Source organism: Pinus tabuliformis, chromosome 7 (genome assembly GCF_031772625.1).
Source record: "Pinus tabuliformis cultivar Carrire ecotype Pingquan chromosome 7, CPIR1, whole genome shotgun sequence".
In the NCBI taxonomy this organism is placed as follows: Eukaryota; Viridiplantae; Streptophyta; class Pinopsida; order Pinales; family Pinaceae; genus Pinus; species Pinus tabuliformis.
In genome coordinates, this window is record NC_142293.1 from 1,456,974,001 (window position 1) to 1,457,118,179 (window position 144,179).

The 144,179-nt window shown below is 35.2% G+C and overlaps 1 protein-coding gene and 1 pseudogene across 1 annotated transcript; both read left to right on the forward strand.

The window, feature by feature from the left end:
• Nucleotides 1-32,416: 32,416 nt before the first annotated feature.
• On the forward strand, nt 32,417-91,717 carry LOC149253238 (protein trichome birefringence-like 11; annotated as a pseudogene).
• Nucleotides 91,718-104,807: 13,090 nt separating this feature from the next.
• Nucleotides 104,808-107,338, forward strand: LOC149253239 (uncharacterized). Its single transcript, XM_089456787.1, has 3 exons — nt 104,808-105,025; nt 105,111-105,190; nt 106,776-107,338. Exons 2-3 carry the CDS (start codon nt 105,160-105,162, stop codon nt 107,081-107,083), a joined length of 339 nt encoding a protein of 112 aa, XP_089312913.1. The 5' UTR covers nt 104,808-105,025; nt 105,111-105,159; the 3' UTR covers nt 107,084-107,338.
• The last annotated feature ends 36,841 nt before the right edge of the window (nt 107,339-144,179 follow it).

Consider the following 144,179-nt stretch of genomic DNA (forward strand, 5'->3'; position numbering starts at 1 on the left):
TACACGGCACCATTTCTAGTTTTCTAGGGCCGCCCACCTAGAGGAGCTCCTCAAGAGGTCTAAACCACGCTGATAGTCGACACCGTAGATTATACTTCACATCTCTGGCCTAATGGGGATGTGCTCATCTTTAACATAGGACATTAGTGGAACTATGGAAATACAATCAAAGGGTATGTATGGTTTTTGATATTTCATTTTTGAGGATAAAAAAACCATGCCAGTTTAAGGAATGTAATTTTTTGACAAAAGTTTTTTGTAGGGGTTGTTATTTCCAAGAGGGAAATACAGTGGACATGAAGATGGATGTCAAAACCACACTCCAGAGAGTAATGAAGACATGGGTTGAATGGTTTCTCCAAGATGACAAATCTGAAAAACCCATCTATTTTGTGTAGCTATGCTCCTGCTCATTGCAAATAATTTTGGCCTCACTGGTCCATGGCAAATGCTTTCAATTCATAGGATGAAACATCCATGTACTAGATGTGAAAAAGGAAAATAGAACCATTCTTTTATGTGATTTTGGTTTTGAATTGGTCACAAGCTCATGACTCAAATATTACAACATGCTTTCCTCTTAAATGGTAGGATTTGAAGATTTTTAAGGGTGTACATGTATTTAAAAGCTTAATCTCATATATGTGTCTTTCAACATCTTAAAATACATAGGAGGGTCCTGGAAAATTGGAGGGAAGTGTCATAAGGAAACTTGGATAGAGTTTATTTCTACTTGGTTTCAATGGGAGCCAGTAAGTAACCAGATCACGTCTGAAGCAATCAGACAACTCAATGGCAATAAGAATGTGCAATCATTAAACATAACATATTTGACCGAATTCAGAAAGGATGGTCATTCCTCATTGTACTATTTGGGGAATGGGCATGGACTAGATCCACTCCACAAGAAAGATTGTAGCCACTGGTGTCTACCTGGTGTCTCGGATACATGAATTCATCTTCTTTATGGCTACCTACTTGCCAGTGAATATGAAATAGATATGAGCACATTAATGAACAAGGGATAATATTATTGAGTAACCTACATTTTTGGATGGTATAAAATTTGTTTCCCTAGTACCACACCCCACAAAATGGGAGGTGGATTGTTAAATTAATTTAATAAACAACAAAAAGATTTGATGATAAGAGTTCCTTTTACTTAACACATGCCCTGTGATCCAGGGGGCATTCTTTTGGAGAACGAAATAATAATTTGCAATAGTGGTAGAATGGAAAGACATGACCTATCTGTAAGTGGAAAATCATGACCCTTCATGCAATATATGCTTTAAAGTTGGGCCATATCCTCAGAGATCATGACTTCTATATAATTAACATAAAGTAGCATGGCCAGACCATTTGCATGTGAAGCAAAAGTCACATTCTTTTTTTTGGTTTTCTTCCACCATTGGGGTTTGCTTGTTACAACTTATATTTCATTACTCAGGGTCGTGTAAACACGTGAATTGTACAACTTACACGAGAATTAAATTTAAATATGATTGATCTGCCCTCTTACAGTTTTGGGTGAAGGAATATCCACTTTGTTGATGGTTGTAAAGTTAATAAATTTAAATAGAAAAAAAATGAACTTAAGGTTGGAAAATCTGAAAAAGGATGAATTGAAGATTGTGATATTTTTGGTTATTACATAGTTATTCATGTATTTTCACATTGGAAAAAAAGAAGGTATGCTCTTGGTCTAGGTTCAATCTAGCTCAAGAAAAAATAAATTAAGGCAGTGAGCTGACTACTTAGTGTGTGGCTTTTCATAAGGTGAGTTGGGTCATTATGGCTTCCCCATCCTTGAACAAGCTCCCGATCTAATTGGAGCTGAGACCAGTCTCGGGGATTAGGAATGTTGTTGAAGGCTTTCTGGGTAAGGTAATGATCCTTCTATTGAAGGTCCCGAAGCCAAGCAAGCACATGGTAAGAAGCCATCGGTCTTTTGTAGGTCTTATTTTAAAGAACAATCTTGACTTGTGCAGGTTGAGGGCATATTTTGCATGTATGTTATCAGAAGCTAATGCATGAATCACTGTTGTGTAGGTTGCAAGGGATCATCAAGGACTAGATGTGGCTCAAGGCTTGCAACATTGTGACATAACTGATCCAGACCCAAATTCTTGACCTGTTTATGAGGAGAATGTGGGACTGAAGCTAAGTCCTAATTCAGAGTCCATGGATGGAGACATGAGGGACTTATTCGAGTCTCAAGAAAGTGGCCATCTGGAGAATTAGAGCTTAGAAGACATTTCTTTATCATTTATGTTACAAGGTGGGATTGTGCACTTATGGTTCTATTGGTTCGTTCTTGAACTTATGTTTGCTTTCAACCTTGTAGAGCAGTCAAGGTCTAGGTATTATGCTTTTAATACATAAAAGGTAGGGTTTATGTTTTTCCATTTGGCCATCTCTCCCTCCATATCTTTTTCACTATTTTGCTGAGGGTGCAAAACAAAAAAAATCCTTCCATAGTGGCATGTGCCTATCACAACATGCAAATGGTAACGCTCTTGGAAGCATCCCATTAATCATTATAGTTCAAGTGTAATTCAACCCAAACCCTATCAAAATTGAAATTCAATTGTAATAATCTCCAATTGTAATTCAAGTGTAATAATCTCCAACTGTAGAATACTCAGTGTGTGTTTTCAGGAAGTATGAATATAAACTGAAAATATAGTTATCACTAGTAAAGACAAAAATTCAAGTGTAATTCGACCCAAGTCCTTTCAAAGATGGAATTCAAGTGCACTAAACTCCAACTATCGAGTACTCAGTGTGTATTTCCGAGGAGTATGAATTTAAATTGAACTTACATTTTTGAATAGTAAACACAAATCAATTAGTGGATTAGCAGAGAATTCCTCTGGTTTTTCGTACTCTCAGTGTGAGGATAAGGACATTACACTGTCGATTAAATCAATAACTAATTGGTTATTGGATCATTATTATTAATATTCTAAAATTATGTTTAGCTATTTGAATTAAGATGGTTAATCTATTTTATTTTAGTTTTATATCTTAAATGTTTGTGGAAAGTTATTTATAGTTAAATTAGAACTAGAAAAAATAGATTATGAAAGATTCAAAATTGCAAAACACTGATCGGTACGTGAACAATTGATTGTTTAATGTATTTATTAAATGTATAAAAATGTCAAATGTAGTGTATAAAATTATAATTATAATAATTTATTATAATTCTAAACCATTTTAGGTTCATAAAAATATATTTTATTATATAAATAAGTAATTGAAGGAATTATATCGAACATTAATTATACATTTGGAGGTTTGGAATCTTACTACGCCAAAAGAAAATACATCGAAAGGAATTCACATTCAAAAATATCATGGCTGTGGCTGTCTTCTAAAGTAGAGTTGGATCATGTAACTATCATCCATAATAGAATTGAACAAATAAGTAATATACCGTGAATATTAAATTAAAACGTGAAATTATAGGTGTCATCCTTATCCAGGTGGCACCCGTGCCTGGAAGGTTTCTTATAATTAAAATTGCAAGGAATGAATGAAGTTGATCACATACGTAAGCACTTGGGTGGCATTTCAAAGGGTTTATGGTAATTCTAATGGTCAAACTTTATAAAATAGAAAGCCTGAACGATTTTGTAAAATCACATATTAAAATTGTTAGGGCATAAATGATGTTTTTATAAACTTAGAAGAATATATAATGCGTTAGTTTTAATTTATAATTGATTTGTTTAAATTATTGGGAAAATGAAAAATTTATTATAATTTATGGTAAAAATAATTATTATATTATTTATTATAAATATGGATTAATTTATATATATATATATATATATATATATTAATTTTTTTTATCATTAATGTGTAAATAAATAAATTTTTATTTGTGGTATTAATTTGGGTTATTTTAAGTGATTAGAGATATTAACAATATACTTATATTACTTATATAAAATAAGTATCATTATATCTGTGAAAAAAAAAACAAATAAATTTTCATTGTAATAAATGCAACAAAAAATTGAGATAGTAAAAACTTAAATAATATTTAAGTAAAGCTAATATCTTAACTTTAAATAAGATTATCTGTTTTTTAATAGTGTTTAACAACATCGTGATTTCAAATATCAAATCATAATTTAAACAACATCGTGATTTGTTTGTTGTTCCCTCTCAATTATGCTCTTGACCAAAACTCCTATTGGTTCTGCCTTCTTTGACCTTTGTCATTTCACTAAAAGTCTTTTTTACCTCAAAAAACTAGTTGATGGGCTTGATTTAGTTCGTCCCATTCATTATATAGAGCACTTGAATGTTAGTTGGATGGTCGAGAAGCGAATATATGTTGGTTGAGTTGGGGGTAATGTCATTCATTCACTCAACAATCACCAAAGCAAAAAAGAGAAAGAAAGATCAACCCCAATGCTTTATCCCTTATCATCCCTTAGATTGAGTGACATTGTTAATAAAAAATTCTCTTAACTTATCATATAAAGAAGAAATTTAATCTTTCTACTTGTGAATAAGATATTTTTTATTTCCCATTTTTGAGCTTTATTCAATAACTTGGGTGATATCATCACACAATATTATAGCTAATATTTCTAAATGGATGTCCACCCGATTTTCCATTGGAAAGAAGAGTGATTAGATTGGCATGTTGAGAAAGCCTTTTATCACAAATGATGCTATTGTTTAAATTGAAGGGTTAAGGTGATGTGTTTATTTACAGAAGACAAAAAATATTGTTAATATATACTCTCTAAAAAGTATGTTCTTCTAGGTTTTGGTTGTGCATGGTTTCAGTGAAGTGTACATGTTGCATGTTCGTTGGGCATGGTTGGAGAATGTTGGAAATAAAGTCCAAGCACAAGAAAACCAAATTTTCATTTTTTGTGCTTTAGGAGATATCATGCACACTAGTCAAGACGATGAATTTGTAATAAAGGTAGTTGAAAAGTTTTTTTAAGAAGTGAGCATAAAGAGTTTTTGGAATAGTTTAAAACCATTTGGTTAGAAAACAACAAAATATGTAAGTTTTTTTGTAGGTGGCTTTAATGACTCTTTTTTTGCAAGTCATGTTAATTAATGTGTAATTAATATATTTCTTTATACAAATATGTCGGCCAAAACGTACATAAATTTTCTACACCAATCAAGACACAAACAATGTAATTGAATCTTATCATTGGTATGTTAATGATAAGTACATAAGTGAGAAGAACAATGCATGTCATGGACGAGTTGATTGGTTAATTTATGTGTTATTGACAAATGTTGTATTATATTGCAATCATATGCAATGTTTATAAGAAGTAGGTTTTGTACGATCTAGGAAAAAAATAGAGGAATAATCAAATTCATTCCAAATGAAGATTGTCTGCTTAATGAAAAGAGTAACAATGATTATTGAGTTTGTAGCCAAAATAAAGATGCCCATGCTATTTGGTATAATGTAGTTTTTGCAGCCATTTCAATTTGGAAATGCATTTGGGAGTAAACGAGTGGCAATGGTGATTTATAGACCCATTTTTTTAGGTCAATCATGATGCCATTTTGTCATTATGTCATTTATGTGAATGAACTTTCATTATCTATTTTGGAATGAACTTCCATTTTGTAAAAGAGAAAAATGTATAGCTTAACCAATTTTGAATACAAATACATGAATTTGGACGTTGTATATATGACGATGTCTTCATTGAATTATTCTATCAATGTTACATTACTTTTTCATAAATGTAAGTGATAATGGATTTAATATTTGTATTTACAAATTATCAAATTTGCAAATTAAATTACTTATCTATTTATATTTCACTTGATGTTTCGTGCGTAAATGAACATATCATTACCATTCCAAAGTAGTGTTGACAATATTGCTGAGATATCGTCGATATTCGCAAATATCGTGATATTTCCGGGGAGACAAGATATTGCTGAGGAAATATAGCGATATTATGTCTCCTACAAAATATCGCGATATTTCCGAAATCTCGGTGATTTCTCAAGAAAATATCGTGCTACGATTCAAAATATTGTTGGGGCACAACAAAAAATTGTTGCCACGGCGAGAAAAGGTCTATTTTGTTTTTCATTCATTTTCATTTTTTATTGTTGGAAAAGGAAGGGGAGAGCTATGTGCTCGTTGGCAAGGAGGATTTGAGTGTTGAATAGCGATTATTGCCACCAACAACGAAGATTTTGTTGATCTAAGATTGAAGAACAGTGGGACAATTTCATTTCTTCCATTAACATGGATGTTCAAATAAACCCCTATGTTAATGAATTTTTTTAATAGTTTTAGGATTATTTTTGCTTGGTTTTTTTTTTCCATTTGCTATGATTTTCATGCCCATGAGCAAATGCAAGGATTTTCTCCATATTTCGACAACAAATCCATTTTTTTTGTTACTTTAAAATGCACCTTCTTATTGTGATTTATGGTTTTTCATTGAATTCACATTGAAAATAATTGCAAATAATGTAGAGAAAAATTTATTTTGTAAAATGAGGTTGTTATTACTTCTTAATTCCAATTTTGTTTTTTTTTTTTTATGCCCTAGGTTTGAGTTAACTCACTACAAAATTCAAATATGACAAAAGCTTTGGACCCATTTTGGGAGTATGGGGAGTCTGATAGTGGGACAAATTGAGCATATCTTACATGCAAATTGTGTGGGACCATGTTGACAGGAGGGGTTACACAATTGAAATACCATATGGCTAGACTCACTAGACATGATGTTGGGATTTGTATGGTTTCTAGTCCGGAGCTTATACAAAAAGTTTTTGATGCAATTGATGAAAAATACTGAAAGAAGGAAAAGACAGAAAGAAACAAGGTTGAACGTGCAGGTAGATCTTTTGGGTAGTGGGAGGGGCTCGATAGCATTACGTGCTATTACTAGTGTGAGATCATCATTTTTTGTTCCATGAAGAGGACATGGATCACAACCTGGCATAAAATCACTTGTTAAAAAAAAAGAGAAACAGAAGCAAATAGACTCATGGGGAGGTGTCTTTTCTGGAGCAACTTACCTTTGAGCATCACCAAAACCAATCCATTTTAGCAGCCAATGTGTGATGCTATTGTTGTTGTGGGCCCAGGGTACAAAAGTGCTACATATGAGGAGTTGCGGGAGCCAATTTTTCAAGTGGAAAAGTAGGGAATCAACACTCGATTGGAAGAGTTGAAAAAAACAAGGGAAGTTATTGGATGCACAGTGATGTTTAATGGTTCGACAGAAAGAAAGCATAGGACCCTTCTAAATTTCTTGGTATAGTCCTAAGAGTACCATGTTTATTAAATCAGTGGATGCCTCAAAACGTAAGTGACAAGTCATCACTCATTAGAAATTAGAATTTCTTTACTTGTAATTCTATTTTTTTTTAAATTCAATTATGTGACTTTTATTTGAAAGTTTAATTATGTTTTAAGTTTTTGAAATTTTATATCTTTATTTTGTTGTAGATATTTGATGGAGACATTATGGTGCAAGGGCACCAAATTTGCAGAAGTTGGCCATAAGAATATTGAGTCAAAACAGGTAGCTATTCGGGGTGTGAGCGCAATTGGAGTGTATTTGAGAAAATACACGCAAAAAAGCGCAACATGTATAACTTTCAGCTCCAACGTTTAGTTGAGCAATTACACTTGTTGTAATTTTTAATTTTTAATTTTTAATTTATGACCTTCAAGTGTCAAGAGTCCAGACTCGTTAGTTTTTTTGACACTCTTATAGGTTTGGAGTTTGCATGCCTCAATGATTTGGTGTATGTGCATTACAACATCCGACGTCGAGTGAGGCAAATAGAAGCACCAATGGATCTAGATGCCATTTCTTTAGACAATATTGATGTATTGTTTCAGTGGAGGGTACAGTCTGAGAAGCCTATTTTGGAGGAGTCACCTTCATGGTTAGAGCCAGATGATCCATTAGAACAAGGGTAGCAAGAGGAGGACGACTCAGAAGAGGAGGAGGAGGAGGAGGAGGAAGACATTGTGGGAACATGGACATCAATACCATCTGCTATAAATAGAGGAGAGCACAATGCCATGCTTAGCACTCATTATTTGACATTAGGTGCAGTGGTCGAGCCAAGGCCTTCTAGTACGAGGGGAAAGCCTGGGAAATAACCCATCATGTTTTCTCGTAAAAGGGGGAAAGGTAGTGATTTCAGATAGATCACTGTTAGTTTTATTTGTTTCGCTACATATAAATCATGATGATGAGATACTTTTATATATGTGATGTTATTTTGTATTGGTTCTCCACATTTGAATCCTTGAATGGACAATTATCAGGAATCAACAGCGTTTGGTATCGCTTTTGATGTATCATTTCTATTTGACATCATATATATCAGTGATTTTTTCATATTTATTTGCCAATGTGTTTATTTCATGTTGTTATTGCTTTATATGTTTAAAAATCTTTAAAAAATGAATATATTATGCATTTTTTTATGCTTGACGAGAAGATGTTTTTTTTTACCCTTGTCGATATTTTGCCGATATAGATATTTTCAACACTATTCCAAAGCAATTTTGCTTTTAGAACATATATATATATATATATATATATATATATATATATATATATATATATATATATATATTTAATTTAATTTTGAATTTATGAAAAAAAAGACTAAAATTTTAAAGTACAGTATACATGTCTTGTAATAACATTTGCAAAAATAGATAAAGATTTTGAACTTTTACCTTCAACACTAACATCTAAAATGAAAACTTCATTGACAAGGTACTCCAATATTATTATATATATATATATATATATATATCTATATATATATATATATATATATATATATATATATATAGATATATATATTCTTTTTGTTTTTATATATTTTAATAATTCCTTTATTTATTTATGGGGGAAGAAGAGCACAAACTTTATATATGGATACATAGAAGAAATATGCATGCAAAATGAGAGTGCACCAAAGAAAACGTGGTAGTTCGGTAGTTTTATAATTTATTTGATTTCTTTTGGAACTTGAGCATAAATATAATGTTAAGTGCCTTAATTGAGATAAGAAACATGTTTGCTTTAAAAAGTTTTGTCATTGCTAACAGAAGTTAGGAAAGTAAAATCAAATTGAATCGGTTCAATTTTTTTGTTTTTGTTTTTGAGTTAAAATTTTTTAGTTGGTGATAGACATTTCTATATCGACCTCAGATGGATGTAACGATATAGCGATAGTGTTTTCTATTTTTTAGATATTTTGGTAAAATCCTCCAAATTTTATCATATTTTTTTTGTTTGTTACTGTTAAATTTTTTTTAGTTAGTGATAGACGTATCTATATCGAGCTCGATGTTGTTTTCTATTTTTGCATATATTTTTAAAATATGGACAGCCCCGATTGGGCCCAAAGCGAATATGCATTGTATGAATGGCATATCGATGGATCGACCAGTCGGGAGCTCGAATATTAAGCATCATATAAAGTATTAAACATTTCAATATTAAACACGTAATATTGATACTAAACATTAAATATATAATATTAATAATTAATATTTGTAAATATTAAAATCATTAAAAGTATTTAAACATTAATTAAAAAAATAATTTAAACATTAAGCACGAAAAATTTATCAACATTATTTAAATATTACTAATAAATATAGCTAAACATTAAAAGAATTTTAATATTAAAAATGATTTAAGCATTAATAAACATTAAGAACCATTAACACTATTTAAACATTACTAATAAACATAGTTAAACATCAAAAAGATTTTAATATTAAAAAAGAATTTAAGCATTAATATTTAAGTTTCAAAGATTTAACCATTAAACATTAAGAACCATTAACCCTATTTAAACATTACTAATAAACATAGCTAAACATTAAAAGAATTAGATTTAACCATTAAACATTAAGAACCATTAACCCTATTTAAACATTACTAATAAACATAGCTAAACATTAAAAGAATTATAATATTAAATAATGAAGAGTGAAACATTTTTAAATGATTTAAACATTAAATTTATGAAAGGTTTAATTATTGAACATTGAGAACTATTAACGCTATTTAAACATTACTAATAAATATAGCTAAACATTAAAAGCATTTTAAATTTAAGCATTAATAAACATTAAAAACCATTAATACTATTTAAACATTACTAATAAACATAGCTAAACATTAAAAACATTTAATATCAAAAAATAAATAAAAAATAATTTAAACTTTAAAAGATTTAACCATTAAACATTATTAAGAACCAATAACACCATTTAAACATTACTAATAAACATAGCTAAACATTTAACCATTAAACATTATTAAGAACCAATAACACCATTTAAACATTACTAATAAACATAGCTAAACATTAAAAGCATTATAATATTATATAATGAAGAGTGAAACATTTAAATATTACAAATATCACCCGGATGCGGGTGATTAAGACAAGCAAGAGTGGCACGGGCCATCACGTGGCCGGGTGTCAAGACCTCAAGGTGGGACGGTACCACGTTGCAAGAAATTCAAGGGGAGTAAATAAGGCGGAGGCTGGCAAGGGGATGGCATTAATGCCAGTCCTCTCGGCTCGAGGGAAGCAGGTAAGCATGCGAGGGAGGAAGGAGGTTAAGTGGAAGAGTATGGCGGGTTTGCAGGTTACAAGCGCGTCTGGTTCTGTGACCCTCCTCTGTGCTCGCCGCAAGGTGAAAGCAGAGCCGAGGTGGGAACCTGGCAAAGGTGAGACGGCGGAGAGCACAGGGACAACGACGGTGAGTTCTCTGTTGAACGTTTGGTTGACATTCCTTGCTGTTAGCGAGGTGATTTTGCAGGGTCATTGGGTACGCCAGATGCATTTGCTTTGTCACTGGGTCGGTAAGGTCTGTGAGGAAGATTTAGGAATTAGGAGTGCGTTCTGGCAAGGGGCACTGGTCGCCCGCTCGTGGAACGAGCCCTCAGGACTGGTTCTGGTTCCTGAGCGAGATTGGTGGCCGCATTCGGACCTGCCACTGGGAGCAGCGTTGATTTGGGCGACTATCCAGAGCATTGACGGTGACAGCATGCCGCGAGACAGGCTGCGAATGGGTAGCAGGAGAGGAGGAATTCAGGGACGCGCTCCGCCGAGAGATGACCATCACTCCCCCTCTTCCTCAATTGAGGTCACCTCCCATCCTCGTTGGTTTCAGGACAGCAACGACGAAGTGGGAGGGCAGAGGGAGAGTAGCCCAGCTGAGGGAGACAGTCGCAGGGAGCTTCCAATTCTCAGGTATCGCCTCCCCTGTCCGCATGTTAATTCCTCTCTGATTGTGACAATTGAAGTTGAACATGATTTGGAGCCTCAGCAACAAAAGCAGCACAACAGCAGGGATGAATCCCCTATTGCCTGCCTGCCCATGGGTGGAGAGAGCGAAGGAGTTCAGCCTGTGCTTGTACCGGGGATGGATGGTCTGTTCCGTATACTGCAGGAGAGAGGAAACTGGAAAGACCAGGCCTCCATATGAATCCAGACGCAGGCCCCTCGGTTCCCGTAAACCTTCATCCGCCGGATTTGAGCAAAGGAAAACAGAAAATGGAGGACTTAGATTTCAATTTGGATTATGTTGCTGATTCCCTGGTGCATGCGGCTCCCTGGCCAGGTCCAAGGGAACTTGCCAGAAATGACAGTCCTCACAAAATCATCCAGCTCTCGGATTCTGAGAACACGCTTCACTTCGGATGCCGAATTAAAGAGCAGCTCCAGTCTACGAATGAAGAATGATGTTGCTATGGTATTTTTGGATTTTTGTCTCAATTTCCATATGTCGGCCTTCCTGTCCAAGTGTCCAATGTATGTGTTCAGTGTTATATGTCTGTGTCCAAGTGTCAATATGTTTATGTGTTTCTTCTGTTCAGTCCAGCCATGGACAGTTTATCAGTGTCATGTAATAGAGCTCGCGGGTGCTGCAATGTGGGCAAGGCCAAAGAGACTGAGAAATCTTAAACCTTGCCCTATGTAATCTTTTTGTATATATGTTTTACACAGTTAATAGAAGTAGTCATATTCAGAAAAAAATATTACAAATATCGAAAATATAAAATAGCTAAACATTAAAAGCATTATAATATTAAATAATGAAAAGTGAAACATTTAAATATTACAAATATCGAAAATATAAAAGTTTAATAATTAATAAAAACTATTAAATATTAAATAATCAAGATTCAATTGTTTAAACATTAAACGAAATAAACATGTAGATATAAAAATATTAAAGGTGCACTATCAAGATTCAATATAAAAATATTAAAGGTGGACTATCAAGATTCATGTTTAAAATATTAAAGGTGGACTATCAAGATTCAATTGTTTAAACATGGATCTATAAAGATAGAAATATTAAAGGTGGACTACCAAATATGAATTATTAATAATAAATAAAAATTATTACATATTAAATAATCAAGATTTAATCGTTTAAAGATTAAATGTCTAAATATTTAGGATTAAGTTTGTGATAATCATGTGAACAAAATAAATATTTAAATATAAAAATTTAAAGATTTTGGCAAAGATTTAAACATAGAAATATTAAAGTTGACTACCAAATATGAATTATTAAATAATAACATTGAAATATTAATTATTTAAACATTAAATGTCTAAACATTTAGGATTAAGACATTAAATGTCTAAATATTTTGGATTAAGTTTGTGATAACCATGTGAACAAAACACATATTTAAATATAAAAATTTAAAGATTTTGGCAAAGATTTAAACATAGAAATATTAAAGGTTGACTACCAAATATGAATTATTAAATAATAACATCGAAATATTAATTATTTAAACATTAAATGTCTAAACATTTAGGATTAAGACATTAAATGTCTAAATATTTTGGATTAAGTTTGTGATAACCACGTGAACAAAACAAATATTTAAATATAAAAATTTAAAGATTTTGGCAAAGATTTAAACATAGAAATATTAAAGGTTGACTACCAAATATGAATTATTAAATAATAACTAAGTTTGTGATAACCATGTGAACAAAACAAATATTTAAATATAAAAATTTAAAGATTTTGGCAAAGATTTAAACATAGAAATATTAAAGGTTGACTACCAAATATGAATTATTAAATAATAACATTGAAATATTAATTATTTAAACATTAAATGTCTAAACATTTAGGATTAAGTTTTTGATGATCGTTTAAACGAAATAAACATTTGAATATAAAAATTTAAAGATTTTGACAAAGATTTAAACATAGAAATATTACAGCTTGACTGCCAAATATAAATTATTAAATAATAATATTGAAATATTAATCGTCTAAACATTAAATGTCTAAACATTTAGGATTAAGTTTGTGATGACCATTTGAATGAAATAAATATTTAAATATAAAAATTTAAAGATTTTGACAACGATTTAAACATAAAAATATTAAAGGTTGACTACCAAATATGAATTATTAAATAATAACATTAAATATTAATTATGAAACGTTAAACATTTGAATGAAATAAATATTTAAATATAAAAATTTAAATATTTTGACAACGATTTAAACATAAAAATATTAAAGATTGACTACCAAATATGAATTATTAAATAATAACATTGAAATATTAATTATGAAACATTAAACATTTAAATTTTGAATATAAATATTTAAATATTACATTAAAATTATATATATATATATAGAAATGATATATTAATTAGTCTACGGGGCTTTGGATTGATGGTGAATGGGTGCACTGTTAAGGCACTCCTTATGATAGGTCACTGGTTCAAATCCCCCATGGGTGCTTACCTACCAAAAAAAAGAAATGATATATTAATTGAAAATGTGAGATATTGAATATGAAATATGGATGTAAAAACATAGACTACCAAATATAGATTATGAAATGTTAACATTTAAATATGAAATATATATATATATATATATATATATATGGAATAATAATTGAAAAGATTGAGATATTAATTAAACGACGTGAGATATTGTTATGAAACCAGCTCAAGAAAAAGATAGAAAAGATAGATCAACGCCTTAGAATTCAGCGTCTTCGAGGGGGCAACCTCCTTTCCATTACATAAATGAACAATTCTTGGATGATTCAAATGACAAAACCTCCTTTCTATATATAGGAGTCTAAGGAGTCACAATATAACCCAACCGACCTAACAATAATAATATAAAGCCACAAAAATAACAATAGAGAGATTCTATGAGGCACAGTAATAAAAATATGGGGATAATAGGGGCACAACAATATTAATAAGGGGTACAACTACAATAGTAATGGGGTAATCACTAGTATTATAGGGACCCAACATGCCTCTCTCCTCCACAAAAGTGTTGTCCTCAATGCTTGAGAAGTTCTGGATGCCTCTGTATAAAATTATCATCCTCCCATGTGGAATCTTCAGCGGATAAGTTTTTCCACTTGATAAGATACTCCGAAATTGATCGAAAATTGATCGATTTCGTAGCTGTCGAGTTCTTGTTTCTGTGACTGCTTCTGGTTCCAATATAATTTTTCCTTCCTCGTCAAGTTCTGGCAATATTGTTTGAACTGGGAGCTTGTTGCCTATAACCTTCTTTAAACATGAAACATGGAAAACTGAGTGCAATCGAGAAGCTGCAGGAAGCTCCAATTTGTATGCCATAGTACCAATCTTTTGCAACACCTTGTATGGACCATAATACTTTGGTGATAATTTATTATCCTTCTTAGCTTGCTTGAGGGACATTTGCTTATATGGTTGTATCCGTAGGAATACCCAATCACCTACATCAAAACTTCTTTCGCTATGATGTTGATGTGCCTGTTGTTTCATTCTATTCTGTGCCAACACGAGGTTATCCTTTAAGAGTTGGAGGACTTGTTGTTGATGTTCAATGTGATGTTCCACTGCTTGAAGTTTAGAATTTTCTCTTAAATATGATGTGATGGATGGTGGCTGATACCCATAAAGTGCCATAAATGGGGTCATTTTTGAATACCCAATCACCTACATCAAAACTTCTTTCGCTACGATGTTGACCTGCCTGTTGTTTCATTCTATTCTGTGCCAACACGAGGTTATCCTTTAAGAGTTGGAGGACTTTTTATTGATGTTCAATGTGATGTTCCACTGCTTGAACCTTAGAATTTTCTCTTAAATATGATGTGATGGATGGTGGATGATACCCATAAAGTGCCATAAATGGGGTCATTTTTGTTGGTGTATGAAAGGAAGTGTTATACCACCATTCAGCCAGAGGCAACCATTTGACCCATTGGGTTTGTTTATTAGATACAAAGCAAAAAGATATCCTTCCAAACATTTGTTTACTATCTCAGTTTGCCCATCAGATGGAGGATGATAAGATGATTTATGAGCTAATTGAGTACCAAGACAAGAAAATAATTATGCCCAAAAATTTCCAGTGAAAATGGGATCTCTGTCACTTACAATAATCTTTCGGTTTCCATGTAGCTTTTGAATTGTTTCCATAAATGTAGTAGAAACTGTACTGGCTTTAAATGCATGTGATAATGCACAAAAGTGTGCATACTTGGTAAGTCTGTCAACTACCACCATGATGACACTCTTTCCCTCAGACTTGAGTAAACTTGTGATAAAATCCATTGAAACCTCCTCCCAACGTTGGCTTGGAAAGGATAAAGGTTGTAATAGACCTGGTGTCTTAATTGTTTCAACTTTATTTTGTTGGAAAACCAAACATTCCGCCACAAACTTTTGAATATTTGCTTTAAGGCCATCCAAAAAAAATTCCTTCTTAACCCTATGGTAAGTTTTTAAAAATCTTGAGTGCCCTCCTAAGGGAGAAGTGTGCAATTCCATAAGAATCTTTTGTTTTCGCTGGGAATTCTTACAGAGGTATAAGCGATCTTTGTACCATAATGAATCATTTTGCCAGCTAAATGTATTAGACATACTGGAATCTTGTTGTAACTTTCGAATAAGTGCCCACACTTCTTCGTCATTCTTCCATTCCTCCCTTGCTTCGTTTATCCAATCTAGTTGGATAATAGAAATGGCGCACAACAATGCTTCCACATCCTCATCCTTTCTTGAGAGTGCATCTGCCACCACATTTTGCTTCCCTTTTTTGTAGATGATTTCAAAGTCATAACCCAACATCTTTGTGACCCGCTTTTGTTGCTCTTCATAGGATAATCTTTGTTCTAAAAAGTATTTAAGGCTTCATGATCCGTTTTTACCTTGAAGTGTCTTCCCATTAGGTAGGGTCGCCATTTCTTAAGTGCATGGAGTATTGCCAACATTTCCTTCTCATAAATAGCTTTATGTAAAAACTTTCCCTTCATTGGACGACTTTCAAAAGCAATGGGTCTTTCATCTTGCATTAAAACAACACCAATTCCATTTCCTGAAGCATCACATTCCACAATAAAGGTTTTTGTGAAGTCCGGTGTAGCTAAGACCGGTGCTTGGCACATTGCCTCTTTAAGATGTTCGAATGCCTTTGTTGCTTCTGGAGTCTATGAAAATGCATCTTTCTTCAATAATGTTGTTAGAGGTGCTGCTATTCTCCCATAATTCTTAACAAACTTGTGATAATACCCTGTCAACCCGAGAAATCCTCGCAGATGCTTTATGGATGTGGGAATTTTCCATTCCTTAATGGCTTTAATTTTTCTAGGGTCTACCTTAACTCCTTCATGAGATACAATATGACCCAGATGTTCCACCTCTTGTACTCCAAAGAAACATTTGGATCTTTTTGCATATAATTGTTTCTCCTCCAATAGTTGTAGCACCTTGTCAACATGTTCAACATGATCCTTCCAAGACTTGCTGTAGATTAGTATATCATCAAAAAATACTAACACAAGTTTTCTAAGGAATGGTTTGAAAATTGAATTCATCAAACCTTGAAATGTTGAAGGTGCATTGGTAAGGCCAAAAGGCATGACTAAAAATTCATAATGACCCTCATGAGTTCTAAATGTTGTTTTCGGAATGTCTTCAATCGTCATTCTGATTTGATGATATCCTGAACGAAGATCCAACTTTGGTGAAGTAAATTGATCCATGCAATTCATCCAGTAATTCATCAATGACAGAAATGGGAAACTTATCTTTAATAGTGAGCTTTTTGAGCTCCCTATAATCCGGACACATGAACCATGATCCATCCTTCTTGTGCACCAATACGACTGGAGCAGAGAAAGAACTTTGACTTGGTTGAATTATACCAGCCTCTAGCATTTTTGCAACCATACGTTCAATTTCACTCTTTTGGGCATAGGGATATCTGTACGGCCTGATGTTTGGAAGAACACTTCCTGGAATCAGATGAATAGCATGATCATAATCACGAATAGGTGGGAGACCTTTGGGAGTCTCAAATACCTTGGAATGATTGTCCAAGACTTTTTGGAGATCTGGAGAAATAGATGATTCCACTCTGGACACATCTAGCGAACATAATTGTGCAATTACACCTCTTTGTTCCTTTTTTAGAAGCTTTGTCATACCGTTAGAGATGATTATCTTTCCCGGTTTCCCTGCAATACCCCTTAATTCAACTTTCTTTCCTTCGACAGAAAATTTCATGAAAAGTTCTTGAAAATTAAAAGCTATTGTACCCAAGGATTGTAGCCATTGGACTCCTAGTACAACATCAGAACCCTCCCATTGGAATGGAAAGCATTGGGCTAGTCAATGCATATTCTCCCATGGATAGCTTGATATTATGGCACTTTCTCGAGCAATTTACTGTTCCTCTATTTGCAACCATCACTTGACACTCTGGTGCTGGATATAAGAAGCAATTCAATTCTCTTGCTATCTTACAATGAATAAAATTGTGGGTACTTCCTGAATCAATCAACACTATTACCTTTTTCTTCTTAATTTGTTCTTTTATCTTGATGGTTTGAGGAGTGGTAATTCCCAGCATAGATGACGACTATCCCAACTAAGATCGTGCCATCACATCTTGCTTTCTCCAAATAGCCCTCGAACTTATAGATGTAAATGCCAAATAGGGTAGAGGAGAGGAGGCAACCTTGTTTATCTCCAATGTTACACTTAATATCCTTCGACCACCCCTCATTACTCTTTATCTTGGCAATTATATTCTCGTATAACCTTATAGCGGTAGCTTTCAACTTGAGAGGAGCCTTTAGCTCTTCTAATCTATTCCAAAGGTTGTATCTAGGAACTGTATCAAAAGCCTTTCTAAAGTCCACAAAGCGATAAAATAAATTGGATTTATCATTATGACATTCCTTCGTAATGATCCTAGGCGTAACGAGGTGCTTTGTTGTTGAGTGATGCTTTCCGAAACTTGCTTGGCCTTTAGCACGCTTACTTTCACTTTCAAGCCATATGCTTAACTTCTTTTCCACAATACTACCATTTAACTTTTTAATATAAAATATGAAAAATTAAATTTTAAAAACAAAATATTTAAAATATGATATTAAAAAAATATATACATATGGAGAAATCTTGTAAAAAACATTAAATATGAAATATTAATTGAAAAAAAAAGATATTGATTGAAAAATGATTTATTATAATTAAATGTTAATTAAAAATTTTACATTTGGAATATGAAATATTTAAAAATAAATTGAATATTAAAAATTGAGATATTGAATTAGATATATTTAAATATATTAGATTTAATATCTCAATAAATTTGAACAAAAATATGTTTGAAAAAAAATGATACACATTAATATGAATTATTAAATAATAACATTGAAATATTAATTATAAAACGTTAACATTTAAATTTTGAATATAAATATTTAAATATTAAAATATATATATATATATATTGAAATGATATATTAATTGAAAATGTGAGATATTGAATATGAAATATGGATCGTTTATAGACTACCAAATATGAATTATGAAATGTTAATATTTAAATTTTGAATATGGAATATTTATATATATAATAATAATAATTGAAAAAATTGAGATATTAACTAAAAGAAGTGAGATATTGAAATGATATTTTAATTGAAAATATGAGATATTGAATATAAAATATTTAAAATTTAAATTTAAATTGAAAAAATATATCTTGAAAAAAAGGAACATGAAATAAAAGTTATTATAAAATTATTAAAATTAAATATATAAGTTATATATTATTAGAAATATATTTGAAATATTCACTGTTTTTTGAAAATTTAGAAAATGTTAAAATATCAAATAAAGAGAATTTTAATGTAAAATATGAAAAATTAAATTTTAAAAGAACAAAATATTTAAAATATGATATTATGAAAAATATATATGGAGAAATCTTGTAAAAGACATTAAATATGAAATGTTAATTGAAAAAAGGATATTGATTGAAAAATGGTTTATTATAATTAAATGTTAATTAAAAAATTTACATATAGAATATGAAATATTTAAAAATAAATTGAATATTAAAAATTGAGATATTGAATTTGATATATTTAAATATATTAGATTCAATATCTCAATATATTTGAACAAAAATATGTTTGGAAAGAGAAAAAATTATAGACATTAATCGATATTTATAAACTTGATATATTAGAAATTGAAATATTTGGATATACAATTTTTTTTTTGTAAGCTTGGTAGGACTCTCCGATATTTATGTCCATTACATACACTGCTACGGGGGAAGGGTAGCCGAAGATATGAACACAAGACTTCTGTTTCAGTGAGACTTCATTTCCATGGCCAATGCCACTTGAGCTACCCCATGTGAACGAAATATTTGGATATATAATGTAATATAATTGTTAGTTTTTTTTGAGAATGCAAAAACGAAGTGTTGGGGCAAGAAGGTGTTTCTTTTTCTCTCTTGGAAGATAGCTCGATTTCATTAGTGTGAGTGGAGGAAGAAGGAAAGTGGGAACTAAAACAATTGAGGTGGCAAGATTTCAAATTCGGATGACGCTGATTGTTAGCTGGGTCGAATTGATTGTTAGTTGGGTTGAATTGCAGAGATTTTCTTTTGTTGTTTTGTGGGCTAAAAGCTCAATGAGCCTTCCTATGTTTTTGTTTTGGACAATACAAATTGCGAAGTAATATATATTATATATATATATTAGTGGCATTGTAAATAGACATTTAACAGTAGGCGACGGGAGTTTAATAGGAAAAAGGTACAAGGGAATTTGTTAACTTGATAGAAAAATAAAGCACATAGGACAAGGGAGAAACAGAAATGCATTTTATGGATTTTCTCCCCCACGTAAATGGTCATATGGACTGTAAGTATCAACAGACAATAGAAATTTAGCAATAGGCGGTGGGAGTTTAATAGGAAAAAGGTTCAAGGGAATTTGTTAACATGATAGAAAAATAAAACACATAGAACAAGGCAGAAACAGGTATGCATTTCATGGATTTTTTTCCCAAATAAATGTCATATAGACTGTAAGTATCAATAGACACTGATGAGGAATTGGTTTAGAGAGAGGGCATGTCTAATAACAATTAAATTGTATATAGTGGCAAATATTTGCAATTTATGAGAGAGAAATTCACCCAACGGATATAAACAAACCAAATTAGAAATTTCATAATTTTTTCATGGCTTTTGTTTAGTTATATAACTATTTTTTTTTTAATTTCTCTATTTATTTTAATAGAAACACCAAACATAAAACTTTCTACTGCATCAAACTTTAACAATAACTCACCTCATTCCATAATAATCAGGAAAGTCGATCGTAAATAATTAGATTGGTAGGAGAACACATGACATGGATTTTCCCTTAGATTTCGCATCGTTTCTCTCCCAGATAGGGGAAGAGCTTGTTTATCGTAAATCTGCGCTAATACAAAACTCAAATAATAATGGAGAAAGGAGAAGAAAAGGCTTCTTGCTTTTGAAGAGCAATTTCTAGTCATGTCGAATTGCAGAGATTTGCTTTTGCTACTCTGTTAGCTAAGAAAGCCAGCGAGCCTTCCTATGTTTTTGTTTCTGCAATATGAATTGTGAAGTAAAAAAAAAAAAATATTACAGCTGCATTGTAAGCAGAAACTTAGCAATATGCAGCGGGAGTTTAACTAGAAAAAAGTTTAAGGGAATTTGTTAACATGATAGAAAAATAAAGCACATAGAATAGGGGAGAAACAAGAATGCATTTCAGGGATTGCTTTTTTCCCAAATAAATGGTCATATGGATTGTAAGTATTGACAAAGATCGAGGAGGAATTGATTTAGAGAGAGGGCATGTCTAGTAACAATGAAATTATAGATAGTGACAAAGATTTGCAACACATAGGAGAGAGAAATTCATCCCGCCAATATAAATAAACCAAGTTAGAAAATTTAGAAAATTTTCATGGCTTTTGTTTATTTATATAACTATTTTATTTTTATTTATATCTCTGTTTCTTTTAATAGAAACACCAAACATAAAACTTTCTACTCCATCCAACCTTAACAATAACTCACATCTTTCTATAATAATCAGGAAAGCCGATCATAAATAATCAAATTGGTAGGAGAACACCCGACATGAATTTTTCCCTAGACTTTGCATCACTTCTCTTTGAGATAGGGGAAGAGCTTGTTTATCATAAATTTTCGTTAATACAGAACTCAAATAACAATGGAGAAAGGAGAAGACAATTATACTTTCCTTTGGAGAACAAATAACTCCTGCAAACATATTTTTTTGCTTAGGAAGACATCGTGATAACATATTATTAAGGAAATTTTAAATATTTGATAACATTATTTGAGGGCGAAAAAAGAGTCGTTAAAGGCAGGGATAGAAACAACACAAAAGAAAAAAATAGTTCAAATGAAAGAAATTTTTCAAAACTTAAAAAAATTATGAACATAACTTTTATTATGCGAAAAAATTAAATATTTGAAAAAATGATTTGCGTGAAGGCAAAAAAAGTAGTTCAAATGAAAATGAAAGAAAATTTTCGAAACTTAAAAAAATTATGAACATGACTTTTATTATGTGAAAAAAATTGCAGTTTGACACATAAAAAATAAAAAAATTTGCTTTCAAGGAAAATCAAAACATTTTGAAAATAATTTAGTGGGGCGAGAAAACAAACAAGGGAAACAACATTTAAAAGTATTGTTTCCCTTTGTGAAAAGGACGAGAGCTAGGGAAAAAGGGAAGCTTTGCTAGGGTTTCTGAACCCTATTGACTGAGTACCTTCCTGACGGATCTGAACTTCTCTGATTCGATCGTAGCCTATTAGCTCTATTGGATCACGTTGGTAGATTAAAGGCGCTACAATGAGTGGTCCCCCGCCTCAGCGTGAGGGGACGCAGTGAACCACACATTGTTTATCCATGGGCAAAAGAATCATGCAGATGTCATCGCCATTGCATCAGGTACTGAAGAAAACCCGGCCATGGGGTGCAATGGCAAGCAAGAGAAGGGAGAAGCCACTGCTTGCCTAAAGCAATAACCAATTCCAAGTTTGTAATCCCTAATATTTTCCTAGAGCAAGCCAGCCAGTATATGAAATATCATGCCATGATCTACAAATTTATGGGTATTTGGCCCAAGGAGCAAGACATATTGGTGTAGATCCAACACAAATGGGCACCCCGAGGAAAATTTGAGCTTTGCCTTCACGAAAAAAGATTTTTCACAGTCATTTTCGAGGATCCAGAGGACATAAAACACATATTTGAAAATGGGCTATATTTCATGGGTTGTGTGAGACTATTCCTCATGTACTCGGAGGAATGCTATAACCCCGATAAAGAAGAACTCAAAGTGGCTCGAGTCTGGGTGTGATTATACTCGTAACTAGACGATTTCTGGGAACACGATATACAGGAAGGCATAGGAAACTCCATTGGCTAATTTGTCAAAATATTTCATGGGTAGTGAGAGACGATTCCTCAGGTGCTCGGAGGAATGCTATAACCCTGATAAGGAAGAATTCAAAGTAGCTAGAGTTTGGGTGTGATTATACTTGTTACCAGATGATTTTTGGGAACACAATATACTAGAAGGCATAGGAAACTCCATTGGCTAATTTTTCAATATCTCTGAGATTACAAAACAATGCTATCACATAATTTTCGATTGGATATTTGTGCATATGAACATTTCTCAACCATTACCAGAGTCCATAAAGTTGATTTACTATGATTCCATTTGGATCCAACCTCTCGGTTATGAACATGTCTCGTTCCAACGTCTGCGGTACACTTCGCAGCATCACCCAGTGACTGAGGAGGCCCCTAAGCCTTGGTCGAAGACGACCCCCAAGGTCTCGACAACCCTGACGACCCCCAGTTCCAACAATCCTTTTGTTGCCTTAGCAACCCTAGATCTAGATCTAGAACATGCGACGGAAGCCCTTTCCTCCTCAAAGGAGATCATTTAATATATGGAAGTTGATAAGAAACTCGTTCTCCTAGTGGATAAGATGGCCACCAAGAGGAAAATGTCAGATCACACTGAGGATGAAAAGTAGGGCAAAGAAGTCCTCACCTATACCAGTAAAATCTTGGAAGTGGAAGAGATGAGATGGCCACCAAGAGGAAAATTCCAGATCACATTGAGTATGAAAAACAGGGCAAATAAGTCCTCACCTATACCAGTGGAATCATGGAAGTGGAAGAGAAAAATAATATATTAGGTGCAGAAGAGAAAAATAATGCTCGAGATCTTCAAAAATTGGATCAAATCAGATGTCAAAGGCATTCCAGGGAATTAGTTGTCGCACTTTGGCCATCTCTACTCTCAATGGGCAACTAGATCACGAAAACCGGATCCATATCTGCTGTGTAAAGGAAAAGACAACAACTTATTGGCTCTCACCATTGTAGATCCAAGGGGTTCGGAGAAGGGCAAGAAGGGGAGGAAGTCAACTAAAGACCTGATCCACGAAGCAGGGGAGTTACTGATGAATTCAGGGCAGATGGGACAATTTCCTAATTACTTTCCTAGATTTATCCCTCCTTTCCAAAGAAGATCACCTCCTGAAACATCTGAGGCTTCAATAGCCCAGGTAAGATCTTATCCCTAAAGGAAAATATTGCTAAGTATAAGCCAAAAATTGTCCTTTTACAAGAAACCAAAACGAATGAATATAAAATTATTGAGAACAACTAGCAATATTTGAATTCAAGCTTCTGTGATCCATATCATAATGTATAAAGAGTTTTTCAGAAGAAGTCACATTGAAGATTTGGATCGACGTGTTTCAAACCAACAAGTGTGGTTCATCTTCAGGACACGATGAAGAAATAGATCCAGGAAGAGGGTTAAATAGGGAGACGAGTCAACCTAACAGTGAGAAGAAAACGACTATGTTTGACTCTTGGAGGGAGAGGAGGCAGTATTAATAATATTTAAATAAATAAATAAATATATTTTTAATTTTATTAGTTAACTATTTAACGACTATATTTGATTAGGGTTAATAATATTCAATTCTTTTCTACTTTATCAATATATATATAAATAGCTATAGATTAAAATTGATAATAAAGATTATATATATATATATATATATATATATATATATATATATATATATATATAATAAAAAGGATTCTTGATAAAACTCATACTCATACTAATAAATAATATTAATATTTAATTGTGTGTATATATATATATATATATATATATATATATATATATATATATATATATATATATATATATATATATATCACTATATATTAAAAACTAAACATTCATATTAATATTAGAATTACTAATATTTATATATTATATTTATCAACTTAACAACTATATCTGATTAGGGTCTTAATAAAATTCCATTCTTTTTATTTTATTTTACATATATAATCAAGATTAAAAAAAATAATGAATCTATAATATTTCCACAAAAATATTTATAATGCATTTATACTAATTCTATCAGAATGTTAATACATATTGTTATATATCAATATGTATATAAATCACAAATAATAGATTAATTATAATATTACTAGTATAGATATAAAAAGAAAAATGAAAAAAGTGGGAACGAAAGGACGGAGAAAATTAAGAAGAGAGGGTGGGAATCCAACAGCTACTAATTTTGTAGCGTCATCCCTATTATTACTGGAAGACCTCTCAATTTCAATGGCTTCCCTAAACTTGCGATGATGAAAATGAGGAATCTTAGAGATAACCTTAGCCTCCTCAATGCATATATGATGCTTAGTCTTTTCTGCATGTTCGACTAAAGCTGAAGATTTGGTCCTCCCTTGTTTAATATCAGCGACGTGTTCCTTAATCCTTTGTTTTATAGAATGACCATTTTCATTATGTATGAGGTTCCATAGGAACAAGGGATGATATAAACACCTTTCATATCCATAGGGTTCATCAATTGGTCTTTAACAGACTTAAGGGAACTCCTAATGGTGTTGTGGGGTCTAAAGGTCGAGGGAATATTATGCTTTTTCAAGATTCTCGCAATATTATCAGTCGTCCCTTGGATTAAGGGGAGGTGGACTCCTGAACTGCGTTCAATGGGTTCTTTCTTGACCTTGGGACCTTTGCTTGCTTTGAGGAAGGATTTGACACCTTGTTGCCTACTATAGCCATTCCGGACAAAAAAATTAAGGATATGGGACTTTTCTTTAGAAAAGTGGTCTTCATAAAAAATTCTCAAAGCACGAGTGGCTAACGTGCTAAGAACACCTATCTTCCGGGCAGGAAAATGATGGGAACTGGCACGAAGATACCGCTCAGTGGAGTCTTCTTTCAATATACCTCATGGGAGAAAGATCCATCAGTGCTGCTAGAAATGAGGACATTGAGAAAAGGAAGGCAACCATTAACCTCATGCTCCATTGTAAACTGGATGGAGTTAGATTGATTATTGAGATGTTGGAAAAAGAGATCTAATTTTTCAGGCTCGTGCTGCCAAATGGTGCGGGTGTCATCAACAAATATTCTCCAAAGCTTAGTTTTAAATAAAGTTGAGGATAAAGCCTTGGATTCAAAATCTTCCATGAACAGGTTAGCAACGATAGGGGATAGGGGGGAACCCATGGCAACCCCACAAGTTTGTTCATAGAACACATTCAATACAAAAAAAAGTGGAAGTGAGGCAGATCTCAACTAACTTAGCTGTGTCGGGATCAGTAAGTCGAGAGATGACATAAAGGGCTTCTTTAATGGGGATGCAAGTGTACATGGAAACCACATCAAAACTAACAAGATTATTGCCAGATTCAAATTTCATATCTTTCAATTCATTAACAAAAGAAGAGGATTCTTTGACAAAGGACTTCGTCTGCCCCACCAGGGGTTTTAGCTTCATGGCTAAAAATTTAGCTAGAAGGTAGGTCGGCCCACCAATGGTGTTGACAATGGGTCGAAGGGGGACTCTCTCTTTATGGATTTTTGGAAGCCCAAAGCCCATTAATCTTGGGAGTGATAGGGATACTTTCAATCAGCTTATGGCTAAAGGAGACAATCATGCTGCTGGATTCAATAGCAAGAGCAACAGTCTTAGAAATATTTTTTAAGGGATTCTTGTCAAGCTTTCTATAGGTACCACTGTTGACCACATTCTCCAACATCTTCTTGCGATACTAATCCTTGTCAAGGATAACAGCAACCCCCACTTTGTTAACTTGTAGAACAACTATGTCTCGGTTCCTATTCAGGGATTTGAGGGCTTTGAACTCACCTTTGCTGATGTTATTCTTAGGGGGCTTCACTTTTTTAAGAATAACAACGCAGTCTTGACGAATAATATCTTTAATATTATCCGGTAAGCCCTTTATCCCAAATGCGACGTCACACATAATATGAGCCACCAGACTCTTTTTAGGAGAAAGGACAAAATTCAATCCACTTTCCAAAAGTAGTTGTGTGAATAATGGGAATAATATAAATAATTTTGAATATAACACTTTAGTTAATAATAAAGAAATTACTAGATTATACAATAAAAGTAATAAAGAAGGAACTCTTAAATATATTAATGATAATAAAGAGGATAAAAATATTATTAAATTTATTGGTATTAATGAAAATAATAATAATTCGAATAATTATAACAGTGGTTACAATATTATTACTAACCATCATAATAATAAAGTAGTTAACTTATCTAGTTCTTGGGCAACAAAGGATTGGATTACTTGATGAGACTTTAATATGATCAGAAATATTGAAGAGAAGAGAGGCGAAGTCAGAAGATTGGATCCCTCCTTGATATTCAATGACGCCATAGAAGATCTCCACTTGGTTGACATTCTCCCCAAACACAGACTTCACACTTGGAATAATAGATGGAGTGGACAGAACCAGGTGGCCAGCCAGTTGGGTCGATTTATCCTTTCATAACAACTTACTTTACAAGATCCAAATGTTGAAATCGATATAACCCTCCTTTGGATCAGACCACTAGCCTGTCAGTTTGACGATGACTGTCGAGGTTTCTACTTGGAGAAAGCCCTTTTGATTTGAAAGCTTATGGCTGCGTTACCCCACTTTTTTGGAGAAGCTTGGAACTTGGTAGACCACGATGGAAGATCCTCTGAGAAATAAGATGCAATCCTTCCAAAAGAAACTCTAGGTGATGAAACTCAAAATCAAAACCTAGAACCGCGACGAGTTTGGCAACATTTTCGAGGAGAAACATAAGCTGGAAGCTCGCTTAGAGGAATATTAGAGGAAAATAATATAGGATGGCCGATCCTGGGAGATGGTGGACGAAGAGGGGTTATTGATATGAGAGTTAGAAGAAATAACACATCAAGAAGAGATCATATGGTGATAGAATTCACGCATTTAGTGGCTGCAGGAGGGTGAGCACAACTCTAAATTTTTTCATAGATCCACAATCAATCATCGCTAACGTAACCTAATCACTCAACTTCAAGGATCTATTAGCACTTGCTATGAATGCCAAGAAGATATTGAAAAAGAATTGAAGACCTACCTCTCCTTATTTGTGATACGAAGGCTATGTTAGGTTTGAAACCATCTAGACCATCATGCATCATATCCCTTTGTTGGTCTCTCCTGCTCAGAACGACGCCTTGATTAGTCCCATCACGCTTTTTGTAGTGGAATAAGTGGTCAAGGCCATGCCCTCCAATAAAGCTCTTCGTCCTGACAGATTCACTGTTGAATTCTTCAAAGCGGGCAGGTCCTTCCTGAGTCAAGACATCTAGGATTTGGTGGAGGAATCTCGTTGTCTTTGTCAAATCTGGTAAGGTCTTAAGATACACACTAGACACTCATTCCTAAACCCAAGAGGCCTTGTCTCGCATTTATTTTAGACCAATCTCCCTATGCAATGTCATCTATAAAATCCTTTCCACGATTCTGATCAGATGTCTGAAACCTATCCCCCATCACATTATCAGCCAGGAATAATCGAGTTTTGTTGAAGGACGCCAAATTCTTGTTGGCATTCTCTCGGATAGTGAGACCATCCATTCCTTGCAAGTCTGCAAAATAATAGGTATGTTGCTAAAACAAGATCTATCAAAAGCCTACGACCGCTTGAATTGGGATTGTTTGTTGGCAATCCTCCGAGCTTTTGGATTTGCCGATGATTGGATCCATTGGATCAAATCTGATCTCCACACCTTTCTTCTCAATCCTCATTAATGGATTCCCCTCGAAAACCTTCAGACCTTCTAGAGGAATTTGTCAAGGGACCCCATATCCCCATTCCTCTTTATCATTGTAGTAGAGGGTCTGGGAAGAATGATAAAGGTCACCAAGCAATCAAACTTGTTGGATGACATTAACTTGCACGGAACTAATGTTCATATGACACAACAACATTTCGTGGAAGATAATCTTTTATTTTGTAAGGCTACTATCAGGGAAGCATCTCCGTTGAACAACATTATGGTGGACTTCCAAAATGCTTTAGGTATGCTCCTAAACAAGGAAAAATAGAGTATTTATTTATTCCATACTCCCAGGGCAGTTCAATATTGCTTGGCTAGAGTTCTAGGCTTCAACATCAGATCTTTTCCCTCTAAATATCTAGGGGTTCCTCTTATCTTTAATCCCCTCCAGATTGCTCCTTGGAAAGACCTCTGCTCGAAGATATCCAAGAACCTGTCAAACTGGACCTTTCGTTTCCTCAACCTGGCTAGAAGAGCAACCCTTTTGAAATATGTATTGTAAGCCATGTCAATGTATCAAATATCCTCCCTCCTTGCCTGCAAATGTATATACTCGGAGCTAATAGCAATATTTAGACAATTCCTGTGGAGCGGAGCCTCGATGGACCAGAAATGGTCGCTTGTTACTTGGCATAAGTTCTGCCTCCCCAAGGCTCTGGGAGGCCTCAGTTTGAGGGACCCTGCAATACTGAACACTGCCCTTGAAGCCAAGTTATGGTGGAGATGGATCCAAGGGGGAGATGAGATTTGGAAAACAATTTGGACCCAAAAATACGAGCAGGGGAAATCCCAGGAAGCCCTCATCCGCGAACCTCTTCTGAGTACGGGTTCGATAATTTTGAATCTTGTGAATAATAATAGTGGTATGATCCACGACCATTTATTTTATGAAGCCAAGAATGTGTAGTTACCTTATTTTGGCAGGACTCCTCACAACAGTTCCCTTGTCTCCATCAGGATTAGTCCCTTTCATGTCTGATGCCCTTTTTCCAATCGATCTCAGCCACTCGGGTGGTGGACTAATGGATCGAAGAGGTCGATGATTAGGGATGGAGGAGATGGAAGTTAGATGAAGCGTGACCACTGGATATTCCTCAGGGGGGCTGTGAGCGACTGGGTTCCCATCTTTCATAGTGGCCTGCCCATGTATCACAAGAGCCGGATAAGTTCTGATGGGTCCTCTCTATTACTGGAGTTTTCTCTATCAAGGAAGCCTGCCAATTGGAAGCTGATAATCGAATGAAGGAGCTGAGCTGCGGAGAACCTAGGGTTTCTATTCGGCTCTAGTTGCTGCCATTGCGCCTGCGGCGGCAGGGCTTGCCGCTGTCTCTGGCCGCCCTTCTTGCCGCCATCGCTTGGTGTTTCTCGACGTGCGACCAACCTTCTGTGATTCAACTGTGCCGGGTTTCGCTGCGGCTGGAGGGGTTTGGAGATCTGCGACTCCGGTAGCCTGAGGCGAGGATTCGACTTCGGCCTTCGCTCCCCTATCTCCTGTGGGTCTCCTCCCCTACGTTGTTTCCTCAGCGCGACTCTGATCCAATCATCATATTCGTCTAACGAGCCCAGGTTGGTGGCCCGCACTGCTTAGTCTCTGAGTTTCAGCAGAGGTCCGGAGACTTGCATTGTGCTTTGAGTTGGGCGGCGGCGGCGTGTGTCCACATCTTTCTGGTTTTTCGGCGGTCTCCTGCTCAACTTCCGACTCTCTATTTTGGCGGTCTCACCAAAGGAATTTTGGCTTTTGGCTTTTTCGTGCTGAGCCGTGGAGCGAGGGAGGGGTATTGTTGGGCCTCTTGACTCTCTTCGTGGGGGTGAGGTGGCTGCCCTAGCCGCCTCTGCCCCCGGACCTAGCTGTCTCTGCTTCGGCTGGGATCTGATGGACTCCCTTGTGGCTCTGGGTCCTTTTTTTGGCTTTTTGCTGGCTTACCTCTGCAGTTATGGGGAGCGTTGAGGGATATGAGGTGTGGAGTCTGTCTCTGCATCGATTCGTGCCGCTTCTCCATGGCTGTTTCTGGTCGGGTTTTCTTCGGGCTTCTTTGGATATATGGTGGTTTTTTCCTCTGGTTTCCTCGGCTTCAGGTGGATAGTTTTGAGGGGGTGGGGGAGGTGTGGCTACCTTTGGCTGCTCTCTACCATTTCATGCCTCTCCCCTTTGACTTGGTGGCCATTATCGAATTTTCTGCACTTTCCTCAGGAGCTATAGTTTTATTTTTTGTTATTTTTGTTTTAAATGGGTAGGGGTATCCTCCTGTTGGGGTTTACATACCCTTTTACTTGCTGCCCTGTTTGAGGGCTCTTCTGCATACTTCTCCTGAAGTATTGTTTTGTAAGTGGTTTACCCACACTACAGCATATGCGTTCAGCATCTACAACATGCAATTTTCTGAAATTAATGGAAATTACGAATTCTCTTCTTCGGAAAAAAAGGAAGCCTGCCTCATGAGGGCTAATGCCATGATCCGTTGGGATAGCCCTTTCTGGCAGGAAATATGGAGGAGTAACTTGTGGCCAAAGGTAGCACACTTTCTTTCGCTAGTTGGACACAAGCGTGTACTTACTTGTGATAGACTTCGGAAGCGGGAATTTGTCGGTCCTTCGATGTGTCCTTTATGCAAGAAACCAAAAATATCCCTGCTCCATCTCTTCTAGGGATGCATCATGACACACGAAGAATGGGACCATGTGTCCATTCTTTTTGGCCCAATATATTGCCACCCAGAAGACATTTGAGAGCTGCTTGAAGGCTGGCCAATTCATTAGTTTTCCAATCCTGTGGTGAGTTGAGCTTGGTGGCTCACTTCGGGGCTACCTCTTTGAAATTCTTGGAAAGAGAGAATTTGAGCCATTTTTGAAGAGAAACTGCCAACCAACGCTCATATTTGGAGCTAGATGACTTCCAATATTTGGATCCAACAAGATTGGGATGCGGGTCATCCTAACTCTCAGATTCTATCTATGTTGAATCTTTCATTCAACGTGGTTTATCCTAGGGCTCGTACTCCAATTCCTTCCCCTGCCCATTCCCCCTCCTGCTTCCTCCTACCCTCGTATGGTTGTATTGAACGTAATTTCAATGGGGCTTCTAAGGGAAACCCCAACATGACTGGTTTTGGAGGTACCCTCTGGGACTCCTGCAGCTCCCCATGTGCAATATACTGAAGTTCTTGTGGTGTAATGATGAACAATGTGGTGGAAATGACTAGACTTGAGGTGGGAATTAGCATGACCTCCCACCTTCACTGTGGAAGGATCAAAATAGTGGGAGACTTGTGCCTTATTGTTTATATGGTCCAAAGAATTATCAACAACATCACCCCATGGAAAGTGGCCAGAAGCTAGTGCTTAGAATCTCGACTCTCTCGTGTCCAACGAACCTTGACGTCTTTTGAGTAGGTCACTACCAACCACGTGCTTTAAGATGGTAATAAAGTAGCAGATTGGTTGGCCAACTGTGGCACGATTACTCTGCAAAGATAATTCAGGACGACATGGGCGGATATTAAATCAAAGGTTGATCTCGAACCTAGAGAACTTTAGGCTTTGCAATCACTGTTAAAGGTTGATCTTGAAGTCCTTGATTTGGGTGATCATTTAGGGGGCTAGGTGGCAGCGCCTTGGAGTGTGGAGCCAAAAGGGCCTCCATGCGCCACTCGTATGCAATGAATGGCCTTTGGAACTTGTACCTCGCTCCCTGAAAACTGTGTTTAATATCGCACAGAGACATGTAGGAGGTCATTCGCAGGGGTTGGGTGATGAGGAGAGAGTGCGAAAGAGAATGAGGTGTGGTTTGTTTGCGTCATGGCTCAGGCTATGGCTTGCGGGCGACAGAACATGATGAGATCGTCAAATGCGGTTGGGAGGGGAATTGGCTTCTGCATCAAGCATGGAAATGGGATACGGGATAAGACACAGAGTTTTCCTTAGTCTTGGTCTATCTTTGGTTCAAGGAAGCATCACTAGATTGTCGGTTTGCTGGGGAGAGCGACTTCAGGTGCCATCTTTGGGGTTGTATGAGCTTTGCAGAGCCCGTGATCTGTGATGTGCCTTCCTATTGCTTTGTTTCCTGTGGTTACGGTGCTGGTACTCAGGACTTCGGGCTCTTTCCTAATTGACTAATGTTGTCCAACGAATTTGGTATAGTAAGTGGAGCTTTATTTCAATATTGTCAATTCAGTATTTTGTGGTGTTTCTCTGGTCAGGAAGTACGCTTCCTATGGCGGTATGTACCAGGAAAAGGCTTTTAGAAGTTCTCACCTAGCTCTCCCCTTGACAGATTTGGGGCTAGAGATGGACTAATGCAATTGTACAACCCACACCCAACAACAAGTTGCTTCTCTTTCATGAATTAGCTCGGAGAAGTAATTTAGCCCATGTTTTAGAGATGGAAAATTATACAGTTAAATCTAATTTTGATCAGGCGTGGGCAATGATGGAACATACTCTAGCATCAAGAGAAGATAATATAGGTCTGACTAATTCTCATAAAGATAGAAGACATTGGTAGGGATCATCTTCTAGTCATAAAAAAATGATCTATAATAATTGATGGGCAACGCAAGGTCAAGTGTTGTGAGCGGAAGCATCTTAACTGCTCATGTACGATCAAGAACTAGCTATAGTCAAGATAGACACATTCCTACAACTACTAACTATTTGGAAAACCAAAAAAATATACCATAGGATATCTCATGTAGGGATGTTGGAAGTAATAGGCTGCCAACACCTAGTGTTTCTAATGAGATATTGGGTTAACAATGGTAAACAATGGTACTTCATTTAGTTAACCTCATGAAAATGGAGTCCGCAAAATTGAAGGTGAAAAGGATAAGGTGATCTCCATGGTAAAATCTCACATGAAGTGCACACTCACAAGGGAACATAGGTAAATGCATCTGCATTTTTCCTTCTTTTATGGTTTGGCTTTATAGAGTTGATTTTATTGGGTGTACACTGTATGCATCTCAAAATTTCTCTTTAGGAAATCCTATTTTTATTCTTTCCAAGAAAAACTCTCTGGGGAATCCCAATGGATGTTTCCCCACATTCATGGATGGCATCCCTGGTAAACCCATTGGCATTGACTAGTGCACCTCACCCAAGGGATTTTGAACAGGGCACCTGCCAGCATAGAACTAGCCAAATACCTAATAACATTAATGACATTCGGTTGGGCTAACCCCTTGGGCTCAATAAATCATAATCAACTACACTATTTGCCATATTAACATATTGATCCTATTTAACATTTTGTTAGAGTAACCATAACAATCCAAGCCTGTTCTTATTTTTATTTTGGTTTTTAATTCCCTTTTTGGTGTCGTGACAACTTTATATGACTGTATAGATGTTTATCTTTGTCAAAGTATATTTTGAAAAGTAGATTCTCTCTTACATTCTACTTTGTCTGTTATGTATTGATGGATTTCAGTTTCATTAGTTGTGACCAAAGAACTCTGTCAGGCACGTATACAAGGATTCTTGTATCACTATTTAGAAACTGAACATTGTCCTTAAACAAGCAAAGTAGATCCTTAATGCTACATGTTTGCATCTCAAGGAACTTCCAATCCTAATAAATGAGGTGAAATTTAAGTGTTTGCAAAATCCAGAATCCAAATCTCAGGTTTTGTGAATTCACTCATATATGTTCTTGGAAAAGAGAAGTGAAATTTAATTATTTCCAAATCTTAAGTTCTGTGAATTCACTCATATTTGGTGCTGGAATCTTTTGAGAAAACAAAAATAATTTCTTTTAGTTGCATTCAAATTTTCCAAAAATAATACTAAAATTCACCTTGAAATGGCTTTAGGATTGAAAATTTCGTAAATATTTGTAGGGAAACAACCCAAAATACTTTTTCTAGATTAGAGTTTTATAACACTAGGTACTAAAACAATGTTCTATTTTATGTTGCAAATGTCTGATAGAGTCTGCCCAGAAACTGATTAGAAAATTAGGTAGATGCGCTGGATGAACTAAGTAATTTTGAATGGATAATCACTTAACATAAATGATATATTAGGTTACATTAACATATAACTTAGAAGCATGAACTGAAGAAGAAATCTCAATAAGATTGACATATTCTTAATTGAGTTGAATGAGGCTAGGAATAACTTTGACTAGAAGGTGTTGAAAATGGCATAACCTTGTTCTGGTTGGATAGATTTAGAACTAAAAATCAGCAATTTTCTTGCTTGCATAACTTGGGAAGGTTTTTGTATCTCAAGTCTCAACCTTATTGAATAGTATGATTTATGCCTTGCAATGTTGAGATACCACTTTCTAGTAACCTAAACACTTTGGATAAAAATTTAGTTGTAAATATATAAGTGAAATTATAGGATAATTGTCCCTTGTGCAGAATTTCCTTGAAATTTTGCTATTGCTTGAATGAATAAAGCTGAAACTAATTATTGTACCAAGACAAAAAATATCTTTACCAATTTGTAGTGGAATAGAACAAAAATAAAACACAGTCACACTATAGCAAAAAAAACAAAATTTTCTAGGGAACCCAACTGGGAAAACCCTTTGTTAGGTGTAGAAATTTAAAATACTATCCATATTAGACTTTGAGACACCTTCTTTAAGACCATGTTCATCGATGCTTATTGCTTTCCATATTCATTTTCATGAGCATTAGGGTTGTTGTCCGTCAAATCAGAGTAGCTAGAAAGTGTCTCTTTGATTTCAGAAAGGAGATCAGGATCAACTGCATCCAAGAATCCCCTAAAGGCTCATCAGTAACAAGAAGAAAGGTATTTTTTTTTTTTTTTATTTCATCACATGCATCCATCATAATCACTTATTTGTCTTCATTTCTTTCACAATCATTTTCAATGTTAGATGCAAAAGGTAATTTAGTATGATATAATCCTTAGGTAACCAACTTCAAACATATTGTTGGTTAATTTATGTAGTTTGAAGTTTATTGAGTTTAAATTTTATCATAAAACTGCTAGAAGCATACTAGCATGGGTGAGTTGATTATCTTGAGAACGTGGTCATGGTTTGATCTAGTCCTTGAAAGGAACTTATAGTTGATGGTCAAAATTTCACATTCCTTTCATTTTTTTATCTTCACATATAACAAATATCTTTATGTTATAGCCTCTATCTAGATATATACAGTAACTTCCACTCAGAAGTTGGATGCCATCATTTTGTAGCTTGATCTTACTCAAATTAACTTTGTTTGAGTTGAAAATGTCATTAGATCTCAATGTTATATCATTTATTGCAGAGCATGAATCCAATTTACCTATGTTTAAGTTAAAAATGTAATTAGATCTTGCTATATCATCTTTGGTAGAGAATGAATCCAATTTCTCATAGTCCATTTGCTTGAGGTATAACAAAGTTAGTTTAATTCATTAAACTTACTTTTCATATTCTATTTGCTGATTGTGATTCTGCTGGCCACATTTGCGTTGGAAAAGGGGCATATTTAATGAAGTGTGGAAGGAGAGGGAAGCTTCAGTTATGTCCTTTCTAACTTTCTAAGGTATGTAATAAAATTTAAAAAAAAATATCCATAGAATGTTGTGATTTAACTTTTTCTTTTGAAAATGGATTATTTATGTGATCTCCCCTCTCTTACAGACAAACAGAGTCCAGACATACATGGTTTTTTGGGATATGTGGATAATGGACAAATTTATGCTAGCCATTTATCTAGAAATTTACACTGTAGAAGATCAAGCATTTACAGTTGAATATTTCCTTGCCACTAAATTAGAGTTGAAGAGTCGGACTCCTATTTGTCAGGGATATACCTCACCTTTAAATCAATTTATTGCTGACTCTGTATAGACCTTCCATGGGAGGGCAAAGATTGATCACAACAATTGCTTAATATTGTTGCAGACCAAGTAAAGATTCCACATGTGTATAAATTAGTGGCTCCTTGGAGAATCCCAAGACTGGCGCTATTGTGGCAACAAGAAATTCATTTATTTTGAGTTCTTCATTAGTGCATTGATAGTATATTGTTTATTCTATACAATACCTCAACAATGTATGATCAACTTACAGTTAGGCTTGTCATAATATTTTGACTTACCCTCTTTTAGAGGGACACTAGAGTGTGTGTCAAGCTTGCACGTCACAATTGTATCATGCAAAGTTTACCTGGAACAAGTTTTGTGGATCTAAGCAGAAAGATAGGTTTTGGTATTCAAGAGGCAACAATACTACTAAGTGGGAAAGAGGTTTCACAGTTAACCTCGCTTTCACATTATGGTTGTAGTCTGTTTGTTGCCAAGATGCTGGATACCCCAACTTCCTTTTTATGATTGAGTGAAAGATTGAATCCTTAGATATATTCCTCGCTCAATTGTCATTAAGTGATGGGTTTTCTCAAAAGTGCTTCAAACCTATAAACTGTACTAGAGTTGTTCTTGAGTCTTTGGAGGTGGTTGGATTTTCAAAGCACACACGTACAAGAAGAGGAGAAATAATATGCCAGGCTAGTTTGAAGTTATCTAGCTGTGAATAGGGTGTTCCCAATTCATAAACTTGACGACTCGCTCTATTTCTTTCTAGTGAAAAACTTTGGGACTTGCCATGAATCGTGAGACAATTCCAACCCCATAACTATAAATTTCTTATTTAAATCTATACCCAATAGATTAGAATCTGTACAAGGAGAAATCCATTCTTGTTTCGAAAGAACCTGCAATCGACTTGTACCATGCTATTTAATCTTTTCTATATTTATTCGCATCCTTGGTCTGTGATATAAAGATGCAACAGGATACCTTGCATTTTCTATACTAACACTCCTAAAAAATAATAAAGTATGCCCAAATTTATCATTTCAAATTATCTATGTAGCTCACCTTCTGTTTTTTCAATTATCGAAGTTGTTACCTATATTGATGAGATCTTTTAAAACAAATACCACAACGACAATATATGTTATAGTTTTATCTGTGTTTCTCCTTCAGTACAACAACAATAAACTGTAGTTTCCTTTTAGGGGAGAAGTGTACCTGGTAGTAACCTTGGCCTGTGTGCAGATGGGTTGAATGAACATTAGACTCTATCTGTTGTTTTGAAGGTGCTTCTCCTTCAACAATACTTCATCTGATTAGATCCTTTAGGTCTGCACCTTTAGTAGATGCATGCAGCCTTAGGATACATCTTGTAGATTATAGTTTTCCTATGAGGTTGTAGCGACGATGAAAGAAGTGCATCGATTTTAGGCATATTTTGGTTGTTGTATGAAAGCATGTTTGTTTAGTGTTTCCCAAACATAGATACAACCATATTTAATATGCTCCTATAGTTTGACTTAGATGCTCACTTTTCTTAATTTAGGTGTTTTTCTTAGTTATGTTTTATGCACATATTTATCTTTAAGAAAAGCGCATGGTAGAGAAGGGTTATATATTTTGAGCAGGGGACACACTTCTAGGTAGGAGGTACTCTATTCTAGGAAGCTTTTTCCATGCAGGTTAGGTGCTTTATCCGAGAATCCTAAGAGGCGCTATTGTAGCAAAAGAAATTCATTTATTTTGAGTTCTTCATTAGTGCATTGATAGTATATTGTTTATTCCATGCAATACCTCAATAGTGTATGATCAAATTACAATTAAGATTGTCATAATATTTTGAATTACCCTCTTTTGGAGGGAAACTATAGCGTGTGTCAAGCTTGCACATCACAATTGTGTCATGTAGAGTTTACTTGGCACGAGCTTTGCAGATCTAAGCAGCCAGATACCTGTTGGAATTCAAGAGGGGACAATACTACAATTGGGAAAGAGGTTTCACAGTTAACTTGCATTTCACATTATGGTTGGAGTCGGTTTGTTGGCAAGATGTTGGATACCCCAACTTCCTTTTTATGGCTGAGTGCAAGATTGAATCCTTCGACATATTCCTCACTCAATTTTCATTAAGCAATGGGTTTTCTCAGAAGTTCTTTACTTCTATAAACTTTACAGAGTCGTTATTGAGTCTTTGGATGTGGTTATCTTTTCAAAGCACACGCATACAAGAACACGCGAAATAATATGCCTGACTAATTTCAAGTTATCTTCTTGCGAATAGGGTGTTCCCTTCCATAAACCTGATGACTCGCTCTGCTTCTTTCTAGTGAACGAATTTGGGACTTTTCGTGAATTGTGAAACGATTTCAACCCCATAACTATCAATTTCTTATTTAAAGTTATACCCACTAGATTAGAACCCGCGCAAGGAGAATTCCATTCCTGTTTCAAAAGAACCTGCAATCGACTTATACCATGTTATTTAATATTTTATGTATTTCTTTGGATCTTTGGCTTGTGGCATAAAGATGCAACGGGCTACCTTGTATTTTATATATTAACACTCCTAAACAATAATAAAGTATGCCCAAATTTGTCATTTCAAATTATTTATGCATCTCACCTTTTGGTTTTTCAATTATCGAAATTGTAACCTATATTGATGAGATCATCGACAATCGAGGCCACAGTGACAATATCTGTTAGAGTTTTATATGTGTTTCACTAAAGGTGTTTTTTCTTCAGAAGCACTACAATACATTGAAGTTTCCATTCAGCGAAAGAGTGTACCCAGTAGAAGCCTTGGTATGTGTGAAAATGGGTTGAATTCACAGTAGAATTTATCTATTGTTTTGAAGGTGTTTCTCCTTTAATGGTACTTCATCTCAGTAGATCCTTTCAATCTACACCTTTAGTAGATGCATACAGTCGTGGGGTACATGCTATAGATTCCAGTTTTGTTACGAGGGTATAGCAACGATGAAAGAATCACATCAATTTTAGGCATCCTATTGTTGTTGTATGAAATCATGCTTGTCTAGTGTTTCCCAAACTTATATAGAGCCATATTTATTATACTTTTATAGTTTGACTTAGATGCTCACTTTTCTTAATTTAGGTGTTTTTCTTAGTTCTATTTTATGCACATATTTATCTTTAAGAAAAGTTCACAGTAGAGAACGGTTTTATATTTTGGGTAGGGGTCACTCTTTTAGGTAGTAGGTATTCTATTCTGGGGATCTTTTGTCATGCATGTCAGGTTCTTTATCCTAGACAAAGTTCCAAGTCCTTACCTCCTTGATAAAGTCCTTGCTAGACAAGACACCAGTGGATAGAGTTCCAAGTCCCTAAATTTTCCAAAAACGCACCTGAGCCTAGCTATATAGCCTAAAATCCTTTGCATTCCAGTCATCTCTTGGTTGTGATTTCATAGGGAGAGCCCTCTCTAGTTTGGTAGGGCTGGATACCAAACTAAAAGCTTAGTTTGTGGTTACCTTTGTTGATCTCCTCATCATCTTGGGACATTATGGAGGATAACAGAGGGCATGGAAACTATGGAGTGCCAAGGTGTTCTAGTGAATGTAAGGTTCCCAAGTCATGGAAAAATGCAATGCTAGTTGTGAGGTCATGACTGCCAAGGTGTGTTAGGGAATGCTAGGGCATGTTAAGATGTGAAACATTGTACGAAGATGTGTCAAACAAGCTAAGATGTTCCAAGTTCTAAGGCATGTCAAGATGTACAAGGGTTCCAAGTCCCTGCCTCCTCTTCTTCCATATGCTATCCACTTATGACATTTACTTTGCAATATTTGGTGCATTTGATAGTTATAGGTCATTTATAAGTTATAAATGTTTTCATAGTTTCACTTCTAATTGATTATTCAACTGAACATATTGTTCTTCTTATACATAACTATTTTCCCTCCACCCAATTTTCATAACTTCAATAACCATTAGGTAGGGACCTACAAGTTCGATGTTTCTTTGCTTGTTTAGTAAAATATTGCCGAGACTTTAATTTATTGAAAATTGTAGAATTTACAATTTATGAAGTTTCTAGGTCTAATTTTTAAAAATATAATTCTTTAGAGCATGCTAGCTCATTGGAAGAGAACTTGCTTTACAAGCAGGAGGTTGGTGGTTCGATTCCATCGTGCCCTAACATCCATATGGAATGGCGATGAATTTTTGGTGATGGATGCTATTTTTACTATCACCAATGAGCTTTGGTGACATTTTTCGACCCTCACCAAAAATATGAAATGGTGACGGTCAATGAATGCCACCATATATATGCATCAATAGTGACAACCCTCAAAGGTTCGTAACCATAAATCGTTGTTGATATGAAATGGTGACAGTCGTTGTCTGTCATTATAGTCATTATTTGTGACAGACTTTGAATGTCCCCACAACACCTATACTTTTAGCAATATGTCTTTTGGTGACGGTCAATGAACATCACCATATATATTCACCAATAGTGACGGCCATTAAAGATCCATCACAATAAATCATTATTGTTCATATGAAATGGTGATAATCACTATCCCTCATTATAATCAATATTCGTGACGGCCCTTGAATGTCACCATAACACCTATACTTTTGGCGACGCCACTTTTGGTGACGTTTAGTTTTTGGTGACCAGGGCTATGGTCCATCACCATTGCTCATATGCAATGGTAATGCTCACTATCCGTCATTATAAATCATTATTGGTGACGAAATTTGAATGTCACTACAACACTTATACTTTTGGTGATGCCTCTTTTGGTGACATTTAGTTTTTGGTGATGGAGGCTATGGTCCGTCACCATTGATCATATGAAATGGTGACAGTCGCTATCCGCCATTATAAATCATTATTGATGATGAACTTTGTATGTCACTACAACACGTATACTTTTGGTGACGCCACCTTTGGTGATGTTTAGTTTTTGGTGATGAATGCTCTTTTGATTGTCACCAATGAGCTTATGGTGATATTTTTCAACCCTCGGCGATGTCCTTTTTTCTTGTAGTGATTTTAAATCAAACATGTGTTGAATCGCCATTTGAATATAAAATTGCTATATTTTGAAGTCCTGAGCGAATGCTACCAGATCTTGCGCTTCTAGAGTATTCTATTCTCTGCAGAAACTGTACTTTGCCCATGTAGGACCTTCTCAATAGTGTATATTTATAAGCAGCTCACAGGATTCATTGTTAATTACTCACAAAATCATAAAGCGTCGGCCAAATCTAGGGAAATTGGTACAATGGATTTCCAAAACAACGGGTGAACAACAAAGCATTGGATAAAAAAACAACTACCAAAATATGGTGCATTCTATAGTTTGGTTATATATAAAACACAAATTGGAAGTGAATTTTTTTTGTTCTTAGTAGTAAATCAATAGATCAACCAAATCAGATGGAATTTATCTTCTCAACCTCTAAAGAGTTGAAATAGAGATCCAAATATGAAAGAATTGGTAGCTTCCTAGATTTGTAGAATTAAGCCTTGAAAATTTGTTGTTTGAGTGATAAAGATTGGAAAATTGATTAGGTCAATGGAACAAGTTGCTAGAGGATTGTTTTGCTCAAATATTCAATATTATCAATTCATTTAGTGAACCAAGCTACGAGGCAAAGAACCCATGAATTGATTTTCGCCTTTAGTCCATTAGAGAAACTTGAGGCAATACACTGATTTGGGAAGGTAAGAATCTAGAAAAATGGTTTATAAGGAGTGAGATTCACACAATAATCCAATATATCCCTCGTAAAATGTATTCAACCTTTATAGTTAATGGAGTACATTACATACAAATTAACCTAAGGAAATACTTTTTGTTTATTTTTTTGACAAAATATAGTTGCATTTCAAAAGAATCTCTTAAATAAAAATAATGTTAAAAAAGAAAAAGGACAACAGGAAAATAACAAGATAACAAGACATTTTTCAATCGTAACTTGAGACCATGAATTTTGAGCCAATCTTCATGGGAGACCATGATTTCTGAGCTAGCTGACTGGATTGGTTCCAGGCCAATACCAAAATAGTTTGGTAGGGTGTTTCGTTTCGAGTCAACTATTTTCAAAGATGGTATTATGTGCGTCTTATTGGGTCGGCAACTTGGTTGGGCGTCTTCGGACCTGAGATGAGTTGGGCCTCTAAAAATAGTGGTCGACCGAATTCTTACAATTGTCCTTTAATGTGTTTTTTCTTCTACCTTCCAATTTGTGTGGGAACACTCATTATTACTCAATTTTTCATTTTGCTTTGTTTTTTTGTTTATTTAGAAAGGAGTAATTCAAAAGGAAAAATATGGGAAAATGTTTGTTGTATGTTAAAAATGTAGTGCTTTTAGTTAGCATCTATATAGGTATTTGTGAGTGAGAAGGTGGGTAGGGAATGCATAAGGGATATAAAATATATAATATTATGTGATGTGGTTTTTTCTTCCACCTCCCAATTTGTGTTGAAATACCTATTATTATTTAAAATTTTGCATGGAGCTTTCTTTTTCTTTCCCATTTTCACTACTAAAAACCCACCTTACTCACTGGTCCATGCATTAATTTGCTTCAAAGTTACGACATAAGAATGGAAACATTTGAGTGTAGATAAGGGGCATTGTGTGAGTAGTTGTCTTGCGTTAGTAGGAAAAGGGGCATTGTGGGCTTAGTTAGCATGTTCCATTTGAAAAACTAAGAAACTAGATCTAGTTTACATTTTAGCTTGATCAAGTAAAGGAAAAGTTAGTTTGTCATTTTAACAACGCTTTGTCAAAGATTCTTTATAAAATCAAAGTTATAATTTGCATCAATGTGAGTGAGTGGATAGCGGTCAAACACCTAGAAATATCACTCAACTTTGGACATGGTAGGACCTTCATAATATCTTATAGTTAAAAGTAGTCCACAGGATCCTTTATAATTGAAGATTGTATAGTTAAATTACTCGTGAAAGCATAAAGCATCGACCAAATCTAAGGAATTTGACATAGTGGATCTGTAAAAAAACCGAGTGAGCAACAAACATGGTTACTACCTTTTCGAACTCCAAAGATTAGGGTGAACTTTATATGTTAATTATATATCATATGGAAATTGAAGTGCCTCCATTTTTAAATCACCTAAATTATATGGAATTTATCGTGTCCACATCCAAGAAGTTGAAATAGAGATCCAAATATGTAAGAATTGGTAGCTTCCTCAAATTTTGTTATTTGAGTGGTAGATATTTGTAAATTGTTTCCATAATATATGCCAATGAACAATATGTTGGAGGATTGTTTTGCTCCAATATTTAATTTTTTCAATTCATTTAATGCACTGAGCTACGAGGCAGAGGGCCCATGAATTGATTTTAACCTTCCGTCCATTAGAGCAATTTGAGTAAACAACTCGATCTCCGAAGGAAAACTGTTAGAAAAATGGTTTACAAGGGGAGTTGAATCCATCCCTTACAATTTTCACCAATCCATAGTTTTGTAGGTAATATATCCCTCACACAATGTATTATTCAATTTTTGTGGCAAATGAATCACGTTGCATTTGAATTAACCGAAGGAAGTATCCCTTTTGCTAACAAAATAAGTTGCACTTAAAAAAAATATCTTAGATAAAAATTAATGGAAAAAGGGACAATAACAATATTTTTTTTCAATCTTAACGCGAGCTATCTTGTTGGATTGGTCTTAGGCCAAGACTAGGACCGGATAAGGTTTTTTTGTTTTGAGTCAACCATTTTCAAAGATGGTATTGTGTTTTATTGGGTTGTACGTAACTTTGGTTGGTTGTTTTTGGTCCTCTAAGGAGGATTGATGTTTGTCCTTGCATAGAAATAAAAATGAGGTTATAGATTTTATGGTTATAGTAAAGAATTTTGATGCTTTTGAAATTTACATTTTTAATGGTATTATAATGTTTATTTATAAGGAGGAAAATATACGTTTTATGGTAAAAATGTTGAGTGTTTTTAGTGGTTAGTATTCAAATAGGTATTTGTGGGTGGTGGATAGCCAATGAATAAGCCATATAAAACATGTAATATTATTTGATATTTTTTTAATCGAAATTTTATTGAGTGTCTTTCTTTTTTCTTCTTTTCTGTTTGCCTTCTTTATTATTGAAAACCTACCATTCTCATTGGTCCATTGCATTGATTTGTTCCAAAGCTATGACACAAGAATAATAGCAATTGAGTGTGAACAAGGGGTCTATTGTTGTTAGCAAACCAAAAATGACAAACCACATCATTGAGATTCTCCCCTCTTCATTGACAACCCTAGCATTGAGGTAATCATTCTCTTTAAAATATTTTGAGTTCTTATTACTATCTTGATTGGAATTGTTTTTAAATGAAGGGTGCTTCAACCTATTGTTGTTTTAATAAAATAGGCAAATACGTATGGTATTGTGTGGGTCTTTTTGTTTTATTTTTACTCTTTTCTCCAATAGATGTTAACTAATATGTTTAGTTGGATAGGTTAAAAATAAGGCCCCCCATTGGGAATTTCTCACTCAATCAAAATTCATGAGAGATGAATCCCTCTTAAGACTACTTGACTAGATTTAACTGTTGTTCCCTCACATTTATGCACTTGAAGAAAAATCTTATTGGTTTTGCCTTCTTTGACCTTTGTCGTTTAACTAGAAGGCTCTTTTGACCTCAAAAAATTAGTTGATGGGCTTGATCTCGTTCCTCCCATTCTTTGTATAAAGCATTTGAATGTTAATTGGATGGTTAAGAAGAAAATATACTATGTTGGTTGAATTGGGGGTCAATGTCATTCATCCACTCAATTAGGTGGATGGGTTCATTTATAAGTTGTTGAAGTGATGGCACAAAAATCACCCAAGCATAGAAAGAACGATCAATTCCAATGTTTTATCCCCTTGTCATCTCTTAGCTTGAGTGACATTGTCAATAGAAAATTGCCTCTAACTTATCATATAGAGAAGAAATTTAACCTTTCTACTCACGAAGAAGATATTATTTTTGATTTCCCCTTTTTGAGCTTTATTCAATAACTTGGGTGATATCATCCCACAATACTATAACTATCATTTCTAAATGGATGTTGACCAAACTTGACATTGGAAAGAAAGAGTGACCATATTCGCATGTTCAAGCCTTCATCATAGATGATGTTACTGTTGAAATTGAAGCATTAATATGATGTGTTTATTCTTTTTATAAGAGGCAAGAAATATTGTTAATGTATCTTCTATCTAAAAATTCTGTTATTCCAGGTCTTCGATCAAGTGTATATTATTATCTGTGTGGCATGTCTTGCGTGCATCGTTGGAGAATGTTAGAAATAAAGTCCAAGGGAAAACCCGGTCCACATTTTTTGTGCTTGAAGAGAAATTATTTGCACGTGTCGAGATGATGAATTTTGTACGAAAGACAGTTGAAAAATTGTTTTAAGAATTTAGTGAACATAAAGAGTTTTTGGAATAATTTAAAACCACTTGGTTAGTCAACAACAAAATATGCAAGTTTCTTGTAAGTGGTTTTAATGACTCTATTTTTCATGTCATATGTATGTTGTTAATGCATAAATAATAAATTTCTTTCTACAGATATGTGAGCAAAAGTGTACATAAATTTTCCACACTCCAATCAAGATACAAACAATGTAATTAAATCTTACCATTGGTATATCAAGGAAAGGTACCTAAGTGAAAAGAACAATGCATGCCGTAGACGGGTCGATTGGTTGATTTATGTGTTGTTAACAAAGGTTGTATTATATTACAATCATATGCAACATTTAAAAGAAGTTGGTTTTGTACGACCCAGAAAAATTGAAGAACAATTGAATTCATTCAAGTGTAGAGCTAACCAAACCTCAAATTAACATTGTGTGCCTGATGAAAAGAGTAATCATGATTTTTGGGTTCATAGCAAAATAAGGATACCCATGATATTTGGTATAATGTAATTTTTGTAGCAATTTCAATTTGGAAATGCACTTGGGAGTGCTAAGAGTGACTTGTAGACCCATTTTCTATATCAACGATGATGCCATTTTTCCATTATGTCATCTATATGGGCACGAACTTTCATTATCTATGTTGGGAATGAAGATCCATTTTGGGAATTTAAACTTCTGTATATGACAATGTTTTAATTGACTTTTAAATTCATGATGTGGATTTTATGTTATATTCTATTAATGTTACATTATTTTTTATTAATGTAGTGAGAATGGATTTACAAATTATCAAATCTGCAAGTTAAGTTACTTATATATTTATATCTTATTGAATGTTGCATGCATAGATTAACATATCATTACCATGGAACTTTGTGTAGTTATAATAATAGATGATGTACATGAAGTGTATATATATATATATATTTTGAATTTATCAAAAACATGACTAAAGTTTTAAAGTACAATATACATGTCTTATAATAAAATTTGCAAAAATAGATAAAGGTTTGAGCCTTTACCATTTCAATACTAACATTTAAGGATGTAAATTTATTTGGCAAGTTGCTCCATATATATATATATATATATATATATATTAAAATTCCGTTATTTATCTATGGTGGGAAGAAGAGAATAAGAGCACAAAAATTATGTATGGTGAGAATACAAAAATTAAATATGTATGCATAGTGAGTGCTACAAAGAAAATGTACACATGAGAAAACACAAAACATGCATGGTAATTGTGGTAATTGTTTAAGTGTTGTAATTGTGATAAGAAACAAAAGGGGTTGCTCTAGAAAGTTGTCACTCATAACACGAACTATCTTAACGTAAAATCAAATTGAATTGGTCCAAATTTTATTATAAATATTTTTTTGCTTATTATTCTTAATTTTTTTTTGTATATTTGAAATTTGTGGATGTACTTCTTTTTCCCTAATTGTTAATGCAACAATTAACAATTAACACAACCATATCACACAATATCAAACAAGTCATCTTTATCAAACATGACATATTTAAATATCTAACAAATCATCCTTATTAAATTACCATGTCATCTTTAAATATCTAACAAATCATCCATATTAAATTACGGTAATAAAAAGATAATCGTAAGATTCTATATCTTGATCTTTTATCGACCTACATAAGACATGAGTTATTGGGCAAGTAATTATGACAAAACTAAGTCATAATTAAGATATTGGGCAAGTAATTATGACAAAACTAAGTCATAAGTAAGATATTGGGCAAGTAATTATGACAAAACTAAGTTGTTTTCTGAGTAAACTAAGTTTTCCATCTTCTATTTTGTTTTTCCAATATTATAAGTCAAGTTAAAGCTATGATCAATATCAACTCCAAAATATTTATATGAAAGAAAAATACAATCATGTACACAATTTTAATTAGGTTTGAATTAATATATATATATATATATATATATATATATATATATATATATATATATGTATGAAAAATTAAGTGAAAAAAAAAAAACAGCAAATAATTTAATTCAAAATTTAGAACAGGATAGCTAGTAAAAAAAAAAACTAATAAATCAATATTAGATTATTTAAATCAAAGTAAATGTTATCTAATTTATTTTATTATTGTAATTAATTTTCAATTATTAAAATTAGTTTTTAAGTAATGTAATGATTGTTGATTTTCTTTCATATTAATATTTTATTTTTTCAAAAAGAAAAAAACACTTTCTACTGATAATAAGAGAAAGCACATTGACAGGGAGGAAATCTCATTGATGGCTTTGTGAAAGATAAAGCAACAACCAAGCACTGTATCTAATACATTTGATCTCTAATATGTAATAGGATACATTATAGAGAGATGAAAACTGTAGAGAGTTTTCTCGTTACAATGATCATACCATAGAGGTATTTTGCACAAAAAGGGAACAGAGTGCAAGATGTACAATAAAATGCCAAAAGTTAGATCAAAATATATGCAGATCTTTGATAAGTTTCATAGGAAAAAAGAAAATGGAATTTTATCTTACGAGTGTTCGAGTTGCATCATTCCTTGGAGAGGTGATCCACTTCACCATTTTCACTTTGATAAATGAGTGTGATGGAGACAATGAGCAGGGTTTTGATTATGAATTTCCAGATGTTGAGGTTAGGAGAGTCTAGGGAGCCTTAATCGTTTGCCTAGTTGATGATAGATTTGAAGTTTCCAAAAAATTTAAAAACTCTAATGTCAAGCCAAGAAGCTAAGTTTAAGATTGCTAAAGAGCTAGTAATTCAACACAGGGATTAGTTCCAATTCCATAGTGCTAGTGAAACTTATAGAAACTCCGAGGTTCTAAATGGATGTCCATGCCACAACCACAAAGGTCAAAAGAGGAGGCCCTGTCAAAGAAGCCGACTGGGTAAGAGGACCATCTGTTCCGAGGAGGAGAGGGATGTTTACAGACCGATGACTTCAATGTTGAGTACTCAAGATAGAAAGAGAAGATTTTACCACTGGTTGTCGAGATGTCAAGCTTCACATGCTTAAATATGAGAGAATTTCTGGAGCGCAAAATCCCTCAGATGATAAAGAAGGCTAGTGTTTTGTGTCGAGGGTGATCCAGATTCCATCTGCCAAAGATGAGACAATCTCAGAGGAGTCCCAATCAACAAATGATTTTGTCAGTTGTAGTGCATGTGTCCAGATAGATGTACCAAATGGGTAGTGGAGGAAGAGGTGGTTGATGTCCTCTCCAGTTGATAAGGAAAGGCATCATCTTCTCGGGCTTTTGTATCCTCTCTTGTAGAGTATTTCCCAGGTTAGAATCCGGTTTTGTGCCACCAACCAAGAGAAACACTTGATTTTGAGAGGAATATTCCATTTCCAACACAGAGCCAATGAAGAGAGGAGTGATAAATTCCTTGAAGGTTGGAAGATTATCTGATATGCTTCATTTACGATTACCTTTCTCTGTTGTGAGCCAAGGAACTAGATAAACTTGTTTGATTTTGTGGATAGGACAATCTCAAATAGTTTAAGATCTGAAATGTACGCTGACCATTCCCAAATCAAAGGGGTTGATATTTCTAGCTCTGCGGCGTCTTTCCAATGTGTAGCTGTAGGAGAGGAGAGATATTCATTTTCTTTTTCATGCATCACAAAAAGGCCTTGATTTTGCAAAAAAATGATGAGGTGATAATAGATGTGGACTTGTTATGCTTGAGAGGGGGTCCAGGCCAATATTTGAATTGGATCCTATACCGACATCCCCTTTCAGGTTCCCAAAAAACCAGTGCTTAGTGAGGAAGAGGTTGTGCCACGAAATCAAAAATTTGGGAGGGTCTGGAGCACCAACACGAAGCCATTCGATAAGATCTTTGTTCTGGAGGTATTTTTACTCGATAATTTGGTTCCATAGACCATCATTACTCACTATTCTCCGAAGGTTTTTAAGAAGCAAAGCCAAGTTGGAAGAGGTTATGTCTATGAGTCCCCGACTGCCTTTTTTGACCGTAAGGTTGAGAATCTCTATATTGTCAAGATGAAATTTGTGTTTTGGTTGTGTGCCAACCCATATGAAACCTGAGATGCTCGGATCGAGATTACAAGAAAATCCTTTGGGAAGTCTAAATATGTGCATCCAGTAGATGGGAATGTTGTGTAGTACAAACTTGATAAGAATGAGACACCCTCCTAAAGAGATCCAATTGTGAGACCATTGTTTTAGTCGCTTACTAATTTTTTTAAGAAGCCAATCCCAATCCTTGATTTTGTATCCATTCGGCTTTAGGAAGAAGCCCAGGTAAGTGAAACCATCATCCAAGTGAGTGACTTTTACAGGTTTCAAAGTAAAACTTTTCACCATTTCCATTTCTGAAATCCATGGCGCCATGGTGGTTTGTACCAGGGACTTTTTGGATTCATGTAAGGAAACCTCGAGTGTTTTCTCATAGAACCATTAGCTATTCTATTGGCCTTTTGTGTATTAGATATTTATTATCGTTGTACAGTCAGTGGAGGCAAATATATTGGAAACTACACAGTACAAAGCTGTGAATGGAATAGGTAGAATTGAAAAGAAAAAAACACAACGGTATGTGTTTATCTACCCATGTTTACACTTCTTTCTACGGATTAAAAAAAAAACGTGTTTATCTACCATGTTTACACTTTTTTCTAGAGATTAAGAAAAAAACCACTGAATGACAGGTAGAATGAATGGTTGTTTTACGTTTTCATGTAAATACTTTGTGAGAAGACAACGAATGGTCATTCTAAATCTTTGTCGTTGCCGACTTGGGAGTTTGAGAAATAGTGGTTGACCGAATCTTTTGTCGAACCACCATGGTCTTGTGAAAACCTATGAAGGAACCATTATTTCTACAAACTATGTAATATTAGTGTATATAAGTCACCCATTGTGTGAGTAGTTGCCTTGCTTCACCAGGAAAAATGGGCATATTGGGGTCCTAGTTATTATGTTCCATTCGAAAATCTAAGCACTCACTTTCATATGAAAATGTATTTCAGCTCTTTAAAAATTGTAGAAATAGTCATATGGCCATTGTAACTCAAACATGCGTTGAATCACCATTTGAATATAAAATTTCTATATTTGGGAGTCCCCAACAAATGCTACCAGATCCTGTGCTTCTAGAGTATTCTATTCTCTATAGAAACTGTACTTTACCCATCATAGGACCTTATCAACAACGTATATTTATAAGTAGCTCACAGGATTTATTGTTAATTACTCGCAAAATAATAAAGCATCGGCCAAATATAGGGAAATATGTGCAGTCGATTTCCAAAAAACGGGTGAACAATAAAGCATTGGATAAAAAACAAAAAAACAAAAACAAAAACAAATACAATCAAAATTAAGGTGCATTCTATAGTTTGGTTATATATCAAACACAAATTGGAAGTGACTTTTTTTTTTTTCGTTTTTGGTAGTAAATCAATAGATCATCCAAATCATATGGAATTTATCTTCTCAACAGATCCAAATATGAAAGAATTAGTAGCTTCATAGATCTGTAGAATTAAGCCTTGAAAATTTGTTGTTTGAGTGATAAAGATTGGAAAATTGATTAGGTCAATGGAACAAGCTGCTAGAGGTTTGCTTTGCTCCAATATTCAATATTTTTGTTGGACACCTAATCCTCAATGGGTTAGTGTGGAAGCCAAATAGACAAAAGGAGTCCAAGAGACCTTGGGATGTGGAACCCAAGGGTCACATAATGTACTATAAATGTATATCATTTGTTAATAAAATCGTACTCTCATGTTTTATCCTTCATATTCTTTTGCTACCATGTGTGTGTTTAACATGGTATCAAAGTGGACGATTGCTAGTCCTGCTCCAATTTGAGCCACTTGTTTTGTGGTCTCTATGTACATGTCAGTTCTGCCTTTCTCCTAATCAGAATTGATCAGAATTGCCACCTTATAGAGCGTTTTATTGTGTGCATACATACCTATTTCATTACTAAGAAGATTTCACAGGGTATCTATCCATTTTCCTTGCCACACGTCTATGGATCTGACCTCTCAGCATGAATCTTGCTGAGTTTTTTTCCACAGATGTCAAATATGCCTCTAAATTGGTCATATTTTGCCAATCCAACAACCTTATTGACAACATTAATTAATGCCCTATCTGCTTGTCAGAATTAAACATTTTATTCCGTATTATGTCTCTGTCCTTTGCATAGGAATTGTAATGCTCCACTAAAATTTGTTGTCTAAAAAAAGCCATTATATTTGTTCTCTGCATTATTCGTTCTCTGCGTTGCATTGAGCGTTATTTGCATTTGAATAATTTGGAAGTGTGCGTTGAAGGAGATCGAATTCCAGCTCCTTCTATCATGGGGATTGCTCTCAGAGAAATATAATTAAAAAAAAAAAACTCGGAATTGAATGGTATGTTTGAACTTAATATATGCTACATACTTTGGTAAAACATTCATGTGCGGTATGTAATGGGTATAGCATGGGTTTGAAGATAGTTTTCAATGTATTTTCTCTCTCTCCTCTCAATGTCGACTCATATTATATGCATTGAATTATATGAATACTTGTTTGAGGACTGAACGTAGCCTAATTTTATGTGGTCGTTGGCTCGTCTCTAACACCATGAATGCTACCTAACATTGTAACTCCACAACCATTATTCTCTGTCCTGCGACTCAATTTCCAGAGAAAGATCATTTGGAATGCCAAGCGTAGAGAAAGATCATTTGGAATGCCAAGCGTCTGATGGACTCTTTCGAGTGTTTCACAATTCTTAATTATCTCGGCTAAAATTCTACGCTCATCTCTTTACAGTCTATCGCCTTTGAATTTCAAGATGCTGGTCATGGTTGATCGAACTCGTGGCATAGTGTGAGTCATTTTAATTATACGCTCATCAGCGTTGAAGCCCTCTCCATACTGCTGGCCTCTTAGGCTTTTTGGATTCTCCTATAACTCCTATTTTCCTGCCACATACTCTGTCCTGAATCCCTGTCCAAACCCATGCAAACCACCTCAAATAAAATAAATTAAAAAAAAAAAGCAAAGCTTGCCGAATCCGCTCACATACCCAAGTGCCATTTCAATGTCTGGTTGAGTATTGCGATAAGCAATTGTCAAAATTTTTTGTTGAATGTGCTACCAATTTCTTGGGTCGAATCTCTGCATTAAAGGGATGGATATATCTCTATTGGACGGCCAGAGACACTACATGTGCGTATGTATCAAATTAATTATGTTTGGGTGCATGTCGGAGTCATCATACACTGCCTGGGAGTTGAAGACTTTTGCCCATGGATACATCTCTTTCTCTGAGTAACGTGCTAGTCATATTTCAGTGGAGGGCCATCCTGGGTGGTCCCATTTATCACCAGAAGCTGACTGAGCATGTGCTTAAAACTAGAGCCTTAACTGTCTATGTTTTACTTGGGCATTACATTCCAGAATTTCCAAATCAAAGCATCACTTACCCAGGCTCTATGTTATTCTTCCTGTTGTGAATTATTTCATTTATAAGAAATAAATGATGTATGTTGTTCAAAAAAATAAAAATGTGTGTTCAGAAAATCTAATGTTGCATTTAAGACTATGCCGCTTCAAGAATATCTTATCATTAAAGTTAAAATACCTTTGCGGCTTGCGGCCTTGAAAGTCTCTAAATGTTTAGCAGACTTGAATGTCTTCATTTATGAAATGTGCAGAGTTTGTTGAGACCTAGATTGTTACAATGGAGGTTTCGGAATATCTATATATATACTTTTTACAGTGCCTAACAAAATGAAGCCGACCTTGGTTGAGGCCAACTTTACTATCATTTAAGCAGCAGTAAAAAATTGACTCATTACAGTGACAGTATAGAGAAGAATATTGTATGGAAGTTGGTCAAATCAAATGCTCTTAAAACTAACAAGTATGTTTTGTAGTAGTTTTTGTTTTCGAAGATTTAATTCTCTTCTCCTTCAATAAGACAAGATGATTGAGGACAGATTGGTGAAGGTTTTGTGTATTGATGCCATGAAAAGGCAATGGTTTCTCAAGAACAAAGATGCCACATATATATTGATGATGTCTAGTTACAGTAATTAAGGAATAATCAGGTTGTATTCGTACAGTAAGCAAGGTTTCACAGTTGCATTTGAGCATAGCCTTGGCACTGTGTTCTTGTAGCAGTACACTATAACTTTGTAGCTGGAACAATCACTTCACCTTTCATACAGTGTTTTAACATTCAAGTGCAGTGATATCAAATACTCATATATTGTACTGATCATTATCAAATAAAAAATTTCAGTGATATCATCATAGCATCAAATTTAAGGTCTTCAATAGTAACGTAGCTTCATCATCTTATTTTATGGATTGTAATTGGTGCTTGCTGGTTGCACACTGATCATTTGTTGCACTTTTATAAAGGATATTGATATGTACTGTGATTGGGTATTACTTTTCTGCATTGAGTAGTAGTCGTGATCAGTGTTTAAGCTATAATTCTGACAGTAAAGAAAAAAATGGCCAGAATCAATGAAGTATTAGAGTTCTTCAGAACTCTGATATTGTCTACTAATCATGATACATTAAAAGTCAGCAAAGTTTCTCTCACAGACATTCAGGTCTGTCTACAAAATTCACAAAAGAAAATTGATATTTTGAAGCTCGAAACTTAGCTACAACAAGAAGAATTAAAACAGAGGAGTCACCATTCTGAATCTATTTTTGTTCAGAAGACTGAAACAGACTCCCATAAAGCAACAATGGTACATGTAGACGCAGAAACTCAGTCTGCACTTCCGAAGCCCATTATTAGACCTTGGGAACAACTTTTCCACAAGAAGCACAAAACTGGTCTTGGATATGAGAAGGACTTGTCCTTTCATATTCTAGACTACTCAAAGCCCATTCATTTTTAGAGTGTTGGATTCCTTCATGACAGTTCACATCCAGCGGTTCCAGATTCTGCCCCCTTCCACAACAACAACAACAACAACAGATTGTAAAATGCCAACACTGTGACCGAGTTGGCCATTTGAAAGATAACTGTTTTGATCTTTATCCATGTAAGCACTGTCATAAAACCACCCATTCTTCACACAGATGCTTCAAATACTCATATATTGTACTGATCATTATCAAATAAAAAATTTCAGTGATATCATCATAGCATCAAATTTAAGGTCTTCAATAGTAACGTAGCTTCATCATCTTATTTTATGGATTGTAATTGGTGCTTGCTGGTTGCACACTGATCATTTGTTGCACTTTTATAAAGGATATTGATATGTACTGTGATTGGGTATTACTTTTCTGCATTGAGTAGTAGTCGTGATCAGTGTTTAAGCTATAATTCTGACAGTAAAGAAAAAAATGGCCAGAATCAATGAAGTATTAGAGTTCTTCAGAACTCTGATATTGTCTACTAATCATGATACATTAAAAGTCAGCAAAGTTTCTCTCACAGACATTCAGGTCTGTCTACAAAATTCACAAAAGAAAATTGATATTTTGAAGCTCGAAACTTAGCTACAACAAGAAGAATTAAAACAGAGGAGTCACCATTCTGAATCTATTTTTGTTCAGAAGACTGAAACAGACTCCCATAAAGCAACAATGGTACATGTAGACGCAGAAACTCAGTCTGCACTTCCGAAGCCCATTATTAGACCTTGGGAACAACTTTTCCACAAGAAGCACAAAACTGGTCTTGGATATGAGAAGGACTTGTCCTTTCATATTCTAGACTACTCAAAGCCCATTCATTTTTAGAGTGTTGGATTCCTTCATGACAGTTCACATCCAGCGGTTCCAGATTCTGCCCCCTTCCACAACAACAACAACAACAACAGATTGTAAAATGCCAACACTGTGACCGAGTTGGCCATTTGAAAGATAACTGTTTTGATCTTTATCCATGTAAGCACTGTCATAAAACCACCCATTCTTCACACAGATGCTTCAGAAACAAACGTCCTGCAAGAACAAAGATTCATCTTGGATGAATCGCTTCTTGGCAATGGGCATCAACAACCAAGAAGATATTCCAATCACATGTTAGAACTTGTTCCAGAGTATTGAACAGTCTTGCAGTTGAGTTTTCTCCATCATCTCGCTTTGTATCTGACAGGGGGGAAAATGATGGTCATCTACAAGCTTGAAAGCCACATCAAGCGAGCCTGAGCAACAACCTGCCATACTAGATTCAGAGTTGTAGCGAGAGACAGAGATGCCCCTGAGCATGCCTTCAGTTGGTAATCTGGGACACTTCCTCTAGCAGAAGACTTCAGCTTCTTGCCAGCTTTGGAAGAATTCCAAGAACAAAATGGAGAACACTTCCTCTAGCAGAAGACTTCATCTTCTCGCCAGTTTTGGAAGAGTTCCAGGAATTTCATTAAGCATTCCAGAGTTGTTGGTCATCCTTAAACCATCACAGGTTGAGACTTCCCTTTTTTGGTTGAAGTTCTCCTTTTTATGCAGTGTGAGACCTCCCTTTCATGGTTGAAGGTTTCCCTCTTCAAATCAATAGGAGCACTTCCTCTAGCAGAGGACTTCAGCTTCTTGCCAGTTTTGGAAGAGTTCCGAGAACTGCACTAAGTGTTCCAGTGTTGGTGGTCATCCTTAAACCACCACCCTTTATACCAACATTTCAGAGAGCACATTCAACCTAGTGCTGCCATGCATTTTTGCACATTTTGTATTGCAAATCTTTTCTTGGACTCATACATAACCCTTCGGATTAAGGGGGGAATGTTGGACACCTAATCCTCAATGGGTTAGTGTGGAAGCTGAATAGACAAAAAGAGTCCAAGAGACCTTGGGATGTGGAACCCAAAGGTCACATAATGTATTATAAATGGATATCATTTGTTAATAAAATCATACTCTCATGTTTTATCCTTCATATTCTCTTGATGCCATGTGTGTGTTTAACAATTTTCAATTCATTTAGTGAACCAATCTACGAGGCAGAGAACCAATGAATTGATTTTAGCCTCTTTAGTCCATTAGAGCAACTTGAGGCAATAAACCGATCTGGGAAGGTAAGCAACTAGAAAAATGGTTTATAAGGAGTGAGATTCACAGAATAATCCAATATATCCCTCGTACAATGTATTCAACCTTTGTAGCTAATGGAGTACATTACATACAAATTAACCTAAGGAAATATGTTTTATTTATTTTTTTGACAATATATAGTTGCATTTCAAAAGAATCTCTTCGATAAAAATAATGTTAAAAAAGAAAAAGGACAATAGGAAAATAACAAGATAACAAGACATTTTTCAATCGTAACTTGAGACCATGAATTTTGAGCCAATCTTCACGGGAGACCATGATTTTTGAGCTAGCTTACTAGATTCGTTCTAGGTCAATACCAAAACAGTGTGGTAGGGTGTTTCGTTTTGAGTCACTATTTTCAAAGATGGTATTCTATGTGTCTTATTAGGTCGGAAACTTGGTTGGTCGTCGTCGGACCCGAGATGAGTTGGGCCTCTAAAAATAGTGGTTGACTGAATTCTTACAATTGGCCTTTAATGTGTTTTTTTCTTCTACCTTCCAATTCGTGTGGGAACACTCATTATTAATCAATTTTTCTTTTCGCTTTCTTTTTTGGTTTATTTATAAAGGAGTAATTCAAAAGGAAAAATATAGGAAAATATTTGTTGTATGTTAAAAATGTAGTGTTTTTAGTTAGCATCTATATAGGTATTTGTGATTGAGAAGGTGGGTTGGGAATGCATAAGGGATATAAAATATATAATATTATGTGATGTGGTTTTTTCTTCCACCTCCCAATTTGTTTTGAAATACTTATTATTATTCAAAATTTTACATGGAGCTTTCTTTTTCTTTGCCATTTTTACTACTAAAAACCCACCTTATCATTGATTTGCTTCAAAGTTATGACATAAGAATGGCAACATTTGAGTGTAGATAAGGGGAATTGTGTGAGTAGTTGTCTTGAGTAAGAAGGAAAAGGGGCATTGTGGGCTTAGTTACCATGTTCCATACAAAAACCTAAGAAACCGAATCTAGTTTAAGGTTTAGCTTGATCAACTAAATGCAAAGTTAGTTTCTCATTTTAATAACGCTTCGTCAAAGGTTCTTTATAAAATGAAAGTTAGAATTTGCATAAATGTGAGTGAGTGGATAGCAGTCAAACACCTAGAAAGATCACTCAACTTTGAACATCATAGGAACTTCGCAATAGCTTATAGTTATAAGTATTCTACAGGATCCATTATAATCGAAGATTGTACAGTTAAATTACTCGCGAAAGCATAAAGCATCGGCCAAATCTAAGGAATTTGGCACAGTGGATCTGTAAAAGACCGAGTGAACAACAAACATGGTTACTACCTTTTCGAACTCCAAAGATTAGGGTGAACTCTATATGTTAATTATATATCATACGGAAATTGAAGTGCCTCAAATTTTGAATCACCTAAATTAGATGGAATTTGTCTCGTCGACATCCAAGCAGTTGATATAGAGATCCAAATATGTAAGAATTGGTAGCTTCCTCAAATTTTGTTATTTGAGTGATAGAGATTTGTAAATTGTTTCCATAATATATGAAAATGAACAATATGTTGGAGGATTGTTTTGCTCCAATATTCAATTTTTTCAATTCAATTAGTGAACTGATCTACGAGGCGGAGGGCCCATGAATTGATTTTAACCTTCCTTCCATTAGAGCAATTTTAGTAAACAACTCGATCTCCAAAGGAAAACTGTTAGAAAAATGGTGTATATGGAGTTCAATTCATCCCTTACAATTTTCACCAATCCATAGTTTTGTAGGGAATATATCCCTCGCACAATGTATTATTCAATCTTTGTGGCAAATGAATCACATTGCATTTGAATTAATAGAAGGAAGTATCCCTCTTGCTAACAAAATAAGTTGCATTTAAAAAAGATATCTTAGATAAAAATAATGGAAAAAGGGACAATAACAATTTATTTCTTTTCAATCTTAACGCAAGCTAGCTTATTGGATTGGTCTTAGGCCAAGACTAGGACCAGTAATGTTTTTTTGTTTCGAGTCAACCATTTTCAAAGATGGTATTGTGTTTTATTTGGTTGTCCGTAACTTTGGTTGGTCGTTGTTAGTCCTCTAAGGAGGATTATAAATGATGTTTGTCCTTGTATAGAAAGAAAAATGAGGCTATATATTTTATGGTTATAATAAAGAATTTTGATGCTTTTGAAATTTACATTTTTAATGGTATTATAATGTTTAGTTATAAGGAGTAATTAAAAAGGAATAATATAGGAAACTATATGTTGTATGGTAAAAATGTTGAGTGTTTTTAGTGGTTAGTATTTAAATAGGTATTTGTGGGTGGTGGGTAGCCAATGAATAAGCGATATAAAACATGTAATATTATTTGACATTTTTTTAAACCAAAACTTTATTGACCATCATTTTTTCTCTTTGCCTTATTTATTATTGAAAACCCCCCATTCTCATTGGTCCATTGCATTGATTTGTCCCAAAGCTATGACACAAGAATAACAACAATTGAGTGTGAACAAGGGGTCTATTGTTGTTAGAAAACCATAAATGACCAACTACATCGTTAAGATTCTCCCCTCTTCATTGACAACCCTAACATTGAGGTAATCATTCTCTTTAAAATATTTTGAGTTCTTATTACTATATTGAATGAAATTGTTTTTAAATGAAGGATTCTTCAACCTATTGTTGTTTAATAATATAGGCAAATACGGATGGTATTGTGTGGGTCTTTTAAAAAAAAAAATTACTCTTTTCTCTAATAGATGTTAACTAATATGGTTAGTTGGATAGGTTAAAAATAAGGTCCCCCCATCGGGAATTTCTCACTCAATCAAAAGTCATGAGAGATGAATCCCTCTTAAGACTACTTGACTAGATTTAACTATTATTCCCTCACATTTATGCACTTGACGAGAAATCTTATTGGTTGTGCCTTCTTTGACCTTTGTCATTTCACTAGAAGCCTTCTTTGACCTCAAAAAATTAGTTGATGGGCTTGATCTCATTCCTCCCATTCATTGTATAAAGAAGTTGAATGTTAATTGGATTGTTGAGAAGAAAATATATTATGTTGGTTGAGTTGGGGGTCAATGTTATTCATTCACTCAATAGGTGGATGGGTTCATTTATAAGTTGTTGAAGTGATGGCATAACAATCACCCAAGCATAGAAAGAAAGATCAATCCCAATGCTTTATCCCCGTGTCATCTCTTAGCTTGAGTGATGTTGTCAATAGAAAATTGCCTCTAACTTATCATATAGAGAAGAAACTTAACCTTTCTACTCACGAAGAAGATATTATTTTTTATTTCCCCTTTTTCAGCTTTATTCAATAGCTTGGTGATATCATCGCACAATACTATAACTGATATTTATAAATAGATGTCGACCAAACTTGTCATTGGAAAGAAAGAATGAGAATATTGGCATGTTCAAGCCTTCATCATAGATGATGCTACTGAAATTGAACTGTTAAGATGATGTGTTTATTCTTTTTATAACAAACAAAAAATATTATTAATGTATAATCTCTCTAAAAAATATGTTATTCGAGGTCTTCAATCAACTGTATAATATTATTATGTGTGTGGCATGTTTGTCGTGCATGATCTAAGAATGTTAGAAATAAAGTCCAAGTAAGGGAAAACCAAATCTGCATTTTTTGTGCTTTAAGAGAAATTATGCGCACATGTCAAAATGATGAATTTGTAAGAAAGACATTTGAAAAGTTCTTTAAAGAATTCAGTGAACATAAAGAGTTTTTGGAATATTTTAAAACCACTTGGTTAGTCAACAACAAAATATGCAAGTTTCCTGTAAGTGGTTTTAACGACTCTATTTTTCATGTCACATGTATGGTTGTTAATGCATAACTAATAAATTTCTTTCTACGGATATGTGAGCAAAAAGGTACATAAATTTTCCACACTCCAATCAAGATACAAACAATGCAATTGAATCTTACCATTGGTATATCAAGGAAAGGTACTTAAGTGAAAAGAGCAATGCATGCCATAGACGGGTTATTGGTTATTTTATGTGTTGTTAACAAAGGTTGTATTATATTACAATCATATGCAACATTTAAAACAAGTTGGTTTTGTACGACCCAGAAAAATTGAGGAACAATTGAATTCATTCAAGTGTAGAGTTAACCAAATCTCAAATGAAGATTGTGTGCTTGATGAAAAGAGTAACGATGATTATTGAGTTCATATCCAAAATAAGGATACCCATGATATTTGGTATAATGTAATTTTTGCAGCAATTTCAATTTGGAAATGCGCTTGGGAGTGCTAAGAGTGGCAAGAGTGACTTGTAGACCCGTTTTCCAAATCAACGATGACGTTGTTTTTCCATTATGTCATCTATATCGGAATGAACTTTCATTATCCATGTTCGGAATGAAGTTCCATTTTGTAGAAAAGCAAAATTTATAGTTTAACCAACTTTGAATTTGGACTTGTGTATATCACAATGTCTTAATTGACTTTTAAATTCATGATGTGGATTTGATGTTATATTCTATCAATGTTACATTACTTTTGATAAATGTAGTGAGAATGGATTTATTTATTTTTATTTACAAATTATCAAATCTACAAGTTACTTATCTATTTATATCTTACTCGATGTTGCATGCATGGACTAACATATCATTACCATGGAACTTTGCTTAGTGATAATAATAGATGTCTCATGTACATGAAGTGTGTGTGTGTGTGTAGATTTAGAGTTATTTTAGTTTTGAATTTAGCAAAAAGATAACTAAAGTTCTAAAGTACAATATATATGTCTTATAATAAAATTTGCAAAAATAGATTGTGAGAATACAAAAATAAATATGCATGCATAGTGAGAATGCACCAAAGAAAATGTACACATGTGAAAACACAAAACATGCATGGGAAGTGGTAGCTTTAGAATTTATTTGATTTTTTTTCTTTCGAACTTGAGGATAAATATAATGTTAATTGTTGTAATTGTGATAAGAAACAAAAGGGGTTTCTCTAGAAGGTTTTGTCACTCATAACACAAACTATCTTAACGCAAAATCAAATTGAACTGGTGCAAATTTTATTATAAATATTTTTTTTATTTATTATTGTTATTTTTTTTTGTATATTTCAAATTTATTGATGTACTTATTTTTCCTTAATTGTTAATGCAACAATTAACAATTAACACAACCATATCATGCAAATATAAAACAAGTTATCCTTAAGTATCAAGCACATCATCTTCAGATATCGAACATGTCATCTTTAAATGTCTAACAAGTCAACCTTATTAAATTATTGTAATGAAAAGATAATCGTAAGATTATATATCTTGATCTTTTATCGATCTTCGTAAGCCATAAGTAAGTTATTGGGCAAGTAATTATGACAAAACTAAGTTGTTTTCTGAGAGCAAAATAAGTTTTCCATCTTCCATTATCTTTTTTCCAATACTATAAGTAAAGTTAAATCTATGATCAATATCAACTCCAAAAGATTTATATGAAAGAAAAATACAATCATGTACAAAATAAAGATCATATACACTAACTAAATCATAGTTTTAGAAATAACCTTGTATTAAATTTTCCTAAAACAATATAACTTTAAAAAAAAATTAAGACAAACCAATTTATATCGGGAAATTCTAATTTGGTGGCAAGACAATTTTAATTAGGTTTGAAAAAAAAAAAAAAAAAAAATGTCTGAAAAATTAGGAGAGAAAAAAAAAACATCAAATAAATTAATTCAAAACTTATAAAAAGATAGCTAGTAAATCAAAGATATACAAAAAAAAAACTAATAAATCAATATTAGATTATTTAAATCAAACTAAATATTATCTAATTTATTTTATTATTGTAATTAATTTTCAATTATTAAAATTAGTTTTTAAATAATGTAATGATTGTTGATTTTCTTTCGTATTCATATTTTATTTATATTTTTCTTTAAAAGGCTTTCTATTGATAATAAGAGAAAGTATATTGACAGAGAGGAAATCTCATTGATCGCTTGTGGGAGATAAATCAACAACCCAGAACTGTATCTAATACATTTGCTCTCTAATATGTAATAGGATACATTATAGAGAGATGAAAACTGTAGAGAGTTGCCTAGTTACAATGATCATAAAATAGAGGTATTTTGCAAAAAAAAGGAATAGAGTGCAAGTTGTACAATAAAATTCCAGAGGTTAGATCAAAATCTACTCCGACCTATGATAAGTTCCAGAGGCAATACACTGGAATTTTATCTTAGCAGTGTTCGAGTTGCATTCTTCCTTGGAGAGGTGATCCACTTCACCATTTTCACTCCGATAAATGAGTGTTATGGAGATAGAGTGGAACTCCATGAGCAGGGTTTCAATTATGCATTTCCAGTTTTTGAGGTTAGGAGAGTCTAGGGAGCCTCGGTGATTTTCCCAGTTGATGATAGATTTGGATGTAGGAATTTACAGGCTAAGTTCCTCAGACAGAACACCAAAGGACACCGCTCACAAACAGATCACAGATCAATACACCAGTACTTTCGACGTGGTTAAAACCCTCAAAGAGGGAAACATAGTACAGCCTGAGCCAACGCGGCCACTTCAGGCAATTTATTAATAAAAAAATGAAAATTTACATAAGCTTCTCTCATGGATGGTTAACCTACAAATGACCCTCCATGATCTTTAAATAGAGATCATGGACCAATCGGGTGTTAAGCCACGGATCAAGTGTCGATAATACCGAGGAGAGAATAAACCGTCGGATCACTACATATCGTGACCGTCGAATTGTAAGTTACAAAATGTACATAGTAAAGAAACACACTTTACCTAACTCTATACTAGACCAAGTTATACTTAACTATTTCCTATGTGTCGGAATATCCTAACATCCCCCCTTAAGAACAACTTGGGATAGGATTGAAGGATTTACAAATATGACACAATAGGAGAAGGAAGGAGGCACTAGAGCCTATCCCCCCTTAGTGACAACTTCCTGAACTCCAACCATAAATCGAAGTTTAGTGAACTTCGCCTCTGTGAGAGCCTTTGTAAAGATGTCTGCAACTTGATCATTTGTTGAACAATATTGCACTTCAAGAACATGGTCGTGGATGAGCTTTCTGATGAAGTGCATGTGCAGTTCAATGTGTTTGCTGCGTTGATGTTGAACTGGATCTTTGCATAGTTGAATGGCACTTTGATTATCACACCAAAGTGTAGTCGGATGTTGCTGCTGAAAGCCAAACTCTGATAGGATCTGATGAAGCCACAAGGTTTCCTTACTAGCTTCTACGACACCACGATACTCTGCTTCTGCTGAAGAAAGAGAAATGGCACCTTGTTTCTTGCAAGCCCATGTAATACGTCCTGAACCAAGAGTGAACACATAACCTGTAGTAGACTTCCGATCATCAGGGTCACCAACCCAATTGGAATCAGTGAAACCAACCAATAGAGGAGATGCTTCGGCACTATAATGAATCCCAAACTGAACTGTACCTTGAACATAACGAAGTATTCTTTTAGTTGCTTTCCAATGACTTTCACGTGGGTTTTGCATAAACCGAGCAACAAGGCCAACAACAAAGGAAAGGTCAGGACGAGTATGGGTTAGATACAAAAGTTTTCCTACAAGTTGACGGTATAAGGTAGCATCAACTTCAGGAGAAGTACAAGTGACTGAAAGTTTGACTCCAGACTGAAAGGGAGAAGGGGCTGGCTTACAGTCTTCCATGTGAAAATGGCGTAGAATATCACAGGCATACTTGGACTGGGAAAGGGAAATACCTTCCTTGGATTGCAAGACTTGAAGACCAAGAAAATAATGTAAGTGTCCTAAGTCTGTCATTTCAAACTTCCTTTTAAGGCTAGTCTTCACATGGTTTATAAGGTTGGGATCACTACCAGTCATGATAAGATCATCAACATAAAGAACAAGAATGATAAGAGACTTGCCCACTTTCTTGGTGTAGACAGTATTGTCAGAATGACACCTAGAAAAGCCATTTTCTAAAAGAAAGTTATCCATTTTGGCATACCAAGCTCGAGGAGCTTGCTTGAGGCCATAAAGAGATTTCTTAAGCCGACATACAAGGCTGGAGTCTGTTTGTATAAAGCCAATAGGTTGTTCCATATAGATTTCTTCATGCAAGTCCCCATGCAAGAAGGTGGATTTAACATCCATCTGATGGACTTCCCATTTGAAAGAGGCGGCAAGGGAAAGAACAAGGCGGATAGAGTTCATTTTGGCAACAGGGGAGAAGGTTTCAGTGTAGTCAATGCCTTCAACTCGTGAGAAACCCTTAGCAACAAGACGAGCTTTATGTTTATCAACTTTCCCATCTGGTCCATACTTGGTTCTATAAACCCATTTGCATCTAACAAGTTTTCGTCCCTTTGGTAGAGGAACAAGATCCCATGTATCATTTGCCAATAATGAATGATATTCTTCATTCATAGCTGCTTCCCAATCTGGATGGCCTGAAGCTTCTGCAAAGGTGTCAGGATCATAATTCACTGAAGCTTGAGCCAGTAAAGAAGAGGCTCTCTCGAACTGAGAACGTGTACATCGTTGATCTGTAGGATCACCGGCAAGATCACCTGCTGCATCCTGAGTAGCACGGACCCATTTTGGAAGCCGAGGAGCTGAAGGAGGATCCTGAGAAGGTGGGGGAGGATTGTCATCCTCACTTTCATCATTTGAAGAAGAAATATGTTCAAAGGTAGAAGAGATAGGAAGAGGTGGCACATCCACCAAACTAGGCTCGCAGGCCGATATATTTTCAGCAAACTTTACATATCTTCTAATGATAACATTCTTGGACTTAAGTGGAATAAGTCTATATCCTTTGACATCTTCGGAATATCCAACAAAAATACATTTTTCACTCTTAGGTTCTAAAGCTTTATGTTTCTCATCTAGAATATGGGCCCTTGATTCACTTCCAAAAACACGAAAGTGACTTACATCTGGTTTAATTGAGCTCCATGCTTCTTCTGGAGTGATATTCTTTAAAACCTTAGTAGGAGTGTGATTTATTATGTAATTTGCACAGTTAATTACTTATTCCCAATAATTAAGACTAAGTCCTTTAGATTGAAGCATACAATTAGCCATTTCCTTTAAGGTGCGATTCTTCCTTTCAGCTGCACCATTTTGTTGTGGAGTGTATGGAACAGTATGTTGCATTTGAATTCCATTCTCAGTGCAAAAGTTGATAAATTTGTTGTTAACATATTCTCCGCCATTATCAGATCTTAGCTTAAGAATTTGATGTCCAGATTGTTTTTCAACAAAGGCCTTAAAGGCCAAGAACATGTTAAATACTTCACTCTTGAGTTTTAAGAAGTATACCCAAGTGCGTCTGGAGAAATCATTAATGAAAGTTAAGAAATACTTGTAGCCAGAGAATGAAACAACTGGAAGTGGACCACATAAATCACTATGTACGAGCTGTAAAGGGGCTGAGGCGTGCCAAGAGGCACGTTTTTCAAAACTGTCCTGATGATGTTTTCCGAGTACACATCCGGAACAAACACCATCTCTGCAAGATACCATTGGAAGACCTGTCACCATATTTTATTTACATAGATTCTGAAGAGAGCGATAGTTTAAGTGACCAAATCGCTCATGCCAAAGTTTGCTCACTTCATCATTATGAGCAACAAATACTGAGGGAAGATTTGATGACCCAAAGTTGTGAAACTTATACAACCTTGTAGAATCATCAGCAATGCCAGTAGCTAAAATTTGTCTAGGATCTCTTAGGTCCTTAATTACAACATCGTGAGGTGAAAATTCAACGATTTTGCCTTCACCTGAATGAGTTATCTGATATACAGATAGAAGGTTGCAGGATAAGGTTGGAACACATAATACATCATTAAACTGACCATTGTCTATATGAACAGTTCCAGTCCCTACAACACTAAGAGATCTATCATCACCAACATATATATTTTTGGTGTTACAATCATTTAAAGAAGAAAACATGGCTTTGTTTTTGGCCATGTGATAAGAAGCTCCAGAATCAATGAGCCATTCATGAGAATGAGAAGAAGAAGATACATTTAGTGCATAGCCAGACCAAGATGCTTGACAACCACATGCAGAAAGTGTCATTCCTGAAGATTAAGTTGAAGTTGAAGAGTGCTCCAAATGGATGTTATGCTTCTTCATTGCTGCTTCCAAGGCTTCCATATTCTTAAAGCATTTGGATTCTAAGTGGCCATCTCGATTACAAAAGTTGCAATGTCTATTAGTCTTCTTCCCTTTGTTTTTTTGTCTTATCATTTTGTTGAAATGATTTTTCATTTTGAGGCTGAAATTTCTTAGGACCATTGTTTGGTTTAGGACCATTCCTTTTAGGATACAACTTCTTAGGATTCTTTGGATTTGGTTGTTGCTGGGAGGCTAACGCTTTCTTAGAAGAGTTTCCAAGATTAAGAAGACCAAGGTGTAAGAGTTTTTCTTGTTCTCTTATTAAAGAATCACAAAAAGAATCAAAGGAAGGGGACTTGTAGTCTTGTCCTTGAGAAATGAAGGCTTCTCTTGTAGAATGGAAGGTGGAAACAAACACAGAGTAGGCTGGTCCCAACTTAGTAAGAATGGAATAGATAAGGTTACTATCTTCTTTCTTAACCTTAACACCTTCCAAGAGAAGTCTAAGGGTCTTGAACTTGGACAAAAAATCTTCAATGCAAGAAAAATTATTTGGGTCCAATGTAAGCAACTCATTTTCAAGTTGATGGGCTCTAAGTTCATTTTTTCTTCCAAAAACTTTAGTAATCTGTTTCAATGCTTCATCAAAGAGTATCGAGTTCTGCAATATGGAATCTAAGATCTAGAGAAATAGACATCCCTATCAACCCACATGCTTGATCTTGCCTATTTTCCCATTTAGCTGCCTTATCTTCATCTTTCGGTTTGGTTTCTTGGCCTGTGGCTATTTTGTAGAGAGCTTTACTTCTAAGTAAATCCACAATGTAGGACCACCATTGGAAGTAGTTGGTGCTGTCAAGAATAACTTGGCATGGACTTTCCATTTTAACAGAAATTGAAGCTATAGATGCTGAAACTAAGTGTTCCAATGGAAAGATCTCGAAAAATTAGGCTGTTTAAAAAAAAACGGCTTCCGGATGAAGAAGTTATGGCTTTTTGAAGAAAATTTGATGAAGATGCTGACGAAGTGCGGGAATGTGCGGAAATGAAAAATCCGCCCCCAGAGAAAGGAGACTTGAACTCAAGACCTCTTTTCTCATAAATTAGTTTTGGACCAAGTGAGTTATACAAAAAGTTTGAGAGAGAGAGGGGGGGGGGAAGCTTTGGGTTGCGTGCTTGCTTTGAGAAAGCTCTTTTTCCCTACAAAACAAAAAACAAAAAACCCAACACGGACATACAAAAAAAAACGAACCTTGCGGCTTGAAGTTAGCTTTAGCCGGAAACTAAATATTTTCCTCAATGTTTCTGATTTTCCGAGATCACACTAAGGCGCAGCGGAAAAGAGCATACACATGAGAAAAATCCTTCCTTTTTGTTTCTGATTTGCCCAGATCGCACAGAGTCGCGGGGCAAAGAGCATACGCAGAAATGAAAGGTATAGATCCGGTAATAAAAAAAATCTAAATAAACCAAAACCGAAATAAACAGAGAGAAAATCACTGTAAACTGCAAATAAACATTGTATACCTCCAGATCTTAAAAATGACGCAGTTAGGGCTATCGGAAACCTTTTCGCGTGAAACGAAAGGGGTTCATCACTGGAAAAGATGCTCCCAACACAACAAAGCAGTCCTCTCGGCCCGAAATCAGTCAGAAATAGTAGATCTAGAAAACGGTAGTCGGATGTAGTTCTACCGGCTTTAGATTTGGATCACCAATGGACGCGGCCCTCAATGGGCTCTAATACCATGTAGGAATTTACAGGGTAAGTTCCTCAGATAGAACACCAAAGGACACTGCTCACAAACAGATCACAGATCAATACACCAGTACTTTCTACGTGGTTAAAACCCTCAAAGAGGGAAACAGTCCACAGCCTGAGCCAACGCGGCCACTTCAGGAAATTTATTAATAAAAGAATGAAAATTTACATAAGCTTCTCTCATGGACGGTTAACCTACAAATGACCCTCCATGCTCTTTAAATAGAGATCATGGACCAATCCGGTGTTAAGCCATGGATCAAGTGTCAATAATACCGAGGAGATAATAAACCATCGGATCACTACATATCGTGACCGTCGGATTGAGTTAGTTATACTTAACTATTTCCTATGTGTCGGAATATCCTAACATTGGAGTCTCCAAAAACTGTAAAAACTCTAATGTCAAGCCAAGAAGCGCAGTGTAGAACCCCACAAAGAGCTAGTAATTCAACACATGTATTAGTTCCAATTCCACAGTGCTAGTGAAACCTATAGAAACTCCCAAGTCCTAAATGGATGGCCATGCCACAACCACAAATGTCAAAAGAGGAGGCCCCATAAAAGAAGTCGACTAGGTAAGAGGGCGAGATGTTTTGACGAGGAGAGGGACATTCAGAGACCGGTGACTTAAATGGAGAGTACTGAAGATAAAAAGAGAAGATTCTACAATTGTTTTTCAATATGTTGGGCTTCATATGCTTAAAGATGAGAGAATTTCAGGAGCGCCAAATCCCTCGATGATAAAGAAGGCTAGAATTTTGTGTTGAGGGTGATCCACAATGCAACTGCCAAGACAAGAGGCAATGTCAAAGGAGTCCCAGTTTGTAGGGGAGTTTGTCAGTTGTAGTGTATGTGTCTAGATAGAAGAGGCAAATGTGTAGTGGAGGAAGAGGTGGTTGATGTCCTCTCTGGCTGATAAGCAAAGGAATCATATTCTCGGGCCATGGTAGCCTCTCTTGCAGAGTATTTAATAGGTTAGAATCTGGTTGTGTGCCACCAACCAAGAGAAACACTTGATTTTGAGAGAAAAATTCCATTAACAACATCGAGCCAATGAAGAGAGGAGTGATATATTCCTTGAAGGTTGGAGGATTATCCGATGTGCTTCATTTACGATTACCTTTCTCTGTTGTGAGCCACTGAACTAGATAAACTTGTCTTCTTTTGTGGATAGGACAATCCCAAAGAGTTTAAGATCTGAAATGTATGCTGACCATTCCTGAATCAGAGGGACTGAAATTTCTAACTTTACAGTGTCTTTCCAATGTCTAGTTGTAGGAGAGGAGAGATATTCATTTTTTGTGTCATTCATCACAAAAGGCGTTGATTTTGAAAAAAAATAATGAGAGGAGGGGATAATAGATGTGGACCTGTTAATCCTGAGGGGGTCCAAGCCAATCTTTGGATTGGATCCCCATTTTAGGTTCCCAAAAAACCAGTGCTTAGTGAGGAGCAAGTTGCGCCATGAAATCGAGTAGTTGGGAGGGTTTGGACCACCAACACGAAGCCATTCGATGAGATCTTTGTACTAGAGGTATTTTGACTTGATAATTCGGTTCCATAGACCATCATTGAAAAAATACTCTCCAAAGGTTTTTAAGAAGCAAAGCCAAGTTGAAAGAGGTTATGTCTAAGAGTCCCCAATAGCCTTTTTTGACTGTAAGGTTGAGGACCTCTGAATTGGAAAGATGAAATTTGCATTTCGGTTGTGTGCCAACCCATATGAAACTTGAGATACTGGCTTTTGAGATTACAAACAACTCCTTTTGGAGGTCTGAATATGTGCATCCAGTAGATGGGAATGTTGTGTAGTACAAAATTGGTAAGAATGAGACACCCTCCTAAAGAGATCCAACGATGAGACCACTGTTTTAGTCGCTTACCAATTTTGTTAAGAAGCCAATCCCAATCCTTGCTTTTATAGCCATTCAGCTTTAGGAAGAAGCCCAAGTAAATGAAACCATTATCCAAGTGAGTGAATTTTACCCCAAAGATATTACCAATCTCCTTGGTCAGGTTTGCATCAGGTTCACTAGAGATCAGATTGGACTTTAATTGGTTCATGAGAAGGCCCGGGGCGAGTCAAAAATCAGAGAGCGTATTGAAGAGCACCTGCCATTCAAAAGGGTTTGATTTTCCAATTGTAAGAAGTTTGTCCACAAACATTAGATGGGAGAGGGAGACCCTATCAATGATTCTGCATCTGGATATGAGACCATGATCATGAGCATGAGTGATTTTTCTAGACAAACCATCAATAATGATGAGGAACAATAAAGGAGACAAAGTGCAGCCTTGTTTGAGTCCTATTGAGATTCTGAAAAAATCTGTGGGTGAGTCATTTATTATTATTGCAAGGGAGGTAGTCTTGATGCATGATTTTATCCAATTTATCATAGTGAACCCCAGACCAATTTTTTGTAGGATCATTTAAAGTAGTTCCAAATCGACACAGTCAAAATACTTGGTAAGATCAATATTCATGAGGTAGGAGTCTAGATGGTAGGTCTTGATAGAATGAATTGATTACTGTGCGATTTCTACAACATCATGGACATGTCGATGCTCTAGGAAGCCAAACTATTAAGCATAAATGTGTTTTGACAAAAAAAAATTGAGTCGGTTCGCAATGGTTTTCAAGATCAGTTTGTAGATAGTGTTGCACAAAGAGATGGGACAATAATTAGAGAAGGTGCCAAAGTGAGGGACCTTCGGGATCAGGGTGATGAACATAGCATTTGTAGCACCGAAGACCAAACAAAGGCTACGTGATTCCTCCACCATCTCAATGAGATCAACAATTATGATGTCTTGAAAATGAATAAACAGTTGCATTGTCTAGCCATATCTACATGGAATTTTTCCTTGGGAAATTTATTTTAAGATTGAAAGAAATTCATCTTGTGTAATGGGGTGGTCCATTTTCCTAATGTCCCCCATGCTAGGTGAAAAAAGGAAATAGGTCGCATGTTTCCTGCTGCTTGTTTAGTGGGACTTGTTCCCAGGAGCGGAATATGTTGCAAAAGTGTCTCGTTGCCTTCCTTTCGATTTCTTGCTCTTTTGAAATTTGTTGACTTGATTCTGATTTTATGCTCCATATAGAGTTTCTTTGTTGCCTCATTTTGATCTGTTTATGGAAAAACCTGTTTTTATTATCTCCTTCCTCGACCCACATAATATGAATTTTTTGTTGCATTTCTTCATTCTGTCTTATCAAGATTTATGATCTGTGAATCTCCAATTGTAGGATCTCTTGCTTTATGGGATCAGAGAAATAAGATAGGTTAGAAGTGTCCTCCAGTTTTTTAACCTGATGTTAAATCTAGATTAGCTCTCTAGTCAGATCCCTTTTCTTCTTCTGAGCCCATCATCTCACCCTTTCTTTTAGAGCTCTCAATTTACAATTGATCTTATCCATTTTATAGGAACCATGGTCTCCAAAAGGTGTCTACCATAAGTTCTGGACAAGGACGATGAAATCTGACTCCTTCAGTCATAAGTGCTTAAATTTGAAAGGTGGAGATTTTTGTTGTTGTTTCCCCAGACCATTTTAGAAAAATGGGAAAATGATCTGAGATTTTGATTTAGAGGATCGTCAAATTCAATTCTTGTAATTTTTTGACAGTTGATTATTGTACATAGAATTAGTGAAGTTGTTTTGCAATTCCATGTTAGCCCCATTGCCAATTTTTCCATGTGGGTCCAATAGGGTCCAGTTTGATGTCTTGGAGGCTTTTCTGATTGAATAATTCCTTGAAGAATGTCCCCAACGAGTCAGGCCTATAGTGGGAACCCCATATTTCTGAAGAATCAGTGGAGAAGTTGAAATCCCCAACTAGCATCAATGAGTTGAGCTCAAGGAAACCATTGTGATCTGCGTTGTTCCATAACACATTTCTATTTGAGTAGGGTGCATATATATTGATGATTTGAAGGTGGATTTTGTAGCCTCTTTGACCCCCCGTTTCCAATTGTAAGAAGTTCGTCCACAAACATTAGATGGGAGAGGGAGACCCTATCAATGATTGTGCATCCAGATATGAGACCATGATCATGAGCATGAGTGAATTTTCTAGACAAACCATCAATAATGATGAGGAACAATAAAGGATTTCACATTGCGTCCATTTCAATAGATAATCCAGTTGCAGTGATTGCACATATATTCCAATTTGGACAATCCTGCAGTAAGTATCCCCACATCTTATCTTTCCTATTCATTGTTTCTTGTAGTAGAACAATATCAAGATTGTGAATGCCAATTAGGATTTTCAGGGATCGTCTTTTCAGGGATCTTCATTTGTGCTGACCCCAAACCCCTAACATTCAATGACATTATGGTCATTATGGAAGGTCATGTTCGGGGGGATCTACTCCAAGGACCCAAGTTTTTGGGGTAATCAGATCCCAATGACTAGTCTGGGAGGATGAAGGGGCACTGATTTATGCAAGGTTGATTGGAGACTCTTGAAATTGTTCCAACAGATTGAATGGGGCAATAGTGTAGTTTGATATTTTTTTGAGTTTGGGACCTTTCTTTCGTCGAATGGTGATGTTTTTATGGGTAACACGATAGGGATCGAAGTCATCCAAATCAAAGAAAGATTTTTTAATTGTTAGTGGTTCTAGAGAAAATTACGTCTCTCGCACTAGGACTTCTAGCTCCACGTCTTCTGAGAAAGGGGAGAATGTTCGCCCTAAGGGAGCTCCCAAATTTGATAAGGGAAGAGAAAAATTGATCAACAGGTGATTAAGTCATTGTTGGGGACACATATTTCCTTTCAAGATTCACTATATGGGGGGGGGGGTGGGGGGCGGGCATGGTATTGTGTTTTAGGAGTGTTGATAGGGGCTTATGTATGATTGATGAGGAAGATTTGATGATTGGGTTACGACGTGTAATTGGGGGTATAGTTTGGGGGTTTGAGATAAAGCTATGGATGTTATTCGAGATGAGGCATGTCATAGAGGGTGTGGGGCAAAGGGATCATTAGGATGATATTATTGGGGGCAGGTTGTGAGGAACGATTGTTTAGTGCGAGGTGGAGAGTGTAATGGAATTGCTTCTCAGAGGAGGGGATTTTGGATGGAGAGAGACATTTGAATTGATATTTGCAAAAGGGAGAGTGTTCATCCTGTCATTTAGAATAGTGGAATGAGCTAGAATGTACGCTCATCTCCCAACAATATAGGTGGAGTCCAGATATCGGGTTGCTCTTGAGTCCCTGTCTGCTCAGTATGTTATCATAGGTCCTGTGCCATGACAACATAGGCATCATAATGGAATTGACCAATAATCTACTATTTTTTAATATATATATTTTTTATTTATTTATTTTTTCGCTACAAACATGGACCCCAATATAATTCAATTTATGCAAGAAGTCCCTAGAAATTTCTGCGAATTTTTATATTTTTAGTTTTTAACTAACATGTTGAGAAACTTGATGTTATGCTAAACATCTTCAAAATTTGCAGTTTTTCGTATTGGTTCAATTCAAAAAATTCTAGTAATTACGATGTGCATTAGTTGGTTTCATAAATATAACAATATCAAAGTAGAGTCTGTCTAGATTGTTGCAACAATTTTTTTTTTCAAAAACGCCAAGTTAACAAAGAATGCGCTAGTGCCAAAAAACATGACTTTTTATGAATCCCTTGATTTTTAAAGAACACACAGTGAAGAATTGCTAAGTTGACATATTAGATGTGAATAAAAAAATTCCAATAAGTAATAGAAAGCTAAACTTTCTGACAAGTTTCTTTTTATTGTAAAATGAAATTCTAAACAGAAAAATTGTAACCCAACTTCACATTTTCACCGAAGGAATTTAGAAAATGGAGGAAAATAGACATGAATGGGATGTAGCTATCAAAGGCACCAAGCAAGTGTTCACTTGTCTTGTTGGTGATTGTGTTGAGATCCTGATTCAATCTAAATTATCTGGCCTTAATCACCATCATGCTATCATACACAATATCCCTCCAATTCCTCCATGTCAAAGATGTCGGGTAAGAGATGCAAATGCTAAATGCGCTACCAAATCAATAAGTGTAGTTAAAATGAAAAATGCAAAAATACAATATGATTTGGATGCAAGGTTATGTTGTGCACACCAACAAGCATATAAAACATTTGTCAATGTAGAAATTGCTTCAGTTGTAAGTATTTATTAGTATTTATGTGCATAAGTTTTTTAATAATATAAATTTATTGTTATGGTCTAAATTCATTGAAACTTGTTTTCACAGTTAGTTGCTACATTTGATCAACTCAGTGACACTTCAAAGCAAAAACTTTGTGAAAAAATCATCATTGGGATCAGAGTCTACCTCGTAGACGTATGGCACAATGAAGTGCATAGATAATGTTTTAAAATGGAAAGTAAGGACGAAGGTTCCTGATGATGTAGGGGAAGAAGGATTAGATGGTCATACCCATATATTAGACTTTGATGAAACTAATAATAACAATGACTACACATTGCAGTCCATTTTTTTTGCATGTATTACTTTTCAAGACATTTTAACATTAAATCATATTTACTTTTATTATAAATTGTATACTAATTTCCCATTGTTATTGATATGCATAGCCTAATCAACAAAATTCCCTAGAGAGATCTCCACATGTTTTGGTTGCGAAATATAGATCCAAAGACTTGGATATACAACAAACTTCAAGCTACCAATCATTATGACACTCACCAAGATTTCAAGGGGTTATTGGGCCAGTAAGTTTTTAATCCATAAAGGCATTAATATATAAATTGGTATGTTTTACTATAACGATGGGATGAGAAATGGATGTTCTATATTTTATATTTTTATCTTTGATTTGTTTTGATTATATATATATATATAATTTTTTTAGATCTATATGTTGTTTCTTATTTGTGGTGCAGGTGTTGCTTTGGAACCAGTGCAATCAATGAAAACCCCACAAGATGGTCAAAGTCTTAAGAAAGATGGAAATGAAATGGTTCAAATGCTACAACCGTCTTCACATCTAATGTCATATTGCAAAATAAGTTTATATTTATTTATTGATTCGTAAATTGTCATGGATATTTCGCTAGACATTTCGTCACAACATATATGATAATAATATATTAAAATTCTGAATTTCTACACTATTACAGTTTTATTAAAACTCTAGATTTGTAAATTTAACTGTAATTAGTGTATGCATGCGAATGAAAATTATGCAGAAAAATAGATAACAACAAAATAACCTCACACACACATTGACTATCATGTCCACCAACATATATGTGCAAAGGTGTTTGGGAGATGTATATTCATTACTTTGAACATTAGATTATACACATATATAAGTATTTGACTCAAATAGAATTAAATGTAAAAATATGATAAAATTATAACAATATAAATGATTTGGATTGGATCATTATATTGTTTTTCATCCATCTCGATGCATTCAAAGTGGAAAAAGTGGAGGAATCAGCTCATGGGACTGTTTTTACCACCGGGATTTAGTTTGGCAAAACAGTGTGTGAAACCTTCCAGGAGTGTTTTGAAGCATCAAACAACATTTTTTGGGGGTTAAAACTTTGTCGCTTTAGCCCCAAACCTTTTTATGTTATTATACATATAAATATTTCCAACGACGCAAGAAGCACATCAATGAGAGTTTGTATGCAAAGGTTATGCCACTTAGATGTTGACCTTCCAGTTTTCACACCTATAATTCGGGAGGATGCTACGTCAACCCCCATTATTTAGGGAAAAGGGACTAGCCATGTGTTTGTGATGTAAAATAATGTAGAAGAGTATATATTGTAACTCTAGTTAGGAGTTGATGAAGTCAAACTTAACCATTAGTAGGTTATTAGGTTATCTTATAATCGGGCCACTAGGAGGAAGAGGCATTCCATCCTTTCGAGAACATTTTGTTTCATAACTGAGCAAAGGTAGCTAAGAGGGATAGGAGGTAGAGAACACAGGGAGGGTTTGTGCACCATAGCAGCCTACGAGCCACAAGACTAACTTCTTTGTACTTGCAACAAATTTATAGACAGAGAAAGAGACTGAAGCAACCTCACCTTCTAGGTGGGTTTTCTCCTGAAAGGGTTTCCCAAATCATATCTTGTGTCCCTTATAAATGAACATGTAAACAATAGTGATGTTAAAACCATCATAAAAACACTTTCAAATAAGAATCAATATTCATATCTATTTCTTTCTTGTTAATCATAAATGAGCCATGATGTTCCTATTATTACAATGGAAATTTAAAGAATAAACCATGTTGTTTCATGAGCTATGTATAGTGTTTTTTTTATCTCCAAGTGATCCAAAAATGATTAGCATTCAAACATAACATGAGTTATTAAAGTATGACGATAATAATTATAATATTGTTTAATTGTAGGTCCAAGATGCTCATCAATAGCCTATGGAGAATCGAAAGAGATAGGCCCATTTTGATTAAATAAGAGAAGCGTTGGTCTGCACTTGAATCCTTTCACATGAAATAAATGTAAGTTATTGAAATCATGTTAGGAAATTGACCCACTTTTTGGAATGATGAGTACTACGGAATGATGAGTATTAGAAATATTAATTTTTTTATCATAGATTTTAGGAATATTTCAAAATTAAATATATAACAACAAAAGGAAAGCAAAGTCAAATAATTAACTTTACTAAGTTTTAAGAATATTTCAAAATTAAATAGATAAAAGCAAAAGTAATGTTTCAAAATTCAATAGATAAAATAAAAAACAAAGTCAAATAATTAACTTCACTCATTTTCATCAAATTCTAAATGTTCCCAAAATCCCCAATAAAATTCAGAAGTTCTTGCTTGGATAATCTTCACCTTGTTACCTTATTATATTGTTCATTCACATAACCATTCGTTTGGGTAAATTAAAAAATTAGTGGCCAACTTACTTTTTCTCGAGTCTCTTGCTGGAGTGGGATATTCTTATACAAACACGAGCTCAAATTTAAAAGATACTGGAGACAAACGAACCGGTATTTTTATCCATCCACTTAGTTATATAAAGTTATTGCAAAAATACATTGATCATAATTATATATTTTCCTCCTTTTCCAATCAACTAGTTTGAAAGGTTTCCTCAATATAAACATGAAATTGTATTTTACTAGCAAGAGCTATGAAGGTGAGGAGTCACTTTAAATTACGAGTGGGGCATGGCTTTGAAATGGGTGAGAATAGACAAAAATCTTGAAATTCTGAATTAAAATGTAAAATCTTGAATTAATACAAATTTAATTTTTGTAAAATGTTGTCTACCTTAGTCTTTAATCATCAAATTAAAGTGGCTGACAGAATTTTAAAGTGCCAGCGGAAAACACAAAATTTTGATTGGATTTATTTGAGATAATCCCATTATCTCAAATACAGGACATTATGTCCCACAAATTGCTAAAAAAAAAATGAGTACAACAAAGGAAAAGTTTAAACCATTTATAAATATGAAAATATTCCTCGTAAACCCTTCTTTCTATAATTTTAGTTTCTATTAATGCAAATGATTTAGGTAAACATTCACATATGTAAAAGAATAATATTATTGAAGGTGGGAAATGTAGTTATGGACAATTATTATGACAACTTGGGCACTATAACAATTATACTTATCGAAATATTACGAGGAATTGCAATTTTAGAATGCAAGACAATTCAATTGACTGTGATCATTACATCAATGAATCACCTACGAATTAGTGTGTGTAAACCTCGACTTCAATATTTTTTTTAAACTTATATGTACTCCAATATGGAAATACACCTTGTTAATACTTTCACCACTGTGTATAATTTGTTGTTTCTTTTCTTTTTGTAATTACTGAGACATTATAAAAATAAGACCCTATATGACCCTGAAATAGTTTTCATGAAGAGTTTACATGTTCCCAAATTTGAAGGATGGGAAGTAAAACTAGTAAAACTTCTGGGTCATGGCTTTGATATGGGTGAGAATAAACAAAAATATTGAGGAGAAATAAGGGTATAATTGAGGAGTTTGTAATACATACACAACAATTAGAACATACAAGAGTTGAAATACATATAGGGGCAAAGAAATAGATTATTGGTAAGGTTTAACATTTTCAAGAGGCAATAAAGTTTTCAATTAAGATTTTTGAGTGTGGTTATTTTATCCAATAATTCAACTTCTCCCAAATTCTGATGCATAATGAGTTCGAAACACCTATATTGGATTATTGAAAGTTCATTCTATAAATAAATACCAATGTTCATTAGTTTGGCCCTGTGTATTAATTTATTGCACAGAAAAATTTAAAAATAATAATAATTTAACACAGTTTCAAAAAATTTATTGTTTGATTTCTAGAAAAATTGAACCAATAAAAATACCAAGAAAAGATGCCAATAGTTACACTACATTACTAATTTGTCATCATTAATATGGCAAACCATTCGAGTATTCTGCATGGAATATGGAAAACCATGAGAACAACAATATAAAAATCTGAATTAAGAGACAACCTTAAATGTATGCACATTAAACAATGTGATCTTAATACTTTGTTATTTAGTGTTTATTGTTTACTAGCTCTCAAGGTCTCGCACAAATAAGCAGGCATGACCACATAAAAAATGGAAGCTTTTGTTAATGGTTAGTTTGGGAGAAAATTACTTGTGCCCTGGGCATGCGATGTATTGGATAGACTAACACAAGAAATTTCCACTCACGCCCTCTACGAATCTTTTATGTTGGTACTAAATTTTCGTTCACAATGAGTTACAGTCCTGCTCTCTGCTCAACAGGGCACCGCTCCAACTACTGCTTGACATGGATGAGAGTCGAGGTGTCAGAGTAAGACGTGGGATCCAAAAGGGTAGATGAGTGAGTTAATTCAATAGTAACTTGGCTTAATTGAGCATTGTTCCCCCATCCCTCAAACAACTAGTCGTCGTCCCATCTACAACTAGCAAGTCACATCCATAAGAAATCTAGACACTGGAAAATTCACTGAAGTCATTGGGGAATGTAAAAGCTTCATCCATGGCATACGTCACCATGGCCATGCACTAAGCCAATGATTGGATTAGTGCACGACCCTTAAGAATTGCTTTCATGTATGGCCTCTTGTTTGAGTTTTCTCATTTTCTAGTGGGCCGTATATCGCTAATGCTATGAAAACTTACGTGCATTTGCTCTTTTGAGTTTCTACAACAAGATGTGCTCAATTACATTGCAATCTGACATGATATCGGGTTTTGAGCTCGTTTTATTTTAATTCTTACATGATCTTGGGGTCTCCACTAGCTATGTTTTAATGAGATCTAGATTTGTGTATTTTCCGAACTTAGCTATTTGGCTTTTTTTCTTTTTTCTTCTTCTTCTCCTTCTTCTTTTTTTTTTTTTTTTGAAAATTACATTGCAATCTAACATGATCTTGGGGTCTGAGTTGGTTGTGTTTTAATTCTTACATGATCTCGGGGTCTCAGCTCACTATGTTTTAATGAGATCTAGATTTGTCTATATGCCCAATTCAGTTATTTTATTTTTATTTTTTTCATTTGAAAATATAATTTTCAATAAAAAAATTGTTTTTTGTATTGTTTATAATATAATTTGATAATAAAAAAAAATGTATTTTTAAATTATTTATAATATAGTTTTAATATATAATTTTTTTTCGCTCTTTAAAAATTATACTCAAGTACAATTCAAAATTATAATTTCAACAATTTTCTCATAAATTTAAAAAAAATCCACAAAAAAAACATCAAATAGTTAAACTAAGCTAATCAACATCATTTTCGAATTTGGAGAGCGCCCTCGTAGCCTCACAACAAGGAAAAATAGCTAGCGTTCCCTGTCGGTTTGTTTAATTAATAAACTTTGAAAGATATGAACTAGCTCTCAAATTTTAACAAGGGATACAATGTACCTACTCTCGCTTAGTTTAAATACAATTAAAATTAGAGTCAAAAGAAATTAAAAAAAATACAACTTTATATTAATAAAAATTACAATTAAAAGTAGTCTTTAAGTGCAACTTTCTAGAGTTTTCAGCGGATTTTTGGTCGGAATTTGGCAAAACAAATTGTGTCCAAATCTTTATTTGTGTTTTTACTGGATATATTGTTTCAAGCCCCAAAAAACCCCTGGGGCACTTCTATTGTGAAGAATTCACCAATAAAACTTTTGATTTCAATGAATCCCAGATTCTAAACAAATTAGATCGGAAAATGAATCGAAAAACTTTTCAAAAAGTCTCACTTAAAAACTACTCGCAATTTAAATAGCAAGAAAATTGACCATTGCATTATATAATGTGACATGATTGCACTTTTAGGCATTCTTAGTTTATATATATGCGTAGTCTAACTTATGGATGGAATATATTTTTTCACTGAAATTTGACAAAATAATTTCAATAAAGAATGTGATTTTTGTTATTTAAAATGTTTTTTTGAATGCATAAATAGATTCAACACCCTGAAACCCCCTCGTGACACTCAAATTCTATGTATTAAACAACTTAAACCTAAGTTTTTAAAAATCTTTGTTGGACTTTAGTTAAAGTTAAATAGAAAAAATGCCCCAAAAATACGACTTCTTCTATAAATTAGATTGCATATACATATAGGCAACTAGAGGATAGTTATTAATGTACACATTAATAACACTCTACTTTGAAATGAGATGATTATTAAAGATATTATCAACAACATGTAGTTATGTTCATATGTGGTATGGTAATCGTGTTTGTCCGATTAACTTATTAATGTGGCACAAGCTATGTGCAAAGTCGTTGTCAATGAGATCTATTGTTTGATTGATTTTATACACAACTTGATTATTGATAGAATTACATCAAACATTCATTATACATTTATATACAAAATTATATTTACGCTGATAGGCGCCTCTTCTTGAAAATGGTGAGCCCAACCTTCGTCTACACTTTTTGTCTTGTGATGACATATGTCCTGTGGTGTGTGAAAGACATTTATTCTTAGTTGTGAACCTTCCCCATGCTGCATGATCACGGTCTCCACATATTTCTATGCCAATAGATTTCTAGTGTCTTCAACAATCTGTCGTCCCCTTTGGGGGTTGCCGCTTTTCTCATCCTTTGCTTGTGTCACAGCAGGGTAAAGAGAAAACAAAAAAATATTATAAACAACAGACGAGCCCCCAAACTGATGCGGATGATGTTCCCTCCCTGCTTCCATAAACAAAACCTCCAAGTTTTTCTGTTGGCTAGGCTGAATCATCCATGACCTTGATGAACGCTACCTGGGTTTGATACTAGATTATTCTCATAGACAAAATCTCTTCCTAACGCAAACAAGATCCATAGGATTTCCAATAAAACTCAGCTATGCAATAGTAGTTGGACAAGCAGAGGCTCTCGCATTCATCCAATCTTGTTGAGGCAGACACAAATACCTGCTTGAAAAATAATCGATTCGTCGTAGCTGCACCAAATACTGTAAGGGACATAGTAGTTGGGAAAGAAACATATACCACTGAAGAAATCGATGAAGAAAATCTTTTCTACTGTCAATCTTAATGACGTATGCAAATAAAGCTTTATGTTCGCTTTGAGCTCCATTATGATATATCGGAAGCCTTCCAGAAATTGGAGAAAACCATGATAGGGAACCCGTACAACACCCCCATATGGGGTCAGGGTTCATTGGATCAAAGGGTCCCGTTTCAAATTCAATGGTTGATCTTGTGTGCTTATCTTTCCATTAACTCGAATATAACCTACAATCAGGTTATGTTGATGACAACGATTGCCTTATGTTTTTCTCATGAATTTTTGTGTTCTATTTTTCTCTTATTAGGATTTGAACAACAATCTGCATAACAATCCATAGTTTGAGTGGTTGGACCCTTCTAGAATTAGAGTAAGCTTAATTGTATGATTATAACTAAAATTGTGAGGTTGAATAAACATTTGTCGTGTTGATCATCGTTAAAATTGTAAAATCCAAATTAAATGTTCCATATATATATTTTTTATTTTCTAAGTAAGTTGATAAAAAAAAATAATATTTAATTATTAATTTTATATAATTTAAATATTGTACGAATTCTTCCAAAACGATGAATTTAAATAATTAAATTTAATTATATATTAAAATATTTAATTTAAATTTAAAATCCACAAAATTCCCCCCAAAAAAATCATAACACCTAATTCCAGTGATTTAATAAACACCTTTCGTTATATTTCTTGAATATATTAAGCTCCAAAACACCATATGGTAAAATTTGGGGCATGAGCGTATTGAGACGATTCTCAAAACTCTATCAGAGTAGCCCGCCATTTCGATTATATATCAAGAGATTCCCCTTGTAACATAGCATCATGCGGTAAATGACTGTAATGTTTAGAGACCAAATAAAGAATTCGTCCTCACTTGTTAGCACCAAATTTTTATCTTATTGACAACCAGTTTTGTAGTCCATGACACTGGCCTGTTCTTTTTGCTCCGCCAAACGATCGGTTTTTTGTACAAAAGTTTACAATGGAAGAGAGAAAAAACTTTCCATATAGGGAATGGAATTTAATGCTGAATTGACCTCCCTTGCTCTCGAGGATCATTGGAGAGGCAATGTTGGTTGCACCGACTATAAAATTATCACCTTGCAAAATTTTTTATTTTTCATTTTATTTTATTTTATTTTATTTTTATTCTTTTATTTTTTTTTTAATTGTAATTTTAATATTAATATTTCAAAAGATTTAAACATTATATTTATTTATATAAAAATATAATTTCAATAATTAAACTGATACACTTCTCTTCTTGAAAATGGTTAGGCCAATTTTCATCGCATCTTTTGTGCTCATGCTCATCGGGCATCGTGTGCATGACTTCCATGATATTCCTACACCCTATTCGTTGTTCCACCTATGAAAGAGAAGAAATAGAAGAAGCTCAAAGCTTCTCTACTTTCAATGTTATAACAATCATCATGGTGGTTTATTTTATCGCCTTCAACATCACTAGAAATCACATAATTGTTCTCTCACACATTTTTATGTGTTCTTGATCGTTATTCTCACAACACCTCTAGCTATTACTATGAAGCTTTTCATTAGATAAATGTATTCCATAGGCAAGCAATTGATCCCAACAGTGGTTGAAACTGACTCGAAGAATTTGAGCATGTTAATTTCATTGTCTGTAAAATTCACGACCATAGATGTCTGCCTTTCTCAATGTAGAGCTTCTCGCAGTTAGCCTTGGTGTAAAATCCAATCCAAAATCTAGTAACTAAGGCTTAACATTCTGATTTTCTGAACTTTTCAAAATTGCAATTTAAAAAAATTGTAATTTTGGAAAAAATGAAATTATTGTTTTCTATGCAACAATGTATCAACCACCCTCTAATACCCTTTTCTGAACATTAAATTGTCTATGGATCCACTATCCATAGGGACTCTATTACATTTGTGAGGCATATGTCCATTTGTTTTATTTATTCATGTTACATAGATTTACAAAGTGACCCAATGGCCATTTTCCTTCACTCAATTGTGACTGAAGTTTTTTGGAGGATTTGAATATTGAACCCACAATAGTGGACCACTTTCATCCACCTAAGAGACCTCTAGTGGTTATAAAACCCTATTAGGCCAACACCAATTAAAATAATATTTCCTTCTTGTGCTTGATTTCTATGAAAATTACCAATTCAATGAAATTGTAGACTGAAATAATCTTACTGTATCCCTTTTATTAGTAAGTCACTCGTGTGACCTGCTAAGCCATCGAACTATTGTGAGTGTTTTATTTGAACCCTGAGCTTTGTCTGCCACTGTGATAACGTGGTTATTTTCCTTCCCACTCAACAAAAAATGTGAATATTTTGATATTCCAAGGATTTTAGGATTGACTAAGATTCTCTTGGGATTTCAAGATGTTTAGCAAGCCAAGCTTTGTTGGTTGGAGCTCTGAGTTTTGCTAGCTCAAAGTAAAAATATCATTTTTTATTTTATTTTTTCTTTCTGGGATATAGGTAATTTTAGAAGTTATGGACAAATGATTCTTTTTGTTTTGAAGTGCAACAAACCACTGAACACAAGGATCTTCTGTTTAGATTATTTTTAGCTAAGCTTTTAGAGTAGAGTGCACTATTCCATTGAAATCACCCAGAACTTGCACTCGATCTCAACGGTTATTCCTTTCTCTAAGGGAATTGAACCTTGGTGGGTGGCATCACATCCAACCGCCTTGATCGTCAAACTCCAACCCCATTGAGAGCAATAGAATTTTGCAAATAATATGATGTTTTTTTAGATTCCATTGTCATCAAGAGTTCATGCGCGTTCTGTTGGCATTATGATAAATTTGTTGTACTTGATGGCAACCCACTTGTAGCAGAACAAGTCACTTGTACATGGTAACTAGATGAATCTACAAAAGAGATATTAGATGTGATAGAATACAATGACAGTAGTATTTATAGATGTGACGAAATGCAGAGCAACTTCAAGGAATCAGTTCAGAAGGCAACTCTCTCAGATGAAAGATCACAATATAGCAGGTAAATAACAAGAATGAAGAAAGAAAGGTATATGTAGGTTAACTATATACCAAGCCGCATATACACGTGGGTTCGCAGATCAAAAGACGCGTATAGCATATACACACACTTTCACGGAAGGAAAGGCGCGTACATGTTGGAAAACTTAGTTTTGGTCTGTGGTATTTGGTCCATGGTATTTTGGTATTGGTCCATGGTATTTGGTCCGAAGTGTTGACCCTAGGTATTTGGTCCAAGGTATTAGTTCTAAGTGGTTAACAATGTAAACATTGAAACGAGAACTGATACTGTTACCCGTTTTGTAGAGATAGCAAAAAAGTGACCCGATTTTGAAAAGGGGTGATGCAGAACACACATGTTTTTTTTAGAGCATAGTTTTTGGCACTTTAATTTTTTTAAATTCTTGTTATGTACATTGTGTTTTAGAATGGTAGTGATTTTCATGCTGATTTAAAAAAGTGGTTATTCTGCATCACACCCTTTTTTTTTAAAACCTGTTTTTTTTACTTTAACTTTTCTAATGTATGAAATGTAAATAATTATTTTGTAAATTTAATAATTTTCGAAGTGGTCTTCCTCTTCATATTTTCTTGTTTTTATTTTTATTTTTATTTTTTTTGTAGTGAGGTTTTTATTGATTTTCATATTTAAAGAAGAAGGTCGATATTTTTCATTTTCAATATTTTACATATTTATACATCGTTAATCAAATTTTCAATCCAAATGAAATAATTGTCTCTAAAAAACAAATAAAAAATTATATATAAAAAAAGACAAAAATAAAAAATAAAAAATGTTAAAAAAATATATCTTATAAACCATAAAACAATTTGGAAAAAAAAAAAAAAACAAAATTAATATAGATATATATAAGTCAGTAAAAATTGAGGAAAAGAAAAAAACATGAGCAAAAACTAGGGAAAAAAAATTAAAAACAAACTAATTAAAAAAAAAAAATTAATTAATGAAAAAAATTATCTCACAAACCATAAAAGAATTTGGAAAACAAATATATATATATATATATATATATATATATATATATATATATATATATATTAAGTAAGTAAAAAAAAAAAAAAAAAACTAGGGAAAAAAAAACTATTAAAATTAATATTTAAAAAAAAAAAGTGTATGTTTTATTAAAAAATAAAATGTAATTATTTTTTATTAAACATAGATATTTTGTTTAAAAAAAAATCAAAATTTAAATTTTTTTTAAACAATCTTTTTTATTATGAAAAACAAATTTCTTTTTTATTTTTATTTTTTATTTAAAAATAAAATTATTCAACATATCTTTTGTATTTAAAAATAAAATAAACCTATATTTTATTTTAAAAAAAAAAAAATTAAATTTAAATTTTTTTAAAACAATGTTTTTTTATTTTAAAAAAATGAAAATTAATTTTTTTTTTAACAATTATTTTTATAAAACCATTTTTTTTTATAATTAAAATCAATTTTTTTTTTTAAACCAATTTAATTTTTTTTTTAATTTAAAATTTTAAAAATTTCAAAAAAAAAACAAAAAAAAAAAAAAAAAAAAACTAAAATTAAAAATTAAAATCGTTTTTTTAATTAATAAAAAAAAAAATATGTTCGTGGCCCCCGCCGGCCGCCCGTGGTGGCGCTGTCGTGGGTGGAGAGGGGCCTGCGCCCCCCGGCCGCCCGTGGCGGCGCTGCCGTGGGCGGAGACGGCAACACCACCACGGGCGAGCGGGCGGGGGCCACGAACATTTTTTTTTTATTAATTAAAAAACGATTTTAAATTTTTAATTTTTAATTTAGAAAAAAAGGTTTTAATTTCTTAATTTTTTTTAATAATTTTTAAAATTTTAAAATAAAAAAATAATAATAATAATAATAATAATATTTTTAATTATAACGAAGAAAAATTGGTTTTAAAAAAATAATTGTTAAATAATAATAATAATAATTAATTTTCAATTTTTTTTAATAAAAAAAATTTGTTTAAAAAAAAATTTAAAAGTAATTTTTATTTTTTTTTAAATATAAAATATAGGTTTATTTTTTTTTTTAAATATTAAAGATATGTTGAATAATTTTATTTTTCAATAAAAAATAGAAATAAAAATAAAATTTGTTTTTAATAATAAAAAAGATTGTTTAAAAAAAAAATATTGATTTTTTTTTTTAACAAAATATCTATGTTTAATAAAAAATAATTACATTTTTTTTAATAAAAAATACACTTTTTTTTGTTTTTGTTTTTTTTTTTTTTTTTATAATTTGAATTTTTTTTTTGTTTTTTTAAATATTAATTTTATTAGTTTTTTAAATTTTTTTCTTTTTTCTTTTTTTTTAAACTAGTTTGTTTTTATTTTTTTTCCCCAATTTTTTCTAATTTGTTTTTTTAATTTCTCTATTTTTACTTATTTTATATATATATATATATATATATATATATATATATATATATATATATATTTAAATTTTTATTTTTTTTTCCAAATTCTTTTATGGTTTGTGAAATAATTTTTTTAACATTTTTTGTTTTTTTATTTTTGTCTTTTATATATATTTTTATATTTGTTTTTTAAGTAATCAACATTTTAATCTTAATTTTAGTAGCTTTTAATTTTTTTTAATTTTCTATTTTTTTTTTTAAATCTAGTTTGTTTTTAATTTTAATTTTAATTTTTTTTTTTCACCCACTTGATTTTTTTTTGTCATATATATCTTTTTTGCCAATTTTTTTTTATTTACAAGATTACTCATTTTTTCCCAATTTTTTTAAAATAATTTTTTTACTATTTAATTGTTGATAATTTTTTTTTTTTTAGTTTTTTAATTCTTATCATTAATTTCGTTCTTTTTACATTTTATGATTTTTTTTTTTTCATTTTTTTTTCTTTTATATTTTTCTTTTAATATATATTTTAATCTATGTTTTCTTTTTTTGTTTTTTTTTTTGTGTTTTTTCATTGTTTTAAATTTTTATTTTTATTTTTATTTTATGTTTTCATTATTTTTTTAAATTTAATGTTTTTACGGGGTCATGATAAAATATTTCATGCCATTATTTCGAAATGTTGAAATTTTACTTTTGAAAAAAAAAAAAAAAAAAAAAAAAAAAAAGGTCTTCTTCCAGAATTAACCCTTTTTGTTTTGAGGGTGTTTTTTGGATAATTTTTGCGCAAAAAATTGGTTTTCACCGGCATTTTTAAAACATGTTGAAAATTTACCCAAGAAAAGAAAAGGTGTTATTCCAGCATCAACACTTTTCACTTTTAGCACTGTTTTTGATGTTTTTTAGGGTTTTTTGGCCAGAGTTCCCGTTTTGAGTTTATAGTTCTCGTTTCAAAGTTTACATTGTTGGTTTTGGACCATGGTATTGAGTAAGGACTAAGACTATAAAAGGAGGAGAAGATCATTAGGTCATGATGCAAGTCTCGAATATCTGATGAAGTGTGAGATCGAGTATGCAAGTTATAGGTTTATGATGCTGGGCCAAGGAGGAATGTCAGCGGTTGATGGAGGACAAGATCTAATGATGGATCAGGATCTTATGGCTTGGAATGAATCATCTCTATATTGTTTGATCATGCTTATTCTAGATCTGTATACTGACACGTGATGTTCAATAAATATTATGATCTGGGTATAACTGAAATCTGGAATAGTTGCAAAATTATGAATGAATATTTACAGATGTATACGCTGGTTGACTTTGATAAAAGAGAATATACACGCAGGTTAGACACATCTAAGTAGCGTATACCATATGAACTATGATGTTTGAAGTTACAACTGGTTATGGTTGTTGATACAAAGTTCTGAGGTTTGGTGACTGTTTACTGGTGACAGTATTCTACATATTCAGATTGGTTGATTGTGATTAGTTTCAGTGTTGATGGATGAAATCTAATAATGGATTGAAGGATTATAAAGACTTATCTTTATGTGATCTGATGGAGTAGATCTCGTTGTTAACACATGTATTATCCTTTTGTATGTAATGATCTGGGTATGTCTGAAGTCGGGTATATTTGATGACATATACGTTGGTTCGCTTTGATGAAGTTGCATATACACGCTGGTTCGGCTCTTCCAAGTAATGCACTCTGATGCATGGTTTTTGATGATACAGTTGGCTCTGAATATTGTTGCAGAGTTTTGGGTTCTTCTCTGTGTTCTGGTTTTCAGTGATTAAGTTGTTGGGTGATTCAGAGAGTAATGATTGAGTATTTAATGAATGGGTAATGTAATAGTTGTATTACAGTGGTGATTGATTTTCAGCTTCAATGTTGTTGATGGATCCATTATGAAAATTGGATGAAACATGGCCTTCAGATTATGGTGTTGTGTTCCAAGAGTATCTAGTCTAAAAATTTATGAAACGTGGTATTTGGAGGAAGAAAGAAGGTCGTAGCCTTCTGTAGGTTAGCCTCTACATACTAGTAAACACATCAGCTAGTACAAGAGCTAAGGGGATTGAAGCTCCCTTCTAGGAGTAGCTGGAGATTGAAAGAAGGTTGTAGCTTTCTGCAGGTAGAAGCCTGTGTATTGGTATGAGTCTGCACCAGTACATTGTTGTAAACATATTTTCTTATTATTAAAAGAAGACAAAGACGACAGCAACAGGTGGTTTTTAGCCACATTGGGTTTCCACCTTACATCTTGGTGTTCATGTGTGATGCTTATGTGTGATGGTTCCTTTTGTTATTAAATGCACATGGTTAATGTTTAGTGTTTAATAAAGTATTGATACTCAGATTAAAGATCAACATATGATGAATTAACATAGTCATTAGTTTGCTGGATATACGCTTGTTTCCTTAAACACAGTTGCGTACACACGCGAGTTGCTTTCATTGAAGTAGTGTATATGAAATTGAGTAAGAAAAGAAAAGGATTATTGACTTGACTAATAATGATTCAACTCCCCCCTCCTCTCAGTATTATTTCCATCACGTTCATCAAATTTGCACCCAGTTTACCAACTGCCATCGATCTGATAATTGTTCATAAAATGCTCAATGAGAAAAAAAGGGTTAGCACCGGTATACAATGTTGATAAATGTTGAGTGGTTATAAGTTTGAAAACATTGATTTGTTTGTCTCTGTATTTTTCTGAACTTATATTCTTCTCAACATTCATCAATATTTAATGTCCATTTTGAATTGAACTTCAAGTTCAATATAAATAGCTTCTTGAAGAGGATCTACAACATACATGTGGTGTTTGTGGGTGATTCCACTAGGAGGAACCAATGGGAGTCTCTAATTTGCATGCTTGTAGAAGCAATTCTGAACAAGAAACAGATTTATGAAGTCAATGGAAATCCCATAAAAACCACAAGGGATTTCTATCCTTCAGATTTGTAGATTACAATTGTACAATAGAGTATTACAAGGCACCATTTCTAGTTTTCCAGGGCTACCCACCTAGAGGAGTTCCTCATGAGGTCTAAACCACGCTGATAGTCGACACCCTAGATTATACTTCACATCTCTGGTCTAATGGGGATGTGCTCATCTTTAACATAGGACATTGGTGGAACTATGGAAATACAATTAAAGGGTACGTATGGTTTTTGATATTTCATTTTTGAGGATTAAAAAACCATGTCAGTTTAAGGAATGTAATTTTTTGATAGAAGTTTTTTGTAGGGGTTGTTATTTCCAAGAGGGAAATACAGTGGACATGAAGATGGATGTCAAAACCACACTCTAGAGAGTAATGAAGACATGGGTTGAATGGTCTCTCCAACATGTCAAATCTGAAAAAACCCATATATTTTGCGTAGCTACGCTCCTATTCACTACAAATAATTTTGGCCTCACTGGTCCATTGCAAATGCTTTCAATTCATAGGATGAAACATCTATGTACTAGATGCAAAAAAAGAAAATAGAACTATTCTTCTATGTGATTTTGATTTTGAATTGGTCACAAGCTCATGACTCAAATATTACAACATGCTTTCCTCTTAAATGGTAGGATTTGAAGATTTTTAAGGGTATACTTGTACTTAAAAGCTTAATCTCATATATGTGTCTTTCAACATCTTAAAATGCATAGGACGGTCCTGGAAAACTGGAGGGAAGTGTTATAAGGAATCTTGGATAGATTTTATTTCTACTTGGTTTCAATGGGAGCCAGTAAGTAACCAAATCATGTCCGAATCAATCAGACAACTCAATGGCAATAAGAATGTGCAATCATTAAACATAACATATTTGATCGAATTCAGAAAGGATGGTCATTCCTCATTGTACTATTTGGGGAATGGGCATGGACTGGATCCACTCCACAAGAAAGATTCCAGCCAATGGTGTCTACCTGGTGTCTTGGATACATGAAATCATCTTCTTTATGGCTACTTGCTTGCCAATGGATATGAAATAGATATGAGCACATTAATGAACAAGGGATAACATTATTGAGTAACCTACATTTCTGGATGGTGTAAAATTTGTTTCCCTAGTACCACACCCCACAAAATGGGAGGTGGATTGTTAAATTAATTTCATAAACAACAAAAATATTTGTTGATAAGAGTTCCTTTTACTTAACACATGCCCCATGATCCAGGGTGCATTCTTTTGGAGAACGAAATAATAATTTGCAGTAGTGGTAGAATGGAAAAACATGACCCTTCATGCAATATATGCTTTAAAGTTTGGCCATATCCTCAAAGATCATGGCTCCTATATAATTAACATAAAGTAGAATGGCCAGACCATCTACATGTGAAGCAAAAGTCACATTTTTTTTTTGGGTTTTCTTCCACCATTGGGGTTTTCTTGTTAGAACTTGTATTTCATTACTCAGGGACGTGTAAACACGTGAATTGTACAAATTACACAAGAATTAAATTAAAATATGATTGATCTACCCTCTTATGCTTTTGGGTAAAGGAATATCCACTTTGTTGATGGTTGTAACGTTAACAAATTAAAAAAAAAAATGAACTTAAGTTTGGAAAATTTGAAAAAGGATGAATTGAAGATTGTGATATTTTGGGTTATTGCATAGTTATTCCTGTGTTTTCACATTGGAAAAAAAAGAATGTATGACCCTGGTCTAGGTTCAATCTAGCTCAAGAAAAAATAAATTAAGGTAGTGAGCTGACTACTTAGTGTGTGGCCTTTCATAAGGTGAATTGGGTCATTATGGCTTCCCCATCCTCAAACAAGCCCCTGATCTAATCAAAGGTGAGACCAGTCTCAGGGATTAGGCATGTTGTTGAAGGCTTTCTGGGTAAGGTAATGATCCTTCTATTGAAGGTCTCGAAGCCAAGGAAGCACATGGTAAGAAGCCATCAGTATTTAGTAGGTCTTCTTTTAAAGAACAACCTTGACTTGTGCAGGTTGAGGGCATATTTTGCATGTACGTTATCAGAAGCTATTACATGAATGATTGTTGTGTAGGTTGCAATGGATCATCAAGGAATAGATGTGGCTCAAGGCTTGCAACATTGTGACACAACTGATCGAGACCCAAATTCTTACCCTGTTTCTGAGGAGAATGTGGGACTGAAGCCAAGTCCTAATTTAGAGTCCATGGATGGAGACATTAGGGAGTTATTGGAGTCTCAAGAAAGTGGTCATCTGGAGAATCAGAGCTTAGAAGATATTTCTTTATCATTTATGTTACAGGGTGAGATTGTGCACTTATGGTTCTGTGGGTTAGTTCTTGAACTTATGTTTGGTTTCAACATTGTAGAGCAGCCAAGGTCTAGGTATTATGCTTTTAGTACATAAAGGTAGGGTTCATGTTTTTCCATTTGGCCATCTCTCCCTCCATATTTTTTTCACTATTTTGCTGAGGGTGCAAAGCAAGAAAAATCCTTCCATAGTGGCATGTGCCTATCACAACTTGCAAATGGTAACGCTCTTGGAAGCCTCCCATTAAGCTCTATAGTTTAAGTGTAATTCAACCCAAACCCCGTCAAAATTGAAATTCAATTGTAATAATCTCCAATTGTAATTCAAGTGTAATAATCTCCAACTGTAGAATAATACTCAGTGTGTGTTTTCAGGAAGTATGAATATAAACTGAAAATATAGTTATCACCAGTAAACACAAAAATTCAAGTGTAATTCAACCCAAGTCCTTTCAAAGATGGAATTCAAGTGCACTAAACTCCAACTATCGAGTACTCAATGTGTATTTCCGGGGAGTATGAACTTAAATTGAACTTACATTTTTGAACAATAAACACAAATCAATTAGTGGATTAGTAAAGAATTCCTCTGGTTTTTCGTACTCTCAGTGAGGATAAGAACATTACACTCTAGATTAAATCAATAATAAATTGGATCATTATTATTAGTATTCTAAACTTATGTTTAGCTATTTGAATTAAGATGGTTAATCTATTTTATTTTAGTTTTATATTTTAAATGTTTGTAGAAAGTTATTTATAGTTAAATTAGAAGTAGAAAAAATAGATTAAGAAAGATTTAAAATTGCAAAACATAGATTAGTACGTGAACAATTGATTGTTTAATGTATTTATTAAATGTATAAAAATGTCAAATCTACTATATAAATTTTTTTTAATTATAATAATTTATTATAATTCTAAACCATTTTATGTTCATAAAAATATATTTTATTATATAAATAAGTAATTGATAAAAAATATATTTTATTATATAAACAAGGAGCCACTGCCGTGGCAGTCGTCCCTGCTGGGGTCTGCAGGGAAGTGCAGAACTTGGAAAAGTTGGGCTGGCAGAAATTGTTCCAAGTTTGGAAAGGATGGGAGGCAGAGGTCAAGGAATAAATGGAGTGAACCACAAATAAGTAATTCATATAAGTTGTTGAAGGCGGGCAGGTACTCTCAGCCGTAAATGTTGGCTCGTTGCATTACAAAAACAGTAGTGAAACTGATGACAGCATAAGCTCACCATACCTATGATCATTTTGACATTTACAGCAATAAAATGCCAGGGCCCTCCTAGACTCTCCTTCCTGCCCTTTGGAACTTGTTGCAAAGATTTTGAGATAGCTATAAAGATATACATAATCAACAAGAAGAACTTACTGGGAAGATTGAGCCCACAGATAAAGCAAAAGAAGCCATATTATTAACTTGATATGCAACTGCAAGAGAGCGAAGTCCCCCATTTCCAGCGGGGTACATAGGTACTCAATTTGAATTTACAGGGGTTTTTTTTCAGAGAAAACGAGACTTTTGCAGGTCAAAATGGATATAAAATGTTAAAACTTGGCAATTTTTTATATATTTTGGAGTGCCATCCCCTAAAATTTGGGGGATCTCTTCAACTGTCTCCAATACTCGTTCCCTCAATCCCCAAATGGGAATGAAACATAACATAGATAAATATTCAAAACCCTATATTTATATTCTTGCCAAGTAATTCTGTCATTTAGGCAATTTTCACACCATTTTTTATAGTTGATTGGAATGCAGGCCCTGCTGGAAGAATGAACTCGAAATACAGAAAGCTAGTTACCCTGTACTCTTTGAGACTGTTCTGAGTAGAAAAAGAATCAAATAATTGTTCAGAGTACGTCTCGAGTCCTTAAAATTATGATTCTCCTCTATCATCTATATTGTATAAGTTACCTATGACTAGGCCAATATCAGAAAATTAACAGCACTCTAATCATAGATTCAATAAGATTCAAAACCGTAGGAGCCTAAAAGGACACGATTCATGAATTGGAATAGCTTCCAGAATTGGAAGCCCCTACTAAATGATATTACAATCTTGAATAAAAGAATAATTTTGTTTCAAAGGTTTAGCCCATGAGCCAATACACATCCATGCTTGCTTCCAATAAGGCTTTTGCAAAACCACGTCGATCCATTCCATGGCATCACACACCGCTATGCCTTCACAAATCTGCCACTTTGAGATATGATCCACATAAATATATCACAGCATCATCCATTGACATTGCATTCAAGCATGAATTGACCCTCTTTTTTTAAATACTTAGCGCAATATGGCTTGTATTTATTAATACCTATCTCTAACCACGGCTTCAAGTTGCCATTAAAATGCAAAACATGAGATTTTTCTATATCAAGCTGATCAATTCCAAAGTCATGCCCTAAACCAACTGAAATCCAAGAGTCTTGCAGGCGATGGGTCATATTGTAGAATGTAATCAGACTTGCAGACAATGTCCCAAATCTCCACGGAATATTATACCTATTTTGTTGTGGAACAGGGAAAAAGCAACATTAAGATCAATAATATTCAATCCAGACATCCATGCACATGCATTTCCATCAAAACCATTTGGGAAAAACTTTGAAGAGTTAAGGTACTTCCTCAAGTGATGAAACCTTACTTCACAAATCTCCATGGCACCATTTACCTTCCCATGCAAATTAATACTCCAAAGAGGTGTCAGGTCCCTTTGCACGACCACACCATCATCTAGAAATAGCACTTTGTTCAGTCTTGGAAAAATTTCTGAAAGCCAAAAGTGAGGATGATTGAAGTTAGACAAGTATTTACGTGTGTACCTCCTGAGAGTGGATGCCTGGTTAATAATTTATCCAGATTTCCATGAGTCGTGCCAGAGAAGTTGTAACCAGTGTTGAAGTCAGTATCTTTGGCAACTATATATGGCTTTGTTTGGGAAATAATAAGCTAAAACCATTCATTGGAATGATATAAAAATCCATGGGCAATCATTAAGGAAAGTACAAAGGATGGTACATTAATAGAAGTAAAGCAAGATAGTTTTTTTGCGTACATTTGTTGCAGAAGAATTTGAGGTCTTTGTTACAACTTCATCTTTGGAAACATTTGATAGTTCAGACCCCAATTTGTTTAGATGATCCAAATGCCTAGAAAGATTTCTCTGCAAAAACGAGACAACAAAAGCTGGCTTTAATCAGAAAATTCATTTTAAAATTTATAATTTAAAAGCCCAGTAATATCAAAATCCATCTCTTTCGCAGATCACCGGCGTCAACAAACCAACATACTATGGAAACAACGATATATTATTTATTTAATAAAGCAGTGAAAATTCTACAAAAGAACTATGGTAGTTATGAGATGGGTTGTATTTCTGATGGGGTCAGTGCCATATTGTGCAAGTACATTGTATAACATGGATTCATTAGAATTTGATCTTCTTACCACCAACTGGAAAAAGGCACGAAAGAAAATTGTATTTAATACATACCCACTACATCTTGGTGAAATCTTATGTAATAAACTTTATCTCTGTTTGTTGTGAAGCATCATCGTGTTTAGACAGACTGACAATCCTGGTAAAATGTGTCTGGTTCTGAACACACCAAATGTAGCAAGTAAAACGTTAGAAAACTTTCATGACATCATTACAGAATTCACTACATACACGACTTGCACAGAAGAACAAGAAGGAAAACTAGGTAAGTTATTGACTTTGGATGTCATTCCTTCAAATTCTTAATGTGAAGTTAACAATATATTAATGTTACACAAGTTAACAGAATGTATACCTGATCCAACTGTTATTCCATATCATTACTAAACAACGAAGATTATTATGACTATTGAAAAATTAGGTATGTTATAAACTACCCTCAATTGTGAAACCAAAACCAAATCAGGGTATTCTCACCAGTGTTGGAGGGACTTCATCATTGATATAGCTTGCAAGAGAAACATACAACAGGTTACAGAACAACCAAATGACTTCTTTGATGTTGAAGAGATAAAGAGGATTCAAAATTTCAAAATAAGATCAAGCTGCTCAAAGGTACTCTATCACATGCAAGTTCCTCATCGCAAAGGGTTTCTAGTGGCTACTGAAGATGCCAAATTAAGCAATCCTACTACTGGTTAGCAGTTGTCATCGCCTAGTCAGCACTAAACCAAACTTACTCTATAATTCCATAAAAGAACGAATCCTCCTTCAGACTAACAAGAGAGATCTATCATTATCAAATGACACAAGGTTGCACCAAGATGGGAATGACACAATGGGCATCAGATTGGGGACTGCTACTTTCTCTCTGGCTCAGTTCTAATCAATAATTTTAGGAGCTTTAAAGAAGGGCAGCTTTTAAGAGTTCAGAAGAATAATTGTAAAACTAAGAAATTGTTCAGTTAGTATGCTCCTCAAGAAGCTGCATTTGGCATTTTTGTAAATATAATGAAAAAAACCCACAAACCTATTGATGAAATCCTTGAATGCACCCAACAGGAATTGAAGTGCACTGGCATCTGTGTCTAAGCTCTAAGAAAATAGTCTTAGGATTCCGTGTGGGTTTTCCAAGGAAGATGAATTCCATTTCACTATCCAAACATCAGGGTTTAAGGCCTCGCTGTTTTGAACCCGTAATCCTGTGTTCTCTAATCTTTGGCATCTAATGTGCCCAAATCCGACAGCCTTAAACTGTATCTGCCCTCAAACCCCACACTCACCCTAAGTAGCTAAACATGACAATGCAGAAGGAGAGATCAAAACCGTGAGCCTACAAACTCATAAAGTTCTGAAATAAGCCTCGCACTGCCTGCCTTTCAATCAGCTCTAATACAAACATTGCCCCAAAATATTCCATAGTGCTGAGGATCTAGGCAATCATCAAATGCCCATTGTCTTAGTATACAACAAAGGGGCAAAATGGTGCAAAAAAATGAAAACAACCCACTACAAATTCCAGGAACGGGTTTCATAAAAACCTTTAAGTCCGCTTGCCCAAGTACTCCAAAGCCAGCTTCTCCATACACGACATTCTGTGTGAAGGGGGCTTCAAATAATATAAAAAATGAAATGGGTTCAGATAAACTTACTACTCTGAAATCCAGCATTGAGTCCAAGCAAGAATACCAATGGAACGAGCATGGATAGAAGCACCAAAAACAACACTATTCCATATCTCTCCCATCCCTTCTTCATAGACATAATTTCCTGTAGAAAACGCTAATCAACAGGTGTTATACGCCCTCCATGCTTACACCATCAGATCTGGAGGTTCAATACCCACAAACTTATTAGTGGCTGAACAGAGATTTATCACCAAATCAGCAAATGACTTCAGCTTTGGTACTGTCAAAATCTCAGAAGAGCTCCCACTTCCTCAGCCTCGTTAATTCAGTAAACTCTAAGAGAAATTTGCAGCAGACACAAATTTAAACCATACATAAACATTAAAAAGCTTCCCCTTAGACAAAATCCAATGAAAAATCCAGATATAAGTTATTGAAATGGATGTTATTTAACTGTTCCAAGGTTTTGACTTACATATAATCAAAATTTGTCAAAACACTAAAACATAATATACAACTCAAAACAACTGCAAGATCTGTAAGAAATAAACAACTCTTACTGAAATTTTTGTGATCTGATTATGGTTTGAAGCCTAAAGTTACATCAGATATTATAAAATATCACAATATACCATAAGATAGTTTATATATAAGTTATTTTGAAAAATTTCTGATCTCAGAATGGTTGGAAGCTTGAACTTACATGGGACGCTATAAAATATCTTATCAAATTCACGGCGAATTGCCACCAAACTGTACCAAAAATGTAACCTATTACTCTTTGCATCCGGCGCATGAGGCAGACAGAATGGTAAGCCTTGGGTAGATATTGAAATAAGAATATTAGGAGCAGCAATGTCATAATATAAGTGATTTCTCCCCTTTTTATAAGGTCTGGCACAACAAACCAGAACACCACCTGCACAAATAAATAGGCATTCAGTAGCAATAGGAATTAGAATATGATAAAGTCTATGTTACATGTAGGATTTATGGAAAAGATTAAATAATTATAATAAAAAAACTCTTTATACTTCAAGATAAGTTCATCTTTGCCTTCACCTAAAAAGATATCTGGATCTCTATATTTAAATAAAAATCAGAGAATCTAAGAATCTAGAAATATGTAAATCCAAAGACTGACAATCCAAATGCTCTAAGAATTTAGTAAAATGCCAATCAACACCCAACTACTCTAGGACTTTAGTAAAATGTCAATCAACACCCAGCGGGTGTAAGAATATAGAAAAATGTCAATCAACAGCCACCTATGGAAGTGGCACTATGACAAATATATCAAACCAAAAGGCTTTGAGAGAACGCAAATAATGGAGAGCAATTAAACGAGCATCCCAAACAAGTTTCCCAGAGCCCACTACAAGTGATTCCTTTAACACATATGCAATCCTGAGCTGCAACCAAATATGCCATAAATGCAAGGCATCACTGGTAGAACGCAGAACAGTGACGAGAGGCAACTGCTGCCATTGATTCTTCCCCTGCTCCTTGAGATATATTGCCTCCAGGAGGTGTTGAATTTTCTATGCCCCTTGAAGTTTTGGAAAGCCATCTGCAAATATACTTCAGGTCCAGTCAGCGCATTCTATTGCAAGATCTTAGTTGCAGCTACTCTATAACTATTTTTCAATCAAGCAGACTAGAACATTGAATATAGGAATTTAGATTACTTACCCTCCAACTATACTCTTCAAAAAGGATGACATGCTTCTGGTTGTTATACCATTCTATGACATAATGGTTATTGCAGTGAATAATTTTGCAAGCCAAAAGACCAGGTGGAATCTCAGTCCTGAATCAACACAGAGGAAAAGGATTTAGGATTATATAGCAATCTTGCAAATCAAAGCATTGCGACCTTTCCTTTATATTCAGGTTTAAACACAGAGGAAAATGATTTAGGATTATGTAACACGTTGTACTTGTTGCAGTTACGCAGATCACTCCAGATTTAGTGAAAATGTAGTTAATGCAGGTAGGGCACCAGCGTGAGAGGAATCTGAGAAATCTGTTGAAGTTAACCAGAGAAATGTATATCAGTCATTCTCTACATCACTACTCAACTTGACGTTTGCAAATTCTGTGGAAGTTACCAGAAATGTATATCAGCCATTGTCTCCTTCGTGCTTTGTAGATTGGAAACCATGTGACCACTCTTTAGATTGTAAATTGGAAACCATGTCAGCACTCTTCAGATCTATGGCATATTCAGATGGTGTCTGGGATAAATTCTTTCCTGGTAGTGCTACCAGATTTTACGCAAAGCAGTCACCCTGCAGCATTTGCTTCGAAAATATAACTCTACGTTTGACTTTGGATCACATGTGTTTAATAACATGCAAAAAGTTTAAGCAAATCGTACAGTTAACAATAAACAGAGACATAGGTAAAATAAAATAATACCAAATGCAATACAAACCTCTGTGGTGCCTTGAGGGCAATGTACGGAGCTGTCTGCTAAATGATCTGTAAATACAATAACAAGTTCGGTGTATCTCACATGTGGCAGAGAAGTAATAATATACTACTATAATATATGAATAAAGGGTCCTAGACTTAAATAACCCAGTAGCATGAGGTTCACATATATGCAACACAATTCTTGTATAAAAAATAAACCTAAGTTTCATACCCGGTTATAGGTGGCATTTGCAAACTGGTAACCGTTAGAACAGTCATTGTGGAATGAAGAATATGAGTCCAAAAGGCACAAGTCAATTCCAACCAAAAGCATAAAATCAGGACAAAATAGAGGTATATCTATTATTATTTTTCAGTTGTTTCCCCTCATCTGTAAAGCAAAGGTTTAGTAAAGCCGAATATAACCCAAAGTGTGACAATTGTGCCAACACTGTTTCAAATATTCGTGATGCTGTGTTTGAGCAGAAAAAGGTATATGACTTGACCTATAATCATAAGCATTCTCTTAAGAAATTGGCAATACTAAAGACCAATCTACTCAAAGAAGCACACAGTGGAAGTAATATGACAGAGAAATTTACTCCCAATATAACTGGAGTGCCATTGGATTACCCCCAGAATAAACTTGAAAATAAGTTTGTCACAAAATTGGATACTGCAGATTAATATAGATTGTAGGCTTGCCTAGAATAACTTTCACCACATGAAGATGGCTAAAATAGCCAATGGATAGTAGACTAAACCCCGTATCTCACTACGAGTGCAGTAGAAATCCTTTTGGCAACTAGACTCTCAGAAAACCTCAGCTAAGGACATTTGTGATAGGAAACCCAACAATGCTAGACAAAACGTGTTCAAACTGATGTAGCAATGAAATTTACCAATCAGAGCTTGCGAGTTTTAACCTGCATACAACCTCAGTGACAAATCCATTACATCCTCGAACTGTAATGAGCTCATGCCCATACCAGTAAGACCTGCACTCTCTTTAAGGAATACAGAGGAAAAGTATTAGGCTTTAACCTTCAATCTCCCCCTTGAGCTGCTTTGTTGGATTATTTTGGGAGTTTGATTTGGAAAGCGGCCCAGATGACAAGGGTCCATGATTGCTATGATCAAAATCATAATTGAATAGACCATGATGACTGGAATTCCTTGTGGACCTCCCAACCCACAATGTGAACATGACTGCCTACTAAGAATGGAGTTACATTTGAGCCCTAAGCCTCTAGGTCGAAATCAAAATCAAAACTTACACTGCACAAAATATGAAACAGAACTGTTGTCATCTTGAAGGAAGCCAACCTTCTAAGCTTATCATGTTCCCCTCATGGAAAATACTAAAAGGTCACACTGTGAATGTTTATCTACAATTCAAAACTTCAAGCTTTCATAGACAAAAAACCCAATAAAGAAACAAGGAGAAGTTATATCGGATTTTAATACAAGGCATCATTTCAGCACTTTCTAAGCATACCAAGGAACAAAAACATAGGATAAAAGCCAGAACCAATCAAATATTGATTTTATGTTCGATGCACTGATTGCCAGTAACAGTTTAAAGGCCGCAACCTTTTAACATGGTGAAAAGAAGACATTCAACCGTCCAAAAAACTTACTTCCAACGATGAGATTTCTTGGTTTAACTGATCCAATTCGGCCTGTTTTCTGTACTTTCCATTGATATCCAGATGACGAGGAGGTGTCCTGGGCTCTGGTTGTAAACAAATTCTGAATACCAGAACAACTACAACACGACAAACACCAATCTCAGAAGTCTCAGATACGCATTTCGCAAGGTCGGAAAGGAACAATATTACAATACTCAAAATGAAGAGAGAGTTACAGTAGTTGCGATATAAAGAGGAAAATACTTGAGCCATAGCCATGCCATCTGGTACCAGCGATTAAATTCATGACAGACGAATTGAATGACCAACTTACCGTCCTTTGCATCGAACAATGTGAAGCCGGTAATAAGACTCCAATAATTTTCCACACCAAAACTTTGCTTAGACTTAGGTTAAAATGCAAATATAATAAAAAATACAACGGTCAAACTACTCAGTCAACGATTGATCGATCGCATATAATCCCAGGCAGGGACTAATAAGTAATTGATGGAATTATATAGAATATTAATTATACATTTGGAGGTTTGGAATCTTCCTACTCCAAAGAAAATACATCGAAAGGAATCCACATTCAAAAATATCATGGCTGTGGCTGTCTTCTAAAGTAGAGTTGGATGATGTAAACTATCATCCGTAATAGAATTGAACAAATAAGTAATATACCGTGAATATTAAATTAGAACGTGAAATTATGGGTGTCATCCTTATCCACGTGGCATCCGTGCTTGGAAGGTTTCCTATAATTAATATTGTAAGGAATGAATGAAGTTGATCACATACGTAAGCACTTGGGTGGCATTTCAAACGGTTTCGTGATCATTGCAGAGTTAAATGATTGGGTACAAAGCTTCCGAATGGTTGTTTATGGTAATTATAATGGTCAAACCTTATAAAATAGAAAGTCTGAACGATTTTGTAAAATCACATACTAAAATTGTTAGGGAATAAATGATGCTTTTGTAAACTTAGAAGAATATATAATGCGTTAGTTTTAATTTATAATTGATTGGTTTAAATTATTGGGAAATAGTAAAATTTATTAAATTTATGGTAAAAATAATTATTATATTATTTATTATAAATATGGATTAATTAATTATTGTTATAAAAATATATATATTATTTAAAAAAATATTATTAATGTGTAAATAAATAAATTCTTATCTGTAATATTAATTTGGGTTATTTTAAGTGATTAGAGAGAAAGAATGAGATTCTTCCTATTCAAATTCAATTTTGTCAAGGGATATAATAAATGTTGACAATATTAACAATATACTTATATTACTTATGTAAAATAAGTATCATTATATCTGTGAAAAAAATAAAAATAAAAACAAATAAATTTTTAAAGTGATAAATGCAATAAAAAATTGAGATAGTAAAAACTTAAATAATATTTAAGTAATGCTAATATCTTAACCTTAAATAAGATCATCTATTTTTTAATAGGTGTTTAACAAGACCCTGATTCCAAATATCAAATCACAATTTAAACTCACACCCAACCCGAAAAAAATAATTTAAATATTATTAATTTTTAATTTTATTAATTATAAATTGTATTATCATCCACATAAAACAATCTAAACACGAACAAAAAGTCTTCCATAGTAGGCCTCTACATAATCACACCCCATTTTCAAAATCACACCCCATTTTCAAAATCTAGACAAAAGACATGCAACACCCCTCATACATATATATATCCAATATAGTACATGCCAATAATTCTAATACCATGTAACTAAATATTAAACAAATAAAACATAACTAATCTTTTAGTAAAAAATACAACCATGAATTAAAAAAAGATAATAACTATTAATATTTGTGAAATTATGATTCTATTAATATACTATATTATTTATTAAATTTAACCCAATATAAAATCCAATATACCATATCCCATATCCAATACAGTAATGGAACTAGCACTACACACAAATATAAATATTAGTGGCCATCTTTGATACTATACATCAATACCAAGAACCCTGGAACTAGAACTACACACAAATATAAATATTAGTTGCCATCTTTGACACTATACATCAATACCAAGAACCCTGACGCTAAATTCGCTTTGAAGATCATGTTGTTGAGCTCGACCTCGTGGCCCCTACTGTTAAGAGTGCATTTCACATTAGTGAGGGTTTTCGGGGGCGCGGGAAACACAAAACACAAAATGGCACATATCCCAGGCACAAATGACCGAGAAACCTCCGGCAATTCGGAATAACTTGAATTGGACCGACCCATGGACAACCTCCATACACGAAATCGATGTGAGCGGATCCATCTGACCTGGACACGGATTAGATCATCCCAGCAATTTTACACAACAGTCCATAGCCCAGGGCCGTGTCTTATCATGGGTGGTATACAGTGTGTTAGCTTGGAAAACAATTTAAATTTAATGCACTGTATGTCATCCCCCATTTGCCATTACCTATCATCCCCATTAAGTCCGCAATCGGTGGCGGCTCTAAAATATTTAATGCTGGCACTGTACTGAGTTTTAAAACATGATTTGATGTGATTATACACTGTATTGTAGTGACAATTGGCGGTGTACCGTATTGTATTTGATGTGACTGTACACTGTTGGATTGACAGATTTCAAGTTTTCATAGTGTTAGGTTTGTGACTGATAAGACTGAAGGACATCACTGTGCGACGCGGCAGTGGCGTGAAAGGCACGCCTGTTAGTTTTTCAGAGTGTTAAGTGTGTGACTGTTAAGACCGGTGACACCCACCATCTATATCTCTCTCTAACCGTATCTTTTCATTTCACTCGTATTTTATCATCTGAATCGGCATCACCAGTGTTTCAAAATAAACTCTTTTCATAGTTTCATTTCTGAAATCCATGGCGACGTGGCTGTTTTTACCAGGGACTTCTGGAATTCAGGTAAAACACTTAGACGGTTTTCTCCTAGAAAAATTAGCTGCATTGTTCGCCTTTTGTGTAATAAATATTTGTTATGGCTATACAGTTAGTGGAGGTGAAAATGTTGGAGACGGTACAGGACAGAGCTGTATGGAATGGGTAGAATTGAAAAGAAAAAAGACCAGGGTATGTTTACATTTCTCTTCTTGTATTATGAAAATAAATTACTTAATGGCGGGTAGAATGGAAAAGAAACACATGGTGTATACTGCTTACGTTTTCATGTAAATATTTTGTAAGAAGACAATGAATGGTCGTCTTAAATTTACTTGTTGCTGAAGTTGAAGTTTGAAAAATAGTGGTGGACTGAACCTTTTGTGGAACAGACAAGGTCTTGTGAAACTTATGAATAACCATTATTTCTGCAAACTATGTAATGATAGAGTAAATAAGTCATCCATTGTGTGAGCAATTGCGTTGCCTCAAGGAAAAGCAGGCCGCGAGTGGCAGTAGCGATATTCACCATTCGTTGGAAAGATGCAGTGTTCTCAGCTTTTTTTGTTGTTCCGGTCGCAGATCTAGTTTATGTTACTCCGATTAAAGGCGAAGTTAGTTTTTCATTTTATGTCCATAGTTTTAGTGGGTCATTCGCTTCGGTTAACAGCTCTTGGTCAAAGGTTCTTTATAAAATGAAAGTTAGAATTTGTATAAATGTGAATGAGCGAATAGCGGTCAAACACCTAGCAAGATCAGTCAGCTTTGGCGATCGTAGGACCTTCGCAATACCGTATAATTATACGTAGCTCACAGGATTCATTGTAATGGAGCATAAAGCAGCGGCGAATTTCAAGGAAATTGGCGCAGGTCATTTCCAAAAAACCGGTTTGACAACAAACCGGTTAACTGCGTTTTTTAACTCCAAGAATTAGGGTGAACGGTTACATATCAAACAAAAATTGAAGTGCCTCTTTCGTTTTTAGATAACTAAATCAGATGGAATTTGTCGTGTCCACGTCCAAGCAGTTGAGATCGAGCTCCAAATTGTAAGAATTTATAGCTTCTTAGTTCTGTAGAAAGAAGCGCTGAAATTTTGGTATTTGAGTGGTAGATCTAAAATTTTGTTATTTTGTTCAGGATAATGTCAATGAACAAGCTGTTGTTGATCGTTTCACAAGCTGTTGATAATCGTTTTACTCTAATACTCAATATCTTTTCAATTCATTTGGTGAACCAAGCTATGAGGCAGCGGGAACCATGAATTGATTTTAACCTTCCGTCCATTAAAGCAACTTGAGAAAACGATCAATATCTTTTCAATTCATTTGGTGAACCAAGCTATGAGGCAGCGGGAACCATGAATTGATTTTAACCTTCCGTCCATTAAAGCAACTTGAGAAAACGATCCGATCTCCAATGGCCAACCATTAGAAAAATGGATTATAAGGAGTGAGATTCACTCCATCCATTACCCATCCATTATATTTTCACCACATTACAAGCCATAGTTTTGTAGGCAGGCAATATATCCATCGCACAAAGTAGTATTCAACGTTTGTGGCAAATGAATCACATTGCATATGAATTAACCGAAGTAAGTATCCTTCCATTAACGTTAGCGGAATAAGTTAATTTACAAAAAAATTAATAGAAAAAGGGTTAATTTAAAACATCTTCGAAAAAAATTAATGGAAAAAGGCATGGTAACAATATTTGGTGCGTAAAGCTGCGGGCTTCCACTTTGTTCTCACTAACGTGTCTTTTAATAGTGCAGACTTAACTTCAGTGAGCGAGAGGAATTCTGGTTGGAAGAAACATAGAGGGGTCAGGATGGAAGCCAGTGGTTGCCGTTGTTGCCGTTGTGATGCAGCAAATCAGGACCTGCTTGAGGCGAAGCAAGGTTATGAAACCCGTGCTGCCGCTAGGAACAAGCGTAAGGTAGCGGAGCTGGAAGCTAAGGTGAAGCAAGCGGAGGAAGGGCGCACGGAGGAGGAGATTGCTGCTGAGGTCAATTGGTTGAGGGACCCTGGAACACCTTCGAAAAGGACCACTCAATTCGTTAAGGACCACTCAATTCGTTAGGACGAAGGCCGAAAGTTGGCGCACCAAAATGCTCATAGCCAAAGCCTTGGAAACTGTGGAGAATGAGAAGCAGAACATAGTAACTGAAGTGATCCTTACGGAGGAGCAGATGGGGAAGATAATCAACTATAACAACTCTCTTGAAGGGCGGATCAACACAGTTCATGAAGCCGTTCAAATTGTCAACACGAAGCTCACCCAGCTCACCCTCCTCATCCAGATTCTGAGAGACACGGTCAATGCTGCTCCCGGAGCCTCGCAGCCTGAGCTGGAAGCTAAGGTGAAGCAAGCGGAGGAAGGGCGCACGGAGGAGGAGATTGCTGCTGAGGTCAATTGGTTGAGGGACCCTGGAACACCTTCGAAAAGGACCACTCAATTCGTTAAGGACCACTCAATTCGTTAGGACGAAGGCCGAAAGTTGGCGCACCAAAATGCTCATAGCCAAAGCCTTGGAAACTGTGGAGAATGAGAAGCAGAACATAGTAACTGAAGTGATCCTTACGGAGGAGCAGATGGGGAAGATAATCAACTATAACAACTCTCTTGAAGGGCGGATCAACACAGTTCATGAAGCCGTTCAAATTGTCAACACGAAGCTCACCCAGCTCACCCTCCTCATCCAGATTCTGAGAGACACGGTCAATGCTGCTCCCGGAGCCTCGCAGCCTGCCAAAACAGGGGCAGAGGATAATGAAACTATTGAAGCAATGCAAGCCAGGATGAATACTCATATGCGGCAGATGGGACTGGAAACCATCAGCCAGATGGGAAAATTCATCTAGCTTCGCTCCCGGTGTGGCTCTCCTCGGCTTTATATATGTCTCTGTCACAGTTTGTCTATGTCTCTGTTTAAGTTTGTCTATGTATTTGTCATGCTATGCACTGTCTTAGTTGTGTTGGATGATAGGAACAAGTTCAGGTCAAGCTACCCTGCGAGGTATGCTGTTTACAGTCCTGTTTTGGTGAAATCTCTGAGCAGATGTTTAGATATGGTTCACTGTGATTCCCTGCTTTCGATCCGCCATTGTGGATTTTTTGTACTATATTTTGTTATATAATATAATCTCCTGACTTACACAAAAAAAACAATGGTGCGTAGGCCTAAACGTTAACGGAATAAGTTAATTTAAAAAAAAACCTAGAAAAAAAATAATGGAAAAAGGCATGGTAACAATATTAAGATAAGTACTAGTGGCTCTCGACAATCAACTGATTGTCGACTTTCTTTCAATGATTGGCTCTCGGCTGACCAACTGGCAATGACAACTGGCAATGAGACTGGCTATTGACGACCTCCTGGTCCGGTGGGTATGGGCTCCCGGGTATCAGATAGTGCGTAGGCCTAAACGTTAACGGAATAAGTTAATTCAAAAAAAAATCTTAGAAAAAAAATAATGGAAAAAGGCATTGTAACAATATTTAGTGCGTAGGCCTAAACGTTAACGGAATAAGTTAATTCAAAAAAAATCTTAGAAAAAAATAATGGAAAAAGGCATGGTAACAATATTTCTCAAAAAAAATCTTAGAAAAAAAATAATGGAAAAAGGCATGGTAACAATATTTAGTGCGTAGGCCTAAACGTTAACGGAATAAGTTAATTCAAAAAAAATCTTAGAAAAAAATAATGGAAAAAGGCATGGTAACAATATTTCGTAGAGAAGACTTTTTTTTTTTCCAAATCTTAACGTCTTGAGCTACTTTATTGGATTGGTCCTAGGCCAAGGATAAATTCAGTTTGGTAAGGTTTTTCGTTTCTAGTCGAGCATTTTTTCAAAAATAGTATTACCAAATTTGAATCCGAATTTGATTAAAAACTCGATAATATAAAATACGAAAAAATGAGATATTATACGTCTCACAAATACTTTATATATGTACATGCACCATCATTATATTCCAAACTGTAATTAAGAGTTATATATATATATATATATATAATATTTTATACAAGAGTTATTTTATAATTTTTTCTTTATTGGTTCTATAATTTTTGGTAAAGTAAGAGTTACATGTATGTAATTTTTTCCAATCAGCTATCTGTACCTTAAACAGATATTGTGCAATACTTGTGCCATTGTTAAACCAACCATCAGAAAGTAAGTGTGGTACACTCTAGCTACCATAAGAAGCCTTGGGAGTTAGTCTTGATTACATATCAAGTTTTCCATCCAAGTATCTTGAATTAACTTCGTCTTTAGCTGCATTATTACACTCTACCCTTGGGAGTTAGTCTTATGTTGATTACATATCAAGTTTTCCTTCCAAGTATCTTGAATTAACTTTGTCTTTAGCTGTATTATTTTTATTTTCCATCAAAACTACACAATTCCGAACTAATTTTACCTTTCTCTACATTATTTTCTAATTTTACCTTTCTCTACATTATTTCACCAAAGCAAGTTGGGCAGGGCAACTCCAAACTTGTATTCTCCGTTGGGCAAATCCAGGACCTCTATAAAATAATCATTACAGATTTCATACTACAGAGAATTATTCATTCATTACCTTTTTATAATCATTACAGATTTCATACTACAGAGAATTATTCATTAATTACCTCTGTCTCTGTCAAATTATATAAGTATTGTATGTTACGTTTTTATGTGGACGATTAATATGCTGCATCTTTGCCTTTTCTCCTTTTTGCGTTTAAACTGGCTGAGGCACAAATCGCAGTGGACTCCGGAACCCTGACTGTTGGAAGTGACAATCCACTCCCGCCAGTGGAAAGCTCCAAGTCCATTGGAATTGGAATCTATGAGCCACAAGACATTATCGAATACGAATTAATCGCTGTATCAAACCAAATCAACGAATTTATGATTTTTTTGGCTGGAGTCAGCGGATTTACGATTTTTTTGACGGTATGGCCAAACTCGGTAACTAGTTATATAAAGGAAAATGAGGGTATAGGTTTTATGTGTAATAAAATATTTTGAGGCTTTTGAAATTTACATTTTTAGTGGTATTAGAATGCTTATTCACAAGGAGTAATAAAAAAGAAAAATATATTTTGTATGGTAAAAACGAAAGTGCTTTCAGTTGTTAGTGCATAGGTAAGTGGCAGTTCATAGGGTCATAAGGTGGGTAATGAATGAATAAGTTACATAAAACATGTAATATTATTTGGCATCTTATTTTTTCAATTAAATTTTATAAATTTTATGAAGTGTTTTTTTTAATTATTTTCTATTTTTTTTGTAATGTTATTATTGAAAATCCACCATTTTTATTGGTCCATTGCATTGACACAAGAATGATAATAATTGACTATCTACAAGTGGTTACAACATTGTTGAGATTCTCCCTTTTTCATTGACAACCTTACCATGGCTGTAAGCCTTCTTTTTAAAATATTGAGTTTGTAATGCTGTCTTGATTGAAATGGTTTTTAAATTGATCTTAGCATTGATGTAATCAGTCTTTTTAAAATATTGAGTTTGTAATACTATCTTGATTGAAATGGTTTTTAAATTCAGGATACCTAAACCTATTGCTCTTTTAATAAAATAGATAAATAATAATGGTATTGTTTGCGTCTTTTAATTTTTTTTACTCCTCTCAAATAGAGGCTAGCTAATATGGTTAGTTTGATACTTAAAAAATATAAGGTTTTCATTGTGGGACTTTCTTACTCAAGAGTCATAAGAGATCAATCTCTTTTAGGTGACTTGACTAGATTTGCTTGATATTCCCTCTCAATTTTGCACTTAACCAAAATCCGGTTAAATCCTTATTGATTCTGTTTTTTTTTTTTTTGACATTTGTCATTTCACTAAAAAAAATGTGACTTCAAAAAACTAGTTGATGAGCTTGATTTCATTCCTCCCATTCATTGTATAGAGCACTTGAATGTTAATTCGATGGTCAACAAGTCAACAAGCGAATATATGTTGGTTGAGTTGTTGAGTAATGTCATTCATTCACTCAACAATCACCGAAGTAAAGAAAGAAGAAAATTGTCTCATAACTTATCATAAAAAGAAGAAATCTAACCTTTCTAACCTTTCTACCCATGAATAAGACATTATTTTTGATTTCCCATTTTTGAGCTTTATTCAATAACTCGGGTCATATCATCACACAATAAAGAAGAAATCTAACCTTTCTAACCATGAATAGAACATTATTTTTGATTTTCCATTTTTGAGCTTTATTCAATAACTCAGGGTCATATCATCACACAATAGTATAGCTAATATTTCTAAAGGGATGTTGACCTTATTTTCCATTGGAAAGAAGAGTGATTTGATTGTCATGTTGAAAGCCCTCATCACAGATGACCCTATTGTGTGATGACGCTATTGTTGAAATTGAAAGGTTAAAGGTGATGTGTTTATTCTAACTAATATTTCTAAATGGATGTTGACCTTATTTTCCATTGGAAAGAAGAGTGATTAGATTGGCATGTTGAAAGCTCTCATCACAGATGACCCTATTGTTGGAATTGAAGGGTTAAGGTGATGTGTTTGTTGTGTTTGTAGTTGAAGGGTTAAGGTGATGTGTTTATTCTATTTACAAACACAAATGACCCTATTGTTAGAATTGAAGGGTTAAGGCTATGTGCTTATTCTATTTACAAAAGATAAAAAAATATTGTTAATATATATTTTCTAAAAAGTATGTTCTTTCAGATTTTCAATAAAGTGTGTACATGTTGCATGTTCGTTGTGCATGGTTGGAGAATGTTGGAAATAATGTCCAAGCAGGGAAAATTAAATTTGCATTTTTTTTGCTTTAGGAGTTATCATGCACACAAGTCAAGACAATGAATTTTGAATACAAATACATGAATTTTAGGTTTCTCAAGTGGATTTGACATTATATTATATCAATGTTACATTATTTTTTGAATACAAATACATGAATTTTAGGTTTCTCAAGTGGATTTGATGTTATATTCTATCAATGTTACATTATTTTTTGATAAACTTAGTGATAATGAATTTAATATTTTTATCTACAAATTATCAAATTTGCAAATTAAATTACCTATCTATTTATATTTCACTTGATGTTGCTTGCATAAATCAACATATCATTACCATTCCAAAGACAAAAAAAATTAGTGTTAATATATATTCTTTAAAAAGTATGTTCTTTCAGATTTTCAGTAAAGTGTGTACAAGTTGCATGTTTGTGCATGGTTAGAGAATGTTGGAAATAATGTCCAAGCAGGGGAAAATTAAATTTGCATTTTTTTTTTTTTTTTTTTTTTAACTTTAGGAGTTATCATGCACACAAGTCAAGACGAATTTTGAATACAAATACATGAATTTTAGGTTTCTCAAGTGAATTTGATGTTATATTCTATCAATGTTACATTATTTTTTGATAAACGTAGTGATAATGAATTTAATATTTCTATTTACAAATTATCAAATTTGCAAATTAAATTACCTATCTATTTATATTTCACTTAGATGTTGCTTGCATAAATCAACATATCATTACCATTCCAAACCTTGCTTGGTCATACTTAGTGTATCATGTACATCAGGAGAATATATATATAGATTTAGATTAGATGCTAAAGTTTTAAAGTACATTATACATGTCTTGCAATAACATCTGCAAAAATAGATAAAGATTTGAGCTTTTACGTTTAATACTAACATCTAAAAATGAAAACTTTATTGGCAAGGTACTCCAATATTATATATATATATATATATATATATATATATATATATTTTTTCGATATATTTTAATAATTCCTTTATTTATTTAGGATAGGAATAAGTGAACAAGAGCACAAAACTTATGCATGGATACAAAGGAGAAATATGCGTAATAAGTGTGGTAGTTTTATAATTTATTTGAATTTTTTTTCGAAACTGAGCATAAATATAATGTTTAGTGTCCTAATTGAGATAAGAAACATGTTTCTTTAGAAAGTTTTGTTACTCGTAATACAAGTTGTCAAAGTTGAATCAAATTGAATTGGTTTTGTTTGTTATTGTTAATTTTTTTAAATTGAATTGGTTTTCTTGATTATTGTTAAATTTTTCTAGTTAGTGATGGACATCTCTATATCGATCCTAAAAGTAGCGATGCTGTTTTCTATTTTTTTACTTATATTTTTAAAATATGGATAAAAAATATGGATAGCTGAGGTGGAAATTATTTGTGGAAATATTTGGGCACTAAAATTTGACCCCGCGTAGCCGGGATTCCTCTGGAGATCCGCACCCAAATCAATGGGTGGGAGCGACTGCTGGATATCAGTGATAACAAAGAAATCCCCCGCGAAGATTGGGAGGACCAGATCCCGGACCCAGGAACCACAAGAGGCAGAAACTCCTTGTTCAATAAAACGCTTCAGCATTACTAGATTATGAAACATGTGGTTGGCTGGGCTATGGAGGTGAATCAGGCTGTCCATAAAGAGGACAAGGAACGCAAGCAGGTTGAGGAGCATCTCAAAAGCCAGTTGGCAGAAGAAGCGGATAATATCAAGAATACTCTCCTGAAAGAGATCGCGGCCGTCCAAGTCCAGGGAGCAAGAAAGCATCTGTCGCTGAAGAACATGGAACAAATGTTGTTGGACCTAAAATGGGCCATAGAGCAGAAGCAGCTGAAGCCTGGTACCAGTGCCTCAAAGTCTGTGCCGGTTAACTCGTCGGACTAGGATTAGCTAAGCTGAGTCTTTCTTTTTTCGTTTTAAATGTTGATAAAACAGAATTGTGTCTGCTTGTTAAGTCATGCTCCTCTTGTTAGCTTAGTCAGTGATAGACAAAAACATGGTTATGACAGGGAAAAGGAGCAAAACATTTTCAAATTTTGGTCAGGTTTTAAGGCCAAAAGGTGGTGGTCTGCTTTCCTACGGGCAGACCCACCACCTGAACTTTAGTATGCTGTAATTTTGTTTCTTCATTTGGAATGAAGAATGCCTAACTTTACAAAAAAAAATTGACCCCACGCCATTTAGGTGGCAAGAGATTGACCCCACGCCATTTGGGTGGCAAGAGAATGGAGTGAGCAGAGTGGGCCAAGGCTCGAATATTAATCATCATATAAAACATTCAAGCATTTCAATATTAAACATTGAACCTATTAAATATTTAATATTAATTTAATATTAATATTAAACATGTAATATTAATAAAATTTAACCATTAACACTATGTAAACATTATCTAACTTTACAAAAAAAAAAAATTGACCTCGCGCCAGTTGGGTGGCAAGAGAATGGAGTGATCAGAGTGGGCCAAGGCTCGAATATTAATCATCATATAAAACATTCAAGCATTTCAATATTAAACATTTAACCTATTAAATATGTAATATTAATATTAATATTAAACATGTAATATTAATATTTAACATTAATAAATATTATGAAAGATTTAACCATTAACACTATGTAAATATTATTAATAAACATAATTAAATATTAAAAGCATTTTAATATTAAATAATAAATAAAAAAAATGATTTAAATATTAATATTTAAGTATGAAAGATTTAACCATTGAACATTAAGAACCATTAACACCATTTAAACATTACTAATAAACATAGCTAAACATTAAAAGCATTTTAATATTAAATATAAAATAATAAATTTTATAAATATTAAATAATTCAGATTTAATCGTATAAAAAACAATCAACATTAAGTTTGTGATGACTATTTAAACGAAAGAAACATTTAAATAAAAAAAATTAAAGATTTTGACATAATTTTATAAATATTAAATTATAAAAATTATTAAATATAAAATAATAAATATTATAAATATTAAATAATCCAGACTCAATCTTTTAAACATTAAATGTCCAAACAGTCGACATTAAGTTTGTGATGACCATTAAACGAAATAAACATTTAAATATAAAAAATTAAAGATTTTGACATAATTTTATAAATATTAAATTATTCAGATTCAATCGTATAAAAATTATTAAATATAAAAAATAAATATTAAATAATCTAGACTCAATCGTTTAAACATTAAATGTCCAAACATTCAGCATTAAGTTTGTGATGACCATTTAAACGAAATAAACATTTAAATATAAAAAATTAAAGATTTTGACAAAGATTTAAACATGGATATGTAAACAGAGAAATATTAAAGATTTATCAGAAGGAGAATTTTAATATAAAATATGAAAAATTAAATTTTAAAAGAACAAAATATTTAAAATATAATATTGAGAAAAGTATATACGGCGAAACGTTAAATATGAAATATTTATTGAAAAATGATTTATTATAATGAAATGTTAATTAAAATTTTTAATTATGGAATATGAAAAAATAAATTGAGATATTAAAAATTGAGATATTAAATCTAATATATTTAAATTGAGATATTAAATCTAATATATTTAAATTGAGATATTAAATTTAATATATTTAAATATATTAGATTTAATATCTCAATAAATTTGAAAAAAAAATATTTAGCAAAAGGAAAAATTATTTGCATTAATCCAAATTTATAAGCATGATATAATAGAAATTGAAATATTTGGATATACTAGGTAATATTTTCTTTTCGGAAATGCAAAAAGGAAGTGTTGGGGCAAGAAGGCGTTGCTTGTGCTCTCTGGGAAGATGGCCCGATTTCGTTAGTGCGGGTGGAAGAAAAAGGGAAGTGGAAACTAAAAAGATCGAGGTGGTGGTAAATTATATTCGCAAAGCAGCGTTTTAGAATATCTTTATGCATGCTTCTTTGCTCTGCTTTCTCATGGTTGTTTGCCTAACATTTCTAGGTCATGGTTGTTTGCGTAACATTTCTAAGTCATGGGCGATTGATGGTCGGGTCAAATTCGGTGCGGATTGTTAGTTGGGTCGAATTGCAGAGATTTGCCTTTGTTGTTTAGTGGGCTGATTAGTTGGGTAGAATTGCAGAGATTTGTCTTTGTTATTTAGTGGGCTAAAAAGTTCATTGAGCTTTTTTATGTTTTTGTTTTGCAATATAAATTACTAAGAAAAAAATATTTATTTTACAGTGACATTGTAAATAGAAATTTAACACTAGATCATGGGAATCTAATAGAAAAAAGTTTAAAGGAATTTGTTAACGTGATAGAAAAATAACACACATAGGACATGGGAGAAACAAGAATGCATTTCATAGATTTTTAACTCCAAATAAATGGTCATATGGACTGGAAGTATGGACAGACAATAGAAATTTAGCTATTTAGCAGTATAATAGAAAAAAGTTTAAAGGAATTTGTTAACGTGATAGAAAAATAAAACACATAGGACATGGGAGAAACAAGAATGCATTTCATAGTTTTTTAACTCCAAATAAATGGTCATATGGACTGTAAGTATGGACAGACAATAGAAATTTAGCTATTTAGCAGTAGACAGTGAGTTTAATAGGAAAAAGGTTTCAAGGAATTTGTTAACCTAAAAAAATAAAACAAATAGAACAAGGGAGAAACAGGTATGCATTTCATGGATTTTTTTCCCAAATAAATGGTCATATAAACTGTAAGTATCACAGACACTGAGAAGGAATTGGTTTAGAGAGAGGGCATGTCTAATAATAATGAAATTGTAGATAATGGTAAATATTTGCACGTGTAAATAGTGGTAAATATTTGCAATTTATAGGAGAGAAATTCAGCCAACCGATATAAACCCAACCAAATTTAGAAATAGAGACAAAAATTTTAAATAGGTATTAAAAAAAATGAATTAGAAATTAGTAAAAAAATTAGCTAAATTACCCTGAAAATTTGCCGTTGGTTATAAAAATTTAGAATTTGATGAAAACAGAGACAAAGGAAATACATATTTAAAAAAAAGAGGAAAAACAAAACTTGGCGAGATAAAATGAGTTACGTTGCCTAAAATATTTCCCTTCAAGTTAAAAAATTAAGCGTTGTTAGAGGAGTAGTATTCATCTTTCAGCTGGAAAACACTAATAAACAATAAACAAATTTGAGGAGTAGTATTCATCTTTCAGCTGGAAAACACTAATAAACAATAAACAAATTTATGATAGTGAAAGACATTTATTTTAGAGCGGAAGTCTTTGTTTTGGGGCGAACAAAAACAATTGATTGTTTTTAGATAGGCTTGGAAAAAAAAAAATACAGGTATGCAGTAAAACTTACTAATAAACAATAAACAAATTTATGATAGTGAAAGACATTTATTTTAGAGCGGAAGTCTTTGTTTTGGGGCGAACAAAAACAATTGATTGTTTTTAGATAGGCTTGGAAAAAAAAAAAATACAGGTATGCAGTAAAACTTTACAAAATATTTAAAAATAATTTGAATATTAAAAATTGAGACATTGAATGTGATATATTTAGATGTATGATATTAGATATTTCAATAAATTTGAACAAAAATATATTTGGAAGAAGGAAAAAAAGGTATAAGCATTAATCGAAATTTATTAGCATGCTATATTATAAATTGAAACATTTGAATATATGGCGCTAAAGAAATTGTTAGTTTCCATTTGAAACGCAAAGTCGAAGTGTTGCTGTATTGGAAGTGGAAACTCAAACAATTGAGGTGGTAGGAAATTATATTGTCCAAGGGGGCGTTCCGGAACAACATCTTTCTACATGTTTCTTTGGTCTGTTTTCTCATAGTCATTTGCGTATCATTTTTGGATCATTGGCGATTAATGGTCGTGTTGAATTCGGACGGTGCCAATTGCCAGTCATGTCCAATTGCAAAGGTTTGTGTTTTAGTATTCCATGGGCTAAGAAGGTCAGCGAGTCTTCCTATGTTTTTGTTTTGCAATATGAATTGCGAAGAAAAAAATAAAATTACAAGCAAAAACTTAGCAATAGGCAGCGGGAGTTTAATAGGAAAAAGGTTTGAGGGAATTTGTTAACATGATAGAAAGATAAAAGCATATAGAATAGGGGAGAAACAAGAATGCATTTCTGCGATTGATTTTATCCCAAATAAATGGTCAGCCCATACTGGTAGGCTCGCTGACGATCCCCATTAATGAAACTACTATAGAACACTTATCCATTTAGGTATGGGTAGGACCACCCATTATGAGTAGATGAGTAGAGTAGGCCGATCCTAGTAAGTATTCTTTCCCGGATCTCTTTATTACGAACCGATAAGATCTAAAGCACATTCGGAAGGGGGTGTCCTACCACTGATTCTCCAACCCCGCTATGTTATGTGCATTCAACTAGCACTTACCCTTTCCCCAAAAAAGCAGTAAGGGGAGTAGGCGGATCGGTCAATTCGGAAAGCGTCGTTCGCGTACGGCGGTACCGACAGAGACTAAGGAGGAAATGATTTAGAGAAAGGGAATGTCTGGTAACAATGAAATTATAGATAATGGCAAAGATTTGCAACTAATAAGAGAGAAATGCTCCCAAACAATATAAATAAACCCAATTAAAATATTTAGAAAAAATTTATGACTTTTGTTTATTTATATATTTCTTTGTTTCTTTTAATAGAAACACTAAACATAAAACTTTCCAGTGCATCCAACCTCATCAGTAACTCGCATCTTTCTATAATAATCAAGATCGCCGATCGTAATAATCAGATTGGTAGGAGAACACTCGACCTGGATTTTTCCTTAGATTTTGCATCACTTCTCTCCCAGGTAGGGGAAGAGCTTGTTTATTGTACATTTTTGTTAATACTAAACTCAAACAATAATGGAGAAAGGAGAAGACAAGTCTTTTTGCTTTTGAAGAACAAATAAACTTGAACAATAATGGAGAAAGGAGAAACAAGTCTTCTTGCTTTTGAAGAACAAAGAACTCTGGCCAACATATTTTTTCGCTTAAGACGACAACGTGATAACATATTATTAACGAAATTTTAAATATTTGAAAAAATTAGTAGGGGAGGGCGAAAAAAAACCGTCGAGGCACGAATAGAGAAAACACGAAAAGAAAAAAATAGTTCAAATGAAAGAAAATTTTCAAAACTTGAGGAATGGAAAAAAAAGAAGAGAAAAAAATAGTTCAAATGAAGGAAATTTTTCGAAACTTCAAAAAAATTATGAAACTAATTTTTATTATGCTAAAAAAAAATTGCGGTTGGACACAATTAAATAACAGAACTTTTCTTTCGAGGAAAATCAAAACATTCTGAAAATAATTTAGTGGGGCGAGAAAACAGACAAGGGAAACAACATTTAAAATTATTTTTTCTCTTTGCGGAAAGGGTGAGAGATGGGGTCTCGATGGATCTAAACTTTTTTTATTCGATGGTATCCTATTAGCTCTGTGGGATCGCGCTGGTAGATTGAAGGCAGGGCAATGAATGGTTCCCTGCCTTGGCATGAGGAGACATTGATAAATATGGTAAGGCTTGTATTAAAGAATTAAAAACCCCATTGGTCAGCGCTACAAAAAAGAGTCTGAACTAGGAGAGTCTAGCTCTGCATAATGCTCTACATTGTTCATTCACATTACACATTATATAGAAAACATGGTTTTAGGGAAGTTAAAACAACATTTTAAGAAATAGAAATTAATTCTTATCTTGAGGTTATGTGAACCAACTCTACCTATTTTAGGATATTCTCCATTATCTTCAACACTCCCCCTTAATGGAGAATGGGTTCACATATATGTCTAACATCTCCCTAAACATTTGAAACTTAACTTTTCCAAGAGGCGTAGTGAAAATGTCTGCAACATTATCACAATTATTACAATATTCCAAATGAATTTCTGCTTGACAAAGTGGAATTGAGTATCAATATGTTTAGTGTTTTTGTGAAACATTGAATTATTGGCTAGCTTGATTGAACTATGATTGTTGCATCTGATTGTTGTTGCGATTGTCTGTTCTTCCCCAACATCCTGGAGAATTCTCCGCAACTAAATCGCCTCACACGTTGCTGCACACATGGCTTGATACTCTGCTTTTGTTGACGTTGCTGCTCCATGTGATCACCTCAGATCCAAGACTGAATGCATAACCTGTTATAGATCTGCAATCATCTACATTTCCTACCCAATTTGAATCTGCAAATCATGCCAATCTAACATCAGAAGAGTCGGTGTAAATAATTCCATAATCTACAGTACCTTTTAGATATCTCAAAACACTCCTCGCTGCATTCCAATGGCTTTCAAGTGGTTTAGACATAAATTGGCTTAGCACACTGACTGCATAAGCCAAATCAAGTCTAGAGAAGAGTCGGTGTAAATAATTCCATAATATACAGTACCTTTTAGATATCTCAAAACACTCCTCGCTGCATTCCAATGGCTTTCAAGTGGTTTAGACATAAATTGGCTTAGCACACTCACTGCATAAGCCAAATCAAGTCTAGTGGTGGTTAGGTAGATTAGACTCCCAACCAGTTGTCTATAAAGTGTTGCATCTACCGCTTTTGAGCCATTGTCACACTGCAATTTGATGTTCTGTTGCAATGGTACCGGTGTCGGCTTACACTGATCCATCCTAAACTTTTCTAACAGGCCCTTGACATACTTTGCTTGGGACAAAAATGTTTGACCTGAATCTCCCAAGATTTCAAGACCTAAATAGTGTTTCAGTTCACGAAGGTGCTTCATTTAAAACATCTGTGACATCTGTTGCTTGATTTCAGCAATTAGATTTGTAGCACCACCTGTAATTATCAAATCATCTACATACAATGAAATCAACACTACGCACCCTTGTCTATCTTTCATGGTGTAAAGATTAGGGTCATTCTTGAAATCAACACTACGCACCCTTGTCTATCTTTCATGGTGTAAAGATTAGGGTCATTCTTACTTCTATTATAGCCAGCGTGTAGAAAAAATGATTCAATTTTCTCATACCACGACCTGGGAGCTTGTTTTAGTCCATAAAGTGCTTTCTTCAATCTACAGACTAAATGTTCTTTTCCTTTTTGGACAAACCCTTTCGGTTGCTCTAGATAAACCTCTTCTTTTAGATTTCCATTAAAAAATGTAAACTTTACATCTATTTGGTGCATCATCCAATGTTTCTCATACCACGACCTGGGAGCTTGTTTTAGTCCATAAAGTGCTTTCTTCAATCTACAGACTAAATGTTCTTTTCCTTTTTGGACAAACCCTTTCGGTTACTCTAGATAAACCTCTTCTTTTAGATCTCCATTAAAAAATGTAGACTTTACATCTATTTGGTGCATCATCCAATGTTTCTTAGTAGCTAAAGCGATTAACATTTTGATGGTGTTCAATTTAGCTACAGGGGCGAAGGTTTCTTCATAGTCTATCCTTTCTTTCTGTGAGTACCCCTTTGCTACCAACCTAGCTTTTAGTTTTTCTATGGTTCCATTTGCATTAATCTTAGGTTTATATAACCATTTACAACCTATGGTCTGTTTTCCTTTAGGAAGTTCAACCAATTCCAAAGTGTTATTTCTGATTATTGAATCATATTCCTGTTCCATGGGTGTTTTCCATTCACTACATTCATTTGCTTCTTTATAACTAAACGGTTCAACCACATTTATCATACTGGTTATAAAATCATTTTCCCTATATCTTTCAGGCATTTGAGCTTTCCTACCTGATCCCCTGAGTGGTGGGGTGGTGGTTTCAAACCTTATTTGATCATCATTTACTTTTTCTTGTTGATGTTGTTGTTGTTGTCGTTGTTGCTGTTGTTGTTCATCCTCTGCCTTTGTTTGTCGCTGACCCTGACTATACTTTGTTTCTTCTTCCTCAAAGTACAGAATGTCCCATTCCTCATAGTGCTCATTAGGTGGTTATAAAATCATTTTCCCTATATGTTTCAGGCATTTGAGCTTTCCTACCTGATCCCCTGAGTGGTGGGGTGGTGGTTTCAAACCTTATTTGATCATCATTTACTTTTTCTTGTTGATGTTGTTGTTGTTGTCGTTGTTGTTGCTGTTGTTCATCTTCTGCCTTTGTTTGTCGCTGACCCTGACTATACTTCGCTTCTTCTTCCTCAAAGTACGGAATGTCCCATTCCTCATAGTGCTCATTAGGTTCTTCATGATGTTGCACATGGAATTTAACATCTCTACTAACAAAGATCTTGTGAGTAGAGGGATTAAATAATCTGTATGTTTTATATGACGAACAATACCCTATAAGAGTACAATTGATGGCTTTTGAATATAATTTTCTTCCATCTTCCTTTGGAATATGGGCAAATGATTTAGATCTAAATATTCTTAAGTGTTGTACTGCAGGCTTATATCCATATAATGCTTCAAAAGAGTTTTAGACTCTAGACTTTTTGTAGGACCTCTATTTTTCAAATACACTGCAGTATTCTTTGCTTCAACTCAAAAACCATTCGAAATATTCTTACCTTTCAGCATACATCTAGCACATTCCACTAGTGTTTTGTTCTTTCTTTCTGTTACTCCATTCTGTTGTGGAGTATGGGGTACCGTGAACTGCTGGAAAATTCCATGATCCTTACAATATCTGATAAGCTCATCCTTCCTATTGTGGAGTATGGGGTACCGTGAACTACTGCAAAATTTCATGATCCTTACAATATCTAATAAGCTCATCCTTCCTATATTTTCCCCTTTGATTAGAACGAAGAATTTTTATCTGTTTCCCTGTTTGTCTTTCAATCATATTTTTATATTGCTTAAAATATTCTAATGCACGACTCTTCTTTTGTGGAGTATGGGGTACCGTGAACTGCTGGAAAATTCCATGATCCTTACAATATCTGATAAGCTCATCCTTCCTATTGTGGAGTATGGGGTACCGTGAACTGCTGCAAAATTTCATGATCCTTACAATATCTGATAAGCTCATCCTTCCTATATTTTCCCCTTTGATTAGAACGAAGAATTTTTATCTGTTTCCATGTTTGTCTTTCAATCATATTTTTATATTGCTTAAAATATTCTAATGCACGACTCTTCTTACTTAAGAAATACACCCAAGAGAACTTCGTACAATCATTAATAAACAATAGAAAATACAATGCACCTCCTAATGATTTTCTCTGCATGGGTCCACAAAGGTTTGTGTGCACTAATTTCAGTATATCCCTCTATTTCTTTTCTACTCTTATAGGGAATTCTTCTCTATGCATTTTTCCTAAAGTACAAGCATCACAATCATTATGTACTTGCTTTAGCATCGGAAGATCTCTTACCATTTCCTTCCTTTGTAGTAACAACAAATCATTGTAGTTGATGTTGTCGAATCTCTAATGTCAAAGCTCTTTTGTAGTGAGGCTCGTTGCTGTCAATGCTCGAACTGGTGCAGGTCTCACATCCAACTTATACAGAATTCCTGTTCGGATCCCTGTAACAATTGTTTTCATGTCATCTAGTAGATCTTCAATATAATAGTTAGATTTTAAAAATTCAACTTTCAAATCTTGATTTGTAATCATGGATACAGAAATCAAGTTCTTTGTTATTCCAGACACATACATAACATTATAAATTTGTTTGATATTACCATTAGTTAGAATGACAGAAACTTTCCCACATTCTTTGCTTTGATGACTTCTGTGATCACCTAGGTAAATTTGTGCACATTCGTTGATTTCTTTAAAATCCTCGAGCTAGTGCTTATTCCCTGTCATGTGTGTTGACGCTCCTGAATCTACACACCAGATGTTTGCATAACATTATAAATTTGTTTGATATTACCATTAGGTAGAATGACAGAAACTTTCCCACATTCTTTGCTTTGATGACTTCTGTGATCACCTAGGTAAATTTGTGCACATTCATTGATTTCTTTAAAATCCTCGAGCTAGTGCTTATTCCCTGTCATGTGTGTTGACGCTCCTGAATCTACACACCAGATGTTTGCATCAACATTTTCATCACAATCTGCCATGAACAATCTGAAATTCTGCACCTGATCACCATTCGCGAGACGACTTGCATGTCTTTTTGGTTTCTGTTGTTCTTCATGATATTTCTTTTTCCTACACTCCCTCGCAATATGATTCAATTTTCTGCAATAAAAACATTTAGTTTCAAAGTAGTTTTTATTCGGATGCATACCTTGGGTCTGATTTAGCTGTTTCTGTGAACTTGCTCCGTTTTGCTGTTGTGGACTCCCTTTCCCTTTGTAGAAATTTTTCTTTGCCATTAATGCAAGATCGCCACTCTGGGGCTTCAGAGTTGATCTCCTCTCTTTTCCCTGCATCAATATACCTTTCAGCTCTTCAAAATGCAGGATCTTTTCTCTGGCATTTATCCCAGAGATGAACATTTGATAATCATCAATGACACCATTCATTGTAATGGTTACAAGATCTGTATCGTCAACTGCATGGCCAATGTATGCTAGTTTGCTCCCTTGATCCATGCTACGAATGAAGCAATTGTTTCATTCTCCTCCATCTTCAGGGACATGATCTTACTCTTGAGGAACAGAAGACGATTTGAATCCCTGATCGCATACAATTCCTTCAGAATTCCCCAGATCTCGTTAGCTTACCTACCTTCTTTGATGTGCGGTAGAATGCAATTTTTCAATGACATATTTAACATTGTCCTTGCTCTACTTTCTCGTTTCTCCCAATCTAGGATCAATGCTGATCCAACCGTGGGCTTCGGCTCATCCCCATTCGTAATCGTCCAAGCACTCTGCGCTTCTAGCAGAGTCTGCATCTTGAACTTCCAATTTGCATAATTGTAACCATCGAGCTTGTTATGCTCGTTCATGCATGCTTCAAATATATTGTTATTCATCTTGGTGATTTCGAAAGAAAAAATTCGACAGGTAAAAGATGTTAAATTTACCCCAGATTTGTGACAGCGACAGATCATTGTTCTTCAATGTTATTTGATCTCGCATCACACTTGCTGATCACTATGGCTTCCTTTTCAGCCTCCAGACAACTTTTTGTTGTCAGTTACAGCCTTGTTCTTGGCTTCCCCACACAACTTCTCTGACAGCTAAAGCCTTGTTCTTGGCTTACACAATTGTCGCAGATATGCCTGTCTTTTCTGCGACGTCGTCGCACTTGTACATTTCTTTCCTGCGATGAAAAAGTTAAATATTATGTGCGAAGGAGCTACAGTGCCCTCATCGTAGAGGTACACTCAGAACCAGTGACGATCTCGGAATTGTTGCAGTTATCCTCCTCACAACTGCGATGATCTCGGCTCAAAGAACCACCCATCAGCCAATGTACATGTTCCTCAGCCTTGACGCTTTGATACCATGATAAAAATGGCAATGTTTGTTTGTATTAAAGAATTAAAAAACCCACTGGTCAGCTCTACAAAAGAGAGTTTGAACCAGGAGAGTCTGGGTCTGCAGAACACTCTACTTTGTTCATGTACATTACACATTAAATAGAAAACATGGTTTTAGGGAATTTAGAACATCCTAAGAAATAGAAACTAATTTCTATCTTGAGGTTACGTGAACCAACTCTACCTATTCTAGAATATTCTCCATTATCTTCAATAGACACAGTCCTTCAAGGATGTAGTGAACCACACCCAGTTCATCCATGGGCAAAAAATCCATGCAGAGGCCGTCGTTGTTGCATCATTTATTGAAGAAACCCTGACCATGGGGACGAAATTGCAAGCGAGAGAAGGGAGAAGCCGATGATTTCTTAAAGCAACAACCAATCTCAAGTTTGTAATCCCTAACATCCGCCTGGAGCAAGCCTCCCACTATATGAAAGATTGTGCCATCATTTACAAATTTATGGGTATTTGGCCCAAGGTGCAAGACATATTGGTGTCGATAGAACACAAATGGGCACCCTGAGGACAATTTCAGCTTTGTCTTCGAGTAAAAGGATTTTTCACAATCATTTTCGAGGATCTCGAGAACATAAAACACATTTTTGAAAATGGGCCATTTTCCATGGGCAATGCGAGACTATCCTTGGAGGATTGTTATAACCCCGATAAGGAAGAATTCAAAGTGGCTCCGGTTTGGGTGTGAGTATACTTGTTACAAGATGATTTCTGGTAACACGATATACTGGAAGGCATAGGAAACTTCATTGGCTAATTCATCAAAATATCTGAGATTACAAAATGACGCTATCATGCAATTTTCGACTGGATCTGTGTGCATATGAATATTTTTCAACCATTTCCAGAGTCTATCGAGCTTATTTACTATGATTCCACTTGGATCCAACCTCTCGGTTATGAACATGAATATGGCCATTTATTTTGTGATTTCCCTCTGAAGGAAGCTAAGTTTGTCACTCAATGCCGAAATGAAGAAGGGTTCTAACAGGTTGGGGGGCACTGCGCTTACCCGAATCGATCCTTGCAAGACACTTCGCAGACTCACCCAGTGACTGAGGAGGCCCCTCGTCCTTGGTCGAGGACGACCCCCAAGGTCTCGACAACCCCGACGACCCCTAGTTCCAACAATTCTTTTGTTGCCTTAGCAAACCTAGATCCAGATTTGGAGGATGCAATGGAAGCCCTTTCGTCCTCAAAGGAGATAATATAATATATGGTAGTTGATAAGCAACTTGTTCTCGTAGTGGATAAGATGGCCACCAAGAGAAAATGTCAGATCACACCGAGGATGACCAATAGGGCAAAGAAGTCCTCACCCATATTAGCAAAATCTTGGAAGTGGAAAAGAAAAACAATAGATTAGGTGTAGAAGAGCAGAAAATGCTAGAGATCTTCAAAACTTGGATCAAATCAGATGTCAATGGTATTCCAGGGAATTAGTTGTTGCACTTTGGCCATCTCTACTCTCAATGGGCAACTAGATCAGGAAAACGGGATCAATATCTGCGGGGTAGAGGAAAAGACAACAACTTGTTGGCCCTCACCATTGTAGATTTGAGGGGTTCGAAGAAGGGTAAGAAGGGAAGGAAGTCGACTAAAGACCTGATCCACGAAGCAAGGGAGTTACTGATGAATTCGGGGTAGATGGGACAACTGATTGATTACTTTCCTAGATGTGTCCCCCCTTTCCAATGAAGATCACCTGCTGAAAGATCCAGGGCTTCAATAGCCCAGGAAAAGATTGATAAGTATAAGCCAGAAATTGTCCTTTTACAAGAAACCAAAATGAATGAAGATAAAATTATTGAGAACAACCAACAATGTTGGAAGAACAGTAAAGCAATGTCCATAGAAGGAATCGGGGTTGCCGGGGGTTTGGAAATTATTTGGGATCCTGACAAAGTCGAGCTCAGATAGTTGGGATCTTGTCAGTTGCTTTTCAAGAACAAATAACTCCTGCTTAGGAGGACATCGTGGCAACATATTTGAATGAAGATAAAATTATTGAGAACAACCAACAATGTTGGAAGAACAGTAAAGCAATGTCCATAGAACGAATCAGGGTTGCGGGGGGTTTGGAAATTATTTGGGATCCTGACAAAGTCGAGCTCAGATAGTTGGGATGTTGTCAGTTGCTTTTCAAGAACAAATAACTCCTGCCAACGTAAATTTTCGCTTAGGAGGACATCGTGACAACATATTTGTAAGAAAATTTTCAATATTTGATAAATTGTTTACGAGAGGGCAAAATAAAATAGAATTCGCTCATGCGGTAATAGAGAAAACACACCTCTATATATATATATATATATATATATATATATATATATATTTCAAATGAAAGAATTTTTTCGAAGGTTGAACAAATTATGATCATAACTTTCATTATTGGACACATAATTAAAACACAAAATTTTGCTCTCAAGGAGAATCAAAACATTCAAAAAATAATTTACTGGGGCGAGAAAACAGGCAGGGGAAACAACATTTAAAAATATTTTTTATCTTTACGGAAAGGGTGAGAGATGGCACGAGTGTTCTTTTAAAAAAAATGTTCAAACTAAAGAAATTTATTGAAAACCAAAACTTTTCTTTGCCTGAGAGGAAAAAAAATGTCTCTTTTTTTCCCACACAGGAAAAAATATGGCATTCAAAAGGCGAGGAATTTAACGAAAGGAGAGACACAAAACTATCAGTTCGAAATAGATATTCATAAAAAAGGAAAAAAATAACTTGGCGAGATAAAATTAGTTCCATTGCCTAAAATACTTCCTATGAGTTGAAAAATTAAGCGTGTTAGAGGAGTGGAATTAACCTTTTAGCCAGAAAATTGTAACAAACAAATATATGACGGTGAAAGACATTTATTTTAGAGTGGAAGCCTTTGTTTTGGCGAGAACAAAAACTAGCGATTTTTTTGCCCGTCTTGGAAAAAAACGTAGGAACCGTCTTGGAAAAAAACGTAGGAATAGAGACAAAATTTTAGCAGTTGGAAATAGATATTAAAAAAAATTGAATTAAAAATTGTTAAAAGAATTTAGCTAGATTACCCTGAAAATTTGTAAAAATTTAGAGTTTAATGACAACAAAGACAAAAAAAAATTACCAATTGGAAATACATATTCAAAAAAAAAACTTTGGCGAGATAAAATTAGTTCCATTGCCTAAAATATTTCGAGTGAGTTAAAAAAATGAAGCCGTGTTAGAGGAGTAGAATTTACCTTTCAGCTGGAAAACAGTGATAAAGGAGCAGAAGCCTTTGTTTTGGCGAGAACAAAAACTAGCGATTGTTTTTTCCTGGGCTTGGAAAAAATTGTAGGAATGTAGTAAAACTTTACATATTGAATATGAAATATTTAAAAATAATTTGAATATGAAAAATTGAGATATTGAATATGATATATTTAAATATATCATATGCAATATCTCAATAAATTTGAACAAACATATGTCTGAAAAAAAGTACAAGCATTAATTGAAATTTATAAGCATGATATATTAGAAATTGAAACTTTTGAATATACAACGCTAATAAAATTGTTAGTTTCGATTCGAAACGCAAATACCAAGTGTCGGGGACAAGAAGGTCGTTGCTTCTGCTGTATTGGAAGATGGCTCGATTTCATTAGGGCAAGTGGAAACTTTTTGCAAAGCAGCGTTCCGGAATAACATCTTTTTGCATGTTCATTTGTTCTGCATTCTCATAGTCATTTGTGTAGCATTTTTGGGTCATTGGCCATTGATGGTCAGGTTGAATTCGGAGATTGTCTTTTGCTATTTCCAGTCATGTCGAATTGCAGAGATTTTCTTTTGCTATTCCGTGGGCTAAGAAGGTCAGCGAGCCTTCCTATGTTTTTGTTTTGCAATATGAATTGCGAAGAAAAAATTATTTTTCTTACAGCTGTATTGTAAGCAGAAACTTAGCAATAGGAGAAAAAATTATTTTTCTTACAGCTGCATTGTAAGCAGAACTTGGCAATAGGAAAAGTGGGCGTTTAACGTGAAAAAGGTTTAAGGGAATTTGTAACATATAGTAAAATAAAGCACATAGAATAGGGGAGAGACAAGAATGCATTTCAGGGATTGCTTTTTTCCCAAATAAATGGTCATATGGATGGTAATTACCGACAGAGACTAATGAGGAATTGATTTAGAGAAAAGGCATGTCGAGTAAAATTGAAATTATAGATAGTGATAAAGATTGCGAGAGGGAGGGAAATTTACCTAGCAAATATAAATAATCCAAATTAGAAAATTTTCATGGCTTTTGTTTATTTATATAACTGTTTTTATTTTTATTTATATCATTGTTTCTTTTAATAGAAAGACCAAACATAAAACTTTCTACTGCATCCAACCTCGACAGTAACGCACATCTTTCTATAATAATCAGGGAAGCTGATTGTAAATAATGATATTGGTAGGAGAACACTCGACATGGATTTTTTCTTAGATTTTGCATCTCTAATCTCCCAGATAGAGGGGAAGAGCTTGTTTATCGTATTTTTTCGTTAATATAGAACTCAAATATGTTGAAGAACATATTTTTTTGCTTAGGAGGACATCGTGATAACGTATTTTAAGGGAATTTTAAATATTTGAAAAAATTATTTTAGGGAGGCCCAAAAAAGGAAATTTTAAATATTTGAAAAAATTATGTGAGGGAGGGCCAAAATAAATCGTTGAGGCAAGAATAGAGAAAACACAAAAGAAAAAATAGTTCAAATGGAAGAAAAATTTCAAAACTTAAAAAAATTATGAACATAGCTTTATTATGCGAAAAAATTAAATATTTGAAAAAATTATTTGTGTGAGGGCTAAAAAAAATCGTCGAGGAAGGAATAGACAAAACACAAGAAAAAAACAGTTCAAATGAAAGAAATTTTCCGAAACTTAAAAAAAATTATGAACATAACTTTTATTATGCGAAAAAAATGCGGTTTTACACAATTTAAAAAAAAAAAATTCTTCCAAAGGAAAATCAAAACATTCTGAAAATAATTTAGTGGGGTGAGAAAACAGAAAAGGGAAACAACGTTTATAAGTATTTTTTCTCTTTGCGGAAAGGGTGAGAGATGGGTCCAAAGGGAAGCGCTGCTAGGGTTTATGAACCTTGCCGACTGAGTACCTCCCTGACGGATCTGAACTTATCTGATTCGAATGTAGCGTATTAGACTTTCTGATTCGAATGTAGCGTATTAGACTTTCTGGATCGTACTTGTAGATTGAAGGTGCGACAATGAATGGTCCCCCGCCTCGACGTGAGGGGACGTAGTGAACTGCACCATGTTCATCCATGGGCGGAATCATGCAGATGTCATGGTTGTTTCATTAGGTATTGAAGAAACCCTGGCCATGGGGCACAATGGCAAGCAAGAGAAGGGAGAAGCCGCTGCTTGCCTAAACAAGTAACTAGTTCCAAGTTTGTAATCCCTAACATCCCCTTGGAGCAAGCCCCCCACTCTATGAGAGATCACGCCATGATTTGCAAATTTATGGGTATTTGGCCCAAGGAGCAAGACATGTTAGTGTGGATCCAACACAAATGGGAACCCTTAGGACAATTCCAGCTATCTTCGAGAAAAAGGAATTTTCACAATCATTTTCGAGGCTCTCGAGGGCAGAAAACACATATTTGAAAATGGGCCATATTTCATGGGCAGTGCGAGACTATTCCTCAGGTACTTGGAGGAATGCTATAACCCCGATAAGGAAGAATTCAAAGTGGCTCCGGTCTTGGTGTTATTATACTTGTTACCAAACGATTTTTGGTAACATGATATATTGGAAGGCACACGAAACTCCATTGGCTAATTTTTCAAAATATTGGTGATTACAAAACGATGCTATCATGCAATTTTCCACTGGATCTGTGTGCTAACATGATATATTGGAAGGCATAAGAAACTCCATTGGCTAATTTTTCAAAATATCTGTGATTACAAAACGACGCTATCAAGCGATTTTCCAGTGGGTCTGTGTGCATATGACCATTTCTCAACCATTTCTAGAGACGATTGAGTTGATTTACTATGATTCCACCTGGATCTAGCCTCTCGATTATGAACATGTCCCTTTCCAGTGTCGGTGGTGCCATGAATATGGCCATCTATTCTGAGATTTCCCTCTGACAATCGCGGAGGAAGCCAAGTTTGTCGCTCAGCGCCAAAATGAAGAAGGGTTCCAGCAGGTTATGGGGGCACCGCCCTTACTTGAATTGATCCCCACAAGACACTTCGCAACAGCCCCTCAGCCTCATTCGAAGATGACCCCCAAGGTCTCGACAACACCAACGACCCCCAGTTCCAACAATCCTTTTGCTGCCTTAGCAACCCTAGATCCAGATTTGGAGCATGCGATGGAAGCCCTTTCGTCCTCAAAGGAGATCATTCAATAAATGGAATTTGATAAGCAACTTGTTCTCCCAGTGGATAAGATGGCCACCAAGAGAAAATTCCAGATCACACTGAGGATGACCAACAGGTCAAAGAAGTCCTCACCCATATTAGCAAAATCTTGGAAGTGGAAGAGAAAAACAATAGATTAGGTGTAGAAGAGCAGAAAATGTTGGAGATCTTCAAAACTTGGATCAAATCAGATGTCAAAGGCATTCCATGGAATCAGTTGTCGCACTTTGGCCATCTCTACTCTCAATGGGCAACTAGATCAGGAAAACAAGATCCATATCTGCGAGGTACAGGAAAAGACATCAACTTATTGGCCCTCACCATTGTAGATCTGAGGGGTTCATAGAAGGGCAAGAAGGGGAGGAAGGCGACTAAAGACCTGATCCACGAAGCAGGGGAGTTACTGATGAATTCGGGGCAGATGGGACAACTGACTGATTACTTTCCTAGATTTGTCCCTCCTTTCCAATGAAAATAACCTCCTAAAACATCCAGGGCTTCAATAGCCCAAGTAAGATCTGAGCCCTATAGGAAAAGATTGCTAAGTATAAGCTAGAAATTTTCCTTTTACAAGAAACCAAAATGAATGAAGATAAAATTATTGAGAACAACCAGCGATGTTGGAAGAACAGTAAAGAAACGTCCATAGAAGCAATCAGGGTCGCGGGGGGTTTGGACATTCGTTGGGATCCTAACAAATTCATGCTCAAATATTTGGTCGGCTCTTGTTTCTCCCTTTCTACGACCTTTAGATTGATAGGCGCGGAAGTATCGATGAGTCTCAATGCATGTTATGGTCCCTCCACACCACGAGATAAAGACCTCTTTCTCTCCCAGCTACGAGGGTTGAGTCGCTCTTGGGCAACAAAGGATTGGATTATTGGAGGGGAATTTTATATGATCAGAAATCTTGAAGAAAAGAGAGGTGGAGTCCGAAGATTGGATCCCTCCTCCTTGATATTCAATGATGGCATAGAATATTTCCACTTGGTTGACATTCTCCCCAAACACGACGTGGAATAATAGACGAGGTGGACAGAACCAAGTGGCAACGGGTTGGATCACCTTCTCCTTTCAGTACATATTATTTTACAAGATCCAAATGTTGAAATCGATATCTTACCCTCCCTTGGATCAGACCACCAACCCATCAATCTGACGATGACTACCGAGGTTTCTCCTTGGAGAAAGCCCTTTCGATTTGAAATCTTATGGCTGCGTTACCCCACTCTTTTAGAGAAGCTTGAAACTTGTTATACCACGATGGAAGATCCTCCAAGCAATAATATACAATCCTTTCAAAAGAAACTCCGGGCGTTGAAACTCAAAATCAAAACCTAGAACCGCGAGGAGTTTGACAACATTTTCAAGGAGAAACATAAGCTGGAAGCTCGATTAGAGGAAGTTGAGTGGACAATAATACAGGATGGCTGATCCCCATAGATTGTGGATGAAGTGGGGCACTTGATATGAGAGTTATAAGAAAGAACACTTCAAGAAGAGAACCTATAGCGTTAGAGATCGCACGTTCAGTGGTCGCAAGAGGGTGAGCGCAACTCTAAATTTTTCATAGATCCATGATCAATCATCGCTAAGATAACTTAATCACTCAACATCAAGGATGTATTGGCACTCGCTATGAGCACCAAGAAGATATTGAGAAATAATTGAAGACCTACCTCTCCTTATTGTGAGACGAAGGCTATGATAGATTTGAAGCCATCTAGATCATCATGCAGCGTATCCCTTCCATGGTCTCTCCTGCTTAGAACAATGCCTTGCTTAGTCCCATCATGCTTTTTGAAGTGGAAGAAGTGGTCAAGGCCATGCCCTCCAATAAATCTCTTCATCCTCACAGATTCACCATTGAGTTCTTCAAAGTGGGTTGGTCCTTATTGAGTCAAGACATCTAAGATCTACTGGAGGAATCCTGTCGTCTTCGTCAAATCTGGTCGGGTCTTGAGACATTTGTCTTACACTCATTCCTAGAGCCCAGTGGGTCTTGTCTCGCAGTGATTTTGACCAATCTCCTTATGAAATTTCATTTTATAAACACCTCTCCACTATTCGTGTCAGACGTATGAAACCTATCCTTCATCACATTATCAGCCAGGAACAATAGAGTTTTGTTGAAGGACACCAAATTCTGGATGGCATTGTCTCGGACCATGAGACCATCCATTCCTTGCAAGTCCACAAAATAAGAGGTATGTTGCTAATACTTGATCTATCAAAAGCCTATGACCGCCTGAATTGGGATTATCTATTGGCAATCCTCTGGGATTTTGGATTTTCCAATGAATTGATCCATTGGATCAGATCCCTCATATCCATCACTCCTTTCTCAATCCTGATCAATGGACCCCCCTCGAAAACCTTCAGACCTTCTAGAGGAATCTGTCAAGGGGACCCCATATCCCCATTCCTCTTTATCATTGAAGCAGAGGGCTTGGGAAGAATGATAAAAGTCGCCAAGCAATGAAACTTGTTGGACAAAATAAACCTGCATAGAACTAATGTTCATATTACACACCAAAATTTTGTGGATGATAATATTTTATTTGGTAAGGCTACTATCATGGAAGTGGCCTAGTTGAACAACATTCTGGTGGACTTCCAAAATGCTTCAGGTATGCTCCTAAACAAGGACAAATCGAGTATTTATTTATTCCATACGCCCAGGACAGTTTAATATTGCCTGGCTAGAGTTCTAGGCTTCACCATCAGATCTCTTCCCTCTAAATATCTTGGGGTTCCTCTTATTTTTAATCCCCTCCACATTGCTCTATGGAAAGATCTCTGCTCAAGATATCCAAGAAGTTGTCGAACTGGAACTTCCATGTCCTCAACTAAACTGGAAGAGCAAGCCTTTGGAAATATGTATTGCAAGCCATGCTGATGTATCAATTGTCCTCCCTCCCTTCCCCCAAATGTATATTTTTGAGATAATGGCAATATTCAGATGATTCCTATGGAGCGAAGCCTCGATGGACTAGAAACAACAGCCTGTTGCTTGGCATAAGCTCTACCTCCCGAAGGCTCTCGGAGGCCTTAGTTTGAGGGACCCTGCAATACTCAACACCACCCTTGAAGCCAAGCTATGCTGGAGATGATATTTGGAAAACAAACTGGACCCAAAAATATGGACAAGGGAAATCCCAGGAAGCCCTCATCCGCGAACCTCTTCTGAGTATAGGTTTGACAATTTGGAATCTTGCAAATAATAATAGTGATCTGATCCACAACCATTTCTTTTATGAAGTCAAGAAATGGATAGTCTTTCGTATTTTGGGTGGGACTCCTTGCAACAGTTCCCTTGTCTGGATCAGGATTAGTCCCTTTAAGATCTTATGCCCTTTTTCCAATTGATCTCATCCACTTAGGTGGCAGACTACTGGATCGAAGACATCGATGATTAGGGATGGAGGAGATGGAAGTCAGATGTAGAGTGGCTACTGGATATTCCTCATAGGACCTGTGAGCGACTGGGTGCCCATCTTTCACAGTGACCTGCCCATGTATCACAAGAGACGAATAAGCTCCGATGGGTCCTCTCTACTACTGGATTTTTCTCTATCAAGGAATCCTTCCTCATCAGGGATAATGCCATGATCCATTGGGATATCCCTTTCTGGCAGGAAATATGGAGCAGTAACTTATGGCCAAAGGTAGCGCACTTTCGTTGGCTATTTGGCCACAAGCATGTACTTACCTTGGATAGAATCTAGAAGCACGACTTTGTCGGTCCATCGATTAGTCCTTTATGCCAGAAGCCAGAAGAATCCCTGCGCCATCTCTTCGAGCGATGTATCATGACACGTGACGTATGGGACTAGGTGTGCATTCTTTTCGGCCCAATATATTGCCACCCAGAAGACATTCGAGAGTTTCTTGAAGGCTGGCCAACTCATCAGTTTTCCAATCCTATGGTGAGTCGAGCTTGGTGGCTCACTCTGGGCTTGCTTCTTTGAAACACCTGGAAAGAGAGAAACTGAGCCATTTTTGAAGGGAAAATATCAACCAATGCTCATATTTGGAGCCAGGCGACTTCCAACATCTGGGAAACCGTACTAGCAGAAAAATGGGATCAAACAGATTGGGATGCGGGACCTCCTAACCCTCAGATTCTATCTCTGTTTAATCTCTCGTTCAACTTGGTTTATCCCAAGGCTCCTACTCCAAGACCTTCCCCTGCCCATTCCCCCTCCAGTTTCCTCCCACTCCTGGATGGTTGTATCCAGCTTAATTTTGATGGGTTTTCTAAGGGAAACCCTGACCTGATTGGTTTTGGAAGTACCCTCTGGGTCTCCTTTGTGACTCCTCCGCCTACCAATGTGCAATATACTCAAGTTCCTGTGGTGTAATGACAAAGAATGTGGTGGAAATCACTAGACTTGAGGTGGGTATTAGCCTGGCCTCTCAGCGTCGTTGTGGAAGGGTCAAAATGATGGGGTTTCTAAGGGAAACCTTGACTCGATTGGTTTTGGAAGTACCCTTTGTGACTCCTTCATGACTCTTCCGGCTACCCATGTGCAATATACTCAAGTTCCTGTGGTGTAATGACAAACAATGTGGTGGAAATGACTAGACTTGAGGTGGGTATTAGCCTGGCCTCTCAGCGTCACTATGGAAGGATCAAAATAGTGGGAGACTCACGCCTTATTGTTTATATGGTCCAAAGAATTATCAACAACATCGCTCCCCAGAAAGTGGATGGACGCTGGTGCTTAAAATCTCAACTCTCCTGCATCCAATAAACCCTAACCTCTTTTCAGTGGGTCATTACCAACCATGTGTTTCGGGAGGGTAATAAAGTAGTGGATTGGTTGGCCAACCATGGCGAGAATACTTCATAGAGAGAATTTAGGACGACATGGGTGGATATTAAATCAAAGGTTGATCTAGACCTTGGAGAACTTTAGTCTTTTCAATCATTGTTAAAGTTTGATCTTGAAGTGCCCGATGGAGGTGATCATCTAGGGGGCTAGTTGGTGGTGCCTTGGAACGTGGAGCCAGAAGGGCCTCCATGTGCCACTCGTACGCAATGAATGGCCTTTGGAACCCGTACCTCGCTCCCCGCAAGTTGTGTTTAATATCGCACAGGGACATGCAAGAGGTCATTCACAGGTATTGGGTGACGAGGAGAGAGTGCCAGAGAGAACGAGGTGTGGTTTGTTTGCACCCTGGCTCAGGTTGTCACTTGCGGCATCAGAACAGGACAAGATCGTCAAATGCGGTTGGGAGGGGAATTGGCACTTGCATCAAGCATGGACATGGGACACGGGTGAAGATTTCTTTGTCCGACGTGAAGAATTATTTGGTTTCGGGCCCAGATTGTGTGGGTGGGGAGCAGACAATGAGTTTTCCTTAGTTTGGCTCTATCTTTGGTTCGAGTAAGCTTCAATCGATTTTCATTTTGCTGGGGAGAGCGACTTCAGGGGCCCTTTTTGGTGTTGTATGAGCTCTGCGGACCCTAGGACTTGTGGCGTGCCTTCCAACTTCTTTGTTGCCCGTGGTTACGGTGCTGGTGCTCGGGACTTCAAGATCTTTACTAATTGGCTAATGTTGTCCAACGACTCTGGTATAGTAAGTGGAGCTTTATTTCAGTATTGTCAATTTAGTATTTCGTGTTGGTTTTACGCCTCGAGAGTGAGGGCGTGCTCACAAGGGGGGTTTCGGGCCACATATGGATGAATGCGCGCAGTATGGAGAGCCTAGCTCAGAATCTGAGTAGACTGAGAGCCACCACTCTGCTACGGATATGGCCCTGTCTCTAGCCTGCTCCTTGAGCTACATAGAAGCTCTAGTCACCTTGGATTCCATCGTAGCCCAACAGAATAACATACAACTCAACATTGATACACAAAGGGCGCATAGGTTCGAGGACATGAACAAATTGGTTTCTTATATCAATGGATTCCAACATATGCAAAATGAGACCCTAAAATTTGTGGAAGATATCTGGCATCAACACAGATGCAGCGATGATCATCTCCGTGCCCTGGAGATTTTGGCGGAGCACATTGATTACCATAAGCATGAATGTGTTGCTCTCTTTTGTGCACCTCCCGCGTCTCCTCCCAATCCCCCTCCTTAATGTGTAATTCTGAGACATGTAATTTTGTTCTTTTTGTGTCTACAGTAACAAAAGACACTTAGAGTTTAGAGCAAGGCTTGTGCAAACTCTTAAGCTTGTGACGCTGTGTTTTGTTGTAGTGGTGATGTATTTTGTTGACACGTATGCTATAATAATATAATGAGTGTTTTTCACCAAAAAAAAAGGGTGAGAGATGGCATGAGTGTTCCTTTAAAACAAAAAGTTTGAACGAAGGAAATTTATTGAAAACCAAAACATTTCTTTGCATGAGAGGGAAAAAAACGCCTCTTTTTTCTGAGAGAGAAAAAAATATGGTGTTCAAAAGGCGTGCAATTTAACAACTGGAGAGACAAAAAATTACCAATTGGAAATAGATATTAAAAAAGGGAAAAAATGGTGAGATAAAATTAGTTCCATTGCCTAAAATATTCCCCGAGTTAAAAAATTAAGCATGTTAGAGGAGTATAATTTACCTTTCAGATGGTGAAAGACATTTATTTTAGAGTGGAAGCCTTTTTTTTTGCGGGAACAAAAACTAGTGGGTTTTTCCCCGAGCTTGGGAAAAATGTAGCAATTGAAACAAAAAAAATTTAGTAGTTGGAAATATATATTTAAAAAATGAAACAGAAACTGGTAAAAAAATTTAGCTTGATTACCCCAAAAATTTGTCGTTGGTTAAAAGAAAAAAAGAGTTTAACGACAAGGAGACACAAAAAATTACCAGTGGGAAATAGATATTCAAAAAAAGGGAAAAAAGCTTGGTGAGATAAAATTAGTTCCATTGCCTAAAATATTTCTTGTGAGGTAAAAAATTAAGCGTGTTATAGGAGTAGAATTTACCTTTCAGTCGGAAAAATTAATAAAAAGTTTATGACGATGAAAGACATTTATTTGAGAGAGAAAGCCTTTCTTTTGGGGGCAACAGAACTAGTGATTTTATTTCTCGGGCTTGGAAAAAAATGTAGGAATAGAGACAAAATTTTAGCAGTTGGAAATAGATATTAATACATAAATGAAATAGAAATCAGTAAAAGAATTGAGCTTGATTACCCCAAAAAACAGTTGTTGGTTAAAAACATTTAGGCCAGCAGAGGAGTAAAAAACTTCCGGAGTTATTTTTCCAAACTTAGGAAAAATTTGAACATTAGTTTTCATTTCGCAAAAAAAAATTCTCTTTGACACATGAATAAAACACAGTTTTTTGCTTTCGAGGAAATTGAAAAACATTCATAAAATAATTTCATGGGGCGAGAAATCAGACAGGGGAAATAACATTTCAAAGTAAAATTTTCTCTTTGCGGCAAGGGCAATAGATGGCATGAGTGTTCCTTAAAAAAATCAAATAATCCTGCATAACACACAAATTTCAAGATATGTCATAAACGTTTTTTTAAAAACCCAAATAAGGTCTGCAACCTTCGACATGCAAGTAGTTGAAAGAAACAAACACTATGTTTCTTGAAGCAAAAAACCCTAAGCACGCAAACCGTAGCATCAACAAACCCCAAGTATGGAAACCCTAAGGAGAAAGCGCCCATGCAGAGAAACAACGAGGACAAAACCCTAACTTGTAAACCTGTGGCAAGAGACAGCGAGGAGTAAACTGAAAAAGCTAACCCTTGAGCTACGGACCCAAGCTCTTCAAAGCAGCCAATGCAAACATAGAAAAACATGGTAGGCGACATATAATATGGTAGCGGTCCAATACTATTGAGATTGGTGTCGCCTGCCGCATTTCTCCTCTGTAAAAAGATCAAAAGCCAAAATCCATTAGAGTTCAGGAAACGTGGATGCCGGACAGGATCCATAGGGAAAAAACCTTCAAAAAATGGGGCTCGTGCGACATGTTTACCTCCTCTGTGCCCCCCTAGGAGAGAAGCTGGAACAATGTCCATAGGAGGCGAAATCATGGCAGTGTCTGGTGAGGGGCGAAAAAACCCTGGTTGTCTCATGTGAAGGCAGTGCCCCGGAACGATAGAGCTCAACAACAACGCGGGTTACATGTAGGGAGACCCCACCCCTCTGTTGGATGAACTGCTTTATTTGCTCAGGAAAACGTCGCAAATGACACAAGGGGGTGGGGAGGGTAGGGGTGGTAGGAAGTTCAACCGACACAGGGGAGTGGAGACCGCTAGATGAGAGGGTGGAAAGGTAGACGATGGATGTGTGGGAAGGGATGGGTAGAGGGATGGACTAGGGGCACGTTTCAATCCAGAAACTTCAATATAAATAATATTTAAAATGTGTGTTTTTTTTTAAATTGATTGAAAATGTTTATTTTGATATTTAATTTAATTATTGTGTTTTTTAATATTATAAACAAAAATGAAATAAATTGTTTTCTAAAATTAAATAATATATATATATATATATATATATATATATAGGATAGGATGTTTGAGGTCGGAGAGGAGCTCTGAAGATGTCGGGTCAGGTTATTGCGCGCGAGGGGTTTGGTTAGGGTTTTTACTGAACCCTGAAGCTGCAGTAACCGCGTCGCCCTCCGTTTACTCTCGCCGCTACCGCAGTCAGCGCCTACCCTCCTCCGTTACACTGCCGCTGTTGGTTTGAAGCTCCGCGCCGGGGGAACACTGTGCCGTGACTTCCGTTTCTACCTGTGACGGTTTACATTTTTTACCTTGCACGGTCCGTCAACTGTAACTGCAACCTGTCTTTTTCCCCGGGATTCTCTACTCCTCAAGGTGTCCGCCGTCCCGAGGTGCAGCTGGCCATGGAGGATCTGGAGGCTGTTGATTATTCCGCTGACCCATTGGAAGGGGTCCCCATCTGGCGATCTCCAAATGCCACCTCAGAAGGTATGTTCAACTCTGAAATTCCCGGAAATTTCTCACAGTTTTTCTTCGGTGAATCGTCGAGGGCTCAGCCTGTGGTCCTTCCGGATGAACCTCCTACCTGGCCAGCCCTCTCCACGCCGCCTCACTCTCCGGCAACCCTCGGTTTTGTCTCCGGTTGCCTAAACCCTAACCCTGGTTTAGACCTCCCGGAAGCTGGCTCATTTTCTCGGCCGCCGCATAACCCTTCTCTGCCTTCCTCCTCCGCCGGACCCGCGGTCTCCCTTGGTCACTCCTCCGGTAGCTTCACTGCCGTACCTCCGCTCTCGGGCCCCCCATTTGTTTCTGGCTCCGGAATCCCTGTCTCTCATCAGATCTCGGCCCCTTTGAATGCTACCGCTCCGCCTCCTGGTCAGCCTCAGAACCCCCCACCTCCGCGCGGCCCTAAACGGAAATATAAGTGCTTCAAATCCAAGGAGGACGATATTTTTCTCAGACTGGAAGAGGATATTCGGTGGGGAGAAACGATGGACTTTGCAGATCGGGTCTTGGTTGGTCGCATCAGGGGGCGCAGCTACACGGCGGCACAATTGAAGACCTGGGCAACTGAAGTTTGGGGGCATCATTTGGTGAACATCCCTCATGTGCAGACATTCGTGAGGGGATGGTTCGCACTGAGGTTTGCTCGTGCTGACCACACAAATTGGGTCTTGTCCTCTTACTGGCATTTTGAGCATGCCCCTGTGCTCCTTAAGAGATGGACACCTTTATTCGACCCTGAGACAGAGCAGATAGGTATTGGACCAGTTTGGATTAGGCTCCCAGGATTACCTCTCCAATACTGGTCTGAAGATATATTCAAACGTATTGGTAATGCACTTGGTACATTCATGGGCTATGATAAATCCTATCATCAGACTGGCATGATGGCTTATGCCAGGATCCTCGTCAACATGGACACCAGAGGCGGGCTTTATGAGCACATTACTATACAGTGGAGAGACTCAGCTCGCAGACAGATCATTGATTACGAGGGCATTCCCTATCGATGCCGCAGGTGCCACAAAGTAGGGCATCTCTACAGGGACTGCCCTCTCCTCCGGAAAGGGCCTAGGAAAGGCGATGAAGTTGGAGTCGACCCTCCCCAGGACACCTCCCCTATACAGCTACCTGATCAGCATCCTGAGCCTCAATTGCACGAACAGGAAGATGGTGTCCCTCAGAGCTCTCCTGCGGCTGCTGATACTGACACAGTCCCTGTCGCACCTCCTACTTCAACAGCTCCTGTGCTATCAGCGCCACAGCAAGAGGACGCAGCGAACTCGGGTATGTCTTCATCTCCCCCCTCTTTGATATCTCATGCATCCTGCACTGCATTGGGCATATCATCTCTCCCTCTTTGCACTGATCCTCTTCCCACATTATCATCTCCCGCTCCACATTTCACCCCCTCTCACTCTCCCCTCACTTGCTCCCTACCGCTCCCTCCTCCGTTGGCCCCTCCTCTATTGATCACATCGACCCTCGCTTCCCTTTCCATTCGATCGTCTCAGACATCTCCTCGGTACTCGCTGCGATCCCGGGCGAGGGACAAGGGTCCTGACGCTGTTGGTCTCGACTCTGTAAGTGTCTCCTCCTCACTTAAGACCTCCCGGGGTCGACCCTCCCGCATCACCAAAGCTAGGCACACTGCCGATGAAGAGGTCGCCCTCGGGCGACAACAGACTATTTTTAGGGCGCTTAGAGCAAGGGATGGCCCTCTTCCCCTCCCCTCATGAAGGTTCTATCTTTTAACTGCCGAGGGTTTGCTAGCTCATCCAAAAAACTAGCGCTCAGGAGGTTGCTTAATTCGACTCAACTGGACATTTTTTTCCTGCAAGAAACCCTCTGCTTGGCTGAGCCCCTTATACACACCCTCTCCTCCTGGCTCCCTAACTGGACCATCCATGCTCTGGATGCGTCTGGGCGATCCGGTGGATTGGCTATCGGGGTCTCTAACAGGGCTGTGGATATTCGAAATCTCTGGGGTGGCAGGGGTTTCATTGGCCTTGACATTTTTGTCCACTCTTTGGAAAGAGATATGCGCATCATCAACATCTACGGCCCCTGCTCTGACCGTGCCAACTTCTGGAGATCTCTAATGGAATCTGAACTTCTACAAGCTGATAACATCATATTGGGAGGGGATTTGAATTTTTCCCTGGGCTTCTGCGAATCATGGGGGCATATGGCACAGGTCGACTCCCTCTCTGATACCCTCTCCACCTTATTGGAAGATCATCACTGGGTAGACATTCCATCTGCTCGTTTACAATACACCTGGGCAAATAATAGGAGTGGGGATCAGAGTTTGGCCAGGAGGCTCGATCGTTTTCTTATTAAGGAAGCCCTGTATAACAGCCTCCCCAGATTCCGCCAATGGGTCGGATCCGGTGGCATATCCGATCACAGGCCTATCTTCCTAGAGGCTGAAGACCTTAATCACAAAATCAAGAGCCCCTTCAAATTTAATGCTTCTTGGCTTCTGGACCCCTCGTATATTCAGCTGGTCCAAAATTACTGGCAGAACAATCCCATCAGGGAAGAGGAGGAACTCTCTGCGGGTTTTGTTAGAAAACTTATTGAACTCAAGCAGATCACCAAAACTTGGGCTCACCAAAAGCGAATCCAAGATAATCACACTCTGAAAGAGGCGGAACAGGTCATTGCGGAGTTTGAGGAAACATCATCTGGAACTTTCCCCACACAGGAGAGCAAGGAACTGTACACCTCTCTCATCGCAAAGCGCTCTCAAATTCTGAAAGAAAGGGAAGAAAGTTGGAGGCTGAGGAGCAGGGCTATCTGGCTCTCTGAAGGCGACAATAACTCTAAATTTTATCACAAATTCGCCAATGGGCGCAAAGCCATCAACACTATTTGGGAATTAAAGGATAATCAAGGCCACACTGTTACATCACAACAGAACCTGGCCAGACTGGCTACTGAGCATTTTAGAGGCATTTATTCTGCTCCTGGAGACATTAATATTTTGGAAATTATGAGAGTTGCTGAACTCTTTCCCAGATATGTTGATCAAGATGAGTCGGATGAGCTTCAGAAGGAAGTAACCATGGAGGAACTGGAAGCTACACTAAAATGGTTTAAGAAAGATAAGAGCCCTGGCCCAGATGGGTGGACCATAGAATTCTACCTCGCTTTCTTCGACATCTTGGGGAATGACCTTCTGAAGATTGTGGAAGATAGTAGGAGGAGAGGTAGGATATCCTCAGCTATCAAATCCACCTTCATCGCCCTTATTCCTAAATCCGATGCCCCGTCCTCCTTCGATGACTTCCGCCCCATCTCACTCTGCAACTGCCTTTATAAGATCATTGCCAAAATTATCGCCAATCGCCTTAAGCCCATCCTCTCACATCACATATCCTCCGAACAATTTGCTTTCTTGCATCAAAGGCAGATCCATGAAGCCATCGCCACTGCTCAAGAACTTATGCACTCCCTGCAGATCAAAAAACAGAAAGGAATGATTCTTAAAGTGGATCTCTCTAAGGCATTTGACAGAACAAACTGGCTGTATTTGAGGCTGCTGCTAACTCATCTTGGTTTCCCTTTTGGCTACATTAAATGGACGATGAGCTGCATCACCGATGTATCCTA

What these genes read in the sequence shown, in the direction of transcription:
- LOC149253239 (XM_089456787.1), top strand. Translation starts at nt 105,160, where the DNA reads ATGGGTAGAATTGAAAAGAAAAAAGACCAGG. An exon ending in TGAAAAGAAAAAAGACCAGG is followed by an intron (nt 105,191 to 106,775) that starts GTATGTTTACAT and finishes TTAATAGTGCAG; the next exon opens with ACTTAACTTCAGTGAGCGAG.